This window comes from Hippoglossus stenolepis, chromosome 14 (assembly GCF_022539355.2).
Source record: "Hippoglossus stenolepis isolate QCI-W04-F060 chromosome 14, HSTE1.2, whole genome shotgun sequence".
Classification (NCBI taxonomy): domain Eukaryota; kingdom Metazoa; phylum Chordata; class Actinopteri; order Pleuronectiformes; family Pleuronectidae; genus Hippoglossus; species Hippoglossus stenolepis.
The window spans coordinates 27,021,735-27,149,793 of NC_061496.1; the positions used below are offsets into that span (position 1 = coordinate 27,021,735).

At 42.2% G+C, this 128,059-nt stretch overlaps 6 protein-coding genes across 8 annotated transcripts; 5 read left to right on the forward strand and 1 right to left on the reverse strand.

The window, feature by feature from the left end:
* The first annotated feature begins 4,311 nt into the window (after window positions 1–4,311).
* On the forward strand, window positions 4,312–15,861 carry lmnb2 (lamin B2). Its single transcript, XM_035176208.1, has 13 exons — window positions 4,312–4,757; window positions 7,326–7,462; window positions 7,607–7,763; window positions 8,668–8,793; window positions 8,957–9,055; window positions 10,906–10,977; window positions 11,065–11,190; window positions 11,302–11,522; window positions 12,053–12,284; window positions 12,393–12,500; window positions 13,507–13,626; window positions 13,976–14,053; window positions 14,871–15,861. Exons 1-13 carry the CDS (start codon window positions 4,545–4,547, stop codon window positions 14,904–14,906), a joined length of 1,725 nt encoding a protein of 574 aa, XP_035032099.1. The 5' UTR covers window positions 4,312–4,544; the 3' UTR covers window positions 14,907–15,861.
* Window positions 15,862–20,437: 4,576 nt separating this feature from the next.
* commd2 (COMM domain containing 2) lies at window positions 20,438–26,877 on the forward strand. The gene is made up of 6 exons (XM_035176209.2): window positions 20,438–20,638; window positions 21,973–22,050; window positions 23,118–23,200; window positions 25,092–25,166; window positions 25,247–25,345; window positions 25,635–26,877. The coding sequence occupies exons 1-6, from the start codon at window positions 20,572–20,574 to the stop codon at window positions 25,833–25,835; spliced, it is 603 nt and encodes a 200-aa protein (XP_035032100.1). The 5' UTR covers window positions 20,438–20,571; the 3' UTR covers window positions 25,836–26,877.
* Window positions 26,878–28,319: 1,442 nt separating this feature from the next.
* On the forward strand, window positions 28,320–57,774 carry trappc8 (trafficking protein particle complex subunit 8). Of its 2 annotated transcripts, XM_035176312.2 has the most exons (30): window positions 28,320–28,641; window positions 32,758–32,967; window positions 34,220–34,303; window positions 35,900–35,989; window positions 37,749–37,923; window positions 38,103–38,256; window positions 38,819–38,909; window positions 39,540–39,802; window positions 40,609–40,724; window positions 40,913–41,063; window positions 41,698–41,798; window positions 42,588–42,693; window positions 43,375–43,506; window positions 43,945–44,169; window positions 44,780–44,885; window positions 45,025–45,219; window positions 45,606–45,778; window positions 45,862–45,936; window positions 48,434–48,539; window positions 49,233–49,390; window positions 50,139–50,572; window positions 51,291–51,447; window positions 51,559–51,655; window positions 51,881–51,949; window positions 52,048–52,106; window positions 52,930–53,130; window positions 53,799–53,900; window positions 54,291–54,430; window positions 55,211–55,300; window positions 56,409–57,774. In XM_035176312.2, the coding sequence occupies exons 1-30, from the start codon at window positions 28,485–28,487 to the stop codon at window positions 56,641–56,643; spliced, it is 4,452 nt and encodes a 1,483-aa protein (XP_035032203.1). In that variant the 5' UTR covers window positions 28,320–28,484; the 3' UTR covers window positions 56,644–57,774. The 2 variants fall into 2 exon arrangements, with proteins under 2 accessions (XP_035032203.1, XP_035032204.1); XM_035176313.2 differs by lacking the exon at window positions 34,220–34,303.
* A 4,840-nt stretch (window positions 57,775–62,614) lies between these two features.
* Window positions 62,615–69,558, reverse strand: ctns (cystinosin, lysosomal cystine transporter). 2 transcript variants are annotated; one of them, XM_035177383.2, is made up of 11 exons: window positions 69,500–69,558; window positions 68,421–68,523; window positions 68,054–68,132; window positions 67,276–67,366; window positions 66,926–67,029; window positions 65,840–65,977; window positions 64,864–64,963; window positions 64,221–64,340; window positions 63,608–63,778; window positions 63,175–63,292; window positions 62,615–62,991 (listed from the first exon to the last, which is right to left on the reverse strand). In XM_035177383.2, the coding sequence occupies exons 2-11, from the start codon at window positions 68,494–68,496 to the stop codon at window positions 62,846–62,848; spliced, it is 1,143 nt and encodes a 380-aa protein (XP_035033274.1). In that variant the 5' UTR covers window positions 68,497–68,523; window positions 69,500–69,558; the 3' UTR covers window positions 62,615–62,845. The 2 variants fall into 2 exon arrangements, with proteins under 2 accessions (XP_035033274.1, XP_035033273.1); XM_035177382.2 differs by having other exon boundaries at window positions 69,369–69,543.
* Window positions 69,559–71,607: 2,049 nt separating this feature from the next.
* Window positions 71,608–74,370, forward strand: mrpl55 (mitochondrial ribosomal protein L55). Its single transcript, XM_035177268.2, has 3 exons — window positions 71,608–71,769; window positions 72,019–72,208; window positions 73,716–74,370. Exons 1-3 carry the CDS (start codon window positions 71,732–71,734, stop codon window positions 73,863–73,865), a joined length of 378 nt encoding a protein of 125 aa, XP_035033159.1. The 5' UTR covers window positions 71,608–71,731; the 3' UTR covers window positions 73,866–74,370.
* Window positions 74,371–75,570: 1,200 nt separating this feature from the next.
* Window positions 75,571–77,805, forward strand: ndufa11 (NADH:ubiquinone oxidoreductase subunit A11). The gene is made up of 4 exons (XM_035177267.1): window positions 75,571–75,726; window positions 76,304–76,396; window positions 77,142–77,264; window positions 77,616–77,805. The coding sequence occupies exons 1-4, from the start codon at window positions 75,648–75,650 to the stop codon at window positions 77,726–77,728; spliced, it is 408 nt and encodes a 135-aa protein (XP_035033158.1). The 5' UTR covers window positions 75,571–75,647; the 3' UTR covers window positions 77,729–77,805.
* The last annotated feature ends 50,254 nt before the right edge of the window (window positions 77,806–128,059 follow it).

Below are 128,059 nucleotides of genomic sequence, written 5' to 3' on the forward strand. Positions count from 1 at the left end.
CCTATATGACCCCATCCACTCACCAGGTCCGGTGAGAATTGGCTCAGTACCCTATGCACAATTCTGCTGTCAAATAAACAAAGAAACCAACAAACTGACTCAGGTGAAAATGTTAATTCATCGTGCAGGTAACAAATCTTAAAAGATGAATCTTCAAGATGAACTGATGACACCGAAAGCAAAAAAAAAGCTAAAGCAGCTTTTTACATCCTTGGTTAATGCACTGTTGTCAGCTCAGCTCTGATAAGTGGTAACTTACTTACCCAAAGCTCATAAATTGAAGGACAGTGAAAGCCACAGAAACAACTTAGCTGTTCATACCAGTTTGAACTGGCAAGACATTGAACTGAAGACTGATCACTATAATAACTAATCAGTGTTTCAGGGAAGCTACACCATCAGGCTCCGCTAAAGGCCTCTCTGTTAGCATTAAAAATCTTTGACTTCATAGAGACATCTGAGTACAATCTATTTTGTCATCAATGAAAACATATTTTCCAATGAAATCATTGCTTTTCTCAAGACAAGCCCGATAGTGCAGCAGAAAGTGCACGGCTTTATAGAAAATGCATGAATGAAGAGAAGCATACATTCAGGAAAAACGGGGGTGGACGAGAGATGGAGGGACGGGGTAGGATAAAGGAATTCATGACCTTGCTGAGAGAGCAAAGGAAGAAATGGAGGGGAGCAGGAAAAGCTGCCCTGTCTAAAGTGCTATTTCCACTTTCTGTATTGTCTATAGACATGTTTTGACTAATTAAACTAGAATGAAAGCTCCACATGTTACAATCCACTGCAACAAAAGTCAGCACACCCTTCATTAGTGAGCTGTCATGTAAAAAACATTTCTGTTTCTTTTTTACCTATAACGTAAAACGCAGTAAGAAAATGTAAAAGAAACACACAAACAAGACAATCAGATAAAAAAAATTTGTAGTTAAAAGATTGGACAATGAAAAAAAAAAAGAGAAGTGAAAAACTGAATAGGACAGATAAAACATGACAATAAAATTTACAGAACAAAAAAATGAATAAAAGGCCTGAAATGTGAGTCAATTCCAAAGAACAACCTTCAATTGAAAGAACAAAACATTGTATTTGACACCATATGTTTTGTATTTGTTACATTGTGTAAGTGGTGAGTTCTAATTATTTGACAGATGTAATTAATGGCACAGAGAAAATGACCTCTACACAGATTGCCCTAGACCAGTGGTTCCACACGTCGACTTCCAAAACAAATGCACCAGTGACTTGTGACTCCTTGTATACCTGGCTGTGGTTGAGGCACATACAGGAAGTAGTTCACAAGCAAAGAAAAAAACAATGTCTCAGTGTGTCCTGTGGGGCTGTAAATTGCCTGTCTAAGATGATGCTGTCTCTAATCTGTTTTAAGCACCTTAGAGGTTGTGTGGGGACAAAGAAAATCGGACAGATGATGCATTGTTAGACGTAACATTGTTATAGAATTTCTCATTTCTTTTAAATATTTTTGGAGATCCTCTCACCTTCCCTCAACTCCTCTTTTGGGAAGTGCAGGGAAAAAGAGAATGATTGGCATCAGACGCAACCTCGGAGTTCCTCCTCATTGGTTCAGTTTAGTGTATTTCCCTGTGTGTTTACTGTTGATGTGTTTAGTGTCCTGCTTGCCTGTCTCAATTCTTGTTTATCAACCTGAAAGCCCGCCTTTGTTCATTTATTGAAGTATCTCCAATGCATTATCCTTTGTGTCTCTGTGTTCCTGCCTATGTTGCTTCAAACAACTACAACACAACTTAGACATAAAAATATCAGAATTATTGTCAGATGGTACTCTATCGAATCATTTAACATTTTATTGACATTGAACAAGGGAGTATACTCAGTTCTCTTGTAAAGTGTAAGTGTGAAAGGACCTTTTCTGTTGAACTTTCTTGGCTACACCTTTTATTACCATTCACATCAGGTATCAGTAACCACCCCATATTATGCCAAAGCCATCAAGACTCATTGTACAGATATGTAAAAAAAACTGAACTGTTGACCATATGTACGCACCATCTGCTTAGTGATTGTTAAGCCTACAAGTGTATTCGTTAAGAGATTAAAGCTTTCTCGAGCTTATCCTCATTGACACCCAACTTTATCATAACACAATGAGATGGCTAATGAGAGATCCAGAATGAGTTGATGTCTGTGGACTTACAGTTATGTTGCTCACATAGGTTCTGCTGGCTCACTCTAATATATATCAGAATTAATACAAAATTAATTGTCATGTGTCATTTTGTAAGTAGGGTGGTACAGAGGAATGACGAGACAATTCTGGGTTCAAACCTGATTGTCGACGAGGGACTTTTTTTCTTTAGTTTGCATGTCCTCCCTGTGTCTGTGTAGGTTTTCTCTAGCTATTCTGGACTTCCTCCTACAGTCCAAAGACATGCAGCTTAGGTTAACTGGATACTCTAAATTGTGCTTAAGTGTTAATGTAAGAATGGACGTTGGTCTTTGTTTGTTGTTGGCCCTATGATAAACGGGATCAAAGTTTCCTTATTGAACTATGATGAAACCTCCATGGGGTGCAGTTAATCTTCACACTGTAACCTGTGCCTTTTTTTATGCTCTGTTACTTTTGCAATGTTACACATGTGTCATGGCTGATATGAACACATGGGAAAGGACCTATATGCAGACTCAAAGACAAGCAGATTCATTGAGGATATTTTATTAAGGCATAAACAGGCCTACAGTCAGACCACCTATTTATTTACAAGATACAAGGCAGGTAAACAGACAACTGGGAAAACACACAGTACAAAAGCAGAACATCTGACGTGGAACAAAGGGAATGAACTGGCATACATACAGTACTTGAGCAGTTGCAAATGTTTGTTGTACCTCTTTTGATCCATACCCACAGTGGACGGCTGTATATATGATCGTTTTGAAAAGACATCAAACTCCTCTCCTCTCCTAATATATTTTAACGTCATACAGATTTGAAGAAGACATAACTCCATTTAGGACAGTGTGTGTGAAAAGTCAAATATATTATGCAAACTGAGCAGAGTGAAGTGGAATTTTGAATTAAGGTCAAGGCATTTCAGTGATGTTGGCTCTGGTAGTTTTCATGACATCATACATCACCTACATTAAGTTATCAAAGCAATAAACGACAACGTATTTATCAAATCTTTTCAGATAATTCTGATAATTTCCCTAAGGTGTTTGCACCTGAAAAATATCAGGCCTGTTTGGGGGACGGATATATATGAGCATAAGCAATTCAGTGCAGATCCAAATAAAAATCGGGATCTAATGAAATTAAATGTGGTTTCGTGACTGGACTAGTGGACCCTGGCAAAAATGCCGTCTGGGGCCCCACTGGTTGAACCAGATAGTTAGGGGACAAGTACCAATCAAATTTTATTTGTATAGCCCATATTCACAAATCACAATTTCTATATAGGGCTTAACAAGGTCCTCTGCCTTTAACCCTCAACAAGAGTAAGGAAAACTACTAAAAAAAACCTTTAACAGGGGAAAAAACATAGAAACCTCAGAGAGAGACACATGTGAAGGATCCCTCTACCAGGACGGACAGAAGTGCAATAGATGCCACGTGTAACTGATAACATCAACAAAATAACAGTATTTACAACATTGATTAAAAGAAACAGTTTGTAACATAATGGAAAGTAAATTAATTGAGGAGTCATTGTCAGTAATGGAAGAGTATGTCAGTAATAGTTAACAGCACATTTTTATTTTGATTTCATCATCATAAAAAAGAAAAAAAAGATTTATTTTGTCCAAGAAACACATGCTTCAGAAATGTACGTGTCCTTCTGGAGGAGTCAGGGGGGAACGTTGTTTGGTATACCTTTGGGAGCTCGGGTCAGCAGGTGTTGTAATACTAGAGGAGTTTGCCAGTCGATAATAAATAAATAATCAGTACTATAAAGGGTGCAGACAATACATGGATCATTCTTATTGTTGACAATAACCATTTCTGTCATTCTACATGTTTGTGTCACAAATAATGGGGGAAAAAATCTGATAATAAATTGTTTAATAAGATAAACTTAAAATTAGATATTGACATTTCCCTATAAAAGTTTAAAATCTGGATGGATCATTTGACATGTGCAGTGTTAAATAAACATAGCCTGTTCCTGTTTGTATACATGTAAACGGTATTGTTTTTAATAAGCATTTGGTTCCAGTGGCTCGTGTATCACATCGAACAGTAACACACAGGACCGGTGGCTTTTTGAAAGAGGTCCGTCTCCCTTGCTCACCATTCTCCCATCAGCCATTGCGAGTCAGGAAGCGCTCTGTGCTTTTGGCGCGGTCTTGATAGCGGTGTCGGCCATCTTGGAATCACAACCTTGTTTCATGCAACTGTCTGAGGCGTTGCATGGTCCTGCGACTCATTGAAAGACACCGTCAGTTTAGGAGATACGCCGTTTATTTGTTCGCATTCAACGAAAACCGCGGATAAGCTTGTTTTCTATTTGCGCTTTTAGCGGTGAAGCAAACTCGGGATTATCGAAAGAACCATTATGGCGACTGCAACTCCAAGTCGTGAAGCTGGCCGGCCGGCGGCCTCTACTCCTCTCTCCCCGACCCGGATCTCTCGATTGCAGGAGAAACAAGACCTGCAGCACCTGAACGACCGACTCGCCGTCTACATCGACCGAGTCCGGTCATTGGAGCTGGAGAATGACCGGCTGATCGTCAAAGTGTCCGAGAAAGAGGAGGTGACTACTAGAGAGGTGAGTCCAACCAAAATAGTAGAAAGTGTTCGCCCTGGTCCTCGCGCAGCGGTCAGGTCACCAAGCGCAGCATTAACAGTGACTGTGTCTGAACAACACACCCACGTTCAGTTACCGACTCGAAGTAATACAAAACTATTTATTATAAGTAACAACTGGGCGTAAAACATGTAAAGTGACTTCAAGTTCGTCTGGAAATAGTCGGGGTTCAGTTATACGCTCCAGTTTGAGTAGAGCTGCCATGATACACAGCATTGATAGTAGTGCTCGTGTGCTCGTGTGCAGTTAGTCGTTTTCACTACGTGGTGGTTCGCGCCTATTAACAAATATTACCTATAATTTTCATAGTGTGCTTCACAATGAAATCAGCCAACGGGGACTAGCGACATTAACTTTACTTTACATCGTGTTTCAGTAACTTTAAATACGAGCTTGATGTTGTTAAAGTTAGGGAGTGTTTGTGTGCGCGCGCGCGCGCTCGCAGATGAGTGAAAATGAATTGAACCAAGGCAGTAGGAGTGGCTGATCCCGCCCAAGTGTTTGAATCGTCAGAATATATTTTCCTATTGTAGTACAAACTACAAAATCTAATTGTTGATGATTTCACCCACAAAATTATAGTGGTTTTTCAACAGCCATCTTGGTCACAATTGAGCTTGTTGTCATTCAGCCTGTTTTGGCGTGAGAAAGTGTGGCTCGGACCAAAATCAATATATGTCCATTTTTGAAAACTGTTTTGGAGCCGAAGTACTTTCAATGAAGAATAAATATGTCCGGCTTGGAAACTTGCTAAATCTCACTAGGTGATGTAATACACTAGCATAGTCATGACATGATCGTGTGGTGTTTACAGACAGTCTGGTCCTAGCTGGGCCCTGTACTACGAAGCCACATTTGCTCATCAGGGTAACTTCAGGTTGAGTTCCAGTTTTCCGATCCTGAGAACCTTGCTCACTTCTTATCAGGGGAAAATCACCATGGTAATTTATGCTGAGCGGTTGCTTGTCCTGTGGAGCAGGTTAAGTTAAGAGATCAACCCTTATAAAATCTCAGCCCACTGACCAATCAATTGCCTTGGAACATGACGTCGCCGTTTATAGAGAATAACTTGGAGCAAAAAAAAAAAAGATCCGGTCGAGCTGGGTGTGGATTGTTAGAGGGTCTCTGAGGAGGACAAGTGTCTTCAGACAAATCCTTGTACATACTTTGATGAGTATCTTTATGAAAGATATAGATTCTCATCAAAGGGAATAATAAACCTTCGTCAACTGCTGGAGCCAAACATAACCAACCTGACACGTAGGAGCAATATACTCAGAGTAACACAGACTGTCTGCATTGATCTACATTTCTTTATTCATGGGAGTTACTGATATTGATGCAGCGGGTGTGTTAGCGTCTGGATAACCAGACATAGTTTTATACTTTATCCTTCCCTTTAAAGGGATAGTTGAAATGAAAATTCACTCATTATCTTCTCTATCACTATGCCGATGGAGGGGTGGGTGAAGTGTTTGAGTCCACCAAACACTTTTGGAGTTTCAGGGGTAAATGGTGTTGCAGCCAAATCCAATATTGACGTAAATGGCGACCACTTCTTCAAACGTAAAGAAACAACAAAAAAACATCAAATGCTTCCATACAGCTCCTGTGGTGTCATCCAAGTGTCTTTATTCCCGACATTCAAATTCGACTAGAAATGGTGCCATTTACACCATATTTCTAGCCTAAATGTCTGATGTTATCCTCCTCCTAGTTATTGCTGCAGTACCCATGAGTATCACATCTGATCTCGTCTCGCTGGCACTGCAGCCGTAAGTAGGAGGAGGATATCAGCGGACATTTAGGCTAAAAACAAACAAACTCGCTTCGTAGTACAAGTCCTCTGGTTTCAGCCATTGTTGTTTGCGCTCCCTCTATCTGCTCACATGTGATGTGAGTCCGTGAAAGGAAAGCCTAACCGCAAGCTCACAGGGCAACAGAAAGTAAAAGCTGAACCCTTCATATAGAACCCTGGCTCTTTCCCTGTGATTTAAGATTCTTGTCACGTGTTGCAATACAAATAACTATAAATGTCAGTTTTATTCTCATTTCCTCTGACATGCTGGAGCAACAGCTGTGTTTTGATGCCCTTAGGAAAACAAAAGCACAGCTTCTCTGTAGGAGAATCCTTTTCAGTTATGATATAAGTTCATTGAGGCAGGAGAACTGATTCAAGAGTTTATTGTCACTGGGAAATGTTCCTGAGCAACAGATTGCTCCGGAAGTTTCTTGTGCACAAGTATAGGTGCCATTGGGGAAAATAACTATCCAGAGTTGAGTACCTAAGTTACATGTTTATGACTGAGATCTTTCTTTGGGTGTGAGAAACCTTTCCCTGTAATTTAAGGTCAAAACACAGATGGGGACCTATGGCAAATCCAACTCCACACCTTTTTGAGGCTTGATAAAGTGTTAGTATATAGCTTATTTATTGTTTAACATCCAAATGTAAATTCAACCAAACTAAACTTTTTCACCCATAATAGCTATTAAGTAATGATATTTTTGTGTCCTCCTTCTCTGTAGGTGGCAGGCCTGAAGTCTCTGTATGAGGCAGAGTTAGCTGATGCTCGACGTGTTCTGGACGACACTGCTAAAGAGAGAGCCAGGCTCCAGATAGACCTGGGCAAGGCTCAGGCTGACCTGGAAGAAGCCACGCGCAGGTAATGTGATACAGTACACACAGGTCACATTGTTAGTAATCTGTCTGGGGACCAACCATGTCAGAATTTGGAAACAGGGTCACTTTTTGGGCAGTGTCCAGTTGGAGGTGATAACTGTCTTCTTCCTCTGTCTGTGTGTTCCAGTGTCAAGAAGAAGGATGGTGATCTTGCTGCAGCACTCTCCAGGGCCAGTGGTTTGGAAGGCCAGCTTCACAAGAGTGAAGCAGCTCTTTCTACAGCTGTAAGCCAGAATGCTGCTCTGACTTCTGAGCTGGCTGATGTCAAGAGCCTGCTGGCTAAGGTGTGTACTGCACTATGTACTCAGGGAAAAATGTGAGGGAAGAAAGAAACTAGAAAGAGTTAAACAGCCTGAGAAATCATTGAGTGCTTGAACAGGAAGGTGGTGAGCACTTCCCTACATTTCAGAGGATCTAAAAATTGAACTTACAAACTACTCTGACAGCAGAAGGACAAAGCTCTTGTATTGCGTCTAATGCTACAACTCACATCTACAAATGAACCAGACCAACCAAATAAACAGGAAACCACATTTAAATCTCTCTCTCACACACACACCAGAATGATGGAAGTAAAAGGAATACTTTTTTATACTTCTGTCAATGAAGTAAACCCATCAGAAAACCTTAATAGGCTGCATTTCACAACACAAGAACATTGCAGATAAACACAAGCTAATGATGTGCCTGTGCTCTCGTGTACATCTGTTTACATGGTATTAGTACGAGTCTGATTCTGACATGCCTCAAAACTTATATACAGTTTGACACACCTGAGACCAGATCCCCATTAGAGACATCCTGTACAGTGTGATATTTATATAAATTAGGGATGTCACGATACCAAAAATGTTGTAGTTGATACCGAAATTTCCACTATTCTCGATACAATGGCAAAAAATGTAAACAAAACAATAAATCCCATTTACTTCAACACACTCTTTTCTAAAAATATTTGAACATTAAGTACCGTACCGTGACGTTTTTAGAATTTTTGCATCGACTTGGTACCGAAGTGTCGGCTCTTGTGACATCCCTAATATAAATGTACTTGATTGTTGTTGCCACACCTACGTTTACTTTTCAGTGTGGGGTTGTGACTCAGATTCCTCAAAATCTGTCGGTTAGTCAAACTTGATTTGATGTGTTCATGTGCTAATATTTCCTACGCCATTGTGTGGCATTTAGGCAGAGGACAGCCATGCTGTTGCTAAGCGCCAGCTGGAGGCAGAGACACTGATGCGTGTAGACTCGGAGAACCGTTGTCAATCACTGAGTGAGGAGCTGGAGTTCAGGAAGAGCATGTTTGAAGAGGTAAGAAGTGTTTGTAACTGCCACAACTTTTATTTTTCTAATAATGAATCCATGAGCTTAAATAACAGTCAATGCAGAAATGAAAAAATCCTGCTCAAAAGAAAAAATGCTGAATAGTTCACCATTACAATAAATATTGCCTGCTGTTTGTCTTTGTGTTCAGGAGGTGCGTGACTCACGGCGTCGACAGGAGCAGAGAATCGTGGAGGTGGATTCTGGAGTCAGACAGGACTATGAGTTCAAACTGGCGCAAGCTTTACAGGTATGTTGGGGGGTGAGTTTAGAGAAGCAGCCGTATATGTTTGTGGTAAAAGTTAAAGTGTAATATCATGACCATGGCCCTTTTGGAGTATTGCAACATGAGAAACATTGGTGCAAACTTACATATTAGTGAAAATTATCACTGAAAGACCTTTTAAAATTAAAAAACTACTTGCGTACCTCACCAATACATTTTAGTTAAAAAACACCACTTTGTTATGTTATCTCCTGCTGTCCACACTACTCCACTAATTGAGAACATCAACAAAATAACAGTATTTACAAGATTGACTAGAATAAACAGTTTGTAACATAATGGAAATTAAATTAATTTAGGAGTTATTGTCAATAATGGAGTATGTGAGTAGGCACATTGTATAGCAGATATCAAGCAGATATTCATTGACAGGTTTTTCCATCAATGAATCATTGTTGGAAGAAGAGAATAGAGAGAGAAAGAGAATTGCGAGGCGGCTCCGTCAAATCTCGCTCCGCATCCTCCCGAGTAGATTCAACTGTGGGAACTCCTAGTGATCACGTTTGTTGATTATATAAAAGAATTGTGAAGCGTATTTATGATAGTCCCAGAATCTGAGGAATCTCTCTCTCTCAGACTCGGCTGACGTCTCTTACTCAGTACAGTTTTGAAATGTTGATTTATTTGAAATGTAGAGTTGTGGAAGTTTCTCGATTCTTAGATGCATGGTTTCCGCTACCTTCATTGTTTTAGCGTTTTTTCACCGCTGAATAATTATAACCACCGCTGCTTCAGGACCAGGACAGCAATAAACAACAACCAGTTCTGACATTTACTTTGTTTGTTTGATTCGCTCTAGAGTTTATAAGACACACGTTTAAACCTGCTACACAACAAGAGACGTGACGCATGATACGACATCATCGATTAACAACTAAATACATGTAATTATCAGTTTGTGTGTGGAAGAGCGACAGAGACGAGCAGAAACACACACACACAAAAACTCCTGCAGACAGAATTTCCTCCCGCAGATTCATTGTTGCAGATTTTATTAACTGATGAAAAAGCAGCCATGTTCACTTACGTATATAGAAAAGTGTGGATGTGATACATTGAAATGCATCGAGTTGCATCAAGAATCGGTGACTGCTGAATCGTAAACGAAGCGTGACGCTAGTGAAGATGCAGACCTCTATTGAAATGATGCCAAAAATATTAACACTGATCATAACATAATGATCGATACTTTTCTTAATGAGTTAAATCTTTCCTCAGAGCAGAGAGTGCATTCATCAGCCCATCTCACTCTCTCTCACTCAGACTGGGTAAAAACAACAGGATCAGTAAACTTAGTCAATGTATGGAGAGTCGGAGAAGGGGGGCGCACTCTGTTTGGCTTGACGCAGTTGGCGCAGTGCCCAGCGCGAATGATAGACACACAGAGAGGAGCAATAAATTACTGACAGCCGGTAAAAACATGTATGAAAAGACCCCAAACGATCACTGCAAGGGGACTTAGTGGAGCTGTGTGTGGCTCCCTTGGCATCTGCCCCAGACTTGGCAATGTCCGGGGTCCCTTAGTACGTAGCCAGGTGGAATTCTTCAATAAAACCATGTTGTTGGAAATAATGCATTTGACATTTTCCCACTGTGTCTGCATAGACCAATTACTGTATTGGGTTTATGTTAGCAGTGAAACCAAACCAGAAAGACTTTTACACCGTATACTTTTATTTATTTATCGCAAGTCATATCGTCATCGTGATATTCAACAAGGTTATCACATGTTTTCCTTATATCGTGCAGCCCTAGTCCAAACATTTGCACGATTTCAGAATTAGCATTAATCAGGTTTGTTTGATTCCCACCAGGACTTAAGGAAGCAACATGACGAGCAAGTTTTTCTCTATAAGGAAGAACTGGAGCAAACCTTCCAGGCCAAGGTGAGTAATAATTTTATAATAATATAATATTCCTTTATGTTTTGATGCTCTGACTCTCACACATAGTCTGTCTTGGCCTGTCTTTAGTTGGAAAATGCCAAAGTGTCCTCAGAGATGAATGACAGGGCAGTGAGCACAGCCAGGGAGGAGGTGCAGGAGTCCCGTATGAGAATAGAGAGCCTTGGATATCAGCTGAGTGCCCTGCAGAAACAGGTACTGTACACACATAACGTACATTACTGGATTTTAGCTTCAAGCGTTACATTGCCAGTTTGCTTCACCAGTTGGTGATTATGTTGGTTGTTGATATATGTGTGTTTGTAGGTGGCTGCCTCAGAGGATCGTATCAGAGAGCTAGAAGAAATTCTGTCAGCAGAGCGTGACAAGCACCGTTATGCCATCGAAGCAAAAGAACAGGAGATGAGTGAACTGAGAGAGAGGATGAACACTCAGCTCAGTGAATATCAGGAGTTGCTGGATGTGAAGCTGGCTCTTGATATGGAGATCAATGCATACAGGAAACTGCTGGAGGGAGAGGAGCACAGGTACAACACGTATGACTACATACTGAAGCAGTTTTTAGACATGAATTCTGGAGAATGTCCAAACAATTGGGTCTGGCCTTTCTTCAGAGTTTGCCTATCATATATGACGAGTTGAGCAGGTTAGGCGTGTTCACAACAACACCGATATCTGCTGAGTGGGTCCGGGTGTGCAGGAGGCAAGACGTTACTTATTAATTATGGTGATGCCATTGTTTTTTTGCACGTTGACACCAGCGAGCGCCTATTATCACCAGAGCTCTCAAATGTTTCTGTTTTTCTAAGTTGAAATCTTTGTCCGAGTCTTCTATCTGTATAATATCTATTTTTCATCCTAAGATGTTTGTATTATTTTTGTTGTTTACATTTTTTTTTAATTAATTTGAATCATGGAGAACAGACGAGTTATTTTTACAAGTAGTCATTTAAATGGTGGCTGTTCTCAATTTGTCTTTTGAATGGCAGTAGGTTACTTTCCTTTCTGCTAACATTTGTTAACATTAATTCACCTGTGACTGCTGTTCTTCTTTCAGACTGAAGCTGTCCCCCAGCCCAACAGCTCGAGTCACTGTTTCCAGGAAGACAGGATCTTCTTCCTCGCACTCATCCAAGAGGAAGAGAGCGGATGCTAAGGAAGTGTCCGATGTGGCAAGAGGAGAGGACCAGCTGCTAGTGTCGGAAGAGGCCACAGCTAGTGGAGCAGTCACCATATCACCCACTGACATGGATGGAAATGCAGTCACACTGACTAATGATACTGAGCAGGTATAAAAGACTGGATGATTACTAGTCTATGCAGATGATGTGTGTGTTAGTGTATACATCAATTGATCTTGTGTTGTGAAAAGAGTCAAACTTGGTTGTGTTTTATAGGACCAGCCTTTGGGCAACTGGAGGTTGAAGAGACAGGTTGACGATGGGGACGAGATTGTCTACAAGTTCTCCCCAAAGTTTATCCTCAAGGCTGGACAGTCAGTCACGGTGAGAAATCTAAAGTACAAAGGTGTGTGTGTGTGTGTGTGTGTGTGTGTGTGTGTGTTTTCTCAATATAGGGGTTAATGCACTTGTTTTATGCAGATGAAGCTTTGCAGTCTTGTCATAGAGACACTTTAAAAACTGCAGTCCATTAGCTGTGCTTCTGAGGACGAGTCATTACTGTGACGGGCTGAACAGCAGCTACCAAGTGCCTAAAATGAATTAACAGAGAACTATGCTGAGAGCTCTCCACTGATTTGAAGACAAATTATACTGTATTTGCCTGAATATAAGACAATATTTCTGGAAATTAGGTTGAAAAAAGTGGGGTCATCTTATGTTTGATGATGAGACAATTACATGTTCATTACATTAAATATTCTCAATGAATGTAGACGTCACCAAGTGTAACAATGGTCTTTTATAGACTGTTGCATCAGGCTGGCGATCGTTTTCAAGTCTGTCTATGGTAAAGGTTTCTAAATTTTAAAGTGTTGGTTTAGTCTAGTTTAACCTGCAGGGGTTTAAAGGCTGATGTAACAAGTTCTGCTGTCACAGAGGGAATAGGAAACAGGAAACAAGAGTCCAAAGTGTCTCCTGATGTCTTTACTGCAGAAATGCATCAAGAAGCAAATACGAGTATTTTAGCCAAGAATTATTTCTCTCGTATGTCATTAGCTCGATACAGGTGTCTCTGAGAGGAAAATGTAGCAGATCCGACTCCAGAGATACCATAGTGTTTGGTGTTAAGCAGCCAAACACTCTGGTTTGGCAAAGAGAGTGAGAAAATCTATTCACTGAGCCTTGTTTTACCAATATTGCTTTGTGTGGTGTTTTGTACTCACTTCAGCAGTGAGCATACGTCTGAGTGTGTTTTGTTTTTTATAAATACTGTAATGGCATTAGTTGTTTGAAGCCAAATAACATCAAACCTTTTTAGGGGTGAGGTTGCAAGTTCTTCAGTCTGGGCACTCTTGATCACATGATGTATTTAACCGCACTGTGTATGCAGGTATGGTCTGCTGATGCCGGCGTTGCCCACAGTCCCCCATCTGACTTGCTGTGGAAGAGCCAGGCTTCCTGGGGCACAGGAGATGACATAGTGACTTCTTTGATCAACAATGATGGCGAGGTAAAGTGATCAGTACATGACATTCACGTGTCCTTGATTTGGTTCACAGACCACCTCGCTATATTAATGATTGTTGTTGTGTTTTTTATGTTCATATATGTATACTTTTGTGTATATATATTTGTATATTCAGATTTTAAATGTATATATCGTAGTTACATTTTTAGCTTAAACTCTTCTGCTTTGTTGTCCTTGCTTTTTTGTTTATTTTTCTATTTCTGTATGTACGTTGAGAGCAACGTAAAAAACAGAGTCAAATTCCTTGTATGTGTACGCATACATGGCCAATAAAGCTGATTCTGTTCATGTGTGTCTGTTGAGTGATGTGGACTGTCTGTCTGTCATGCAGGAGGTGGCCAGGAGGAGTGTAATTAAGACTCAGCTGGAGGTAGAGAACGGAGAGGAAGAGGAGGAAGAAATACAGACAGTGAGTATACTTTTCTTGTTTGTGAGCATTTTTTATTCAAATTTTTAAAAAAGGTCATTGACATCTCTCTCTGTTCATGCACAATGCATAGATCATGTTCAAAGTCACAGATATAAAGCTAATACCATGTTTAATTTGAGACAGTCCTCTGTCCTGATTGTAACAAGGGAAGTTGGTGCACAGAGAGCCTACACTGCCATCCTTCTCACCACCTCAAGTCAACTTAACTGACTGTTATTTTTCAATACACTTTTTAATCCTCAAATATTGGCTCATACTCTGAGCTCAGGACTGTATTTGTCATATATATTCAACTTTAATCAGTTTAATTGATTATTCATTATCTTTTAAACTTTTTCTTTAGTTATTACACACCTGTCAGTCATATGAATAGAGAAATCAACATAACCTGACCTGGCTGTAACTCTATTCCAGCCACGCGATTGGTTCTCGGCGGCATCATTATAATTGGCTGTTTGTGTTGTCTGTCAAATATTGATGGAATGAGTTCTATCGACGTTGTATCGACCATGTCTTATATTTCTACCGAGGAAAAGAAAAATCGCCCACCCCTAGTTTAACTGAATGTTTATATTGATTAATTCTCTTTGTCTTTGTTTTTTGTTACTTTTATCATATAGTTTATTGTTAGTTAACCTTTTAGCCATAATTTCATCCTGCCTCTTTATACACACTGAGTTGCTGGTTTATTATGCTAACCTAGCTAAATCTAATCCAACAAAAATCCTGTAGTTATTTCTCCTTTTAAGAATGTTAAAAGGTTGGTTTGTGTTGAACTTTTTTATTTTTCCTCCAGGGCAAGGTGTCATCCAGAGAGTGCGCCATCATGTGAAGCCTTCCTGCTCTGCTGATGGCTTTGACTCCCCCACTCTATCAGATATGATCCTGTCTAGTGCTTCATCATTTGGTGTTTTTATTGTCCAAGACAATGTAAGAACCTTTTGGACAAATAGGCTCCCTTTTTACTGCTCTCTATATTTTGGGCCTGCTTTAATATGAATAATTTCCCTAAATGTAACTTCACAATGCCATCATGTGTGCGCCAAGCAAAGATGACGGATCCAAACTGTCAGACTGTGGTGTTACAGCTGAATATTCACACTCCTGCGATTAGTACTCTACATGCTCAGATTTATTTCATTCATCATTGCAAACATTTCAGTTTGCGTTATGATCAACTAAAAATACCCTTTTGTTGTTAAGATAAGGACCTACTATCTATAGCCATGAAGATAGAATGAATGAATAACTTGAGTGTTAAACATGTCATGAGAAAAATGTCTTCTCCCTCCAAAATCAAAACATTTTGTTTAACAATAGGCCTTGCATTGTCTCCCATCTATAACGTGCATGTGTGGTTACCCAGATAAACTTCTCTCCGCACATTTTACTTGCATATTTTCATTCATCCTCATTTGAAGATGAATAGAAATACAGTTATAATTGGGGTTTTATTGATTCGTTAATCATAGCCTTTTGAAATTCAGCTTTCTTTTGTGATTGTGCTAAAAACATAATTCCCCTGAAGAAAACTTAGCGTGTGTTTGACTGCAGTAGAAGACCACTAAGAATATATAATCCAAATCTTTGTTATTACATGGCCTGCTCTCAGAATCCTGATCACACTCCTGAAGCAGGTCCACACTCCATCCTTCTGCTGTGTCTCAGTCTCCTGTTCCTTCACTCTGCTTTACCTCTGGAAAGAAAGCAGTGACACTTGATTGTTCATCTGATCGGCCTTACTTGGCAGAACTGAATAAAACTAGAGACAAACATTTGAAACTTAATGGAACGGTTTGGAGTCATGTGATATCTTCCACTTAAACTGTTGCAATTAGCTGGAGGGGCTCCCTACAGCACGGCCTATTCTTCTTAAGCAGAAACACTACATTTATTTTGACTAGCAACCTTTGATGTCTGAAGCAATTATACACTCATTAGCCATTACAACCTTTACTGGTAAAAAGGCTGATCACTGTATATCTGTGGCCTGTTTGAAAGGCATTCTGAATCATCAGTAACATGATTTGAAACTCAGTTTGTAGTTGAATTTATTACCCCTTGGCTGCATGATTTGATTCAGTGCAAATACACTGATCACCTACAACATGAAACCACTGTAATGTGTAAATGTTGTGGCTGATCTCTGCTGCCTTTTGTGGTCTGGTCTGTGTCCTGGCCTGTTTCCTGGCAGTGACCTCAGTGACTCCAGCCCAGTTTTTGAAGGCTTGAAGATGTGTTGTGCTACCTGGGAGCCCTTATGTTTTCCTCCTGCTTACCTGGTGACATTAGGGGCGTATCCAATAATTCATCTAAATATTTTAGGATGAAAACCTCAAACGTGCAGAATCTAAAGACCTGCAACATAGAACGTAAAGAAATTCAGAGAGGTGACACTGAACAGACTTTGGTGATCACAACTTGTAACTTAGCAGTGCAGAGCGTAGTCTCAGTTAAACCAGATACCTGTACTATATGATAAGTGGGCATGTTTGCGGCCATTTAATTTGTTTACTCATGATGTGTTCAGGTGTTTCTCGGACATGCCAGCTCTGTTGATACCAGGTTAGGACAGAGTGGATGACTTGGTCCTCCTGGCAGGCGTTACAGTGGATGTGGGTTTGGTGTTTGACCCCCTATCGTAATGCTGAAATGATAACGGCCGTGTAACTGGCTTTGTCCATTGCAAATGTTAAACTGACAACATTGCCTCCGTTTTTTTAAAATATGCATGAGGTGAGCAGTGAAAGCAACACTAGTATGATACAATGTGACACAGTGATATTATCTCTGTTCTCATGAGCTATTTTGAATTGCAGAACATTGTACGAGTGTTGCTCTCACACCTTGTGTGCCATCTTGGGAAACTCAGTTTTTTTTATTTTGTGTGTGTTTGTATGCTGTGCTTTACAATGCTAGTTATTTTTATATAGCTTTGTTGTCTATGTAATCAGTTTATTTACAAAATGTTTCATTTATTTTGTATTCGGATTTTCTGGGGTGATTAATAGGCCGGGTGCTCATGACTAAACTCACTCTTTGGCTCTGGTATATTTCAGAATTTTGATAAAAACAATAGTGAACACTACTTCTGTACTGTTCTTTTGTGAGTTTAAAGTATTTTACTGAAGGATATGAAAAAGATTTCATGTTGGCAGAAGCAATCACTTCCTGTCTAAGAACTGATTAGTGACCGACTTTGAACATGCATACAATATAGGTGAGGTCTGGCATTTTAAGAATGTCTGACTTTGGAGATAATACTGGTCTGATTTCAATAGCTCTAAAAATGGAGACTTTGTGTATATTAAAGTTTTTACTATACGCTGATAATTCAGTCCCTTCAGGAATCCAGTATTTCAGTTAAAACATGAATGAATGTAAATTCAACCGATGCCTGCATCATTTGCAGGAGATTTGTTTTAATTATGTAAACTGGTGAAACTGCCAGTGCTACTTTGCAGTACCAATAACTGCATTTTTTAAAGATATATATTTATAATTTCATTTAATATACACCATTTTTCACAAACCAAAGCCAAACAATTAAATTTGAATGTCAACAACAACTTGACCAACTTGACCAAGATGGAGGAGTTATTTTATTTTGGTATGCTATCATTGCATATGAGTGTGCAGGATTACCAGTGTGTTGGTTAAACAGTCACATTCTGCAGCTGATTTGCAAACATTAAACTTAAGTTTGAGTTTTTAACCGGTCATATCCTGGAGGGACTGATGTCTTCTGTCTGACTAGTTCTGCTCCACTATGCGTAGATGTGACTGTGATAGCTCATGAACTGTAAACATCAGGTTTTAATCGGTAAAGCAGAGACCTGGTGTTCATGTAGGGGAGGGAGGGAGGGAGGGCGGGGGCATGCTAAATGTCAGTTTTCATTCATGATTAACTGTTGTTGAACTACTTTTTGTACACACAATAAATGTTTTACATATAAACCTGTGGTTTCACTGCTGGTTATTGCTACACACAAGTCAAGTTCACAGCTTGACCTCACCAGTGTGTTCGTCACACGTTATTTACACATGCACCCACAGTTTGATTAGTTTTCTGTGACTGTCGAGCCTCCAGTTGAGATGAGCTGATCAACAACTGGGTCCAGCATTTACTAAGTGATCTATTTCACTATCATTATGGAAACTGATGATCAATCCAGATAGATACAAAATGTATATAAGTGCAGGAAGTAGTGTGTCAGTGTTTAAAGAACCTTTGATTCATACTAGTTCTATTTATCTGACACTCATTAAAGATGTCTGTGTATACACTCACCGGCCACTTTATTAGGTACACCTTGCTAGTACCGGGTTGGACACCCTTTTGCCTTCAGAACTGCCTTAATTCTTCGTAGCATAGATTCAACAATATCTCCCACCCCATTACACCACCACCACCACCAGCCTGAACCGTTGATACAAGGCAGGATGGATCCATGCTTTCATGTTGTTTCCGCCAAATTCGGACCCTACCATCTGAATGTCGCAGCTGAAATCGAGACTCATCAGACCAGGCAACGTTTTTCCAATCTTCTATTGATTTTGGAGAGCCTGTGCGATTGTAGCCTCAGTTTCCTGTTCTTAGCTGACAGGAGTGGCACCCGGTGGGGTCTTCTGCTGCTGTAGCCCATCTGCTTCAAGGTTCGACGTGTTGTGCGTTCAGAGATGGTATTCTGCAAACCTTGGTTGTTGGAGTTACTGTTGCCTTTCTATCATCTCGAACCACTCTGCCCATTCTCCTCTGACCTCTGACATCAACAAGGCATTTTCGTCCACACAACTGCCGCTCACTGGATATTTTCTCTTTTTCGGACCATTCCCTGTAAACCCTAGAGATGGTTGTGTGTGAAAATCCCAGTAGATCAGCAGTTTTTGAAATACTCAGACCAGCCCGTCTGGCACCAACAACCATGCCACGTTCAAAGTCACTTAAATCCCCTTTCTTCCCCATTCTGATGCTCGGTTTGAACTTCAGCAAGTCGTCTAGATGCCTAAATGCATTGAGTTGCTGCCATGTGATTGGCTGATTAGCTATTTGTGTTAACAAGCAATTGAACAGGTGTGCCTAATAAAGTGGCTGCTGAGTGTATATTTAATGGTGTATAAATTGAAACCTGAGGGATGTTATCACCATTTATCCACCATGCATACTCTCTTCTGTCGGCTGTTTGTGAACACAGACACATAAATTCATTTTCTTAATTTTAATGGGGTGTGAAAAGTCGGACGTCGCTTTCCAATCAACTCAGTAGGGAAGTACCAGGGAATTTACAAACTTATAACAATTACAAAATGTTCATTCTACAATGTCGAAAAAAGAACACTACATTGTACTATATAAGAGCTAGAAAACATATACAGACAATAAAGTAAGGTAAGAAAAGCATATTTAGTTAAATTAAACTAAGAAAATCCAGGGGGAAATGAAAACTTTTCATTTTAGTATGTGGTTTAATTTTTTTTTAATTTTGCTGGATAATTTTGTCTACTGTGTGTCTTCAATACCAAACTCTTTATCTACATGACTATCTGGTTCTGTTAATTAACCATTAGATGACCTGTTTCCAGAACTTCTGGCCATGAGAGCGAGAAATAAAGAGAAACTCTTCTGTTTTGGGGGAAATTGTGTATTTATAGAACTTTGTTCTCTGTTTTATGGTGTAGAAATATTCTAAGTATTATTTCTACAAGTATGAGCAAGGTAGAAATCAACCTTGCAAAGCAATATTAAGCAGCGTGCCATCAGTCTGATAATTGAGTTGAGCATGTCTTCTTCTATGTCCTCTGATAAACTACAGTAGGTGGTGTAACTGGGTCAAAATCGTAGCCAGATCATTTTTATGATTTGATAAAAAAAAAATTCAAACTTTTACAACATCGGTAATGCGGGTGCTGATCTCTGTCAGGTTTTTTTTTTAATTATAGAGCTTTCATTTTGAAAAGTAATAAATTTGAACATCAGTTTTCAGAAGAAAGCTGTAACCAGCATCACCACGGTCCAAGAAAACAGCCCACTCCAACAGACATGTTGAGAACAGGCACTGCCTATACAAATTATTCCTAATTTATCACATTACATGTCATTTTGCCAATTTACAATTATAGGATTAAACATCTATGAGGGGCCATTGAGGGGCTCAGCATCATACAGTCTATGATTTGTCCTTTCTATTTTTTATTCAGTCTAGTTATTCATTTTATACAGTCTATGCCATTTTATACAGTCTATGCCATAGAGTCTATGGCATAGACTGTATATAAAGACAACAAACATTTCGAACTGCAGTCGCATCCTGACCTGAAGGTGGCAGCAGCGTGCGGTGGAGGCAGATCCACAGCGGAGAAGAAGAAGAATGAGCCGTTAAGCAGGAAAGTAAATGACGGGAAGAGGAGGAAGACACCAACGAAGAAGAAAAAAAAAGACTTCAAGTCATTTTCCGGGTGTTTGTTGGTGCTGAGTTTGGACCAGGACACTGAGCAGGATGCTGCTGGTTCTGTCTGACGAACATAAAGAACATCTCTCCTTCCTGCCGAAGGTCGACACTGCAGGTAACGTCCCTCAGTGTCCGGACAGTCAAACACAGTGTTTGACACTGTGTGCGCGTGTGTGTGTGTGTGTGTGAGTGAGAGACTGTCAGCTGAACGTCTCATGACCGTCAAACACTGGAGATGATGTGACTTATAAAGGAAACACTCTGCTCTAAACGTTAACCCGCACACTCAGTATCATCTAGTATATGTATGTCAATATGTACATTTTGTGTCATTGTAACAATTCACCAGATCCACATTATATTTGTCCCAGTTACATTATCATTACATTTGTAATATATGGTAGTGGAAGAACACATTCAAAAACCTGTATTACACTAAGTAAGTAAAAGTACTCAAGTATAGTAAATCTTGAAAAGAAAAGTCTTACATTATGTAGTTTGTTTATACATATATAATGTTTATTAATGTGTGTGTCATGTTTCAGTTTTGTTGTTACATTATAGTAATTCTTTATTGTCAGAGAGGCTTTTCTTGTGTCACAGCTGCTTGTGCCACATCATATTCAAACAATAAGTTAAGATATGACTTTACAGTCACTAAAACATGCTCAATTCCATTCAATTTACATTGAACAGTCATGGTCTGTATTCACTGTTGGGATAAAGAGTCTCTAGAGGTTGGCCTATTGAGCTTCTTTGAGATTCTTATTTATTGGAACACTTTTGACATTGATGTAGTGGTTTAACACTTAAACCATAATCAAAGTGCTTTACAGTACAAGACACATTCACCCACTCACACACACATTCATGCACAGATTTTTCTCCATTATCAACTGTCGGCATAGCCTTCAGTGGCAATTTGGGATCAGTATCTTCTCCAAGAACAATGGAGTCCATACTCACACACACACACACATACACACATACATACATACATACATACATTCATTCAGTCATTCTGCATACAGACAGACGTTTGTGGAATTAGGTAGATAGCATGCATCTTTCTTGCTCTGTGGTAACCAGTATTAAATAGTCTATTGTCTCCATACAAAAGATGTCAGGTGTAAAACTAGAGCTGATGGAGTAAGGAAATGCAGGAATCACGAAACACATTGGAAAGTATGTGATTAACTATTCATTCAAACCATTTATGACAACAAAGCAGCCCTGTGCCAATGGCTCATACCATGGCCACTGTTTGAAAAGGTTTGAAACATCTGTGGTTTTCAGTCTCTGAAGAACTGCCTTTGACACAGTACAACCTCCTGTATAGAACAACAGAGTTACTGACTATATACAGTCATAACCCCAAATATCAATTGAACACGTTGATGCATTTTAGATTTCAAGAATTGAGCATACATGTCTGTTTTTTTTCCTCAGTGGTTGCTGAGTTTGGTCGTATCGCACTGGAGTTCCTGAGGAGGGGAAGCAGCCCCAAGATCTATGAGGCAGCAGCCAGTAAGACTCTGCACCTTCATTACATACTGCATACTGATAAACCCAGTTAATAGAAGCTGCATTGAGTTTGTGTTACCGTGTCTCCCATTCACATGGTTACTGCTTGATTTCCCTGATTACAGACATGTGCAGTGTTAAAAATCAGGGGGCACCTCACCACTACATTAGCTGGAATTTGCCGGAGTTGGCACTGTCTCTGAATAGATTTTCAGCAGGTTGGAAATCTGATTGGAGTCTACGACTCACTGGGGACATGTTGGCGAGCCTCTCTAATCGTGTCGTTGAAGAGTTCACACACTGATCAAGGGCTTGGAAAATTGGGCTGAAAATGTTAAACTGGGCTTTACTAAGCAAATGGCTACTCTACAGTCCACACTGCTGCTACACACACCCAGTCTCTTGTTTGTTTGTCTTTTACATACAGTTAAAAGCAAAAGGTTTGGCCACCTCTAGCTAAATTCCATATTTTGATGATTCATTAAAGGAAATACAACCCCTGCAACAGACATTAAAACCTTTTATTTCTTCAAATTTTAATTTAATACTTTAATACTTCTACTTTACAATAGCCTTTCTGTCAACCAGGGTGACTATTTTCCTCAGACCTCTTTCACCAACAAAGCTGCTGCTCACTGGATGTTTGTCGTTTTTGGCACCATTCTGAAAAAAAACCTTTAGAGACTGTTGTGTGTGAAAATCTCAGGGGATAAACTGTGTCAGAAATACACAAACCAAAAATCATTTGAACTTTGTCTTCATCCTGATTTTTGATGCGAACATTGACTGAAGCTCCTGATCTATATCTGCTGGGTTTTATACACTTCACTGCTGCCACTTGATTGGCTAAGTAGGGGTTCAAGTGTTGCTAATAGTACTTGGTGAATGTTTGTCAAAGCCAAAATGCACACGATAATACTAATGTTTAACATAAATCATTATTGGTGCTAAACAGAAATGAATAAATAATGTGGTATGTATTTTTTTATCATGTGGCTTTGACAAACACACATAGATGTTTGTCACGTGCCAGGACTGCTAGTTAATCTATCATACTCCACTGCTTGCAGGAAAGCTCTGTGTTCCTGTGGATATGGTGCAGCACGGAGTGGAAGGCCTGATGTTCCTGATGACAGAGAGCTCCAAACATATGGTGACTCCCACACACTCCTGGTTCTTTCTGTTTTGAAATGCTACAGGTTCATAAAGACACTGTCTAATTTAAACTCTGACTTCCAAGATCCAATCAACAGATCAGTGCAACTTTCACTTTTACTTTCATTCTCCACACTCATAGCAGTTTGTTCAGACTCTCATTGTGTAAAATAAGTAGGAAGGAGAATTCTGAGAGAGAAATAGGAGAATTGGTATAACCATGAACTGAAACTCTCTATCTCAAAGAATTTGAATATCATGAAAAAGTTAAAATTTTTTATAATTTAAATTAAACAGTGAAATTTAAATATATTCTAGATTCATTACAGGTAAAGTCAAATATTTCAAGCTTTTTGCCTTTTCTGTTTTGATTTCAATAAATACAGCTGACAGCTAATGGAAATCAAAAATCCAATATCTCAAAATATTCAAATATTCCCTAAGATTTATCCCAAAAATGTACAATACAAAACTTTTTCCACCATCCACAACTTTCCATAATTATGCCTCGACACAGCGCTCTACGAACAGCCAGGGGTCTCATTTATCACCGTTGCGTACGCACAAAACGGGGCCTAAAACGTGCGTACACCACTTCTCACGCAAACGTTGGGATTTATAAAAACAAACTTGACAGGAACATTTGCATATTTCCACGCAAACTCTGACCCATGCGTACGAACATTTTGGAGACGGGAAAGTGGCGGTGCAGACGTGAGGTGGTGAACTGAAGCCAGATTATTGATCCACTTCCTCATTTACAATAAAACCAACAGCTTTAGTTGTGCTCGCGCGACATAACTCTTCCACACGAACCTTTTAATTGAAAAATATATAAAACAACTTACAGCAAATTACGTTTAGATTCCATTAAACAGCGGAGTTACAGAGCCGAGTCATTAATAGTTTTTAACAATATCTTCTAACTGCGTGTATCATCAAATCACTGCAGTGAACGTGACTGTGCCATCAGGCGCTCAGCTTACAAGAAATGAAGAAACTTTCCAAATAATATCCCAGAGTGGAGGTTAGGATCCACTGATGTGAGGTAATCGGTCTGGATGCACTAAAATAAATCAATACTGCCATGACACTGGTGCGTGAGGAGGAAACGAGGGTTCAGCGATGTCTGATCTGCTAATATAAATTTTATTGATCTGTGATCTGTGATCTTTGTGCTGAACTTAAGTCCAGTATCACACAGATCGACCGACGGAACCGAACCATCCCATAAAATCGCTCTTCACCTCCACCTCACTAACAAACACCTCGATGTCAGTGTCAGAAAGTTTCGCTTCCTCTTCTCATCGCTTGATGCCGTGACTCTGTCATGACTCACTGTGGTAAACCCATTGGTCAGCAGCATAATTTAATATTCATGAGGTGCTTTGCATTGACCATTTATGGTTGAAAGTGGGCGTGTGGAGGGCGGAGTATGAGGCAGATCCAAGTACGAACGTTTCCAGGTGGACTGTGATTTGTAAAGTGAACATTGCGTTCAGGTGTGCGTGCGCATGGTTTTATAAATCAGAATTTTCTTTTGCGTACGCCATATCTGGCTTTTGTGCGCACGTACACTTTTTAGTATCAATCCCACACAATAAATAAAGCACTGCCGAAAAAATATTAAATTGTTTCATGATATTCACATTTTTTTAAATGCACCTTTATGTACAGGTAACAGAGGTGCCACTTTTATAACAACATTAATGACGACTTTGTTTCATTTAGTACAGGTACATCATGTCAGTGAGACAGAATGCACAGCACCAGGGACTGGAGTGTTATAAATATACCTGTCCTATGTCTGTTAGTAACAATTAATAATGTCTGCCGTGGAGAACATTAACGGTTCCCATGGTCACTGTTCTGTGTGTGTGCGTGTGTAGATCTCTGAAGTGGATTTCCTGGACTCTGTGTTAGCTTTGGGGTTTGGCGATGAGCTCAACCAGATCCTCGTACAGGTGAGATGACTTAAAATGAGTTTCAGTCAATATGAGTGAGTTCACTGCACCCCAGCTGAGCGTGAGTGTTTTTGTTGCAGCTCTACCTGCAGCACCACAGTCAGGTCCGCAGCATTCTGAGTCAGCTGCCCTCCACTCTACCTGCCTACCACAACCTGGAGTGGAGACTGGATGTGCAGGTGTGTGTGCGTGCTACATGATTTAAAATCTGTTTTTTATCTGCTGTGATTTCAAATGGATAATCTATTAGGATTTAGTGTTCATATGGTGTTTTCTGCATGATACCTGATACATGATACACGATGAAGACATATTTTGAGTGAAGTAATTAGTCAACATCTTTATAGCATACCCTCTGATACCACTCGTCTGGACTAAAGCTTTAAGATTTAGGTTATTCACACGTAGATTTTTTAATTCAGATTTGATTTTGATTTCATCCCTTTGCTTCTCTTTTTCGGTTTCCAGTTGGCGAGTCGCTCGCTCCGTCAGCAGGTCATTCCCATGCTGACGATGCGCCTGCTCCTATCAAGAGGCTGTGACGGCGACAGCAGCAGGGTTCTCCAGACAGACCCCAGCACCCTCCTGCACCTCATCTCCACACTGGAGGCCGCTCTGGCTGCCATGAAAACAAGCCACTCTCGACGCATATTGCGCAATATCAAATAACCGCCCAGGTGGCGTTCTGTTTGGTTTGTGTGCCTCTTGCCACCTGTAAAATACCACGTTACTGCCTTTATACAGAGAAAACATGAGAAACACATTTCTCAGTGCCTCTTTACTCTTCAGACTGAGAAATTATCATAATTTTATTATCTTTTTATTACCCTATGACCCAATTGATATTGACTGTATTGTACATAATGTTTCTACAGTGCTGCTGATGTTGCATTAAAGTGTAAGATACAGATACACCATTCTTGTGGTTTGTTAAAGCCAAGACAACAAGCCTACCAACGCCTGACTGGAACAGAGTGTTAATCACATGATGCTGATGTGATTAACACTCTGTTACATGTGCAGCAGAAGATGGGACAGTCATTGCTGTTTACAGGGAAAACCGTTTGACATTTTTTGAGTTCATGTGTGTATGCTGCTATTGTGTATTCAGTGTGTTGGTGAATCCTGAGCCCTATTATGTAAAGCAACATGTGTAGAGAAACCTTTGACCACAGTCAGAAGGAATCAGGGGCCTCCTTTATCAGTTGTGTGTGTAACCATTGCAAAAGAAGGTGTCCACGCATAGATGAATGGGATCATGTGTGAGAGTGTGTGTAAATTTAGAAGCACTCCTGGCCATGTAGGGAAGGTATTTACAATGAGACTGTGTTGTAGTAGTTTTAGTCTAATTAGTAATTTTCCGGACTCATGACTTGAACTGGATTTGACTGCATTTGTTTGAAGACTGTTTTGTTGTTTTCTTTGTACACCTGAAGAAAGCATGACCTGGATGACTGGAAATCTTCAGACACTGATGCAGACATTTTGCTCTCCAATGTCTATCCCTTTGAATAGTGAACTAGTAACTTCTGCCTGATCATCTACTGTTTGTTAAAACTGGCTGTAGTGAACGAGGGGAGAACACAGTGCAGTTTCAGACCCAGTGTGCTTATGATTGTTGCACATTACAACCCAGTGTAGAATTGAAGGGCATTAGATATGATTATATTAATATTTTCAATAAAACTGAGTTATCAGCTTTCTCTTCAAATTTACTTTTCCACTTTGCATGACTAGTGGGGTGTGTGTGTGTGTGTGTGTGTATATATATATATCTCTCTCTCTCAAGAGCTAATTTTGTAGGAAACCTTAAGTGACATAGTGACATCCTATGTTACATGGGACCCAGGGTCAGTTTTGCATTTTCAAACCTTTGCACTTTATGCATTATGAGCGCATTTTTTAGCAAAATGTCATTTGTAAATCTCACTTTTGGCAAAGCTCAACTTTCACCCATAACACTTTTAGGAATTAGGAGTCATATCTTTCAAAGAGGATCCTTATAAATAACCAAAAACCGATATGCAAAAGAAATATGAAGGCAATAATAAATCAATGCATTATACAATGGGGATATGTCACACAGTATATTTGTGTTTTCATTACATCTTTTTTTATGTTAGCAGGAGTGTTTTTCAGAAAATTAGTTGAGTGAGAACTCTGATTTTGTTGACCCTGATTTCATTTAAGCCTTCAGTTTTCAGTCCCACAAACATGGAATACTGTAACTCTAGTTCAGTTACTGTGGTAACATAATCTGTGAACCTAATCTGCTCCAGAAGAGAGGTGAGAAAAAGATAGAAATCCTAGTGGTTAGGGTATTTGTTTGCCCAAGTTCTATCTAGACTGCTGTTAGCACCTTCATGATTAACCAGTCATCTCCATCAGGACAGAGACAGTCATATATGACTATATTAAGACAACTGTCAGGTCGCCAATGTGACATGTTTACTGTACATTACTGTAGTCATCACTATAGATAACTATATGTGGGGTTAAAGATATTCATGTATGTTGAATACATGAATGGACAAGCTGAATACATTGTAACAGTTTTAAATTATTGACATTATTTCAGATCACTGCTGCTGCAGTTTTTTAAATGACGAATTTGTATTTTCACATGATTATTTGTACTCTACTGGATAAAGCTCTGAGCTTTATTTACCCGTTGCCATGGTTAATTGTATGCTTCGCTGATGAGGCTTTTTTCATTCACCACGCAAACTGAACAAAGCTGATTGGACTAACTCAAACCAGCTGATCTAGAACCGACAACTGTGACATTCTCATCTTAGGGTTCATCAAGTCAGAGTTCAGGGATAGTTTAGTTTGAACGTTATTACACCTGCTCTCTGACACAAGCCCAACGTCCACGCCACTACCTGTTGGAACGGAAACGGAAGTGTGTACCCAGCCTCCGTGTCAGATCAAGATGGTTCTTTTCCCCCCACCCGAGGTGGCTGAAGACCCGCCCCTTACGCGCCTCTAATTGGCTTATCCTGACATTGATACCCGAAGCCTAACCAATCATCACTCTTCACAGAACAAACCAAGGCAACGAGTACTAACCATACTAACCAATGAAAGACGGGTGATGGGCGGGTCTTCAGTCAGCAGGGGTGGAATAACATAAGGCGGTGTCAGGCGTCACCTGACCGTCTTAGCTCTACACAGGAAGTGGGTTGGCGAATTCAACATGGCTGTTGTCTGCAAATAGAGAAGGACTTGCCATTAGCAATGAAATAGTCCAGCTCTACAACATTATAGGACAACTGACTAGTGCTGTTTGTTAGCTGCTGCTGACGCTGCTCCGACATGGCACAATGTGTTCAATCTGTGCAGGAGTTCGTCCAGGACTCGTTTGTCCCGATGGTGGCCGTCCTATGCAGCGAAGAAGCGGAGAGAGTGACTCGCAAAAACAATCTGAATTTCGCCGAGTTGCTGAGGCCTTTCTGCAGACTGACGTCCGAAGGTAAGGACCGCTGTTTAGGACCCACTCTGTCCGTGGTCTGTCGCCCTGAAGCTGTCACAAACCGAGCTTCGGTCCGGTAGCTAGCATCTTTAGCCTGATGTCACATCGACGTTAGCTCTGCGCTAACAGGCGGCTAGTAGACTGGACTGTGACTAAGCAGCTGTGTGTTGACAGGAGGATAAATAAAGTCCACACTAGACACCAGAGAGGACCGAGGGACACCTGACAGTCTCTGAAAGCTGACCTGTAGTATCACATTCAGACGGACAGCTAATTCTTCTGTTGCTGCTCCATCGTTTGCTGGGGTAGTGAGCAAGCTAATTGGCTAATGGGTTTTAGTTCCAGTCCACACACACTTAACAAACTGTTATCAACGTAACAGCATCTAATGTTGTCTACTTATGTTCTTAGAGAGTTTGCTATGAATCAGTTTTACATATAAACTGAAATATCCTCCATTGAGGTCAGCTTTCACTTCACTGTCAGCCATGTAAATGAAAGCAGCACGACTCTAAATAATCATCAAGTTCCCATATAAATCCTTTTCACAGCAGCCATTTGACGTGAAATATTAGATTAACACAGGTCTTGCTAAAACTTAATGAATGTGACGAGTTACACATCTGTTTATCTATTATTTCATGGCAAAAACTCTCTCATACAGAGGGGTGACAAATTAAAGGAATATTGAATGGAGAGAGAGAGAATGACAAAATGTCATCGATCCATAGGACGCAGGGGGTCATTGAATGGTTGAATGAGTAGGGAAATTATGTGAATCATTTGCCACAGCCTACACGAGACGTTGGACAGCTCTCTCCACCACATGTGACCGTTATCAAAACACCAAGTGATGAACTTTGATTTGGAAGAATGGTCTTCATCCCTTCAGTACACTTCCACACTTCAAAATCAATGTCAAGGAGCATTGAAACTCTTCTTGTGGCCCAACACCTTACTGAGACACTTTATGTTGTTTATTCCTTTCACAGTCGAGTGCTTGCTGGTTGGTCTGTGGATATTATTCATGACTTCCTGCAGCCTGTGGGGAGATTTGCTGCATTAGTTTTGCATTTAGATTTTAATACTTCATCACATTATTATCTGCAGGTCATGACTTGTTTCTGCCATTATCAATATAGCTCTCAAAGAAGCTTTACATACTCTAGGATAAAATAAGGAAAACATCTAACTCTTTAAAACAAATAAAAGAACATGATGATAATGATGTATAATAAGAGAATGAAAACAAAATACAAACATGGGGTAGGGTTTAGCTGGGGAAGGCGAGTCTGAAGAGGTGGATTTTTGAGGGCCTTTTTGAATAATAACAGTGTGGGGGCGGCGACTGAACACGCCCTGTCACATACCAGGTTTGGCACTTGGTCCTATAGGGACCTGAAGGAGGTTGGCCTCAGCAGATCTAATTATGACACTGTCCATGGTTTAAACTCTAATTTACTTGATGAATCATTAATTAATCCCCACATTCTACTTGTTGGCAAAAGATTTAAGTTGCTTCATTAGGGAATAGAATAAAGCAAAACATCAATCAATCAATCAATAAAATTGTATTTGTATAGCCACTATTCACAAATCACAATTTGTCTCATAGGGCTTATTAATGCGACATTCTCTGTCCTTAACCCTCAACAAGAGTAAGGAAAAACTACCAAAAACCCCCCTTAAGAGGGGAAAAAACTTAGAAACCTCAGAGAGAGCCACATGTGAAGGATCCCTCCCCCAGGACGGACTGAAGTACAATAGATGCCGCATATAGCTGAAGACTTTAAGGTTTGCTGCTGCCACAGGCAAAGTTGAGCAAAGTTATACATAATAATCCACCTAATATACATAATAATATTCCTAAAGAAGAATTGCCACACCCAACTCGGTGTTATTGGCTTTTATTCCCAGGTTACTACTGAGAAAGATGATGCCACGCAGTAATGCACACAGTTGTCTGCCACACGACATCAACATCACATCAGTAACGATGAGTCCACAAATCATGGGTCTGAGTTGAACAGTAAACCAGATATTAATTTTTTACAGCCATAAATCACCCGCACTAGTTTTTAATTTTCTTGCTCTCCCAAACACAGAAATGCAGGCGTTCTGTGTGGCTCAGTATTGGCTGGTCCTCTTTCAAAAAAGAAATTATCCTTCAAGCAACAAGTCCTTCTTTGTCTCATACTGGCAAAATGTAATTAATAGAAGAATATGCAGCAAGAATCACAAAAACAGCTTCTCTGCCTTAATGTGTCTGTGGGACTGTAGCACAGCGCAACTAATTATCCCTGGGGAGGAAAAAAACCTGTTGACACGAATTCAAAACAGACCACAGATCTTTGACAAATTTTGTCACTTATAAAACCTACTCATATAAATCAAATCAATTATTTATATGACGAAATCCAACGAAACTCCAATAAAAAAAGGTCAGGGGCCCTTTTAAGGTAGAACAGACAGAAGGTGCCAGCATGCTGCATGGGTTTAAATCAAATTTTAAAGATAATTCATTCCTTAAAGAAACAGTAATGACAATTTGAAGTAAAATCATAACTCTGTAAATGGTAAAAACTGGACGTGGGATGTTATTTTATAGGCTCTCTCATGGACCTTCATTAGTGTCCCTGTGTGAGGTGTAGGCTTCCAAACTCCGATTGTCAGTGTCTCTTCATTATCTTTTTTTCTGTCATTTAAGAGTTATCTATGATTTAACCTCATCAATTACTCTGGACAGTCTATTGGATTTAAAATCTTTAACAGTACTGCCGTTTACTGCTTGAATTTGAATAATTAGTTTTACCTACAACTGCAACATTTAGGGGCAATAATCATGTACAAAACTATTTATTTTAGGGTATAAAATACTATTTTGTTAAACAAATGCTAACTATTATTAATGTGTTTGACTAAACAAATGTTAATCCTGACACCTGTCTCAGTCTGTACAAGCTGTTAAGAGAAAAGTGAAGAGAAAAATCTAGGATGCCTGTAGTTGCAGTGGTTAGCACCATATGCTCACATCAAGAATGTTCAGGGTATGAACCTTCCAGCCAGCCGGGGTCTTTCAGTGTGGCCTGTTCTCCCCTTGCATGCTTGGCTTTCAATCTTCAAAGTACAAATACTTCAAATGTACTGCAGTCATTCTCAAAGACTAAAGATAATACCTGTGATTGGAAAGAGATCCATGAATGTATTTTGCCAGCAATATGATAAAGTTGATAAAAAAATTCATCCTAATAATAAATGGAGAAATCTCTGTCTGTCCTTTGGTTTTCTTGACAAATGTTCATCTGATTGACTTCAAACTTGACAGGTGTATATCTGTTGACCACAGGAAGTGCAGTGGAAACTGAAGGTTTGAGCTTTGGGTTAGTGTTGGCACCTTGACAACCACTTGCCACATTAGCAGGTGGCAGTTGTAATAAAGTTAATTTTAAATTACACTTGATTTTGTTGCAAGCACAGTTTAAAATGAAGGGAAGGTTAGAGTTAGTTTTGGAGTTTCAAACACTGCTCATTCAAAACAATTCAGTCCACACTGCACTTCCCTCAGCAACACACCTGCAAAGTTTAAAGTCTGTTAGATGAGCAATAGTCAAGAAAATCAATGGACTGACAAACAAACAAAATAATTTTTAGATTCTTAATAGGATTTAGTAAAATCATTGATGCAGTAGTACAGTTGTGACCACAAGAAGACCAACATCACAACAGAAATACACAATGTATTTGGGCGGCTGTGGCTGAGTGGTAGAGCAATGGACCAGAAGTTTAGCAGTTCGATCCCCAGTCTTCCCCATCGGCTTGCCGACGTGTCCTTGGGCAAGATGCTGAACCCCGAATGTCCGTCATAGGAAGACAAAAAGTGCTGCTAATGGATGCACTGTATAAATGTGTGTGTGTGTGAATGGCAAACTGTACTGTAAAGCGCTTTGAGTGGTCATCAAGACTAGAAAAGTGCTATATAAATACATACCATTCACCATTTATTTGTCATAAGCCTCCAGAACGTAGCCATGTTGTTAAACTTTGCAACTTTTTAATACTGTGCGATCCAGTGATTTACTCTCCTGAGTGACTGAACAAAGTGTTTTTCTCCTCTAGGTCACATCCGGGACCCCAATAACCAGGTGCAGGTCGTGAAAAACCTGCGCATCTGCATCAATAATGTGGTGACAAGCCCAAACACAGCATCTGCTGCTCTCAGCCCCACCCAGCGCCGGCTGCTCAATGAAGTGGTGTTAGCCTGTCAGCCACAAGAGGGCGCTGTGACCAATGCCATCACAGCAGGAGATTATGACCTCAACTTCAGTGGTAAGGACAAGAGCTTGTAAAAGTCAATTATACTGTGTATATATCAGCCAATTGTAATTTTATCACCAAAACACATTACATAAACAAACTTTTTTGTGTAGTTAATGATTTCTTTTCGAGTTATGTACTGAGGGACAATATGCAGTTGAAAAGCTCCAGCAGCAACTATTGCACTGAAATTTCATGGAATTATTATTATTATTGGTAATTGTGTTATCAAGGTTACTCCTTCATAGACAAAAATAAATTACACCATAGTTACGAATTAACAAACTAATACAATTTTATGTGTTTGTGTTGTCTGGCCGCCCATCCCACTCTGGTGAACACTATATATCAGTGCTTCTCTGGGGGAATTCCTTCATTCTTCTTTGGCACAAATATTCACATAGGCTCAAGATTTAACTGATAAGATTTTAATGATCAAAAGTCAGAGGTCAAGGTCACTGTGACCTAATTAGTCAAACATTTGGCCATAACTAAATAATTAAAATGCTAATTATGATAAAATGCACTTCATAAACCCAAAGTCTTCACTCTATCTATCTATCCGTCTATCTATCTATATTTGATATATGTTTCATATATTAGATTCTGGACAGACAGAGATGTAAACTGCAACATGGGCCTATAATCACAAAGCGCTAACACTTGTTTATAGTAGAACTCACTGTTGTGGTGTGTATATGGCCTGTGCCCACCTCAAGTCAAGTACCTACCTAAAAGAGCTACAGAAATGTATCAGTATACATCTTACTGGTTACTGCCACAGTCAATAAGATTCAGTAAGGTACAAGTGGTATAATGCTTAACATCAACAACTCATTTGGCTGTCTTCCCCTTTACTGAAAAACTATGCCTTTAGCATTTACAGTTTAATCAACCTCTAGTAAGGACAGTGATGTGCATATGATGAGTCCTGAACAAACATTTCTAACTGTCCTAATTTGTCTGGTCTTGACTGTATGAAATAATTGGAAAGAAGTGAAATAGGAGAACTGTTAATTTATTTGAGAATTACTGACACGTTTGAGTCTGATCTGTACTATTAAAATGACACCATTAGCATTTTTAGTAGTTAAACTTATGACAAAAGCCCTTGGGACTTCAATAATGACGTGTCCGACCTCTACTATGACTCTTCTCCCTGGTTTTTCCGTTGATCATCTGTAAACTCATTTAGAATGAATGGACCTTGAAGGAAATGGGATGTAACTAACATTAGCCCTGGCTCTCTGCTTCCACCTATCAGATCACTCTCTTAAAGCTAGCCTCCCATGGTACAGTGTCTGGAGAGAAACACTGTTGGAAATCAGCACCTCAGAGCACTGCACAGGTATCACTGTCTCATGGCTCATGTGTGGATAGTCGTAGTCCTCTCGACTCCACACCTGCCTTCCTCCTCTCCCTCTAGTTTCCAATAGCTGCAGTGAATTTTGGGTGTCTCTGCTTCATACACAGTGGTGGATGGTTTTTTATATGTGACACATGATATTATAACTTGTCTTGTAACTATTAGAAGATGCCAATGCATACACACAAAGCCATGCTCCTGCCATCTTCCACACACAAACTGGTATTTATAAAAGCAGAATGTACACTTCACTCATACGTAGAGCAGGTGTGCACACACTTTTCTACAATACACGGTGATCCTATCTTATGGAACTTTTTCTTGTGTTTCCTTGATTGTATTATCTAAACAAATTTCAATTATAGGCTAATTTATAAGAATTATCTCAAATTCCTGTTAATGAGTGATGACTGATATCATTCTTTTTTAATTAACATTGCAGCCATGAATTGTGTATTTTCTGAAGTATGGTTTACCTTGAGAGCTATATATGCGTTATTAATCGTTTTTCACATGTGGAATGAATAATAATGACTGGTATATCATTGCTGATGATGGTTTACAGGTCCTCCTCATGTAATTAGTTTTAAAACTGTAAAATGTTATATTAATATATAAAATGGGTGCTGCAATTAAAAACATTTGTGTTGTAATTGTTCCTGTGTTGGAGCACCTCATCAATGCAACGCAATCATTGAAATTTCACTTCTTCCTTTTGACAGGTCTGAAGAGTCAAAGAATGGTATCAGTATGCAAATATAGGTTAGAGGGCGCATATATAGCTTACTGGATGGTAAAATGGGGCATTGCAGGGAAAACTTATACATGTGCACCCAGTTCCACAATACTATGTCATCTTTATTTTATAATATATTTTTGTGACATGGGAGATGCTTATTAGCTTACTTTGTCCAAAATCAAACAGGTGCAGTATTGGTGTTGGGTAGATTCAATTTTTATAAAGCCATACCCCTGTTTTTACAGAGGATAGGTGGCAGTTTAAGAAATCTGTTTGAGCAAATGCAACCAAAACCACCTCTGATACTCTTCAAATTATTATGAAATCATTACTGTTTATTAAAACAGATCATTTAATTTAGCATTTTCTACCTTAATTAAATAAGAATTAGAGTACAGGAAATGAGAGATGGTAAGTAAATGACATGGAACCAAGGTCTGTAGATTAGTATCAAGGCAGTCACTGTGCTAGCAATGCATTCTGGTTAATCCCCCCCTCTGACCTTCGGACACCAAAATGAATGGGCTGAAAGCAGCACATACCCTGCACCAATTTTCTCTGTGCTTGTTTGGTTTAGCAACTCATAAAAAGCCATTACATATTAAGGCTTAAAGATGAAAATGCAACATCTCACTTGTCAGTGCAAGTTGTTTTATCTTGATGAATATGGGATACAACTACTTTAGTAATAGGCATGTCATTATGTATGTTTTCACAACAAAATCAAACAAACTAAAAGCAAGGATTTTTTTTACTTATCAGCTAGACACCAAAAACTATATAGTATTAAACAATTGATGATGTATATAATCTATCTCACTTTATATTTGTGTTTCTAGCAACCACGCCCTGGTTTGAAACCTACAGAGAGAACTTCCTCCAATCAATGCCTGCCTCTGACCACGAGTTCCTCAATCACTACCTCGCCTGTATCCTTCAATCAGCATACAAAACTGGGTCATCAAGAGTCAACATGCTCTGCTCAGGTCAATCTTAAGAATTATAATAAGATTAAGCTTTGTTTGGGCTCAGTGTTGCAATATCATGTTGTACTTTTCACTTATTTTTAGAAGAACATGACATCACAGTCTTACTTCAAATCAGTTTGGTAATATTTAAAACCAAATGTGTGATATTAGGGAAACTGTTCAAATTGTGGCTGTTGATAGTGAGATAATATAAAACCGTGCAGCTCATAAGAAGAAGCTGATTGAAAAACAAGCAGGTGTTCATGGTCTGTGAAGGTTCTGACCCTGGACCTTTGGCATTCTGGGTCGAGACGCTTGTTTAGTCAGTATATGAGGGATCATCATATGAATACCAGGAGTTTGTCATTATCATCTATACTGGGTTATTGAATATAACACAGACCATGATTGTATTTGAATATAACTCAAGTATGCAACTATTTCAATTCCTCAATAAATGTATCAATAATATATTTTTTTTAAATATTTGCAATAGAAGCTGAAGTTGCAATATCAATCGGGAAAGATAGATTATCAATTGCATAGTATTTTTAATTAATTCAGCATTGTAATTGATACAATTACAAGTAAAAAGTGTTCACTAGTCGAAAAGCTGTCACTACCACAAATGCTGTTATCTATCAATCAATCAAATTTTATTTGTATAACCCATATTCACAAGTCACAATTTGTCTCCCAGGGCTTAACAAGGTGCTACCTACCTCCATTCTATTCTTAACCCTCAGCAACAGTAAGGAAAAACTACCAAAAATGGCCCGTTAGCAGGGGAAAATAATGTAGAAACCTCAGAGTGCAATGGATTGCACTTGTAACAGAGTACATCCACAAAATAACTATTTACAACATTGATGAGAAAAGAAGTGTCTAACATAAGTTAGAGAGGTATATTAATGTTTCAAGTATAGCAGTATTGCAAAAAATGCTTGTCTATTTAATGAGGCATATTGTATATCTAGTCAGTCTAGTCGCAATAATAATCCACTCTACTTTTGGAGACTTTAGGTACGAAAAGTAAGCCTGAATTCTGGGAGCTCAGTGCTCTAGTTGCGTGATTATGGTACAATGAGCTCTTCAAGGTATGATGGTGCCATATTATTAAGGGCTTTGTCAGTGAGGATTTTAAATTCTATTCTAAATTTAACGGGAAGCCAGTGTAGTGAAGCTAATAAAGGAGAAATGTGATCTCTTTTCCTGGTTCTTGTCGGTACAAGTGCTTCAGCAATTTGGTTAAACTGTAGAGTATTATAAGACTTACTGGTGGAGCCTGATAATAGGGAATTACAATAGTCAAGTCAGGAATTAACGAAGGTGTGGACTAATGTTTCTGCATCTTTCTGAGACAGGACGTGCCTGACTTTTGCAATGTTATGTTGGTGAAAAAAGGAAGTCTTTTAAATTTGTTTTGAATGTGAATCAAAGGACAAATTGCGATCACAGATAACTCCGGTTTCAATGGCAGCAAGGGCAATGCCATTTAGTGTATTCATAGCATTAGATAATGCTGTTACTGTATTATATGATAAATCCATGAAATGACAACTTTACTCAGTACAATAAAATTATTACTTATGATAAGTAGTTTAAGTATTACTAGCAGTAGTCTTCTGCTCCCATAGACCTTCCTGGTTTGGTGTATCTGCCATTCTCTGATTGCTCTTCATGGTTTAGTGTTGTGTCCTTGACGTCCTGATTGTGACAGGCCTCCTGGTGGTGTCCTCCACTGAGGCAGTCCCTGTGGAGCAGTTTCTCAAGCTTTCCCAGGAGCAGCACAGGATTCAGCACAGTGGAGAATACACTAACCCCAAGTGGTTCATCCCCAACACCCTCAAGTACTACGTTTTACTACATGACATGAGTGAGGGGGATGAACAGAGGTATTGAAAGAAGCTTTACTACTCACATTTATAGATTTCTGCACATCTGTCAGTTTGTGTTGTACTACTGTACATTACACCATCTAAGGTAGTGTATCGGTCTTGATGTTCCATTTTTTATGGAATATTATTCATATTTTGGCATTGGTAAGAGTAAGTGTTCCCTCTTTCCTCTCCAGGGCAGAAACAGTGTATGAGGATATGAAACAGAGGTATGGTCCTCAGGGCTGCTATCTGTTGAAGATGAATTCTCGTACCTTGTCCACTGAAGAAGACGAACAGATTCCAGACCCCTGGAGTCAATACCTACACAGGAATAATCTGCACAACCAGGTAAGCAACGCAGCTTCCTACACATACAGTGACTGCACTTGGTCCAGCATCATTGCGTACGCCAACAACAATGTAGTGTCTTTGTGAGTCTTCAAGCTTTAGACCCATTGTGCAGAATCCAAGCATTCACCTTCCAGACTTGCAGACAGGCTTTGCGCACTAAAGTTGTGGCTTGATCCGTTGGTGTCAAGTCTGCAAGGACGGGAGACTGGAAGGCTGTATAAGCCGCTGATGGAGATAACACACTCAAGTGTGTTTCGCTTATTGCCATGGGAATGTTCAAAGTAACTACAGTCATGGACAGAGTGGTCGCTGCAGCTTATATCATACCAATTGGTCACAGTTTGATTTACCCCAAGGACACTTCCACTAACATACAAACAAAAGAGGACTGATTGTGACTGAACCATGTGCAACCCAAACATATGTGCTTTCACTCATTCAATACGTTCAGTTCATCACAGCAGGAATGGCAAAATTGCAACACATGAATCAAAGTATTAGTCTGTTATATGTGACACTAAAAATATGCCTTGTGTTAACTTTGTGAACCTTACTACAGGAGATACTTGATGATCTAACTGTGAATAGTGCTCCAGTTGAGAACAGTGTCAGTGCAGCTGAAGTGGACTACCATTACTCAACAGAAAAAGGTCAGTTAATTCAACAGTTCCCTCATATACTAACATGGTCTCAGACATTTGGACCATATTCACATGTATGGTTGTATGTATATAAGCATATGCATTTAAATAGTATATAAATGTAAATATATAAAATGGCTTATGTGTCTATTGCAAACACTGTCTCGTTGCTTTGGTCTAGTATAACTACAGTTTTTACAAGGTCAGGTCACATGATATTTTAACATTAATTGTGTCACATATTCACATTTGTATGCTCCCTACAGATGGAATGAGCTGCAAAATGACTACTAAAAAATCTAGTGTGCTGTCTGTGTCCATATTTAAACATAATTCTTACAAAAAGCACTTTGAGCTGCATTTCTTGTATGAAATGTGCTTTACAAATAAAGTTAAAGTTTATTATAAACAGGTTTCTTTGAAAGGACTGAAATTGAATAAAGAAATGAGTGTACTGATAAGATACTTTAATCAAAAATCTCCTGCATAAACAACAGGATATAGAGTCCTGTAATGTTTTGTGTCAAGTTGTCTGATTCGGCTGCTGTGAGTTCTTTGGTTACTGTGACAAATCCAGCACTGATAAAGCAAGTGAAGACTAAAGATCATGTTGTGATGTTGTTTCCTGTTTGCTACCAGATGGAGTGTCTAACAGCCTGGAAAACCATCCTCTCCAGCTAGACACAGTAAGCAGCTCTGGGAGCCTACACACTCTCAGTGCACTTAACACTGCTGTCAAGAAAGGTGCAAGAGATCCAGAGAGTGTGGCAGGAGGAGCAGGGAGCCACGGGGCATGTCTGACCCTGAACGACCACGACCACATCCGACAGTTCATCCAAGAGTTTACCTCCAGAGGCCTCCTACCACACATTGAGAAGAACATTAGGCAACTCAACGACCAGGTACATAGCCAGGTCTTGACCCCCCCACCATGCTTCAGACATTATTTCAGTTTCCGTTTCTCCTGAAATATGTTCAATTATTACCAAAACAATTCACAACTTTTACAGTGAACAGAATACGTCTTTTGGTCCAAATGCATCTCCCTTAAAATGAACTGATTGGGAAAATCAGAGTTGAAGTGTTGTTGTTGTCAATTGTTTGTTCATTTTGGACGATGTAGTTTGTGGTACTGTTAAATGGTATTGAAATATACATAGAAATATTTGTTATGTAGCCTACCCTTATTAATCAATGAATCAAAGGAGTGGACAAAATAATAGACTGTCCTCTCAGTATAACTAAATGTAGTTAAACAGTCGCCCACACTGCAGCCCCCAAAATGATAGTACAAATAAATCAACAGTTTCATCACAAACTGAACATCATATCCTTCATGACTGAATGATTATATATTGCAGGACTGTTGTATTCAACTGCACAAGTTGACAACTGCGTGTAATTTCTGTAGATTTCAAATTGCACTTCTCACCTGTCACATTTGAAATGTTTTCATTAGATCTTGTTTGTATGATATTGAAAAAAACATTAATACGTATTTCATTGAAATTTTCTGAAAAGTTTGGCCAAGCAAGGAATAAGTGATGTGTTTTTTGGTGTTGTCTGGGAGCAGTGATGTCATCATGTGTTATTTGATAAGGAGTTTGTGTTTTACCCCATAACTGTTGAACCCTGAGTTGCAGTAATTGCATTGAGCCCCTCTCAACCTTCCAGCACTAAGACACATGATCTGCCTCTCTGTCTGCAGCTGGTGTCCAGGAAAGGTCTGAGTCGGTCTCTGTTCACTGCAACCAAGAAGTGGTTTGGTGGTGGGAAAGCTCCGGAGAAGAGCATCAGTGAACCAAAGAGCACCTGTGGCCTTCTGTAAGCTCTCTGTTGCTTTATATGAGATATAAACCAGGCTCCCGTGCATTTATACACATGAAGGCTGTAACTGTAATTTAAAGTGCTTTGAGTCCTAATCAAACTAGACCCTTTACTATCTAGTGTAAATATTATTGTATGTATTTACTGTAAAAGTCTGGTTTGTTGTTTCACTTCTATGATGTCAGATATCCCCCAGAAGCCCCTGAGTTGCAGATCAGAAAGATGGCCGACCTGTGCTTCCTAGTTCAGCACTACGAGCTGGCCTACAGCTGTTACCACACTGCCAAGAAAGACTTCCTGTCAGACCAGGCCATGCTGTATGCTGCAGGGGCACTGGTGAGAACATGGACACTCGCATACATCTGTCTTTCTGTTCTTATGTGGACCATGTGTTGATGGCAATAATACCCCAATTTAAATTTTGAAGCTGCATTAAGAACGCTTGGTCTATAGCAGGACTGTCGAGCTAGTAGTTCAACTTCAGGTCAAATTTTTTTTAAGTAATGAGCACAGGTTTTTTGCTGAGTGAAACTTGTAATCCTCTGTTTTTGTTAAGTGTATCAACTTAGTGTGGTTATTGACAGAGCACAGTCTTAACATTACATGTTTAAGTCAGAAGAAGATTGGCAGCAAACCTAAAACAGTCTTATGTTCAGGCAATGTTTTTCTTTAATTTCAGGGAGATTTTTGCCAAACACTGTGATTATTTTGTTTGGTCGAGTCAGTTTCACAGTAATATCTAACATTACACAGGCTGTAACAGCTGAACCCCTGAGTGGATGGACTTGAGCAGTCGTTGCTTATCAATTTAAGTTGTCATTTGTAGGAAGGAGAATTGGTTTGCTCTTCTGTTAAAAACTACACACTCAGTCTCACTTAAAATCCTACATGTGAAATCAGAATCTCAATCCTTCTGTTTTCTCTGCCCTCCTGTCTTGATAAAATCCGTCCATTCTGTCATCCTCTGTAGGAAATGGCTGCAGTGTCAGCCTTTCTGCAGGCTGGAGCTCCCCGACCATATCCAGCTCACTACATGGACACCTCAATACAGACGTACAGGGATGTCTGCAAGTATGACCTCATAAATCCTTTTTTTTCTGGCTTTCATGCTAATTTACAGTTTATCAGAGTATTTTTAAGTTGTAGTTTCGCCAACCAAAGTTTCAGTAGCTTAATATGCCATTATGTTTATTTTTATTCAAATTTTGTGTAAATTTAAAATGTCTACTTCATAGTTATTCACGTATTAATGTGTGATCACTGTGAGCCTTGACCCTCTGACTGCAAAACAGTTATCCTCTGGGTTTTAGGTTTGTAAATCCCATCGGATTTTTAATTATCAATAAACACTACTTAGAAAATGTAACAAAAAACAAAACTATTATATATTGTTTTCAGGCTGCACCTGATCAAATGCAAAGACCACTTCCAGACCAAGTCAGATGTAACTACAAAGATTGTTGTTCAGTTCAAGGCTCTGTTTAATATTTCTGACCCAATCACATCAGTCACGCATAAACGGCACTCTGTATTGTTTGGCCCTTCACCTGAAACAAGTTTACCTCATCACAGTTTCTCCAAATTCTCATGAAGCTTGCAAACCTCTCTTCACTATGAAAATGCATTTTGAGTGAACACAACATTGCAAATTGTAAAAAAACAACTGAAAATGCCTCCATACTGCTCCTGTGGTGTCATCCAAGTGTTCGCAAGCCCCAACATTCATATTCGACTCGAAACGAGGTCATTTACATCATGTTTTTAGCCTAAATGTCCTGTGATCCACATGTGAACGCCTCTTCATTGGAGGATATGAGAGTTTGTTCTCCTGACAGCACCTCTTCCTTCTGCCCTCTACAGGAACATGGTGTTGGCTGAGCGTTCTGCTTTACTCAGTGCTGAGATACTCAAGAGTCAGGGAAAGTACTCTGAGGCTGCGACTCTCCTCATAAAGATGACCAGCGAGGTGAGGAACCCCACACATCATAGTTTCAGAGTTTCTGTGGTTTTTCTCTGGCTCGCCCCCTAGAATACACATTGTGCTTTTACTTTGAAGACAAATTGTAAAAAGAGGAATTGATTCTGTAAACGTTGCTGCCATGACAGAGCATCCTTGAATGTCTGTGTCAGGCCAATATGGTGAAATAAATAAAGTCTAATTATCAAAATGATCATGTAGGCCAAATATTATTGCTGCGGGGGCAGTTTTGGCCCGCGGGCCACCAATTGCTGTCTGCAGGTTATGAGGGGCCGTAAAGAAAGACATGTTCAACTTGGTCCACAGGCTGCCTGTTTAGCCCTGCCCCCCACTGACTTCAAAGCGCTGTTTGCCTGTTAATAACTTTTTTTTATAATGTTCAACCTATCACATGTCCAATTTGCACAAAATTCAACACTGCACTTCTTCGGGGCATTAAAGATACACATGCCAAGTCTAAAGCCGATAAAATGAATGGTTTGCGAGATGTGTTCCACATACATACACGCAGACATTTGTACAATTAGTAGGTAGACAGATGTTCCATAATTTTACAGTCATAAATGTGTAGGCCTGAGTATCTAGGTTGATTAGTACACAGAGGTAGAATCATCAAGTGAAAATGTGGTGGATTAATTCTGCTCTGAAAATGTTACTTTTTTTGTACAGGACTCTGACCTGCGCAGTGCTCTGCTGTTGGAACAGGCCGCCCATTGCTTTATTAATATGCGGAACCCCATGGTGCGCAAGTTTGCCTTCCATATGATCCTGGCTGGTCACCGTTTCAGCAAAGCGGGACAGGTGAGCTCTTCAACCACCACTGTTCTATGTGGTCTGATGCTGGGGTCCAAGTTTATACCTCTGAATGTTGTGATGAGCTTGTCTATGACACATTTGGGGATAACTCTCCTTTTATTTAACTCCTTATATTTTAAGCCTGACTAGTTGAAGCCATGTATGTAATCACACAAACTTAGATTTACTATGTGAAATTCTTGAATTTGCATCTTGAATTCACAATAAACACACTCAGGTCAGGTGAAACTTATTTTAGTTGGAAGATGTGGAAGACAAATAATAATTGAATTGTGTTTTCAGCAATCCATTATGAATCATGTCTAATGGGCTGACTAAATGGACATCACACTTATTGTTCTCCTCTTTCTTTATCTTTCTGGGTTTACCTCACACACACTTCTTTCTCCTATCACTTGCTCTCTCTTCTGTCTCTACATGTAGAGGAGGCATGCACTGCGCTGTTACTGCCAAGCCATGCAGGTGTACAAGGAGAGGGGCTGGTCTTTGGCAGAAGACCATATCAACTTCACAATCGGCCGTCAGTCCTTCACACTTCGCCAACCAGACAACGCTGTAATAGCCTTCAAACAGATCCTGACCAATGATAGCAGACAGACGGCCACGCAGCAGGGCGCCTTTCTTAGAGAATATCTCTATGTTTATAAGGTAACTACAGTTACTTCTTTTACAATAAATGCTAAAATTACACATCATTACACATCATGTAAACACTTGGATGGTACAACTATGAAAACAATAGCTGGCACTCCCAAATGGCTAATCTGCTGTTTTTGTTGAACTTCTTGAGTGAAAGTTAAAAGTCTATACTTTTATGTCAAACCCATTGTGGTGGTGCACAGAGAAAACTGTAATTGCGAAAACTGTGCCACCATCCTTATCCTTATGAAGCAGACTCTGTATCAAATGTCCTTTCACAGTAACATCTAAGCTCAAGTGGTAGCCTGCACAGCAGCACACTCGGCTATTGAGGAAAGTGGTGCACGGCTGAAGTTCAGAGTGTCTTAAAGTTTAGCTTGTTTTTCCTCTTACAAGAGTGGAACAGACACAGGCTGGAAGGTCATCCAGCACGCGAGTGTAGATGCAAGTTATGGTTTCTTTAAAACGATTTCAAACGTAAACTCATATTTATTAGTATAGCACTCTTTATAGACAGACAATCAAATAAAATGAATGAATGAAATCAAAACCGGTTAAGAGGATAAAAACCAAGTAGTCACATAAGTCACCAAGGTGTGTGTGTGTGTGTGCTTTTCAGAGTGTGATAGGGGGAAATGAGCTGAGCCTCCCCCAGCTGCCTCTGCCCTGCATCCACAGCTCGGCCACAAGGGTCTACTTTGGACATGAGCGCCGCCTTGCAGAAGGTAACACACTGATTAATCAATTCTGATCTTTCCAAGCTTAAAGTAGGCTTCATCCATACAACTACAGAGAAAGATATTATTAGTTATCATATTCAACAATAAAGCATTAATTCTGATTCTAATTATCTGATATGTGCAGGGGAAAAACAGGCAGCGACTCATGTGTCCCTAGACCAGGAATATGACCAGGGTTTGGCAGCCATGTGGTGCCGCCTTGAGGAGCAGCTTGTGGCTTCTGCCAACCGGGGAATTGTCCCAGCAAACTTCCAGCCCAACCAGTGCTGCCTGAACAGCCAAACGGACAACCTGCGCCACCCACTGGCTGTGGTGGAGGGTAAGACACAGAGGGACTAGTTTTTAAATGGTATATAGGCTGCTACCTGTTCGTCTACACCTAAGTGCTAGGAATTCCAACATACATTTTTAACAGATGCTTGACAGTCAATCAGGAATTACTATTTATTGTTGCCAAAGATTTTTAGGCATTTTTGACTTTTATTTAATACCAGTAGTTGGGATGCAGACAGGCAATGTGGGGAGAGAAAAAGCAGTATGAAATGCATCAAGGTTTTCTGAGCTAGAGAGTCCAACCTATTATGTGGTATTTGCCTTAATTTTTGCCGTATTAGACCCGACCACTGCGTCCCTATTTTGTCATGGTATAATAGAATGATAATATGAGCCATCCTATCACTGAACTGGACATTCTTGTCTATGCAGAGCCGGTCATAGTGGAGTTGACATTGAGGAACCCTTTGAAGGTTCCTCTGGCTCTGTCCAACCTCTCGCTCCTCTGGAGGTTTACTGCCGAAGGTTCCGCTCCATCACAGGAGAAGACAACTGAAGAGTCAGAAGCAGATTTCATCACTAATGAGGAGACCTTGGCTCTAGAGGTGGGTAGCCTGGACATTTTTTCATGTAGTGATTTTTACTTAAAACCCAAACTAAGATTTTCATGGTGTCTGTCCTCTTGCAGATGACACAGAAAGATGATATTGTCACCACTGAGACCATCCTTGATTTTCATATGGGTCCTGAGGAGACTAAAATGGTAAGGTCCTCACATGACTCTCAAGATAAACTGTGGAGTTGCAAGTGCAGTGTCTTGCTGTTTGATGCTTATATAGTACAGGGGTTCCCAAAGTGGGGGTCCCGAGACACAGAGGGGGTCGCGAGATGCCGTCCAACAAACAAATACAATTTTAAAATAATTTAAAATGGAGTATTTAACCCATTATTGTATAAATATATTCATAAATATGAGTTGAAATTAGAATAAAACCATGCAATAAAAACATTTCCATCAGTTTTTTCCTTTTTCTTTGTTGACCCTTGAGGTTATTACGACACGGATTAGCGGAACGAGCGAGAGTTGCAAGGCCAAAAGAAAGTCCTTACTAAACAGACAGACAATCCCAGCCGAAGCTCAAAGGGGATCATATGAGGTGGCATATTTAATTGCACAGGCAAAAAAGCCACACACAATCGTCGAAACATTAAATAAACCCGCTGCTGTAGCTGTAAATCGGGCCATGCATGGGGATAAATTAGCCCGTGATCTGGAATCAGTGCCGCTGTCTAACGGGACTATTGCCCGGCGCATCACCGACACGGCCCAGGACATAAAGTGCCAGCTGGTGGATAGAGTTAAGAAAGGGAAATATGCTTTACAGTTAGATGAATCCACAGATATATTAAACTCTGCCCAGCTGCTTGTTTTCATCAGATAAAGTTTTGACGGAAAACGTAATGCTGTTTTGCTCCGCGCTGGAGTGGACGTGCACACTAGAGGACATTTTTACAAAACTAAAAGAAGAGGGACTATCTTCGGGAAACTGTATTGGTGTGTGTCAGGACAGGGCTGGAGCGATGCTGGGGAAAAAATCTCTTGCAAGCAAAACACTTGAACCAAAGCTTAAACATATTCTTGACATTGCGATAAAAATGGTCAACTACATAAAAACACGTCCACTCAATATCAGACTTGCTCTTGCTGAGAAATGTGCTGAGCCGCCTGCATGAGCTGCGGGACGAGGTGCGCATATTTCGGATGGAGCATGGATCCCAGCTCGCTGACCACCTCACTGACCCTGACTGGTTAACAAGGCTGGCGTACTTGTGTGAAAAGACTTTCTCAGCCCTGACATACATAAAGAATAAATACAGAGCGCAGCTAAACGTGGAGAATGATCTCCGAGTTGCCGTCTCCAAAATAAAGCCGAGAATGGACTTGCTCTGCTCCATGCATATTGCCCACCTATAGTGAGTTTAAGAAATGAAAGTAATGTTTAGGCTAAAATAAATAACCCTAAAGTTTTTGCACATGGCAGCAATAAGGTGTCTGCTGCTCGTTTTGCATACAGACGCGCACAGACATCACCTGCGCACTTTTTTATACTTACAGCATGTGCTCACTCAGCCCTGCTGTTTATACAGGGAGTTTCCCTGTATTCTGGTTATATTCTATTTCTTAAATTGCTATAAAATAATATCATGGCTGTAAGGCTGTTGTTCTTTTGTGTTGTATTAATGCCCGTGTTTGCATAGGCCTAATAGTGCGTGTGCGTGACTGTGCGCAACATTATATACCACATCCAGGGTCGGTGGGGGTCGCCAGTCTCTGGCACCGTTATTTTGGGGGTCGCGGGCTGAAAAGTTTGGGAACCTCTGATATAGTAGATAGTTTATGTTATGATCTGCTGCACAAAGACTATTGCAAATTTGTGATAGATGGAAGTGAAGATTAAATAACTTGTGTATCTGCATTTTATTAGTAGTTGTCTAATATCTTTGATAATTCAAGTGAAGAAGGGATCATAGACCCGATGAAGAATCAAATCTGTAGCAACACTTTGCTGTAAGTTTGTTTGTCTGAAACTTTTTAACTTTAGGCAACTACAGTAACAAAAAAAGCCATGCTCATGAGAATTCGGATTATTCATCTTATTTCAGAAACTAGACTAGATTAATGGTACAGTGAGAGGACAAGCTGCATTGGTACAGCATGATTTTTAAGTGTATGAATTTTGCAAAGAGCCAAACATTCAGGAGACAGGAGAAACCTCAGTTTTAGTCATACCTTAGAATTATTCTGACCACAAGTACCTGTAATTATCTCTCCTTTCACTCTTTTACCAACAATAGTGTCCCCGTCTCAGGTTTTGTTATCTGCATATTGTCACATGTGAAAAGCCACATACACACCAGTTGATATGGTTACCTGGCCAACAACTCAGTTTTTTCCAGCAGAACTCTCACAGAGGAAATCGGGTTTCTCAATTTGGAAAAGGTTTTAATAAATGTCGGTACTAAATTTAAGTTGAGGTTTTTCAGTGTGTATGTGTGCATGGATTTTAAGAAGCAAGTAAGGCCCCTGCTGCTCTTGTTGGCTATAGACAAGAATAAAGGCCATTAAAATGGCCGACAGTTTTAGTCTTTAAAATCTCCAGAAAATATTTAGACTGTACCTTCTGTGGCTCATGAGAGGCTGGTCAGATATCTAGATATTAACTGTGATATTAACAGTCACTGTGCCCTTCTGATTTCAGGCCCGACTCAGGCTGCTGCCACACAGAACTGGACAGCTGAACATTGTTGGCGTTGTGTACAACCTGGCTGAAGCCTCCCCTGGAGAGATTGCTCCCAGCACTGATGGTAATACACACAAAACATCACGTTGTTTAGTGTTATCTTCAGCAGATGGAATGTTGCTCAGTTTTAATCCTTGTTGGCTGCAGCCTGGTCTGTTTTTGAGATGTACCAGTAGTTACATCTTGTGGCGAATCCTCAAAGGTTCCAGCATCAGCCTTCATCCTGAAGCTCTTTCTCCAAAGTCACAAAGACGTTTTCTTCTCCATGCCAATGATTTTTCAGTCATCTGTGACTTGTGCTGCTCAGTTGACCAGCTTGTTTGTCATTTGTTTAGTTTCTCTCTACACCCCTGCCTCTTTGAAATGTACTTTGTCAAGTCACCTCTTTACTCATACCAATATAAAACACCTCCATTTAAATGGCAGCTCTCAATCACATGAGCTTTTTTTGTGCATTAACTAACATTTAAATGCCACAAGTACTGAAAAAACTATTTGTAGCCAAGTGTCCAATTAACTTTGAACCATGAAGAGTTTGTCAAAATCTGGTCACTACATTAAAGGAACTATACAAACAATTAATTCGACATTGATGGAAAGCTACTTAAATTAAAGCATTTTAATATAGCATCCATTGTTTTATTTTAAAAGGATTTGTTGACTTTGGAAGTGTGGACTGTATGTGACTGAATTGTATTGTATTGTTTGGTGTTTTCCTCCACACTAACACACGGTGTGGGTTTCCTCCTGCCCACAGGCCAGCACACGATGGATTTGATGGTGGTTCGTGGAAAACAGGACCTGAAGATTCAGGGCCAACGGCTCAACCTGACTAAAGAGGACAAGATGTTGGTTCGACATGGTCCTGATCGACGTCTGGATCCCATCATAACGGCATCCATGCCCCTTATGGAGGTAACAGTGACTCACTGACTGTAGAGACACTCATTCCATCCTGCAATGCTAACAGAGTCTGGAAAATCTAAAGACTGAAGCATACACACATTTTTTTTATTTGCCCGAAACTTACTTTGAGTCATTTAATGTTGAGCATGGTGTGTGATGATACTATCATTCAATGCAATTTAATAATATTTTCCTTCAGACTACAGCTCCTCAGTGCACCTGCTTTACCAAAAGGAAGCAATGTCTATCTCAGAAAACAAAAAGTATTGCAGCGATGTTTATTCTGTAACATTTTCAAAAAAATACTGTCATGTGATGTATCAGTTATCTTCAAGGTGCAAACCCCTAACCCAAAATCATTTAATCATACAAAACAACAACTTTAAGAATCCCTCTGTCTAATTTCACATTCAGCACATATATATGAGACTGGTGTCCTTGCTTTCCCATGTTGAATTAGTACTTATTAATGAGTTGTGTTGTTGAAACTACACAAAAATCCTACTGATTAATATACCACTGCAGTAGATCTCAAACACAGGCAATGCAGTGCTCTAAAAGATCACAGTAAGTGTGATGAGAAAAGACTCACATTTCACCCCCATTGAGTAGATTATTTTAAAGACAATAGTTTTCTGCTCATTATCCGCAAACCTCTGAACTCCTCACTAACAAAATATAAATAAATAAAGGGTTATTTACTTATGCCAATGCTGCATGTTTAACTGTTTGTGTGTGTGTGTGTGGTGTGTGTCAGGTCTTCTTCCTGCAGTTCCCCACTGCTCTGCTGTGTGGTGAGATCAGAAAGGCCTATGTTGAATTCTGCAACGTCAGCAGCGTTGCTTTGTGTGGCCTGCGAGTGGCGTCCACACACCCAGATTTCTTCACCTTTGGCAGCCAGGCCACAACACCCCTCACGCCGCTCAGCCCGACCTCTGCTGAGAACTGCTCAGCCTATAAAACACTGGCCATGACCCCACAGCCAGGCTCTGTGGCATCTGAGATGTTGGTGTCAGTGGAGGATTTCAGCCAGCTCTCCAGTGTGATGGAGATCCCAATAGGGGGGAAGGCACTGCAACCAGGGGAGTCCATCCAACTACCTCTGTGGCTGAGAGGACCAGACCAGGAGGGGGTCCATGAAATCAACTTCCTGTTTTACTATGAGAGCACAGAGAAAGGAAACAAAATCAGGTAATAAAATTAAGAGAAACTGTCTTGAAGGCAATTTAAGATTTGTAGGTACATCCTACTCATCTTAACATAAACGGAAGCAGTTTATACCACAAAGGAAAAACTGGTATAATTAATAAATATGATCAGTTTGGAGCATGTTCAATCTACAGAAAATCTGCACCTGTATACTTGATCACTCTGTGTGTCTCTGGACAGATACATTTGCATTTATAAGAGCAAAAATTCGGACCAAAATCAATCCATTTCACTGGAACCATGTTTTCAAATACGTGAACTGTATGGGCTCAGACTCAAGATCTTCATCTGTTCTTTACCTTGTGTGGAGGTTCCTTCCCACAGTAAACAGCACTGAGGGCTATTAGTATCAATTAGGACAAGGTTTGGACATTTCTCGTAATGTGCATTAACTGCATTTACATTAAAACATATTTCTCTAGTTGGTGTCTTAGTAAGAATCCAAGTACAAATAATCTAAGAGCACAAACAAATAACTTGGAAAGAGAAAAGTGCTAGTGAGTCAGGCAACAGCTATATCTATAACTCTGCTCTTTGGCTGACAGCCAACATTTATTGAAAGCACTGATATTATAATATACCAGTTGTAAAATATTTAGGAATTTACAATTATGGATGTAGGCTGAGGAATGACACTGCATTAATACAGCAGACCGCTCAACCATTTCAATTATCTCTTACATACTCTCTTCATGTGCAGTCATCGGGTGTTACGACACACAGTGTTTATCTGTGCCAGTCGGTCTCTGAGTGTGCAAGCATCAGCCTCCCGCAGCAGTGTCCCTCCACACCACAGTGTAGATGCCAAAGGCAGCGGTGGAACGCTGGTCTTTATTGACGTGGAGAACATCAACACGGTGAGATGCACATTTATCATATGTAGTTTTTTCTTTTTTGCTTTTGCTGTCAAGTTGAACAACCAATCACTGCTCAAACTTTGTTTGAATTTACCTCCTCTCGGCTCTCAGAGTGAGTCTGGCGTGCGTGAGTTCCACATCGTCCAGGTGTCCAGCAGCAGCCAACACTGGCGTCTCCACAAGTGTATCAACCCAGCCAGGGATACAGGTGTGTCTGACACACCGAGTCATTAATGCTCTATTTCTTATTCTTTCTTTCTTCTTTCCGTGGTCTATTTCAATATTTCTTCTTGTTCTTTATTGTGTACAGCTATATTTAACTGTCAAATATGGCTTATTACTGAATCTAAACATGTGATGTTCTCTTTGAGACAAACCTGTTTGTCAGTATCACTCACTGCTACTCTCTGTCTGCCTCTGTCTTCAACTTCAGACTGTAAACTCACCAGCAGAGAAAGAGCCAAGCTGTGTTTCAGGGCCACACGGTGCAAGCCCCAACAAGGTAAATCCATACAGAAAAAAACAAATCACATCAATCTACTTTGATTAAATTTGCAATTTTCAATGAGCAAAGATTTGACTGGGTTTTCTGTTTTGTAGCTACCTCGGATGCCATAGCGAAATACACGTTCGCAGACCTGAATCTGGGAAATGAACGGGTAACTTTAAAGTACACATTGATATAAGAGAAAGAAGTGTTGCTTGCCCCAATTCTACAATGCTGTTGTCAGTTTAATCTGTCAGATGTTTTCATTATGATACTTTGTAATAGTTAAACTTTTTTGTCTGATCCTTTTGGAGCTTAGTGATCACACAAAGGCTCGATTTCACTCTCTGCATACCTCTAGTGGTTGGTACTTTCTCAAACAACATTCAAGCTACAGTTTACTCAATCTAGAATATTTTTTATACATTCATCTATGGAGGAAATTTGATGTACTCTGTGATGCAAATCTGTTCTAATTGATTTTCTGTCTAATTTAGGATAGTGGAAACTCCTTTTAAGCTGTATACTATCAAACAGTTGTCTAACAACCCATCAACCATACACAGGGCAACAGTCTTGTTTATTTCTACCTGATGCATTGAAGTCCAAATTTCACTTTGATTTCAGCTTTTTTGGGGCTTTACCAAATCTGAAAGCCAGGAAAATGAGCTGAAAGGCACTATAATGATGTGATTCATTGTAATCATAGAATATTGATTGTAACCCTAAACAACACAGTAACTGATAAAAAAACATGCATTTCCTTGGTGTTTGGGATGTGTCTGTTCGCACCAGAGGCTTAATAGAGCCAAATTTAATTAAGGAGGCAAATAAACCAAAACTTTCACACAAATTCACATAGTAAAGGTCGCCATGGCAACATGTAAGCATGTAGGGGAAACACATATGGGAAGATGAGTAAAAATAGCTGGTAATGAAGTCATGTTCCTAACGTGCACTTGTTTCTCTACCCTCCCCTGGCTTCTCCTCACCAGATCATCAGTTCCTCTACACCCTGTGGAGATTTCTTTTTTCGCTGCCGTCCCCAGAACCCAGAGCCGAAGCGAGCTGACCTGACATCGTCCAGAACATCGTCAAGCTGCAAGAGTCAGACCCCTGAGGACAGAGCCGCTAACATCACCAACATTGTCAAGAAGTGTAACGAGCTGGACCTCAATATAATTGTCATCTGGAAGGTACATGAAACAGCCAGATGATCAGCACCTCCATGACAGCCTGGTCAGACAGAGAGCCTGATTATGTAGGACCACCTCCCTAATATAGACAGACAAGAGACACGTGTTGGATCTAACCAGAACCAATCAAATATGAGTATGATTTATAATGTGATAAAACAGAGAGCAGAACAAAACACAGAATAGGATGCAACGATTCGTATTTTTTTTTAATATAAATTTCAAAACCAAACCTATTATTCTAACTTAACTTCTTTATCGAAGCAAACCTAACTCTTTAAATCATACCTCTAGTATAAATACTACTACTACTACTACTACTACTGGTACTTTTGTGGCTCCTAACACTTGCATCACTATTTACAAAATGTCAGTTTTGTTGAGCAGCAGCACTGGTCCACTGTTGATATTTCAGATTTATCATTCTCTTCATAGTCGGGGACAGTAAGCTAAGGTGGTGAATTAAAGTGCTTATTACCACTGAGTCCAACCTCACATTTATCCATATGAAAGACCTACCAACCAGTGTAGGGCCTCTGTGGATGACTGATTTCCACATGAACTCTTTTAATATTAGGTTCACAGTCAAATATGGAGTAAATGAAATGAAACTCTAAATACACAGTTGGTATGTGAGTTTACAGCTTGTGATTTGTGCTTCTGTGTAGGCCTATGTGGTTGAGGACAATAAACAGCTGATCCTAGAGGGCCAGCTCCATGTGGCACTGCAGACCATCGGCAAGGAGGCCACTTCTCTCACTCCCAAAGAGGTCAGTACTCACTCACCCGCTCGCACACTTGCACGGACAGAACACCCTAAAATGATCGTATAAATAAGCAAGAGGACAATATAATGGACAATATAATCTGTTTTCATCTTGTGTAAACCCACACAGAGCACTGAAGTTGCTGCTGCTGTTTAGTTAACATGCTGCTCACATTACACCTCCTCAGTAGACCTGGTGTTACATTTGGAATTACATGACTAGACATTTTGCCAGCGTTACAATTCCTAAGTATCTCAAATATCTGATGTAAGGCCTCATATCTCAGTAGAGATTCAAAACTGTATAGATGAGGTCATAAAAAGAGAGATGATGTCCGAGCAAGTGTTGTGTACTGTAACTTTGTGTTTGTGTGTGTGTGTGTTGCTGTTTCAGGAAGCTCAGGAGATGGTGCTACTCAAGTTTAAATCAGAGCTGCCTCTTCCAGTCACTCTGCCCTCTGTAGAGCTGTCCCAACTCATCAAAACCAACCTGCACTACCCTGAGACGTACACACATCCGTTTGTCCAAGATAGGTGAGACACACACACACCACACACCACAACACACACACACACACACACACACACACACACACACATTCAGACATTATTTCGCTGAATGTTCCTCTAGTTGTAGGGAACTTCAGAGAAGCTGAGGGAACTTTTAACAAAATAGCAATGACAAATGCTGTCTACACAGGAGGCAGTGAACAAAGATTACCTATAGCCTGGCACTGCTCCTGTACTCTACTCACTTTTGGACATGTTGTACCAGATGGAATAAATGTAATTGCTTTGTAACACAGTATATGAGAGATATCTTTACACCAAACTTTGGTCTAAAATGAAGAAATCATTCCAACATATTTTTTTAGGATACTCACATTGCAAAAAGTTTTTTCTGACAGATTATGGAGGGAAACAGAAAAGATACCTGCTGTACCCATCAGTCATCAGTGTTTGCATGAAGAAGTGTATGTGTGTGTGTATAAATGCAGATTGATATCAAAGATAGTCAAGACAATTCTTATGTCTAACAAACTTGCATACAGTAAGTTGGGACAGGTTGTGTAGCATTGCTCTGTGTTTTCCCAACAAATCCCAACTACTGTCTAAAGCCCTGGACCACTTTGCCTTTTTAAGATGTTTCGAGCCTGTGTGTGGTATGTTCACTTCATCTGACTTGCCATAGAATAAAGGTTTAAATGGCTCTAACTGAAAATGAACAGTATCAGTATCTTTGGTAGAGGCTAGAACAGATGACCTCTAACATCTAAGAGGAAGTGCTCATTGAAGCTTGTTTTCTGTCTCTAGTCTCTGTCTGGTTCCAGTTACTCTGACGCTGTCCAACTGCTCCATGGCGCAAGTGGACGTCTTCATTGACTTGCGGCACAAAACCCCCAGGTAAGTTTCTACAAATACAATATGTTCTATGTGTAATTAGTCCCTCATAACACAATACCACTTAAAACATGTTTGCTCTAGAGGTTCAGCAACATGCTGATTTAATTTATGCCAGTGATGGAATTCAGCTCTTCACAACCAGTGTGGAGGAGGAGGGATGATTACAGACACATGCAGCTCCTTCAATGATCTCACAGATTTGTGATAGTTTTATCAGGGCTGTAAATATCTGAACATGTCATTTTAATAAGAGCCCTCCAGTGTTAGATGTCTATAAAGAGTGGCCACTTGTTAAAGACAGGAGGAACATGTTGACCATCTTCAGCACTGGTCACTGTAACCTGACCTTTAATCCTATGTGTGAAATTCCCATAATTCAACTTGGTTGCATCTTCATTTGATCCTTTCTGCTGTTAACACTCGCATCTTTCAAACTCCTGATATCCACATTGTGAAACAGGCTCTGTTATGAATTTATATTGTATGTCTATCACTGATCACTGACATCAAGGTTTGGTCAAGTTTTCCCAGAGTCACCAAAGACATCACTGAGGAATAATCATCAGTTTAGATCCCTATGATGAAGTGAGTGAACAGCTCATCCCAAAACAAGTTTAACTCCTCACATGTTGTTTCATATAAACTGAGTTTTCACAGTTTATAGTGGAGACTTGCTGCTTTTTAAATCGGACAGACTTTCTTTGATGACAAGAGGCCTTGATGGCTCCGTCAAATCTTGCTCCTCCTCCTCCCGTCTAAATTCTTCTGTGGAAACGTAGTGATCACGTTTGGTGGTGCTGCGGCTGGGCTGTGCACCTTCTCCCTGCTTTGGAGCTGTCCGTGGTCCTTTTGTCCATAGCCAGGGAATGTTTATATCGTCATGACGATATAAGTCATATCGTCATCGCGATATTAAACGTTATCGCATGTTTTCCTAATACCATGCAGCCCTATTCAATAGTGTGTGTATATCTATATAGATAGATAGATAGATAGATAGATAAAAAATAGTTATTTAACTAGGTAACACATACTGTAGTGCACACATCACAAGTCTTGGGTAAAGTGAACCCACTTTCTCTGATCTTGATCCACCTGTGTTTTTCAGCCAAGAGTCTCTGGAGGTCCACAACTCATTCACGTGGGTGGGTCAGACCCAGTACAAGATGCAGCTGAAGCCTCAGGAGGTGCTGTGCCTGACCCTGCGAGCCTGCTTCCTCCAGGCAGGAGTCTACAACCTCAACACGCCCAGAGTCTTTGCCAAGCCGGCCAAGCAGGTGGCTCTGAGTGAGACAAGTCAGCAGACTGCTAGTCCTGCTCTCATCATCATCAACAATGCCTGAGAAAAGGATCTTGGGCTGCAGACAAGGAGTCTGGACTCTGGACAAACAAACCAATGACCAGTCTCCCAGCGAGTCTATACACAACCATACTTGGTCTTCTTGAATAATAGTGGACAGCAGGATGCGCAGATGTTTTGTATTGATTATTATAGAAAAAGGTTTATTTAAAACAAATGACTGCAGTTTATGGAGACTGGTGAGCTGATGTTGACAGTTTATACGCCTCAGAACTATTGCGTTTCATCAGCAAAGCATCGAAGAGTGTCACTTGCACGTGACTTTTTCTGTACACAGCCCCTATCATCGTCATCGTCATCATCATCATCATCATCATCATCATCCTCCTCCTCCTCACACAGGTTTACCCTTGTACCATCTGGACCTCCATACATAAACTGTCTCCGTCTTCCCCTGTCACCAGCATCTCAAACACCCACTTGTGATAAGAACCTAATTCGTACATGTTTTGCTGGTGTTAGACCAGAATATTGACTCTGGTGTAAAACTAAAGTTTAAAACTGACTAGAAGTCAGCTGCTCCTCTTGTGAACAAGGCATGTCTATGTTGAGCCACACTACTAGAGGGCTCACATCTCTGAGGTACATGTGTGTGTTTGGTCCATTTCAGTTGGACTGGCTTTTAATCCTGGAAGGATGCAGTTAATGTGTTTTAACAACCTCAGCCTGCAACAATACTGAACTGATAGTCATGAATGGACTGAGCAGTTCTCTCTCTGTGACATCCTAATAAGCTGTTTACATCCTGAATATTGTACATCTCATAACTCAGCTGCCTTCTTATTGAGTCTACAGCTGTGAAGCCTCCAGTTTCTCCTGAAGTCCTGAGCAAAGATGGAGGCAGACAACTGAACCTTGTCTTCCTGCCATTTCTCAGTGTGATCTACACCCTCATTACCACAGGCGACCATCAATGTCCTTATGTGCACACAGTTGATTTCCTCATGTCCAGCCAATCCGCACCGCCCCCTCCTTCTACCCCATCTCTCTAACCTCTGTATTGTGATCAAGATCTTGTGTGCATTGACTTGACAGCTTTTCTGAAAAGTATGTAATATATTTATATAACAAAGTGGATGTAAATAGTAAATAAAATGTAACTAATGATACTGTATGTATTGTGACCGACTGATATCTGGACAGCTCTAGTATATAAAACTACAGCTATGCCATTACAGCTCAAGGAAGTTAACTTCCACACAGGTATGTTTCTCTGGGAATTTCGTGGTTTCTTGTACAACTGTAATTAAACAGACACAGTGGCTATTTTAAGTGGCTGAAAATACAGCATTTATTAAGCAAAAACCCGAATGTACTAATACTTAAAGACCAACAAATACATTTTTCAGAATGAACAGGCAGTGTAGAGAAGACAGAATGGCAGTGTTTTCATGTTGTCCCTCCGAACCACTCATGAACATTTCTCAGGAACGCTGTGAAGAAATGTCTTTAAATTTGGTACTTGAAGTCAACAATGAGCTGATAAGAATTTGGTAGTCAAGGTCACTGTGACCTCAGAACACACCCTTTTAGCCATATTGAAAATAATAAGTATTACTTGCAGCTGTGGCTCAGGGGTTAGAGTGATTCCACTCTTCCCATGCCAGGATTGGCAAGACACCAATATATAGTGATGCTGAACTCCAAATGCCCCAAATTCTGATATAAAAAGTGCTGCACATGGATGCACTGTAGAAAAGTGCAATGTAAATACAGAAAGTCTGGACAAACATGGTTGAAGAATGCAACTTAAGTGGTGGCTGGTAATTATTCTGCCTGGATTTTGGTTCATTTGTTTGAAGCAAAAACAGTCAAGCAGCTGGTCAAGATCCATACAGTACTTCATGAGAAGTAAGTGAAAAACAGTAAGACTTTATTTTACAATTTGGTGTTGACTGCCTTCAACAGACAAAAATATTAAATAGTGATAACATAAGTATTATTGCAGCCTTAATCCTACTACACTTGCAAAGCCCATCCACTTCCATTAATTTGTAGTTTGTAACTTCCACGAGTTACAATCAACAGTTACCTGTCCATGCTTACATCAGTGGTCATTTCGGGTAGATTACCATCAAGCAAGCCACACTGAAACTTATACCTTGCAGTGAACAAGGATGTCCACAATAACCTGCATAGAATGCAGACACAAAGGTGATGGGACCTTGTGGTGCAATGCCAATCATTGCTTTGAATGTACAGTGGATATAAAAAGTCTTCACACCCCTGTTAAAATCCCAGGTTTTTGTGATGTAAAAAAATGAGACAAAGATGGATCATTTCCGAACTTTTTCCACCTTTTAATGTGACCTATAACATGAACAATTCAATTGAAAAACAAATTGAAATCTTTTAGGGGGAAAAATAAAAAACTTACAATAACCTGGTTGCATAAGTGTGCACACCCTTAAACTAATACTTTGTTGAAGCACCTTTTGATTCTATTACAGCACTCAGTCTTTTTGGGTAGGAGTCTATTAGCATGGCACATCTTGACTTGGCAATATTTGCCCACTCTTCTTTGCAAAAGCGCTCCAAATCTGTCCGATTGCGATGGCATCTCCTGTGCACAGCCCTCTTCAGGTCACCCCACAGATGTTCGATTGGATTCAGGTCTGGGCTCTGGCTGGGCCATTCCAAAACATTAATCTTCTTCTGGTGAAGCCATGCTTTTGTTGATTTGGATGTATGCTTTGGGTCGTTGTTGTGCTGAAAGGTGAAATTCCTCTTCATCTTAAGCTTTCTAAGGGAAGCCTGAAGGTTTTGTGCCAAAATTGACTGGTATTTGGAATTGTTCATAATTCCCTCCACCTTGACTAAGGCCCCGGTTCCAGCTGAAGTAAAACAGCCCCAAAGCATGATGCTGCCACCACCATGCTTCACTGTGGGTACGGTGTTCTTTGGGTGATGTGCTGTGTTGTTTTTGCGCCAAACATACCTTTTGGAATTATGGCCAAAAAGTTCAACCTTGGTTTCATCAGACCATAACACATTTTCCCACATGCTTTTTGGAGACTTCATGTATGTTTTTGCAAAATTTAGCCGGGCTTGGATGTTTACTTCGTAAGAAAAGGCTTCCGTCTTGCCACCCTACCCCATAGCCCAAACATATGAAGAATATGGGAGATTGTTGTCACATGTAGTACACAGCCAGTACACAGCCAGAAATTCCTGCAGCTCCTTTAATGTTGCTGTAGGCCTCTTGGAAGCCTCCCTGACCAGTTTTCTTCTCATCTTTTCATCAATTTTGGAGGGACGTCCAGTTCTTGGTAATGTCACGGTTGTGCCATATTTTCTCCACTTGATGATGGCTGTCTTCACTGTGTTCCATGGTATATCTAATGCCTTGGAAATCCTTTTGTACCCTTCTCCTGACTGATACTTTTCAACAATGAGATCCCTCTGATGCTTAGGAAGCTCTCTGCAGACCATGGCTTCTGCTGTAAGATGCAACTAAGAACATGTCCAGAAAATCCTACTAGAACAGCTGAACTTTATTTGGGATTATTCAGAGTCACTTTAAATGATGGCAGGAGTGTACTGATTACTATTTAACATGAGTTTGAATGTGATTGGTTAATTCTGAACACAGCCACATCCCCAGTTATAAGAGGGTGTGCACACTTATGCAACCACATTATTTTAGTTTTTTATTTTTTATTTTTCCCCCTAAAATATTTCAGTTTGTTTTTCAATTGAATTGTTCACGTTATAGGTCACATTAATGGTGGAAAAAGTTCTGACATGATCTTGGTCTCATTTTTTTACATCACAAAAACCTGGCATTTTAACAGGGGTGTGTAGACTTTTTATATCCACTGTAGGTGTGCTTTTTATGTTGAAAAGGCCACACCCTGCACAACTGGAGAGTAGAGTGGTTGGCAAATAAAGTTTGGCAATGATTCTGCTGGCTGTGGTGAGAGTGGGCAAGAGTTCCCTGTAAAATACAGAACGGATTTCAAAGTCCTGCTTCTCAAACACATCATCAAGCCCCATCACATATCAAAGAGCTCAGGGCATATATTGTCCCAATAAATCACTTTGTTCCCTAAACACAGGCTCATTTGTGGTTCCTAGAGTCTGTAAGAGTATGGAGGGTAGAGCCTGTGGAACCAGCTCCCACTCTGGGTTCAGGAGACAGACAGTACTCGTATACAATATTGTTTTATTCAACAGTCGCACTCGGTTACCGGTGATTTAAGATCACATACGGCCCTGTGAGATCATTTATGGCTGGCTCATGGAGTTGCCACTTTAAAATATACTTTCTCATTTTCTCTACCAGGCTATCAGCATTTACCATTTCACCTCCATACATGTGAATATATATAGCTGTAAGTCCGAATCGGAGAGTGAGAAACATCTTGACACATCAGAGAATCATATTCAACCCACTGAATAACTCTCAATGCCATTAATAGATACACATGCAGTCTCCATCTGCATCCCTCTCCACTTACATTCTTTTACAGAAGAAACAATTTTCAGAAGCTTTATGATCTTTTGGTTCAGAGGACTAAATGATGTCATGGGATGATGCCATGTATACCACATGATCATGAATGATTGGTTCATCTAAATATGTTGTGGAACCAGATCTCTAATCATATTGGTTGCAGAAGAACATGACTACACTACATGACCTTATGACGTACTTTCTACCATATGATCATAAACTAGTTTTTAATCTATTGTAGGCTTTATGTCGTTTCTATAGTCTTGTAAGATACAGAGATACTTGGAAATGCACTTTTGAATTACGCATGGCTCCATGTCACAAATCATATGAGAGCATGATGCAGGATCATTTCTTCAGTTGAAGCTTTTTCATCTGGAAATACTTGCACAATTAATATTACATGTACCATGAAGTCTGGTGAAAATCCAGCCATGCCTTGTTTTGCATACACACACATTACTATTGTATGTCCTGATGACAGCTAGATGCTGATGGAGATTTGATCTAAAAAGTAGCATCAGTCAGGGCTGTCCAGCATCTGCATCTTTATTCTCTTTACAACTTATCTCATTAAAAATAGCAGATCATATTGAACATGTTAGATATTATAAGTCAACTTGTGTGAATGCCAGTCAGTGCTCATTGCTAACAAAGTGACTGAGTGGTTCTCTGCGACTTCTGTTCTTTGAACCTAAATTAATAACTTTTTCCTCCTAAAGATTGTAACACACCTCATGTCTATAACGTCCCAGTCAAAGAAAAGGTTTCTTTATGGTCATCACCATCATGAAGAAACATGATGCTCTAGAACAGAGGTCTTCAACAGGGGGTCCGTGGAGGTACTGCGGGGGGTCGCGAAATTTTTGGTTGATTAGACAATTGCTTATATTTTTTAAATTTTCAACCAATTTTGTTCCCACAAATTTAAATGTCTTTAAATACACATTAACATGAATCCAACATATTGTAGCAAACGGATAAATGGAGGCAGAAGACGTTCAGACACATTCAGCGACATATATAAAAACATGAATATATGAACCTGTGTATTATTTGAATAGCTTAGTATTGAATGCACAATAACAGGGTAGCTATGTTTATACATGGCACTAGGCCCAGTTTAATATAAAACACAATTTTATACAATATATATATATATAGTAGGGGGTCCCTGCTCCATCTCTCCATCAGTTTGGGGGTCCTTGGCCTGAAAAACGTTGAAGACCCCTGCTCTGGAAACTAAAGCTAAATTATTGATGAGATGAGGAAAAAGCTTAGATCAATGCTAATAAAGAGAATTTACCGAGCTCTGTTTTTAGTCAGTCAAAGAACCTGGATCAATGCGATCAGTATCACCTGTGTTCACAGGCTGTCAAATGGCTGCAGTCAGCATTGAGAGACATGAGATACCTCCTAAATAAAAATGGGATTGTTGTTGTGACAGAGGGCTGTAATCAGTACAATCAGACCTTTAGCAAAACACTGACAAGTCAGATTACATGTGACTGAATTTAATAATAATCAATTTTTTAAGCAAAATATTGATACAGTGGTAAAAAAAAAAAATACAATTGATGATCCTGAGATATTTTGGAGCTCAGAACTGCTGCTCTGCAGAAACAGAGTCGATCAGGCGTGCTCATTCTTGTTGACGGACAGAAATCGGTCCTGTGCTCCCTTGTGATTCCATTTGTAAACAGTCTGTCCACACAGCAGTGAGTCAGCGTCAGTCTGCTTGCTGTGTGACAACCTCGTACTGTGGTTTCTGTCTGTAGAGACAGTAGTGCTGAATCATGAAAAGGATGTCAAACACCACGGAGAACAAGCCCAGACCAAACTTTGTAGGATCGCCAAATATCAGCCTCCACTCATCTGAGGAGAGACACAGTGCAGTCAGTCAATAAGTTTGTGAGACAAGCGAGTGTGGATGTGTGTGTGCGCTTTATGTGCAGCATGTGGTAATTGCAAACTGTAATTCAATCCTCTAAAAGAGGACACCAGATGTGGATGTCAATATGGCAAAAAGTATAAAACAGGACAAACGACTGTAGTTACCGTTGTTGTAAGACTGTAAAATCATCTGTAGAATGCTGAGGTTTCCTCCAATGAAGTCCAACAACACATTGCCAATACTCCACCCATCAGTGCTCTGTCTACTGTAGTTCATGTATGCCTGCAAACACATCCACAAAGCCACCAACAGTCAGTGAGACCTGCTCGTGTTAAAGAATCACATACACAACAACATGAGTTTTGTGGAGTAGCATAGGATGTGTTGATAAGATTTTACAAGAAACATGGAATCAGTGAAACTGAATTACATTCAGTTTTTATCAGTGTATTTTCTATACACATACACATTTGTATTATATTGCTATTAATATATTTTGAGAATATTTGAAACATTTGACCAAATACACTTTTGTACAGCTTTTTATTCTCACTGTCTTTCCTTCTTTTGGACTCAGTGTGTATGAAAGTTGCTTACCTGAGGCACATATTTGATCAGAGTGACTGCTAGTTTAATGTAGGAGAAATAGTAGAGGTAGTCCAGCCAGGTGATCTGTTTTGCTACAGCTAGAAACAAGCTGACCAGAGCAAACACCCAGGCAACCAGCAACAAACACACGGCCGTCCAGGAGACCTTTTGACCCCCCCTCTGAAAGAGAGACCACACAGAGGTTTACACAGACACAAAATCCATTATGTCTTGTCAGAACAATTGCATGTCCACACATTTACACGCATATGAAATCAACTACTCTAAGCTGGAGTAATATTCTCATTTGTCGTTTTGTTGATATTTGTTGTGTGATAATGTTGTTGTGCTAATCCAATGGCTGTACATTGCACACAACTCTCCTGAATAGTGAATATTAGTAGAGGGAAAACATAGCATTCTTTTTCCTGCTTCACATACTTCAGACAGAAGTGACAAATACAAACAAAAAACTGGTTTAGTTTGGAAACGACAGAGAGAGAAGACAGTATCCAGCATCATTAAGCCATAGAGTCGCCATTTCTGATCCTTCATTGATTCTTCAAGTCCCGGAATATAAAAGATACATTTGTTAAACATCCACTCTTTCACGGGAGCTCACCTCATACATGGCAGCCTGGATAATGTACACCAAACAAAACAAGACAGCATGGAGACTGAAGAAGACGTCATTAGCATTGACAGGGTTAATTCCATTTAGGTTTCTCATCAGAAACTCCTCCTGCAGGGCAGACACACAGAAACGTATCAGGGAATCATTCATCACTCAAAGTCTACTGTATCTCCAAACATAGGCAAGGTATGTAAAGGTTCAGCTACTGCAAGACAGCTCTTAACTCAATCAACTCAAATACACAGAAAAACATTGGGTTTCACTCTGAACTGACTTGAGACTCAAATCCCAAACAGATGGGGGAAATTCCCCCATCTGCATGCAGGTGTCTTTGGGCAAGATACTGAACCCCAAATTGCCCCTCATATAAAAAAGAAAGTGCTGCCCATAGATGCACTGTATGAACGTGTGTGTGAATGGCCAAAACCCAACCTGACCATTTACCATTAAGAAATAAACATAAACATGACTGAAATCACCTGTAAACTGCGACATGTGCCATATGGCCAATGTGACCTTTATTTCACTTTAGATGTGTATCGTAACATGCTGTTTGCTGATGTGCTCCTGTTGCTGCACATACCACATGTATAACCTGCTGAGCCCCCTTTTAAAGTAGGGGGTTGGTTACCTTTATATATGGCACCCAGAACAGCCCTATGTTGAAGACACTGTAAGCGATGAAGCCTGTTAGGTTGAGAGCCAGGAAGTCGAAGTTGAGACCTACAACACTGAAAACAAATATGTTTGAATTATTGGTCTGAGGCCATTTATTTTTCTCAATTTTATATACAGTTCTTTCATGTACATCCAAATCAGGCATCATCTGCTCCAAAATTGGGTGGAGTCAAATAAATGGTGCAATGTCCTAAGTTGTTTAACACATCTACATGTCTGTTTTCTTGACCATATGACAAATAAAGAAAAAGTGCCCCAATTTATACTTAAAATAAATTATCACTTTTTATATTAACATGGGAAACATGTTCAATGTTTCTTTTGTATCATGTATTACTACAATATTAATAATAAACTATTTATACAGCACTTTCTTCAACAATGTTGCAAGAAGAAGCAACAGGTGTCTATCTATCTATCTATCTATCTATCTATCTATCTATCTATCTATCTATCTATCTATCTAGATGTGGCTGGCTTAGAGCAGTCGTCCTCCAACCAGCAGATCAGTGGCTCGATCCCAGTTTTCCCTTCCTACATGCCGAAGTGCCCTTGGGCAAGATACTGAACACTGAATGGCCCCTCAGAAAAAGTGCTGCCCCTAGATGCACTGTATGAATGTGTGTCTGAATGGGTGAATAACAAAACTGCACTGTAAAGCGCTTTGAGTGGTCATGAAGACTAGAAAAGCGCTGTACAAATACAGACCATTTACCATTTATATACACACAGCATTAAATTAATCTGTGTTTTCACCTGGTCTGTCAAAGCAAGACTAAATCTGAGTGCATGCATACTGTACATTATCTGATGCTACATAACCAAATATTGTGATGCAAAAATCAAGCAGTACAAGAAAATACATATTTCTCCACAGAGAAAATATTCAAGAAAAGCGACATAAATGAAGAGAACAGACAGAACACTACCTTTTTCTCTTCCAGTTGTCCCATGCTTGTGGATAGAAGGACACCGACCAGGCCACGAAGTAAATCCAGCCAATAACCTGACTGATTACCAACAGGATGTTGCTATGGATAACCATAAAACGGATCCTGACCGACAAGCTGAAAGAGAGAGAGTCCGGCTTACACACAAAGAACTGGGACTGTAGAAATGTACCATCATCGTTGCATTATCATCTAAAACAGGCCATACATAGTCCTAGAGTTTCAGTGTGCAGTATACAAAACACAAAACCCCCCACACCCAGGTGTTCTGGTAGATCCCTGCCTCTCACTGAGCACAGCCAACATCATTGAGCCTGGTCAAGCCTATAATCAGCCGTTCAGTCCATGTTCACTGATCCTAAATGTATTCATGTAACAAGTACAGTCTGATCTGTGCTCAACGCATACTAGTGTCTAAGACGTGATTTTAAAAAAGGGTCTTAATCTCATTAATGCTCAATACACAACTAAAAAGCTTGGGGAGTTGAGCTTCGTCTTCTGTGGTGACACATAAGGATTATCTGAATTGTACCACACACAATGACATATGAAAGCTGGCCTGTCTTTGGTGGGGAAAAATAAGTACACATATTTTTTTAAGTTCATGTCAGTAAAATAATAATCCCAAAGCCATTGTACTGCTATAATTGTTCCTTGTTGCTGAGGCAATTTCATTCTAACAGACAGGACACAATCCAAAGTCATTACAATGCACTGCAGGATTCCACTAAAGCTATTACAAGGCTTTAGTCGTGTATGTTAGACTATTCAAGTGCTTATCTTCCAATATATCTGCAGATTCCTGCTTTGTTTTACTGGGTTTCAGTAAGAAAAGTTGTATGTAGAGAGTAGAGAGAGGGAAGTTTCTAATGAAAACACTAACTTTGGAAGAGGTCTGAGGGCTCATATTAGCTTCTGCTGAACTGTAGAATATATATGTAGGTTTTGTCTCTTCAAACATACATATGGCTTCGTCAATGCCGTTTGAAAATTAGATCAAATTTGGATGTGAACCTGTCCTTGCCCACTTGTGTCCGTGCATGCTGTTGCTGTGCTGATACCCACCTGTTGAAGTCAGTGTTGTTGCTAATCAGGTGGGTGGTCACCTGACCGGCAGCACAGGCTGTCACATTGAAATTGACAGAGGTTGCTTCAACTGGCAGCAACACCTAAACAAGAACAACAACATGAACGGGTGATGTGATACGTTTGTTGAACCTCTTGAATTAAAGCTGAAATCTACACTTCAATCACATCTCGATTGCTTGATTTCAAATCCATTGTGGTTGTGTACAGAGGCAAATTTACAAAAATTGTGTCACTGTCCAAATACTTATGGACCAAAGTGTAAACATAAAACCTGCACAGAGGCTCACCCAGAGGACGACTAGTTTGTATTAGGTGTGATAGGTTACCTGCTCAGGCACTGTGATTACGGATGTGTAGTTGGACTTGGAGCTGTAGGTGACGTTTAACTGAATCACAGCTGACTGGTTGACAGGGGAACTGGAGACAGACACAAACATTCAGTCAGAACAACACTGATCCTGACGGCTGCTTTTACAAGAACATTAGGGGCTACCAGGATTTGGATTGTACCTCTATAACTTGCTTCTTTGCTAAAGGCAGAGGTTCAGCAGCAGTTCCAGTTCTGCTGTGCAGTCAACACTGAGAAACGCCTGGCTGTCTGACATGTTTTTCAGTTTAAGCTAGAGTAACTGCAGAGTGACATCCACTTTTTCACCTACACAGTCTACTTTCATTTGTACAGAGGTTTCTGTTACACACAGCATCTAATACAAATCTGTCCGTCCTGGGAGAGAGATCCTCACATGTGATTCTCTCTGAGGTTTGTACCATTTTTTTTTTCTGCAAAAAGGGGGTTCAGGGGAGAGGATGTCATGTCACACCTTGTTAAGCTAAATTACTTTAACTGTTCTGTTGATACAACTGATGCCTGTAAGATGTTGAAAGGCTTAGAGGAGACTATGACAGGCTACACAAACTGCAAATTACTTATAGGTAAAGATCCATATTAGCAAATTGGAATTTGCCCCCAAGTTACAGAAATTGTTTCCCCGTCTCTTGTATTCCCCCAAAGAATAATGACGAGATCCAAGCAGTAACCTCATTGCAAGGATTTTAGCCACAATATAATGTGAATACAACTTTTGTAGACTGTCTCGATGTTACCTGGAAGTAATGGTGATGTTAGCTGTAGAGTATTCCTCAAGTGTGACGGCAGCAGGAGCAAACAAATCCACTCTGGAGTCTGTAGGAAAAAACAAGGACATTTTAAAAAGCTATCAATCCAAGATGCTCACAAAAAAGGTTGTAGTGTGGCATGATCATAAACCATATTTAATCAATTAGTAAATTACTTTAAAGCCCATCTATTCACTTCATCATGATCGTCATGAGGTGATTACATACGTCAATGGGGACTGAACATGTAGATGAAACCCTACATCTTGTTTTTTCTGTTTTATGAATTGAACAAACCCACATGACCTCATTGAGACTTTTAAAGTGAAGACATGAGACAATAAGAGTTCGTCACCAGAGATGTTGGGCAGTGTCCACAGGAGCAGCAGCTGAACAGATAACAATCTCTTGGCCAAGCCCAGACCAACCATCTCTGCAAAATGATGGGTGCTGCCTGCCTGAAGAACAAAAGACACACAAAGCATCTCAGGAATCACATACAGCCAACTCTTCAACACTAATAAATGAGAAATGCAGGAGAAATGTGGTGCACATCAAACTACAAGAGAAAAGAGAAAGTAAGTGGGACCTCCACCATCTGATTTCACACATACAGTGCAAATGTCAAATACACTAAGTCCAGCAATCCCTAACCCAAACTGATGGTGTGTGTGTATACACACACACACACACACACACACACACACACACACACACACACACACACACACACACACAGTCTCTTCTCCACTGGGCCTCGGGTGAAACACTAACCTTCAGGAGAGGGAAGTGATCGCAGGTGGAACACCATATAGCACATTCCTTCTGTGGAATCTAACATAATCCTCCCTTCCGCTCTAATAACATGCTTCTTATTTCATTTACAACTCTTTAGAAACCCGGTGTTTTGAGCATATGTCCTGCTCAATATTAACAGAGGTTATGGTTTAGACGAAATCTGCTTTCATGGGATATTGTCAAGTAAACATATAAAAGGTAGTTATTGTGATAAGTACACTTACACATTCTGTGTGTGGATTAAATGTTAAATATTTCACATTCTTTTATGGTTTCAGCATTTGAAAAAAAAATTATTTAAGAAAGTAATGACTAATATAAACCTTATAGTTTAACAGAGAAATAAGACAAAGGCTAACGATGCTAACGTAAGACCCAAAGCTTTTCTGCTATGTGTTGTCGAAACGTGATTTTAGAAATTTCTCGTCCCAAAAGAAAAGCTTTACTCGGCAGGTGACCACATTCTGTGGTAAACAACAAGAGGACGTTTGACAACAAAACTCACCCTGAATAAACTTAGCTCATTCTCTACTCCACTGGGCCTCGGGTGACACACTGACCGTCAGGAGGGGGAAGTGGTCGCAGGTGGAACACGGACATTTACTTGATCTGAACCAGAACAATGATCAAACTTACTGCAGCTGTGATGTTCCACTACTTCCGCATTGGTCACGAGACAAACCTCCTGATCTTGTTTGGACGAGACAGACTAGACGCTTCAATGGCGTAACACTGCCCTCTACTGTCAGTTATGAAAGGTCCTTTAACAGTCATTTGTATTTTTTGTGTGTCTGATACAATAATACAGATATTCCACTAATATCATCAAGTTGGTCTACTGACAAATCTCCAGTCAGACCAGACGCCCCTAACTGTGAAGTGCGCCTGTATTCAGACCTTCTATGGTTCATGGTGAAACATCGACTGTAAATAAAAAGGTGACATGCTCTGTTCCAAGCAGCATCAGTCCGTCCTGATAGAAGGATCCCTCACACCTGGCTCTCTCTGGGGTCTCTATGGTTTCCTCCCTGTTAACAGGGGTTCTTGGTAGTTTGTCCTTACTCTTGCTGAGGGTTAAGGGCAGAGGGTGCTGCACCTTGTTGAGCCATATAGACAAATTGTGATTATGGGCTTTAACAATAAAATTGGATTGATTGATTGATTGACTGATTGATGCCAACCTGGCATCACCATACCCTCACTGGTTGGAGGATATGCTATTTACACCCAAAACAAAAATATGGGTTAGGGTTAGGGTTGCTGTAGCAAAGTGTGACAAATATACAAAAATAAAATAAATCAGGAAAGGGGGTGTTTGGTTCCAGAATCTTAGAACTGGGCCAGTGAAGCTCCTGTTTTCATCAATATCTATGAGAGACAGACAAAACCTCAAAGAACCTCACTGGAATCGAGCAGAATTTGTATTGTTGCAGTTTATCAGGTTACCTTAGACATCAACATGGATAAACCTGAGCAAGTTCCAGAGCAGAAAAGAAATACAGACTTTAATACATCCTCCGTTATGCTCTGGTGGCGCTGACAATACCCCAGCTCTTTCTTATAAAAAAATGCTGATCGAATCAATGCCCACTTTTTCCATTGTTTGAACATAATGTTGTCATGTCTACCGTTGCCACCTGCTGCCAGGTTCTAATGGTGTTCTGCTGACTTATTCACAGCACCAACTGACGTCAAAGTGGTGATTGCCAGTGCTTCCATAGTCCTTGCCAGTGTACCCGACCCGTAGCCTCAGCTGGGGGCCCTGTAATCTCTTCTATAGCCTCTATAGTCTTTACAGCATATAACTGCTCCTCTCATACCATTATCTATGTTGCTATCACTAGTAGTAGTAATCCACATATATATGTAGTTTTTTACATCTCTGTATCTGAAAGACAATCAAGGAAATTAAACAACTTTACATGAACTCATATCACATCAGTCTCAGCCGCTAATGCCATTTGTTGTCACTTGTCCCATCAGCAACAAAAAATCTTGATAATGACAACTAATGAAATTCCACAACTTCAGTTATAATATTAACAGTTCATTAGATGATTATCGTAAGTTATGTATATAGTTAACTAAAGTCACTAATATAGGACATTTGTGAATAATTTAAACTATTGTGCAAATGTTTAGTGTCAAAAGGCACCTTAGCAATGAGGGTACATGCTGGTATGAGCTATTATCAATAAACTTCCCACAAAGTTAATAAACCTGTACACAGTTACAAAATGTATACTCACATTATAAGTGTAGAACAGAATTTAGACATGTCAAACATTGAATTCTACCTTCACATATATTTCACAATACACCAACCACAAGTGAGCAAGCCTACACCTCAGTTTACCCACTAACAAACACAGTACCTTTCTTTACTCTTGAGCTAACTTACCAATAAGCATGTTCCCCACCGAAATCAGACAAAGTCAAACTGTTCATTTTATGAATGGAAAATTTGGCTAAAACAATGCGTTAATTGATGATGTGTTTTTCAGTCCTGGAAATGTTGGATTTGGTCAATTAAAAATAACTCATCTTTTTGAGGGAAACTTCGGGTTAGGGTTAGATTGATACTAGATACAGGCACTGTGACTCACACTCCAACACAGTAGGTGGCGATAATGCACCTTAACGTTGGATGCCACCCGATAAAAAATAACGAACGAAGAAGAAGACCATTCAGCGCTTCTTGTGCCCACACGCGAATGATTGTCGGAACTATCCTGCGCTGTACTTAGTTTCAGTGGGACACTTACTGAGTGAACTCCAGGGGCTTGACCTTTGAAGTGCTTCCTGTCTGGCTGTGTGGCTTCCTCTCCAGCAGCAGACTGTGGAGACTGAGTCCTCGGAGCTGTCACCATGTTTCTGACGAGGCTGTGTGCTCCTCTAATACCGCGGTAAGACCTCCAGACATGTTTCTCTGTCCACTCAGGCTTGTTCCATTCCAAAGCCTCTGTCATTTGACGGAGAGGAATAATGTTAAATAACTCACAGTTCATACAGTAACTAACATACAACCTGGTGGTGAATGTGCTTGGTGCAAGTACAAAGCACACAAACGGAGATGCATGTTATTTAACCTTGTTCTCTAGTGGCGGATCCCACATTTACTCTCTCTGTCTGTCTCTCTCTGCGCGCACTCGCAGGTGTGTTTGCCCCGTGGTCACGCGGACAGTGTCACCGCTCCACACGCACACAGCTCAGCTGGACTCGAACAGGACGTCCGTGGTGCGCTGTGGTCGGCAGAGATATGAGAGGCTGTACCCGGTGATGCTGGTCCGTCCTGACGGCTCCACAGTCAACATCAGATACAAAGAACCCAGACGCATCCTCATGGTCAGTGTCGGTCCTGGCCTCCACTCTCTCTTTACAGCGCTCTGATCTGTTCAATAACATGTAAATGCCTCATTGTCGGTACCAGTGTGACTGTGTTAGTTGTCTTCTTTTAAGCAGGTGCTGAAAATGAGTCAAGTTAAGGCACCTTTTATAAAGGGGACTCCATAGGCAAGCTCAATGCTACAGTGGAAAACAGTATGCAGAATGGATGAATGGATAGCTGACATTGGGCTGTGTCATATCAAGCATCCACCATGATATCTTGATCGTTATTTTAATAGTTTAAGGGCAGACTCACTGATTGCGTGTGTCGGCCACGAGAGTCCGCACATTCAGTGTCCTGTTATAGCAGGATAAACATACCGCACATGTGTGACAGTATAGGCATACATGGCTGCCTAAAAAGTCATGACTGAATTTTAAAATGTGTAAATAAAAAGCAAGAGGAGGAAAAAACAAACAGCAGCAGCATTAAGTCGAGTTATGAATCTGTTCTTTAACAAGTTCTTGTTCTTGTACAAGACCTGGCTAACTTAACTGAAGAATGAGAGATGAAATGTTTCACTTAATCACATGTTGTATCCTCTATGCGCTTTAGTTTGACTCTGATTGAGGCCACACTGTGATGGAAACATAGGGTCCTGTCCTGGTGCGCCACTGCACAGTTCATTGCTTATATGCCAGTGAATTGGTCAGGGTGTGAAAGTGCACTGCATGCCTGTTGGGGCCTCAAGTGTCGCTTATATGTAAGTGTGGACTGTGGAGGGGGTGCCAAAGTGAAACTATTAAGAAGGGGCAAACTAAACATAAAATAAATTAATAACTAGGCCCTACCACCAATAATTACCGACAGTTGTCTTTTCTTTCTTTCTTTTTTTTCTTTTTTGCATCTGTCGCGGGTTAGAAGCACCATCAACCTTCCCACTCCAGTGGGGGATCTCCTTCAGAGAAACTCCTGGGTTAGGGACATTTGCATGTCTGAAAGCAGTTTCTGTGAGAGACTGACTGAAGTATTTGATTTAGGACTAACTGAGTGCCATTCTAGTAAAGTGATAAAGTTAACAGATGTACAGAGCTAAAGATACGCTGCAGACACTATCTTAGAAAGTGCAATTCTTGTTCTGTGAGTGTGTAAATTTGGTCTGATTTTCAGCCACATCTTAAAACATATTTTGGTAAAGAAAGAATTTTTTTTTTTTATATTTAGCAGTTCCACCTTTTCAGCACCTAACAATACATCATTAATTTACTTATATTTTAGCCAAAATGTATCCTTTATCATGTTAAACTTACACATCTCTATTTAGCTTCAGACTTTAACAGATAAAAAAAAGTCAGCAATAAAAAATTTGCAAAAAATAATAATTGTACTCTGCAGCATACGGTTCAGTCCCAGCAGTAACCCTGTCAACACACAGCACCAAAGTCATAAGCTTCTTGTCTATAAGGGTGTTACTCCATTGTTCATGTTTTGTAAGTTGATTTGTGTCTCTGTGTGTTTTTAAAGATGCCAGTCAATCTGTCCACTCTGTCTGAAGAGGAGCGCCGAGCGCGACAGAAAAAGAGGGAAGTGAAGAAGCTGAAAAAAGAGAAGCCGGTCCACTACGAAGACGATTTCGAAGCTGACAAATATAGCCACTTCTGGAAGAAGAAATGACCTCTTATACAGTGAAGCACGGCTGAGGCAACAACCCTAAAAATCAGACTCTCACTTGAAGCTTCCATGTGTCCGTATGCAGTGTATTTAAATTTGGTTCATTTTCATTCCAGTAAAGGGATTCCTGCAGAAGTTTCCAACAGGATACTGAAACCCAGTGTAATGACGTTTTTATGGCACGATAAACTCTGCTATTGAGTTTTACTGTGACTCTAGTTTCTCTTCTAAAAAATATAAAAACAACCTATTGAAGCTGAAAACTCTAGCAATGATCAGTTAATAAATCATTTTAAAGCTGAGTATCCATTTGATGAATTTTCATCAAATACACAAACTTGTTGGAAAATGTTTTTGGGCCTGCTCGTGGCCTGGCCAGTGCCTGCGCAACTAACAGCCCGCGGGCCCGCTGCGGCCCTTCTGAGTTTTCCTATTGCCCGCAAGACTCTGGCTGATATGTGTGTGTATGTGTGTTATATTAAAACTAAGGTCTTTCTCTTTGCAGACAGATCCGCTCCCTGATTTTCTCTTCCTGGGGCTGCATATGTGTGCAAACACACACTCACACATGGTGTGATCACAACAAACACTACGCTGTTTAAGTTAATAGCGAATATTTATGAAAAAGCTAAATCAAAAGCTGTCTGTAGTCTGAATGATGATGTTAGTTTGTCATAAATCTGGTTAAACTCTTATAAACTTATATAATGTATTAGACAAACCAGCCCCTCCCCTCTTAATGTCTAACTGTGGTACCTACAGACAGAGACACAGCAAAGACATATTGCTCCTCTACAAACTATTTAATTGTCATGGCAGGTTCTCCAAATCATGTTTTATACAGCTAATATTATGTATGTTCCTTCAATAACACAGGATCCATACATTTATTTCAAGAATACATTTTATTCATGGTTTTGCACTTGTGAATTATCTTGTCTCTTGGTTGTCTTCTGCTGTCTGAAACAAAGTGAATGATCATTCTTAAATTTCAAATTTCCCTTTTAAATAATCCCACTACATATTAACAGTTGGGTAAAAAACTAAATATAATGTGCAATATTTAAGCATACCCCTGGACTCCTGTAGCTGGTTAGTTTTTCCCAGTGGCTGGTTAATCGTATCCTTGTGGATGGAAAGCCATGTCTGCTCTGAGCTACTTCAATCAGAGTTGTTAAGTCTCAGTGGATACTGTTAATCTACATTCATCTTCTTTTCTACATTTGTGGATATGGACCTGTTGGAAAAAGTTGAATTTGGCTACTTGCTATCGAAGTTAAATAGCCTTGATACAGGCCGTTAAAGAAGACCAAGGCAGCAGCTTGTCACCTTCCTTCTGGTTACACTGACTCAACACATTTCATTGGTTATGGATGATCTCTGTACCTTCCTGGAAGTAATTATGCACATACATACTGAAACAGGAAACATTTACAAGAAAGTACCATCCATTAAAAATCAGAGCATCACTCTCTTACACACATGGTAAAGGTACAAACCAGTATAAGATAAAATGGGCTATTTTTAATGCATATAACAAATGGAGGAAACTTATTGACCAAAGGAAGCAAAATAAGGAATGTGGTTTTAATTACAGAAAGTCATTTAACTAACCATGAAATGGGAAAAGTATATTTATTCTTATTCTGGCTTTATTCAAGTCTTCCTACTCCATCCAGTAGGTGGCGGTAATACAACATAAACCGGGCCGCCAGCCGACAAAAACATACGAGGAGTGTATTCCTCGCGAAACTTCCGTAAGTGTGTGTCCTTGCTAAAGCAGAAATGGGCTACTGGGACGTTCCAGAGGGCACAGGCTGCGTGGAAAAAACATGGATAACCACCAAACTGGGCACAGCTCTGGGTAAATATCAGTACCACTCAAACCAGTTTTGAGCCGTGCAGGTTGTAGATGTAGACGCCCGTGTTGGGTCGTGAATGCAAAGTGTTGAACTGGCGTACAGGCTAACGAAGCTAGCAGGTTAGCCTTGTGTTCCAGTTTAACTGGTGATCATGGCAACTGGTGAAATGTTGTCTTTATTCCAGATGTTGCTGGTCGTTTGCAGACTCTGTCGCAGATTTATGGAAGTAAATCAGTCTAATCAGATTTAGACATTTTAAAGCCTTTGAATTTCTAGCACTGGATTTTTTTTACGTTGATGGCAATACCATGTTCATTGTAGAAGAGGAAATTCTCTTCCACACTTCATGCCTTTGATACACAAGCTATGCAAGTTGTGTTATATTTACAGTTATATTTGTGTGCAGTTGTGTGATCTAATTAGTAAGACTGAGTCTGACTAAGACTCCAGCTGTCTATCACAGACACTGTTCAGTGTGATGCTTTCTACATGACTATAGTTCCCATAGTCAGCCCTGTGTGACCTATTGTTGATTTCAACCTTATTAATGTATGTTTGTCTTTGTGTGTTCTTCTTCAGGCCTGGTGGGTTCAGCCTATCACATAGTGGCATTCCAGCCTGATTCTGCGTTGGCAGCAGTGCAGAGCGCGACCAGCAGAACTGTCACCATGGGTACATTTTGATATTAGTCAAGTAAAGCGCTGTGAAGTCTTACGTGTTGTGTTCTTGATCATAAGAGGTCCAATTCCACTGGAGAAAATCATGGAAATGACAGATTTCTCTTGCTGATCCACTGATATTATCCAATAATGTAAACACTAGAGAGATTAATATTATTTTTGAAAATGTGCTTGTCACATGTTAATGTTTTAAATATATTTTTTTGGTTTGCTTACACCAGTAATGTCCGACATCATACTCCTGAGCTGTGAACTCAGCAGTAACAAATGTAAATGTGCCTTTATTCCACTTGTTTTATCGTTATTTCTGTTCTGGAGTTCAGCACACTCAATTCAAAATTAAACAATAACCAAGGTTATACACTTATCTTTAAATGTTAATTTGAGCTGTATATGAAGAGTGTAGGAATAAAGAAGAAGAAGACACTAATATTTGCTATTTGGTTACAAATCGTTTGCAAAGACTTGATGTGTCTGACATCAGCACATGCTTTGTTCTGTAACTACTACTTCTCTGGTACTTTATCAGGTCAGTGATTGTGGGAATATTATGGATTAAAACAGTGTCTATTATTATTATTATTATTATTATTATTATTATTATTATTATTATTTTTATAGACTTGCTGCACTATCCTAAAATGAAAGCTGGAAGGAGGTACCTCATAGTTTGATATTACATGTATATGCATCAAACTTTATAATGCTGACATGGGTTTCTGTCTCTTTTCTATCAGCCACCATGGGGGCTATTTTTGGTATGGCGACATGTCTCACTGCTCAGGCCCGTGAAGCTCCAGATGAACCACTTAATTACTTCATTGGGGGCTGCACCTCTGGGATCTTCCTGGGAGCCAGAAGTAAGTATCTGTTCTGGCAGCGAGGAGTCACTCACTGCACATCATGTCCAGTATGTATAGTCAACGGAGTGATGGAATTTAATGAGGGTCAGCGTTCAATGAGGCTCACCTCCACTTCGTGTCCACGCAATCTGCGTCTTTGAAAGCAAGATGTCTGTTTTGTTTAAGAAATGTTTCAACACACCAGCAAACAAGCTAAGAATACATTATGCAACCAAATTTACCATTTAGACACAAATAGACTATTATAAATATTTTTTTAGTAGTACTGGTTATTACGGGTTTATTTTAATCTATTTCATCTTTTACCTAAGTGAATCCATATTGTCTGCTCTTTGTGTCCATATCCAGCCCACAGTGCTATAACGGGTACGTCAGCTTGTCTCGGTCTGGGAACACTGGCCTTCTTCACAAAAGTCAGCAAGGTGGAGGGATGGAGGCTTGTCGGACCACCCAAACTGTGAGGAGCAAGAGCACTGTAAAATAACCTATATGCTGTAAAAAGAGTTCATGAAATAAAGTTATTATAAAAAAGATCAAATAAATGAGTCAGTGCACTTGATTTCATCTCAGTTGTTGAGAACAATACTGGTTTAATCCCCGGAGTGTCACCGTTTAGGGGAGTTAAATAATTTGAAAAGTTAAGAAATGTAGAAGTTTACAATAAAATAGCTGTTTGGAGTTAAGTGTTTGTGCCTTTACAGATCTTTTATTATTATTTTATCATAAAGGCATGTACGGATTCATTAGTATTATCCTGGTTATGATTAGGCTTTTGGTTATTATTCTTATCCTGGTTTCAGCACCCTGGATCAGACAAGATATCCAGATTTGAGAAACCTGGATATACCACCTGGTGTGCTCCACTAGAAAACAGCATACTGAAAAAACACTTTATTCATGTCCCTGAGCATTTTTAATTGGTACAGGACATAGTGGAAGAGATAGTAATAATGACATTTGTGGGGACAGATTGCACCTTGAAATGTAGATCATAGGCTATTTGAACAGTCAACAGATAGTTACTGACCTAAGTGTGTGGTCTTCTGGTCATAATTTTAAATTGGGATCAAAACTTGAAAAATACATCACATAGATTTTTCAGAAAACAGCCACCTGCACTAGTCTATGTTAGTGAGAGAATGCTATGAAAACTGAAGATCTATGTCATCCAAGGAACCTTCTTTATTTAGGAGAGCTGGATTCCAAGACACAACAACCTACAGCTTGATCCTGTATCTAGGTAAGCATCAGAGATTTCAGACTCAGAATCAAGACCAAGAATTGCCTCCTCATTTTCCTCATCCTGTTCATCATGCAGCATCTTTATGAACATTTCAACCGTAAGTCTGAAATGATTGCGAACCAGCCATACCAACCTTCTGGATAAAGCAAATCAAAAGCATATTTTCAAATGCATATCTGGCCAGGTGAGGAGACAGCTGGAGAGGCTTCATCAACACAAGGCCTCAGGACAAGACAGTATCAGCTCTAGGGTTCTGAGAACCTGTGCCAGCCAGCTCGCTGCTATTCTCCACGTCCTGCCTGGTTCCAGACCACAAGAAGAAGACTCCATCTGGCCTCAATGACTATCGACCAGTTGCCCTCACATCTCATGTAATGAAGGTACTGGAGAGACTGGTCCTGGCCACTCTCAGACCACAGGTGAAATCATCGCTGGACCCTCTACAGTTCTTCTACCAGCCTCATCTGGGAGTGGATGATGCAACTATCTACCTGCTGCAGCAAGCCCACTCACATCTGGATCAGGCTGGTCGCACAGTGAGAATCACAGGGGACTGTACTGTCGCCCTTCCTCTTCACACTGTACACCTCTGACTTTCAGTACAACTCTGAGTCATGCCACTTGCAGAAGTTCTCTGAATACTCTGCAGTGGTTGGGTGTATAAGTGATGGGAGGGAGGCTAAGTACAGAGCGCTGGTGGACAGTTTTGTGGAGTTGGCCTGTAGAAATCATCTGCTTCTGAATGTGGCCAAGACCAGAGAGATGGTGATCGACTTCAGGAGGAAAAGGACTTTTCTCACAATTCTCACCTCTTATAGTTTCTATCCACACCAAAACTCTCGGAGTAATCCTGCAATAACTGTGAACTTGTTTTTTCTTGCACATATTGTATTCATATTCATTTTTACTGCACATCTAATAGTCATTTATTTATGTCATTTATACATGTTTCAAACAAATACTGCAATTTTGCATGCTTGTCTCTTTTGTCGTCTTTTATATCTAGCCTTTTTTGCTTTGCTCTATGTGAAATATTTTGCCCTTGTCAGGCTGTTGTGATACAATAATTTCCCAACTGCGATAAAAACTAGGGCTACGTTGTAGCACTAATGGGCCCGAGCACAGGCATTTTGAAGCCTGTTGCGGTTAGTGGAGAGAGCGATCAATGACCAAGCGCACGTCTCCGCGTTGCATGTGTTTTGCGCACTGCGGCAAGGACAAACGCTTCACTTCCTGCGTCTGTCGAGCGATGTCGATCCTTGCCTGCTAATTGCTCATTACGGTCCACGCTATCAATTGCACATCACACTGTGAAAATTTTATGTAAATCGAATGATAGTTGTAAAACAAAGCGTACTTCCTGTTGCCAGTAGGTGGCGCTATGACACTGAGGAAATATTGACACAGAGCTGTTCAGGCTTGGACTCTAATCATGTGACAGAAGTTTGGTAGTAATAGGACTATGCACACTGGAGTTACGACAACATCGTGTCCTTTGGCGAAGGATGATCCTTTGCCGCACCGCAATGTTTACACGGTTTGAGGAAATGTCACGATTCTGACCATGATCCAATGACTTGTCTCAGCTCATTTGAGCTGTATAATGTTAAACAGCCAGGAGCAGTGCATCAAAGTATAAAACATGTCACTTCCTGTAGCCAGCAGGTGGCGCTGTGATTTTAAGAAATGATTTCTGTGTAGATGTCATCAGGCCGAGACTTTTGTTTTACATGTCTAGTTTGGAGTCGATTGGACCATGTATGTCCGAAGTACAGAACCTCGTGTTTTGATGGCGTGTAATCAAACTTTGATGCCACGCCACAGTCACACCGTGTGATGAAAAATCGATCTTTGAGTTAGTTTTTATCTCCATCTTGTTGTGATGACACTCATCTCAATTTGAAGTTGATCAGATGAAAGCCCTGGGACAAGTTCGTCAAAGTAAAAATGCATTTACAAAGCAGAAGTTTTGTAGATTAGAAGTAGAATCCATTGTTTCACCTACATGTGCTGATCTATCCAAGGAGCGAGGGCCCTTTAATACTCCTCGCACCTTTAACTTTACATTGAAGTTCTTAAACCATCATCAGAAATACAACTTTTCATCACTGTGTTGGGATAGAGTCGTGATTGCCATTTTGTCTGTGATTCAAAGTTTGAAAATGGTCTGTTCATGTTTGTTTACACCCTCCATGTCTTTTCCTCGTGTGTTTTTTTTTTTATGTGCCTTTTACCAAATAGAATTTTCCTTAATCTTGTTGATAATTTGCAACAAGAATTTGATCAAGTGCCTTTCTGAAAAAGATCTAAAACTTATAAAATGTTATGTTTCCATGTAAATAAACGATGTATTTCATTGGCTCTTTTTGTGAATGTAAATCAACGAAATAACCAGTGTCTGCCTGTGGAATTACAGGATTTAATCTGAATTTGTTTGTTCTCTAAAGCTAATGTCCGATTTTTCCTCTTCACATTTGCAGTATGTTGTCCAACATCAGAGTTTAAAGGTTAACACTGCATCAAATGATAACATGAAGTCAGCTTAGAATCATGTTGAAAACTAAAGAATGTTAAAAGTTAAATTTGTTCAGTTTGATATCTTTTATTTCAGACTGTCAATTGTTGTATGGTCTACGGTTGTAAAATAATCAGATCATTTAAGTCAGATCAGTTTCACTCGAGTCATTTTGTGTCATGAATGGATTCATATAGAGACAACTAACTAACATTATTACGCTAGGGTCAGGCACATCCTCACTGGTTGTAAAATAAGTATCTCCTAAGGTAGGTATACGTTGATACACAACCAGATAATGCCTTGCAGCAACACTAGAAACTAAGTGAACTGCTACCAATGCCTTGCCATCCAAAACATTGAATGCAGTTTAAAGGACAACATTTATCCACGAGAGGGAACAGGGAAAGAGAGGGCCTCCTCCACTGGCCAGTAGTGGTCAGTTGGAGCAAGTCCGAGACTGGGAGATGCTGGTGGATGTGGGCCAGCGACTTACAGTCCCATCACATATTGTCACTACCACCCTAAGACCTGACCTGATAATCTGGTCTAATACCATGTGCATCGTCTACTTTTTAGAATTGACAGTACCCTAGGTGGATAATGTTGATGAAGCAAATGAGAGGAAAAGGCTGTGGTATGCAGACCTTGCATTTGAGGCACAGCAATGTGGCTGGAAAGCAATAGCTTGCCCTGTGGAGGTTGGCTGCACCATTAGGTTGCACAAAGATCTGGAGATCCATCGACAAGCCCTGCGCCGGACCATAAAAGAAACATCACACACTGCAGAACACTGCAGCCAATGGCTCTGGATCAGGAGGAAAGATCCCAACTGGGCCCCAATATGCTAGTGTAGCGTGGTGGGAAAGCGGGGATAGTGAGAGGTTGCCACAACGCCACCTGGGGAATTTCACCTCCAGGAAATAACTCAAATATTGTAAGTGCAACAGCACAGGTTCGTTTAAATCACGGGGCAAGAGACGTGTTTAACTAGTAAAAAAAAGAACTTTAATGTAACTCAAATAAATGCATAAATCAACAAGCAAAATGAAACAAACAAACAGAACACAAATTAACATGCAATAAAACACATTTGACATGAGCAACACAGGGACAGGGCTGGGACTTACCACGGCGACGACAACCAAAGAAAAAGGGGAAGGATTAATAAACTCGCCACCCGTGACACAGCAAACCAACAAAACGGGTTGTAAAGAAAACCCCGCCACCAGGAATTGGGTCGCCGCCTAAGGCCCACAGCACCTGACCAACAATAAAAGGATAATTAAAACATGTCAGAATTGAAACAACAAAACAAAACAACAAAACAACAACACAACAACAAAATACCAACCAATATAAACAATGTAAATGGGATTTAAAGGTTGCTAAAAACTAGGTGTCCCTCCGTGGTGATCACTCCACGCACCGTGAAGGTGTAGCGTGGAGAGCCACAGTGCATGAGACAATACTTTTTAAGAACACACTTCCTTGGTCCTGAGCCAGGCATTGCAACAGTTCATTACAAGTGTGGTTTAGGACAGTGCAATTTCCAGTAAAAGCCAAAACAGCAGGTCCGTCTGAGGCGTGGTGGCCAATGACGGCCGACGAAGGAGCAGGGCCTCACCCTGCAAGCCAAGGCACCGTCACAGCAACCCGGAGGGTGGGAGTCTCCCCCAGCCGTGGATGAGTCGAGAAAGCAGACCCGCAACTGCACCCGAAGGTCCCCCGGTGGAGCGATCCCACGCCAGCAGTCAGTCAAGCTGCGTATGAGGGGGGATATTTAGGGGAGGCGCTGGCTGTTGCACAACCACGACCAAACTCTGCCACGGCTACAGAAGTAGCTCCTCCACGCTATCCAAGACCCACCGGAGAGGAGCGGAAACGGAAGGAGGGCGAGCCAAACACGGCCGCCTCCTTAAATACGGGACGCCTGACGTCGCCTAATGACTGGTGCGCCATTATAACAGGTAGAACGCCCCGCAGCGGCAGGGAGGGAGCGCGCATCTGGCTACATCTATCCCCCCCTTTTGCATCGTCGGCCCGACGATGGACAGAAAGGTCTGACTAACACCAAGGTCTAAAAATGGCCAACTGGGAGTTAGACACCGGGCCTGGAGGTCTATTGGCAGCATGGTCCTGGTGATCTGCGAGCCGAGGAAGACGATGGACATTCGGATGGTGGCCTGCCATGGAACGAGCAGATCTACGCAGAGCCAGCTGCCTGGGACTTGGTTGTTCAGTTGGGGACCATGAAGGAGCTGGCTGTGAGGAACCTCTAAAAGCAGGAGGTGTTGCCAGAATGGGCCTGGTCTGCAATGGGATCATGACAGGAGGGCTGTCAAGACGCATGGTACTTGGAACCACTGCAGACTGTGGGAAAAGGGTTTCAGGAACCAAGACCCATAAATCTCCGGCACTAGAGGAATCATCATCCCGTGCCACCAAAGATGGCGGAGAGGGCATCTTAGGTGGGGGATTGGTAGCCTCCTGCTGGACCACGGCCTTTAACATGTCCTGATGAACGTTTCTGACCTTCTGCAGGTCGTTCACAGGGGCAACCGTGTAAACTGCTCCATCACTGCAGGGGGCCTTCACAACTTGGTAGACCACGGAATTCCAAAGGTCTTGGATTTTATGACGACCTCTAACACCGTGGTCCCTCAGGTACACTAATTTGCCTACTGTGAAAGGTAGATCTCGGACCCGCTGATCATGCCGCTCTTTCCTTTTGTTAGCAGCAGCCAACAACCGTTCACGAGCACCCTCAAAAGCAACTCTGAGTCGAGCTTGATGTTCCACCACCCAGTCCTGCACCTCGCCAGGTACTGGATCCTGAACTCGACCCAGGAGGAAGTCCACAGGAAGCCGAGGTTCCTGTCCAAACATTAGAAAGAAGGGCGACTCACCAGTGCCCTGATGAGGTGTGGTGTTGTAACAAAACAGCACCTGGGACAGACAGGAGGCCCAATCCCGTTTCTGTGATACTGGCAGGGTACGAAGGAGGTTATGAAGAGTTCTATTAAACCGCTCGCATTGACCATTACCCGCAGGGTGGTGTGGGGTAGTACGGGATTTTGTGACACCGTACAACGAGCAGAGCTGGTTAATCAAAGAACTCTCGAAGTTCCTTCCTTGGTCCGAGTGAAGGCGGCCCGGAACACCAAACTTATAAAACCACTCATGAACCAAGACCTGAGCCACAGTGGAGGCTCGTTGATCCCGTGTAGCGACTGCTACGGTAAACTTACTAAACACATCTGTCATTACCAGGACATTTTCAAACCCGTTCCGGGAAGGTTCCAACAGCGTGAAATCGATGGCCACGATCTCATTGGGTCGAGAGGCAAGCAGGTGGCCCATAAAACTATGTGGCACGTGGCCCGAGTCCTTAGCGACCTGGCAGCGCTCACACTCTTGGACCCAAGTCTTTATGTCTGAAGACATTCCTTGCCAATAGCAGCGCTGTCGGACCAATTCTGTAGTCCGCTCGATGCCCTGGTGGCCGTGCTCTTGGTGAAGCTGGTTCAAGGTCTCCTGCTTGAGCACTGCAGGCAAGATTAACTGGAGAGACTCCTCTCCCCGGTTGGCGCAAAATCGCCATGACTGGCTTGGACAATTGTTGCCTTTCAGCCAAGGTAGGCGGCGCTTTCCGTCGCCAAAACACAAACACATCTTTTAGAAAGGGATCATCCTGCTGCAAGGAATGAAGATCAGATGTAGAGTGGGATGGAAGAGCTGAGACAAGGGACTGAGTTGCAGACATCACCGGATCTGGGTGTGGCCCTTGCTGAAAGCCTGGGGGAATGAAGTGCCAGGCAAGACATGAGCAACTAACTGAGCAGCCCATCGTTGCTCTGTGGCCCCCAATTTAGCTGATTGGATATAGCTCAACGGGTTGTTGTCGGTATAGACAAGGCACTTATGCCCCAACAAATACTCCCGGAACTTCTCCGTCATGGCCCACTTGAGTGCAAGGAATTCCAGCTTCATGGAACTATAGTTCGACATGTTGCGCTCGGTGGGCCGAAGGCCTCTGCTTGCATAGGCCACAGGTTTCACGCCATTGTCAGTCTGCTGTGAGAGGACAGCCCCAAGCCCACTATAGCTGGCGTCAATTTCTAAAATGAAAGGCCGCGAAAAGTCAGCATATATTAGCACTGGGGACGAGACCAACTTTGATTTCAAGGCCTCAAAGCTCGCCTCCCACTGAGGTGTCCATGCAGCACCCAAAGTTTGGCCTGGCCCCTTCTTGGACTTGGTAACTGCCAGCTCGGCCACTAGTTTATGCAGCGGGCCAGCCAGCTTTGCAAAACCCTCTACAAAGCGATGGTAGTAGCTGGCGAAACCCAAAAAGGAGCGCAGCTCCGATATGTGACGGGGGCGCTGCCAATTAGCCACAGCCTCGATTTTCTTGGGGTCTGTGGAGACTCCCTGGCTTGTGATGACATGCCCCAAGTAACCAACCTCCCGTCGAAAGAATGCACACTTTTCGAGCTTTGCTTTTAGGCCTTCCTTTTGGAGCCGACCAAGCACTATTTCCAGCCTCTGCAGATGTTGTTCAACAGAGGAGGAGAAGACAATAATATCATCCAGATAAAGTAGCAAGGACTGACCCTGCTCGTTACCAAACATCCTCTGCATCAGACGCTGGAAAGTGCTTGGGGCATTACACAAGCCAAAGGCATGCGATTGAACTCGAAAAGGCCAAATGGTGTACAGAATGCAGTTTTGGGTCGGTCCTGTTCTGCCATAGGGACCTGGTTGTAACCCCTGGCCAGATCAAGGGTGGAAAACCAACAAGCCCCAGAGAGTGCATCCAAGCTCTCCTCGATGCGAGGCAGAGGAAATGCATCCTTTCTGGTCTTACTGTTAAGGAGGCGATAATCCACGCACAAGCGCAGGTTCCCATCCTTTTTCCTTACCAATACTATGGGTGATGCATATGGACTACTGCTCTCCCTAATGACCCGGGACTCCAGCAGCTGATTAATGTGAACCTTCACTGCTTCGTACTCTGAGGGAGGGATACGCCGGTACCTCTGCTGGACAGGGACATCATCGAGCAGAGGTATGTCATGGGAGAGGAGGTTGGTGCAGCCCAAGTCGCCTTCTTGGGTTGAAAAGATGGATTGATACTTGCGTATTAGAGTTTACACTGGCTTGCTCATGCTCAGTCAATTCAGACAGATCTAGTGACTCTAACCTATCTGACACTGAGGGGGCAACTGTATGGGAGGAGACAGTTGCCAAGGTTGACCTCTCCTCAGTTACACCTGCAGGCAGGCTGACAACCTGGGCGGCATTCAAGACGCCCAGAGTAGTCCGTGGGTAAAGGAGAACCTCGGTGGTCCCAACATTGACCACTGGGATGTACACTGTACCCCGGACAACCTGTATAAGGCATGGTGAAACTAGCAACCCAGCTGGTAAACCTGACTCAGGGGGCTCAAACAGAGCACTTTGTCTAGTGAACTGTTCTGGACAGGTACTAGCAACCAGTTTCATCACCCCTCCAGGTATGCGCACCGCTCGCTTGCCTCGGACTCTCACACTGCCAGTGTGGCCCCCTGGAGCCTGGGCGGCAGACTGATGGCACTGCTGCAAGGCCGCAATAACGGGACCAGGCGCCTGCGTCACCGAGGGTGAATCAAAAAGAGAGGGCCCGAATGCGCCGAAGAGCTCTCGATAGCATTTGCGTATCACGTTCATCCCCAAGATGCCAGGGACAGAAGACACAAAACCAGGGGGGGTTTTGACAACAAGAATCCCACAACGGGGCATCACCTTGCCACATAGTTCCACATCAAGCTCCAAGTAGCCTATATATGGAATTGCTAGACCATTCGCTGCTCGCAGCTGTAGCCAGTGACAAGACCGAAGGCGATCGTGGCCCCAAGGTTCAAACTGCTCCAGAAAGAAGCTTTCAGTAACTGTGGACACCATGGAACCAGTGTCCACCAAGCATAAAGCAGTGACTCCTCCAATCAAGACATTAATGTTTGGACAAGCAGCAATTAAGTCAGCTGTTACACCTTCCCGTGAGCCTGTGGACTCCCCAACTGTGCTGCGACTCTGCAGCTCAGTGGGCTTCAGTTTTCTGATTGGCGGGAGGAATGGGACGGTACAGTGGTGCGTTGGTTCGACCCAGCTACTGAATTAGCAAGGCGTCGAAACGAAGCCCGCTCACCATCACACTCCCGAGCAAAATGTCCAGGCTGCTGGCACCTTCTACAGATTAAAGGACCACCACGAAAAGTCTGACCTTGGGAGCGAGGGGCCTGCAGAGAGGCTACTGTCTGGGTGAGCTGGTTAAGCTGCTCCTGTTGACACTTCATAAGGTCAATCAACTCACTCAAACCTGGCCCTGGTGGAGTAACATGAGGGGCGGGTTGAAAGAGACCCTGCACTCCATATTGGAGACCATAAGCTGATGGCAAGGAGGAGCTACGCCCCCTATCACCCCCTGGAAGACCTTCCCTCTCCCACCTAATTGCCTCACCACGAAGCTCCAACAAGGTGACAGTAGGCTGGCGTCTGACTAGTTGCTTGAGTTCCCGGCGAAGGGAGCTGTCAAGAACATGCTCAGTGAACTGATCCCTGAGGAGGACATCTGAATTAGGCATCCCATCAGGTGCACACTGCTTAACCCGTGCCATTGAAGCCATGAGAGCTAAGGAAAACTCTTGCAACGTCTCTCCTTCGAGTTGGCGCCGAGAAAAGAAAGCCTGCTGCAAGGTCACATACGACTGAGCACAACCATATAGCTCCTTTAAGATGGCAAGAACCTGGACTGGGTCTCGCCGCTCCGCACTAGGGCGAAACTTAATCTCCTCCTTTGCCTCTCCCTCCAAATGATCAAACATAAAAAAGGCCTGGTCCACAGCAAAAAGATGGCGAGCACGCACACATGCCTGTATCTCCTCTATCCACTCAGCTATTCCTATGCCTGCCTTGCCATTAAACATGGGACACTTACGGTCTGTAGGAACCACAACCAGTCGCTCTGTGACAGCGGTCGGCGCCTGACTAGCTGCAGCAGAGGGAAAGAAAACAGCCCCACCGGGGTCCAACGGAGATGCAGCACGTGCCTGCCGAAGTTGTTCGTTATCTGCCTTAAGCTGTAACACAAGCTCCCTGAGCTGCTGAATCTCCTCCTCCATACTGACAAGGTGAAACGGCACCAAAGCCTGACAAAATGGTACGTTGAATTAAATCAGACTAAACACTGCTGTTCTGGCTTTATATACACACACACACACACACACACACACACAACACTCAACCCACAGAGAAGACGCCCATCAATAAATAGTTAAACAAAATAACAGGAGAAAAAAAAACTAAAACACGTCTCTGCCCCTTTAACTGTGATATCCTGCCAACAACGCCAGAATGTAGCGTGGTGGGAAAGCGGGGATAGTGAGAGGTTGCCACAATGCCACCTGGGGAATTTCACCTCCAGGAAATAACTCAAGTATTGTAAGTGCAACAGCACAGGTTCGTTTAAATCACGGGGCAAGAGACGTGTTTAACTAGTAAAAAAATAACTTTAATGTAACTCAAATAAATGCATAAATCAACAAGCAAAATGAAACAAACAAACAGAACACAAATTAACATGCAATAAAACACATTTGACATGAGCAACACAGGGACAGGGCTGGGACTTACCACGGCAACGACAACCAAAGAAAAAGGGGAAGGATTAATAAACTCGCCACCCGTGACACAGCAAACCAACAAAACGGGTTGTGAAGAAAACCCTGCCACCAGGAATTGGGTCGCCGCCTCAGGCCCACAGCACCTGACCAACAATAAAAGGATAATTAAAACATGTCCGAATTGAAACAACAAAACAAAACAGAACAACAAAACAACAACAAAATACCAACCAATATAAACAATGTAAATGGGATTTAAAGGTTGCTAAAAACTATGCGTCCCTCCGTGGTGATCACTCCACGCGCCATGAAGGTGTAGCGTGGAGAGCCACAGTGCATGAGACAATACTTTTTAAGAACACACTTCCTTGGTCCTGAGCCAGGCAGTCTTCAACTGTGGAGCCGTGCTCTTATCAGCCGCAACAGTTCATTACAAGTGTGGTTTAGGACAGTGCAATTTCCAGTAAAAGCCAAAACAGCAGGTCCGTCTGAGGTGTGGTGGCCAATGGCGGCCGACGAAGGAGCAGGTCCTCACCCTGCAAGCCAAGGCACCATCACAGCAACCCAGAGTTGGGAGTCTCCCCCAGCCGTGGATGAGTCCAGAAAGCAGACCCGCAACTGCACCCCGAAGGTCCCCCGGCGGAGCGATCCCACGCCAGCAGTCAGTCACGCTGCGTATGAGGGGGGATATTTAGGGGAGGCGCTGGCTGTTGCACAACCACGACCAAACTCCACCGCGGCTACAGAAGTAGCTCCTCCACGCTATCCAAGACCCACCGGAGAGGAGCGGAAACGGAAGGAGGGCGAGCCAAACACGGCCGCCTCCTTAAATACGGGACGCCTGACGTCGCCTAATGACTGGTGCGCCATTATAACAGGTAGAACGCCCCGCAGCGGCAGGGAGGGAGCGCACATCTGGCTACACTAGGGACATGCACCCAGGTCTGATCAACCTGTGGTGGGCCTGCCTTAAAAGAGGATGTCTTGTGATTAAAAGGCCTAAACACCTGATGACGCTAAGGTACACAACTGAAGATATGTCCCTAACATCCGCTGGTGGTCACTAACATCCGCTAACATCAACTGGCAATAGGCATTAATTGCTGCGGTCGAACGTACAAGGAATGTTCTCCATCTTGTCCTATGTTCTAAAATGGTACAGAGTTTAGTTTAAAAAGGCTAAAGAGGTAATGATGTCTGATCTACTGAGCAGCCACATGGCTTTCATAGTACTGCCATAATACCCAGCAGCCAGTCAGATTTACCTTTATCCTCAGCGTACCCTCAAGTTCGGCCTGTATCATTGATCAGAAGGTCAAAACACTTGATGACGCTAAGGTGCACAACTGAAGTTATGTCCCTAACATCCGCTGGTGGCCCCTAACACCTGCTAACATCTAATGTTTTTTTTGTGGTAATTTGTGCAGAAGACCTTCAGACGTACAAGGGATATTCTACATCTTATCCTATATATTAAATCATATAAACTCTTGTTGCTTTTTACATAAGTGAGATATAAAAAATATGTTGCAGTTGTAATATTTCCATCTTCCTGCAGAAATTTCACTCCAAAATTTTATTAGTTGAGATCTCAAATTTCCTTCAAAATTAAGACAAACACAATCAAGTAACACTGTATCGATTTACGGTGATAGTCAGCAGCAACTGTGTCTTATTCTGAAAATATCTGACAGTTAGATGCTTACTATCGCTATTTGATCACCAGCCATAATGAGGTCACTCTACTCTGCCTTATACAGCTTGTTGGAGCTAAGTTCAGGTGAAGGTGCTGATGGCTGATGAATTAAAGGAAGAAACTAAACTTGCACCTGTGAAACAGTGAATTTTCAGCTTGTAAAACAGCAAGACTTAAGTCTGAGTGGAATAAATACTGAGAGCAAATAATTCCATTTTATACATTTTATTCATTCTTATAAACGTGAGCACATTTATAACAGGAGCACATGGAGAAAACATATTTAAATTTGAAAGTGAAGCTATCGGAATAACATCATCCACCTTTTATCTCCGGAAGAAGGAAGAGAAGCCTGCTCTGAAAGAGGAGAAGACGCCAGGCTTTTTGCACAGGCGTCTTTTCAAAGAGGAGATAATTGATATCTCAAGTTCTGGATCTCTTAAAAGAAAGGAAACCAATAGCATCTCTGGACAAGGCCACTTCTTACACAACTCCTTGAAAATGACCTTGTCAAGGATTGTGTTGGGGTTGAAAGTTGAGTCAATGTCTTTGACCTCGGCCCATATTCTCTCCAGCAGATGATGACTTGTGTCTGTTATGACGACATCAGTCCAGGTCACCTTTGCCTTATTATAGCTTCGTGTGATGAGCTGGTCCAAGAGAACACTGACATACATTTTACATCTGTCTGCTGCCAGCATCTTTGCAATCTTCTCCCTGGAGTTGCTGTCTGATGATGCTGAGTTCTCCTTTTCTTTGCTGACCTCTGATGATGTTGTCTGCTTCGATCTTTTCTCCTCAATGCTGCTGACCACTGCTGGTGTTGACTGCTTCGATCTTTTATTCCCACTGCTGCTGACCACTGATGATGTTGACTGCTTCAATGTTTTCTCCTCAATGCTGCTGACCACTGATGATGTTGACTGCTTCAATGTTTTCTCCTCAATGCTGTTGAACTCTGATGGTGTTGACTGCTTCGGTCTTTTCTTCCCTCCGCTGCTGACCTCTGATGATGACGTCTGCTTAGTTCCTTTCTCCTCAATTCCGTTGAACACTGCTGGTGTTGACTGCTTCGATCTTTTATTCCCTCCGCTGCTGACCTCTAATGATGTTGACTGCTTCGATCTTTTCTCCTCAATGCTGCTGACCACTGCTGGTGTTGACTGCTTCGATCTTTTATTCCCTCCGCTGCTGACCTCTAATGATGTTGACTGCTTCGATGTTTTCTCCTCAATGCTGCTGACCTCTGATGATGATGACTGCTTGTTTGTTTCCAGTGAGTCGATGGCCATAAAAGCCTCTGACACCCTTTTTGTGTGGCAGTTAACTTGGTTGTTCAGCCACCAGCTTATCAAGGACAGAAAACAAAACACCCTGGTCTGAATGTCTGCATATATGCCCCTGTGTACCTTAGGAACAGCCACCTTTTTCACTGGACCTGAACTAATGTCTGAATTCCTTCCAGGTGCGATGTGCGCATAGATGAGATCTGAAAGCTGTTTTGTGAATACAAGAACCTTTTCAGATGGAGGATTTTTCAGTGATTGGAATGCAGAACTTTCATTTCCACCTCCCGGCTTCTCCTTCTCCAGAAGCACAGCGTCAATACTAGCCATCAATGACTGTATCGTCAGCCTCCTATTGACTTTGGTCTCCTCCTTGAATTTTTTCGCGACCCCTGTCAGTATTTGAAGCGTCCCTGCTGTGGCAAAAGTCTTTATGAAAAGACTATTGATCGTCCTCATTCCTTTACTGATTGAGAGGTTTGGCTGTGGAGATTCCTTTCCATTTTTGCTTTCCTTATTGATTGACTCAATAATTTCATCTAAAGCCATATCAATCTCTGGAGAAAACGATGAATTGAGAAAGAGGCTGTCATTGAACTCATTAAAGAAGCTTGTGATGTCAGTCAAACTATTGTTGATTGTTTCCTGGACAAGCATCTTCCCACTGTCCATACTGCTTGTTGTTGAACCTCCCTCTGAGGAACTACCTGACTTGGAGCTGACTCCTGAAGAGTGGGAGCTTGAAGAGGTCCTACACATCCGAATGGGATCATCTGAAGCGTCCTGTTCCTCTGAGGAAATGGCCCGACTTCGCCTGTGCGATTGACACTCGAGCAAGAGTTTGATTTTTGCATCTGCCTTTAACGTCTCGCAGGCATAACAGATCATCTTCTGGACTTTAGCGGGGTTAATGAGACGGGTTGGTATAGGCTTCTCAGAGCTCACACAGGTGGAGCTTGCAGACAAGGTGGAGTTGACAGTCTTCGTCACCTCCTCTACAACCAAGTCTGTGAGCTTATCCAAACTCTTAGACTTTGCTGTGCCTGGTGAAAGACTGTCGTTGAGAGTGTCGCCCAGAATGGACCGAACTTCTTCCTCAGACAAGGGTGCATCGGGACATCGCTTTGCAATGGCATTTGAAACGGTCGTCATTAACTTCAGCAGAAGATCTGCCAACATAAATGTTGTAGCTTCATCCGGTTTGCATGACTTCAACAGCTCCCACTGCTCTGCAGTGATCTTCGTAAAAAAGGACTCGAAGTACGGGCGGACAGTCTCTACCTTTATATCCATTTGTTTCACTCTCCGAGTGATCTCCATTGCGACTGTTGTTTGTTTCAATGTGTGTTACGAATTGTTATTTTCGCTGTTCAAGATGTGTTTTCCAAATTCTCATGAAAAATCTCTTATCTTCTTTGTTCTACCAATTCGCTGGTTAGTGCAGACTGATTCTTCACTTCTTATTTTTCTGAGATAAAGAGCATCTTTAAAGAATAGAAAGGGAATTGAAGCAAAGGAGTTTAAAGGAATTGAAGCAAAGGGGGTTAAAGGAATTGAAGCAAAGGAGGTTTAAGAAATTCAAACAAAGGGGGTTAAAGGACTATGATGTGACTAATAGATCAAAGGAAACCATAAACTGTTTTGCCTGCTGCCGTCTGGCCGGCCAGTACCGCAGCATCCGGGCTCGCACCACCAGGCTCAGAGACAGTTTCATCCCCCAGGCCATAAGACTTTTAAACTCCTCCAATCTGCAATAACTCCACTAAACCAGCACCTTAGCATATTTGCACTATTGCACATAATTGCACTATTGTTTTTTTTCTTTAGGTGTATATATATATTTAGATATATATATTTTATTTTCTATTTTAAATTTTTGATATTCTATTTTATTCAATATTTTTTTGTTTGTAATATTCGGAGCATTGCTATAAGAGAGCCTGTGACCCAAGCATTTCATTGCCAGCGACTGCTTAATGTAATTGTTGTGCATTTGACAATAAACTCTTGAATCTTGAATCCACTTGGATCGACCTTGTATTGCAGTACCTCTAGGAACGGTGCACCAACTCTGTAGATGGCGGTAATCAGTCCAAAATACTCTGTTTAATCTATGACAATACCATGACACAAAGACGTTTTTTTACAGTTATCTTCTGGGATCACATGATCAAAGTCCCTTTCCCAACATATTTTAAGGCCCTCCAACTTTGGAAATGTATATAAATATAATCATAGAATTTTGATGCTCCCTTATTTTTGTGCTCCATCTTAGGTGAGAGATCTTCAATTCCAGTTGTACCTTGAAAATGTGTTTATTTGAAATACAGCAATGCCTACTTTAATAACCAATGCCTAGGTACACAGTGGAACTAATGCAGACCCATACAAAATGCCATATATTATATAAATATTGTACATTTCATGAAGGTAGGACATGTTTTAGGGCTGTTGGTGTTGGATTGTATTAGTTTTAGCTTGGTGTACCTAAAAAACTGCTTCACTTAGTTCCTTATGCAATACGTTACCCTTCATGTCCATTGTATAATACTTTGTGCATTGTCAGGGATTTGTTCTGCAGTTGAAAAACAAATGACTTAAGATAAATTGTGAATAAAATTCACATATTTTTCATTTGGAGAAGTGATGAATGTCACTGTCTGATCTGTGCCAGCACCAAAGTTGAGATCTGCGATTTTGTTTTATGGTTTGTATTAAGCATATATTTAACAAAGCACTTTGTCAACTCCAAATACAAATGACTTCTGAGTCCTGTTTTCTATTGCTTTTTTCAAAATGTCAGTTTTTACTATTGTAGTGTCACGGGTTGTCCCTAGGGTGGGGCAGTGCAAAAGAGAGCGTAAAACAGGCACCATCAGACAGTATAAATGAAAAATAAAGGTTTATTGGTCCGTCCCACTGGCAGTTCCTTTAAATCAAAAAATAAAAAATAAAAAAAAGTCCATGAATAAACATAAAGCGTCCCGGAGGAGAAAGTGGTTTCTTCACCAAACAAAAGTAATCCAACCCTGCAAGGTCCTCGGTAGCTGTTCCTCCATGTAGGCGTCCTCTCTCCTACTCAGAGAGGCGGGGCCCAACTCTTTCTTAGTGGTGCTCTCCCCTCTCCCCTTTATTCAGTTTCCCAGCCCTGCCTCAATTAGGGCCTTAAGCACCTGCAGCTGGGTGCACGATGAGGCAGTCTGGGAGCTGTAGTCTCTAGCCCAGCGGCCATTTTGGGTTGTGGGCACTGATCCTGGGTGAGGATGTAGCGCCCCTCCACAACCTGTCCCCTTGTGATGCCACATATCCCTCTCCCCGGGCCTGACGTCCTCGGCAGGGTGAATGAGGACCAGAAGGCATCACGGCTCCAAACAGGCCAAAGGGCATCATACGGTACTGCCAAAGACCTCCCGGGGTGGCAAAGGCTGTCTTCTCCTTTGATTCTGCAGACAAGGGAACCTGCCAATACCCTTTTGTAAGATACAGGGTTGTTAGGAATCGTGCCTGGCCCAGGTTTTCAATCAGCTCATCGACACGAGGCATGGGGTATGCATCAAATTCAAAAACGTATAGTTTTGTCCGGCTTGTCTGCCAGGATGATAGGGCTTGACCAGGCACTCTTGGACTCCTCAATCACGTTCAATGCCAACATCTTCCTTACCTCCTCGTCAATCAGCTTCTTGCGGGCCTCCGGTACCCGATAAGGCTTTTGGTTTACCGTTTTTCCTGGCTGGGTACGTACTTCATGTTGCACCAGGTGGGTGCAGCCTGGGAGGCATGAAAAGACATCCTGATTACCTTCCACAAGCTCCTTTGCCTGCTGCAGCTGGTGAGGGGAGAGGTCCGGGCCAAACTGCACTTTGTCCCGGGCAGGATCTTTCAACTCTCTGGGGGGAAGACAATTGAACAACGCCTCTCGATCATGCCATTTCTTTAAGAGGTTAATATGGTAGATTTGCTCACCTTTCCTCTTCCCCGGTGGCCGTATTTTATAATTGACTTCCCCAACCTTTTCAATTACTTCATATGGTCCCTGCCAAGTGGCCAAGAACTTACATTCCATGGTGGGGACCAGGACTAGGACTCTGTCTCCAGGGTTGAATTCCCGGGGTTGAGCTGCTCGGTTATAAGCTGCCCTCTGATCCCTCTGAGCCTTCTCCATGTGCTCCTTCACAATGGGAAACACTGCTGCCATCCTGTCTCGCATCGCCCCCACGTGTTCAATCATGGTACGATGGGGACAGGGTTGCTCCTCCCACGTCTCCTTGGCTATGTCTAGAAGGCCCCTGGGTTTGTGAGAATACAACAGGTCAAAGGGTGAGAAACCAGTGGAAGCCTGAGGAACTTCTCTTACCGCAAACAGCAGGTAGGGTAGCAGCTGGTCCCAGTTTCTTCCGTCTTTGTCGATGGCCTTCCTCAGCATGGCTTTCAGGGTCTTGTTAAACCTCTCCACTAACCCATCCGTCTGGGGGTGGTACACCGAGGTTCTCACCTGTTTCAAGTGCAAAAGCACACACAACTCCTTGGTGACCCTGGACATAAAGGGGGTCCCTTGGTCGGTAAGAATCTCCTTTGGAATCCCTACCCGGCTGCTGAAGAGGAACAGTTCCTTTGCTATTTGTTCAGCATTTGCCTCTCTTTAGTTTTCTCTACCCCCAAGTGAGCTCCCAGCAAGTGTGTGTGGGCTAACTGCAGAACGGTGGGGCGGTGAGGTCGGGGCACAAGTAGTTGCTCAACAACTAGGTCCTTACTTCTTGTTACCTGATACAAGAGGCCATTTTTCACTGAAAAATGAGGGTAGGAAGGAGTCAACCGGGTTCCCACCAACGTTCCCTCTAGGACCTGGACATTTCTTAAGGCATTTCCCAGGGTTGGGTCCTGTAACTGCGCTGTTCCATACTGTCCTTTAAGGGGCGGCAGTTCCTGAGGGCCATCAGAGACATCCTCCCTTGGCCCAGGTGGTGGCTCGGAGTCGTCCGATTCAGCTCCACTAGAGGCTTCTGCCAAGGCTTGGACTGACCCTGGGGTGTAAAGGCAGGGATTGACAACGTTAACCCATGATTTATTTATTTCAGAATTGTTTGACTTACGTTCCCGTGGCTCTCGACTGAGCTTCTTTAGTGCTTCCCTCCACAGCATCCGGAAGGCCGGGCAGTCCCGCCCAATCAGGACTGGGACTGGAAGGGACCGGATTACTCCCACCTCAACATTAAACGTGCCCTTAGTTGTGGTGAGTTTCACTATGGTGGTTGGGTACTCATGGGTGTCTCCGTGGACACAAACCACCGGGACGAGGTTGCCTTGAGCCGGGGAAGATGCCTCCAAGACGGCCTCCTGGATCAGGGTCCTGGCACTTCCAGAGTCGAGCAAGGCTTCTACATCCCGCTGATTCACTTTTACGGGGCACGTGGGTTGCCTGTCCCTACTTTCCCCCAGCAGGGCAGCAAAGTGGACATGTGGTCCACTGGCGGACTCGGCTAGCCTTTCGCACTGCCATGAGATGTGGCCCAATTTGCCACAGCGATAGCACTGGCGGACCTCCGGGTTCTGAACCACCCGGTGCTGACCAGGTTGACTACTGCCTCTGAAGGGTGGGTTAGAGTGAGGGTTGGCCGGTGTAAGACCACTTTGGCGATGCACACGTGGCCGGGCAGGGAGGGAAGCCACAGGGTTTTTACGGGGTGGGCGGAGCATGTCCTCGGCCGCCTGGTACTGCTCTACCGCTTCTACCAACTCTGTGGCCGTCGTTAACTTTTGGTGGCTGATTACCCGTTTGGCCTCATAAGGCAGACCCCGTAGATACCTGTCCATAACCAGGGTCTCTATAATGTCTGCGGGGCTGTGTTTGTCTGGTTCTAGCCACCTTTTCGCCACTCTTATCAAATCATGTGTAGCCAGATGCGCGCTCCCTCCCTGCCGCTGCGGGGCGCTCTACCTGTTATAATGGCGCACCAGTCATTAGGCGACGTCAGGCGTCCCGTATTTAAGGAGGCGGCCGTGTTTGGCTCACCCTCCTTCCGTTTCCGCTCCTCTCCGGTGGGTCTTGGATAGCGTGGAAGAGCTACTTCTGTAGCCGCGGCGGAGTTTGGTCGTGGTTGTGCAACAGCCAGCGCCTCCCCTAAATATCCCCCCTCATACGCAGCGTGACTGACTGCTGGCGTGGGATCGCTCCGCCGGGGGACCTTCGGGGTGCAGTTGTGGGTCTGCTTTGTAAGTAACGTTGTCTGCCGTCTCTTGCTTATCCTACCCCTGCTGGGGGAGACTCCCACCCTCCGGGTTGCTGTGACGGTGCCTTGGCTTGCAGGGTGGTGCGTATGGCCCCATTATTCACCAAATTCGGTTATGTTGTCACATTAATTATTAAATTTGTTTATTTCGCCTTCCTAGAGGCCCTGCTCCTTCGTCGGCCGTCATTGGCCACCACGCCTCAGACGGACCTGCTGTTTTGGCTTTTACTGGAAATTGCACTGTCCTAAACCACACTTTTAATGAACTGTTGCGGCTGATAAGAGCACGGCTCCACAGTTGAAGACTGCCTGGCTCAGGACCAAGGAAGTGTGTCATTCCTAAAAAGTATTGTCTCATGCACTGTGGCTCTCCACGCTACACCTTCACGGCGCGTGGAGTGATCACCACGGAGGGACGCCTAGTTTTTAGCAACCTTTAAATCCCATTTACATTCTTTATATTGGTTGGTATTTTGTTGTTGTTTTGTTGTTCTGTTTTGTTTTGTTGTTTCAATTCGGACATGTTTTAATTATCCTTTTATTGTTGGTCAGGTGCTGTGGGCCTGAGGCGGCGACCCAATTCCTGGTGGCGGGGTTTTCTTCACAACACGTTTTGCTGTGTCACGGGTGGCAAGTTTATTAATCCTTCCCCTTTTTCTTTGGTTGTCATCGCCGTGGTAAGTCCTAGCCCTGTCCCTGTGTTGCTCATGTCAAATGTGTTTTATTGCATGTTAATTTGTGTTCTGTTTGTTTGTTTCATTTTGCTTGTTGGTTTATGCATTTATTTGAGTTACATTAAAGTTCTTTTTTACTAGTTAAACACGTCTCTTGCCCGTGATTTAAACGAACCTGTGCTGCTGCACTTACAATATTTGAGTTATTTCCTGGAGGTGAAATTCCCCAGGTGGCGTTGTGGCAACCTCTCACTATCCCCGCTTTCCCACCACGCTACACATGCATTTGGGACCGGGGCGTCTCTCCACTTAAGAAAGACCAGTTATGAAAACGTTGGGCCATGCTAAATTTAGTGAGCCCCTGGCGACTCAAAATCTCTCCCTTCATCTGGTCGTAGTCATGGGCAATATCGGCCTCTACATCTTGAAACGCTTTAAGTGCCTTACCGGATAGGAAAGGCGCCAGAAGCCCAACCCACTGTCTCCTTGGCCACTCTTCTCGAGCTGCAGTAGCTTCAAAGGCATGAAGGTATGCTTCCACATCGTCTGTCACCCCTAGTTTAGGGATGAAATCAGCTGCCCTGGGTCTCGATTTTGGCACCTGCTGGAGCTCCTGCTCCTTCAGGTCATTAGCCCTTACTTGCTGTTGCAACAGGGCACCGCTGATTTCTTGCTGGGCCCTCTGGCTCTCCAACAGCATCTGCATCAGTGGCTCCATTTGGGATTGGTGGCCTGGTGTTTGAAGTCCTGAAAAAACTTGTGTCAAGTCCTGCAAATCTTCACTCTCAATCATCAGCACTTCGGCCCCGGTGCCCACATTCTCCACCACCTGTAGTGTCACGGGTTGTCCCTAGGGTGGGGCAGTGCAAAAGAGAGCGTAAAACAGACACCATCAGACAGTATAAATGAAAAATAAAGGTTTATTGGTCCGTCCCACTGGCAGTTCCTTTAAATAAAAAAATTTTAAAAAGACCATGAATAAACATAAAGCGTCCCGGAGGAGAAAGTGGTTTCTTCACCAAACAAAAGTAATCCAACCCTGCAAGGTCCTCAGTAGCTGTTCCTCCATGTAGGCGTCCTCTCTCCTACTCCGGGCCCAACTCTTTCTTAGTGGTGCTCTCCCCTCTGCCCTTTATTCAGTTTCCCAGCCCTGCCTCAATTAGGGGCCTTAAGCACCTGCAGCTGGGTGCACGATGAGGCAGTCTGGGAGCTGTAGTCTCTAGCCCGGCGGCCATTTTGGGTTGTGGGCACTGATCCTGGGTGAGGATGTAGCGCCCCTCCACAACCTGTCCCCTTGTGATGCCACACTATGTATGACTGATCTGTGGAGAACAGTGTTAATTTCGTTGACGAAAACTATGACGAAAACTATTCGTTAACGACCTTTTTCTCATGACTAAGACGAGACTAAGACGTGACGAAAACGGATCTTTGAAAATAAAAACTATGACAATCTATTTTAACTTTCGTTGACGAGACGAGACGAGACGAAAATATTGTTGGTTGACTAACTCAGGGGTTCCCAAACTTTTCAGCCCGTGACCCCCAAAAATAACGGTGCCAGAGACTGGCGACCCTCACCTACCCTGGATGTGGTATATAATGTTGCGCACAGCCACGCACATGCACTATTAGGCCTATGCAAACACGGGCATTAATACAACACAAAAGAACAACAGCCTTACAGCCATGATATTATTTTATAGCAATTTAAGAAATAGAATATAACCAGAATACAGGGAAACTCCCTGTATAAACAGCAGGGCTGAGTGAGCACATGCTGTAAGTAGGTGATGTCTGTGCGCGTCTGTATGCAAAACGAGCAGCAGAAACCTTATTGCTGCCATGTGCAAAAACTTTAGGGTTATTTATTTTAGCCTAAACATTACTTTAATTTCTTAAACTCACTAATGAGATAGGTGGGCAATATGCATGGAGCAGAGCAAGTCCATTCTCGGCTTTGTTTTGGAGACGGCGACTCGGAGATCATTCTCCACGTTTAGCTGCGTTCTGTATTTATTCTTTATGTATGTCAGGGCTGAGAAAGTCTTGCACAAGTACGCCAGCCTTGTTAACCAGTCAGGGTCAGTGAGGTGGTCAGCGAGCTGGGATCCATGCTCCATCAGAAATATGCGCACCTCGTCCCGCAGCTCACGCAGGCGGCTCAGCACATTTCCCCGCAAGAGCAAGTCTGATATTGAGTAGACGTGTTTTTATGTAGTGGACCATTTTTATTGCAATGTCAAGAATATATTTAAGCTCTGGTTCAAGTGTTTTGCTTGCAAGAGATTCTCTGTGAATAATACAGTGCGTGAAATTTACGTGCGGCGCCACTTGTAAGACTCTCGCTTTCAGTCCTTTCTTTCCCCAGCATCGCTCCAGCCCTGTCCCGACACACACCAATACAGCTTTCAGAAGATAGTCCCTCTTCTTTTAGTTTTGTAAAAATGTCCACATCTGTGCACGTCCACTCCGGAGTGCGGAGCGCGTAGCAAAACAGCATTACGTTTTCCGTCAAAACTGTATCTGATGAAAACAAGCAGCTGGGCAGATTTTAATATATCTGTGGATTCATCTAACTGTAAAGCATATTTCCCTTTCTTAACTCTATCCACCAGCTGGCACTTTATGTCCTGGGCCATGTTGGTGATGCGCCGGGCAATAGTCCCGTTAGACAGCGGCACTGATTCCAGATCACGGGCTACTTTATCTACAGCAGCGGGTTTAATTAACGTTTCGCCGATTGTGTGTGGCTTTTTTGCCTGTGCAATTAAATATGCCACATCATATGATGCCTTTTGAGCTTCGGCTGGGATTGTCTGTTTGTTTAGTAAGGACTTACTTTTGGCCTTGCAACTCTCACTCGTTCCACTAATGTGTTAGATAACTCATCCCTTCCTCCTACATACGTCACATCCTATAGACCTATGCTAGGAGGGATATCTAATGGACAACCTAAGTACTGCAAGCTAGAATATTATGCAGTTGTCCCTGGGCCTGAGAAGGGAAGAAAAGGAGTTTAATGTGGCTATTAAATGTGACTAAAACTAGACTAAAATGTAATTAGTTTTCGTCGACTAAAACTAGACTAAAATGTTCTGAGTTTTCGTCGACGAAAACTAGACTAAAACTAAGAAGGATAAAAATGACTAAATGTGACTAAAACTAATACGCATTTTCGTCTAAAGACTAAGACTAAGACTAAATCAAAAATAGCTGCCAAAATTAACACTGGTGGAGAAAGGCATTTTCTTCTTCATCATTCCTGTTTATGCTGAGTGAATATTATAGAAGTGACACTAAATCTGATTCTGATTGTGTTGCAAGTTGATTTAGCGCAGCATCGCACAAGCCAAGAAGTTAAAACCTGAACAATACGAGCTCTTCACAGAAATATCAGTAGTGGCATATGTACCAACCAGTAACTAACTAAAAGCTGAAGAGCAGGTTCACACTGAACACATGGGGAACATTATGCTGCCTGTACATTCTACACACTAAACCTTTAAGGTTTCTACATTCTATTGGCCAGGTATTCAGTATCCTAAGCATCCACATTTAGATTTAAAGATGGAAAAATAATTACATTACCAGAGTTTAAATTGATAAAAAATAAGAGTCGGGTTCACAACTGCTGAGACAACCTATTTGAGAAAATAGGTTTAAGAATAGAGAGGATGACTGTGGTTTTTCCGAGCATGGGAAGTCTGAGTTTAAATCAGTTATAGCAACTCAAAACTAAACTGCAATGTGCCGGATTGGGAGCGTATGAATGTTGTTTAACTGAAGTGAATATCAGGGACTGAACTAATCTCCAAGTCTCAGTGTCTCCGACTACACCCTGATCTGGACTCAGCTCCACCAAGAGAACAACCACAGCCAGCAGTGGTGCAGCCTGATGACCAGTCGGACACTCAGCTGCTACCGCTGCAGAGGGCGCAGGCAGCAGCTCCAGCCGTCCCTAACCTCTATCCAGACTCCGACCTTGTTGCAGCGGAGGATGTGGACAGGCTTCCAGCATACACCACTCCATATGTGGTGTGGTATATTCAGCTAACATAGATCGTTAATGACATGTTCATGATTAGGGGGCCCCTCGTTAATGACATATTCATGGTTAGGGGGCCCCTCGTTTCCTGACTCTCAGATGAATCTAATTATTATTCGATATGATACTCGTTAAGTTCTCTGTGACCCGGAGAAACTCTCTTTGACCTGTTAGATAGAGGGATTTCCATCTTTAAGTAGGAAGTAGATAGAGGGGTTTCCATCTTTAAGTAGGAAGCATGTTTTGTATTAGAAGCCCCTATGTATGACGTCATTTTATCTTATTTCCTGGGCGGAAACAACTTCCCTATATGAAGGCTTGTCCGGCACCGGCGAGGTAGACTTCTTCATTGGCCGAGAACGTCTCCGGGTATACCTAGGTACCTGTCCTGACCTGTAACTTCTGTGTAATAAACCTTATTATCCAAGCAAGAACGGTGTCCGCGGAGATTCCTTCATCATCATCTTCAACATCACTGCTGCTTAAATATACGACAAATTTGGCGTCACGAACTCTGGACGTGCTGTGGCCTGCGGCATCTCCAAGACCTTCACACACGGTGAGCATTTCTCACTTGACTGGACGCTGGTTCGTTCATTGAGGCTGTTGTGTGTCTGCTGTCTGGTCACACCGTAAAGAACCTTTTCTTTTTTATGGACATGTCATGTTGTGTTGATGTTTGAAGTGAAGCTCCGTGCTAAATTTGATTTTATTTGCGTAGTGCACAACGCAAATAAAGGGGGGATTATTATAAGAGAAGATAAAAAGTGAAGAAAGGAAATAAGATAAATACAAGAGATGTATTGTATGTGTAGAATAGCTTCATTGTAATGATAAGGTGAGCTAAATAACATCGTGCAAGATTAATGAAGATTGGGCCCTCAACTTCTTAACGGTAAGACATGTGTAGATTAGTCACTGCGTGACAGTTGGCTTTGACATAGTCAGGAATTGAGTTAAAAAGAGAAAATTGGGATAATCCTGGATCCAGGAAATTTGAATAAATAAATGTAAACAGTGATAAGGGACAGAGTAATGAGAGAGAAATAGGATCAAAGAGATGATCAGGGAAAGACGCCGCAGAATCTGGATATAAAAGCCCTCAGGAAGAGGAGCTGTTAGAATGGGCCGCAAAACCTCACCACAGGTCAGTTTAATAAACTGGAGATTGTAGAATAAAAAATTCGATTGTATGTTCCCACTCTGAACATTTGTTGACGAACAGTGTCTGATGCAGCCTCTCATCGAATATTTACATCTCATAGGTAGCATAAATTTAAAAGAATAAGAGAGAAAAGAGCGCGGCAAAAAGCATGCTATATGAATGTATGGTATGAATGAGTTGTTTTGGGGAATTTAAGATGAGTGCTGTTTGTGTTTTTGGGTTGAATTTGCAGTGTTTTTCATTGTGTGGCAATGTGTGTGCGTTCATGAACAGGGAGACATCTCCCAGCCGTATCCTGTGTGTGTGTGTGAAGCGTGGTCATTACTGTGTTCCAGCTGTGTGTGACAAACTGTAGAGGGGTTGGTCCTTGTGGGTTAGGTTAATAAAAAAGATTTTATGATTGAATAAACATATATAGGTTGTGGTTGAGAACGGGAAATTTGATAACTTAGAAGGAAAGATATTTTGCTTTCTGTATTAAATAAAACAATGAGCCTCTTCCAGAGGACGTAATGAATCATGTGGGTCTAGCTTTCCCTCCCTCCACTCGCCCCCACCTTCCCCATGTGTCGCACTGGTGTGTGTGTGTGACAGGCTCGCTCTCTCTCTCTCGTGTATAAAGAGAAAAAATAACCTCTGTGATTAACACCCTCTTGTGAGACGCAGGGGCAGAGTCACAAAGTTTTTAAAACCAATTCTTTAATGGGGTTTAGTTTAAGCTAAAAAAGACAATTTGTTTGTTTGTTTGTGGGACAGCGAGATTGTGCAGACAGTATTAGGAAATATTATTGTTTGTTTGATTCAGCTAGATTGGATATGTTTGTAGTTCTAAAAATTCTTTAACTGCTAAAACGTTTTGCTTCATTTGGTTTTCATTAAATTCTACAATGCTTGGTTAGGGGTTTAATTTGGGAACAAATTGAGTTTAATTTGACATTTTGGACTTTAAATACTGGATAATGATAATTTTGATAGAAGGAGAGATAGTTAGAATTTGTTTTAAGGTGATAACGAGAGGAAATTGGTTGCATTGACTAGAGAATGCAAATATGCTGGTATCAAGAGTGTCCACATCTACACTATGGGCTGGTATAAATAAGAATAACATATCTGTTTTTCCTCACTGGGATTGACACATGTGCTGTGTGCAGGCAGAGAGTCATACAGATATATATTGGTTTATGAAAGGACTGTCGAGTTATTAATACAGCCATGAATAAATAATAAACTATTGAGAACTTTAAAGATATTATTAGAGTGAAATAAACTAAATTATATATTGATGATGCATGGTATGGGATTATAGCTGGTATTTAAAGGAGAAAAACATCTGTTGACCTAAGTGCTGGCAGATAACGTGTGCAAATGTGTGCAAATCATACTGAATCGCTTATGATGCTGTTCAAAGGACCTAATGGGTTCATAAGATACTAAATCGTTGCCTGTTTCTTTTCCCTTATCCATTTACGGTAAATGGGAATTGAGGCGGGAAGACGAGAAGGCAGCTGGCCGGTGCATCACACAGATTGAGGCTTGCTGACGTCTGCGTGTGCAGCTCCTGTCTCCAGTCTGATCAAGGCCGGTACAGTTTATCCAAGAATAAATAAATAAATAAATAAATAAATAAATAAAAGGCTTGGCAATGGACTGACCAGTTAATGCATTTAATTAATTAATGGAATATGATTGTTTGGTCTAAACTCTATGATTGTTTGGTCTAAATTGTTTGGTCTAAACTTGTTTGTGCGTGGTTTATTCTGATCTGAGCTGTGTTGGAGGTTCACTATTGTGACTGTTTGACGATTTGAGGTGAATATTGGTTGATAATTAGGTGATTGTCTTGCTGCGACTAAGAGTACATTTGGTGACAGTCAGTCACTTGTGAGAGCGTGATCTTTTTGTCGAATATCATAAGCGGACTTTGGGTTGTGCTATTACATTAATGAGCTTTTGATTCCTTTGGAGTTGGCAATTTCATTTTTATTATTGGCTGTGGTGTCTTAATGGTTTTAATACATGAATTAGTGAATTGATTAATTTGTCAGTTGGTTGATTGATTGATTGATTGAGTGCTTGATTGATTTGTTGATTGATTAATTGGTTAATTGACTGATTGGTTAATTGTTGAATTGGTTGATTGATAGAAAAATAAAAAAAAGGGGGGAGAGAAGTAATCTAAATAGCTTTAAGTAGTTTTAATCTTAGCAATTACTTTTTAATTTACAATAAGGGAACATAAGGAAGCCGTTACAATGTGGAAAAAGGGCACTAAAAGTCCAAAAATAATTACTCCTGTTGATGTAGTACAGAAGAATAATCCTTTAGTTAAAGGCATCGCAAACATTGAAGTTCCAGAATGTTTGTGGTCTCGGCATAGTAAGAGGCAATCCGAGGAATTGAACCACAGATTGAAGGACTTTTGAAAGCGGGTGTTTTGAAGATAACACAGAATCCCCAGAGTAACACGCCTTTGTTGCCTGTAAAGAAGCCAGATGATTCATATCGCCTGGTACATGATTTGAGAGCGGTGAATGAAGTGGTAGCTGATTTTCCAGCAGAAGTGCCGGATCCACATACTTTGTTAGCCCAAATTCCTCCAGATGCGACACATTTCACAGTGTTAGATTTATGTGGTGCGTTTTTCAGTGTTCCACTTAGTATAGAAAGTCAAGGCTTATTTGGGTTCACGTACAATGGACAGTTTTATGAGTATGAGAGATTGCCACAAGGGTTCAAACATAGTCCTCACATTTTCAATAAAGTATTGAAGGATGATTTGGTAGGGATAGATCAGGTATTAAAAAGCACTGTTGTTCAATATGTGGATGACATTATCATTTGTTCACCAGATGAGGAGACATGTCATAAGGACTCAATTAAATTGCTACAAATACTGGCAGAAAAGGGGCACAAGGCCTCTCAGAAAAAGCTGCAGTATTGTCAGGAGAAGGTAGCTTATTTGGGTCAGATAATAACGCAGGGACACAGAAGCATTTCTGATAGTCATTTGGAGGCTATTCGCAAGGCTCCGAAACCCAGAACAGTCCGAGAGATGATGACATTTCTTGGTATTGCAGGGTATTCCTCAGCATGGGTAGAGGATTATGCTAGTTTGACTGGGCCTTTAAGAGCTATGATTAAAGATACTGGGAATGCTCAACTCCATTGTAATCTTTCTTGGACACAGGATGGCCTTTTGGCATTTGAAACGACCAAAAAGAAGTTGCAAGAGGCTCCGGCGCTAGCACTTCCAGATTACTCTAAGAATTTCTTGTTATATGTATCTACTTCTACTGGGGGTAAATATGCATGTGCAGTTCTTTGTCAACCAACAGGTACGGGGACGAGTCCTCAACCTATTTCTTACTATTCCACTGCTTATTCAGAAGTAGAGTTAGGGCTACCACTGTGCTACAGAGCAATGGTGGGAGTTTCTCTAATGTACAATAAAGCATCATCTGTCACAATGGGTTATCCAGTGACAATTCTTACACATCATAGTCTCAGAAATCTTTTGAATTATGGTAAATACACATTGACTATGTCTAGGCTCAGAGACTATCATAGGCTCTTAGAGCAGGAAGATGTCACCCTAGCAAGGTGTGCCACGGTGAATCCAGCTGAGAATTTGCCAACTCCAGAAGACGGTGAGCCACACGATTGTGTTCAAGAAGCAGAGAAATACTCTAGGCTTAGATCAGATTTACAAGCCCTCCCATTGCGTGAGGCGGACCTGGAGTATTGGACTGATGGGTCCTGTTATCGTGTGGGAGACAAATTGAGTGCTGGCTATGCAGTAGTAAAAGCCCAAGGAACTGGATTTGTTGTTGAGAAGGCTGAAGTGATACCACAGCCTGCATCTGCACAGCTTGCTGAGCTTGTGGGGCTAACTGAAGCGTGTTTGTTGGCAGAAGGTAAGCGAGTGACAATATATACCGACTCTGCATATGCACATAATGTGTGTCACTTGTTTGGATCGGTGTGGAAGAACCGAGGGTTTAAGAAAACGGATGGTTCTCCAATACAGCATCACGCCCAAATCATGAAATTGTTGCATGCTATGATGAAACCTAAAGAAATAGCAATAGCTAAATGCGCGGCACATAAGATTGATGCGTCAAAGGTTTCACAAGGGAATAGAGCGGCTGATGAAGCTGCAAAAGCAGTCACTGGAGCAGATAAATTGGGCAAAGTTCTTCTGGTCACTCATGAAGTGAACTTGGAAGACAAAATTACGCTTAAGGATGCGATTTTAATTCAGGAAGCTGCTCCTGAAATGGATAAACAGTTGTGGCTAGACCGAGGTGCCACCCAAGATTCTACTGGACTTTGGAGAAATCATGAGGGGCTGATAATAGCACCTCCAGACTTGTTGGGTCTAATGATTCAGGAGGCGCATGGGTTGGCTCACGTTGCAAGGGGGGAAGTTAGGAGAAAAATTACAAAGGAGTATGGTTTTTGGGCACCATGTTTGCTTGAACAGATTGATTATGTCATAGGCAGGTGCACTATCTGTCTGAAAAACAATGTTCGGAGGGGAGTGATGGTTCCTCCTGGTCACATTCCAACTCCAAGGGGTCCTATGCGTGAACTAGTTGTGGACTATGTTGACATGATAAAACCGATTGAAGGTAAGAGATATATGCTAGTCGTTGTGGACAGATTTTCACGATGGCCCGAGGCATGTCCAACCAAGCGAAAGGATGCTCAGTCAGTGGCTAAGTTTTTATGTAGAGAGGTCATAAGCAGGTGGGGACTTCCAGATCGAATATCCTCAGACAATGGGAAAGAGTTTGTGGATAAGACGGTAAAATTGATTTTGCAAAAACTAGGAATTAAACAGCGTCTTGGTGCAGTCTATCATCCGCAAAGTCAAGGGATGTGCGAAAGAATGAATGGTGTTTTGAAAAATCGTATTGTCAAAATATGTCAGCACACGGGTTTAAATTGGATAGCAGCACTTCCACTGGCGCTAATGGTATGTCGCTCTAGTGAGCTGCGCGATTTGCATATGACACCTCATGAGTTGGTTACGGGAAGGCTGATGCCAACGCCTTGTTTGCTTACAAGTGGAAAGGGTCCAAGCCTGGCCCTTTTGGAAGATGAAATGCGAGCGTATGTTACATATATGGTTAATCTGCATAAAAGAATATCCACATATGTTTCTGACAGGCAAAGAAAAGAGGTGGTGCAGGAGAAGCTCGATGAACAAAAAAGGAACACAGTGCAACCTGGAGACAAGGTGTTCGTGAAGGTGTTTCGAAGGAAGTGGTATAACGAACGCTGTGAAGGACCATTTGAAGTGGTTCGCAGTACTGGAACCGCAGTCCAGGTTAAAGGGTCTCCAACGTGGTATCATTTATCACATTGTGTCAAAGCGCCAAGTGAAGAGGCGCCACACTTACAGAACCGAGATGTTGAAGGCTCAAGAGAGTCAAAAGACAATGTGGAAGAACATACACCAGACAGGGAGATGCATGAAAATCCCCAGAGTCAGAACTCAGAAGGAGAGATTGTCCATGTTGTGGACAATGTTGATGATTCTGTGCACATTTCTGATGATGCTAGAAATGACTTTGCAGTTAATGAACAGGAAAGAAGATTTAGTGACATTGTCTTTCAACATGTCCCAGACACAGCAGGACCTATTTCAGTTGCCTGCGAAGCGCCAGAGATATCAAAGGGCTGTGACTCCGCTGCAGGACAACTCAGGGATCCAGTTAGACAAAGGAGCCCGAGACCAGTTAGGAAAAGGGTTAAACCAAACCATTACTAGAACCAGGGTTGAAGTAACCTTGGGGAAGTCAGTTCAGCTTCCATGTCAGTGTACAGGAGAAAATAGTGGTGAAGGGAAACTTAGAGTTGAGTGGAACGATAGCCATGGTAGGGTTCTAGTTCTGTCAGGGACATCACCATTAAGGAAGTATACGTTACTTAATGACAAAAGGAGACTGAAGGTTGAGGGAGATTGTAGTCTTTATGTATATAGGCCTCAACAGGAAGATCAAGGTGATTATAGGTGTTCTTTTTATGATCCACGTTTTGGAAGTGAGCGGTCCGAGTTGGGATTTAGAGTTCGTATAGTGTCTCTAGTGATAATAGGTGAGAATAAGAGTATAGACCTCCAAGATGTTGGGGAAACAAGAGAATTGACGACGATGACATCAACTCCCCAGACGAAAGCTGGGAAAATGGAAGGGAAATCTACCCTTTTAGTGTTAAAAGTTATTGAAGGTATAAATGTATCGCATTTAACTACAGTGGCGCCTCAGATGATTTCTATAACGCCACCTCCTTTGAATACTGTGATCAGAGTTAAGTTAGGAGGAACAGCTTACCTTCCTTGTCGATGTGGAAGGTGGAATATTGGTAGTAACATTCCTCCCAAGTGGGAAAATAGTCGTGGTGAAGATGTGTTGTTGACAAGACCTGAAGTTGACATTGTGCCTCGTGATCAAAGGAAGTATGTTTTGTATAATGACATGAGGTGGTTGAAAATTAAAGATGATTGTTCACTTGTCCTGCGTAAAGTTACATGGGAAGACCAAGGGGAATACATGTGTACTTATTTAGAACCGGAGTTTAAATTTGTTCCATATCAAAATTATTGGATAGAAGGTCATATAACTCGTAAAGTGACACTCATGATAAAAGATTTGAGTCCTGTTGGAGTTTTCACGGTTACTAAAGGGGTTCAGGAACAATTTACCACAGTAACCACTCCAAGGCTGAATAGTACACAGATGAAGCTTGTTACTTTAGCTCCAGAAACAACTAAGAGTGTTCATACATCAACTCAGGCTACTACTCTAGCTATGACTTTGAAGGGGATGAATGCTACAACAGTGACGACATCTTTGACGTCTACGACATTTGTAAATGTGACGCAGACATCTGACATGACACCTTTGACATTTAAGGATGTGGTTAATGTAACCCAGAAGCTAATGTTAAAGATAGAGCCTAGGGTGAACAGTAGTAATGAGATTGTTGAAGTTAGAGAACAGATGATGGAAGAGAATGATGCAGATTCATCTGTGACAGCTCAGAGGACTATTTCAGACGTAGATAATGACTTTTTTGACTCTGATCAGACACCAGAACACATGACTGATCAATACCATACATTACAAAAGAGAGAAACTAAATGGAAGGCGTTTGGGTTTGATCCTTCAGTGTTACGAATTGCAGACCCATGGGCAAGTAGGAACTTATGGTTCCAGCAATTAACGCATTCCGTAAGATCGGTTACGAATTGGAATGGTCCATGTGTGGTAAAGGTTCCATCGCCGAATTCATGGCCTTCAATTTTAGAGACTGTACCAGAACCACTAACCGCTATATGCCAAAGTTATGCACTATCGTGGCTGTTGTATCAGCAGCAGTCAGCAGAAGATGTAGTGATGGCTTGGTCAGTACATCTGTTTAGGCCTAGATTTACTTGTTCTTGGTTGGGGGAATTACCATATGTAAATTTACTTGATCAGCATGAAGATATCACAACGGCGGTCCCTGATATAATGGAAGTGACATCAGTGAGAGCTAACAGCTGTTTTTGTTCAAATAATACTCATGATGGGCCGGGAATGTTTATGGGGATATCAGACTGTGACAAATATATGATGGACTTGGGTAAGCGTGGACATAAGATGAGTAATGATTCGTATGAAGTAACTTTTTATGTACCACATCACAGACAGAATATAACTTTAAGGGTGCAGATCCAAAGTTTGCCTGGGAATGTGACTATAGGGAATTTCAAGGATATTTGGTGGGTTTGTGGTGATAAGGCATATATATTTCTACCGTATGGGTGGACAGGATGCTGTTATATGGCAACGTTGAAACTCCCATATGAGGTTTTTGCTATGCAGAAGGGAAAAGGGAGGTCGATGAGGTCCAATCTAATGTCGTTTCCGGAAGTAGGAAGAAACGGGAGATGGCACAGTTTAACAATTTGGAATCGTACCATTGGAGAATAAGTCTAGCAGAGAAGTGGGCTATAGGATTATTTCCATGGTATGGGGTGACATTCGTGGCAGATCACATTAATAATATTACCTACACCCTACAGGGTTTTGCAAACGAAACCATAAAAGGTTTTGAATATTTGTCAAATACTCAGAAAAGCCACAGACTGACGTTGCTAAAACATGACATGGCTCTTGACTATATTTTGGCCAAACAAGGTGGCCTATGTGTGGCTTTGAACTTAACTGGGAATGCTTGCTATACTTTGATTCCTGATAGTTCTGATAATATGACTAGTGTCATAGATGCATTGAAGCTTATAAGAGATGCGTTTGGCCCGTCGCAAAACGCTGGATGGTCTGCAAATGCTTGGTTGCAAGACAAATTAGGGCCAGTAGGAGCAGTGTTAGTTCAGGTTTTGGCAGCACTCGTTCTAGCATTGAGTGTGATGTTTTGTTTTTGTACGCTATTGTTGACCTTTGCGAAGGTTATGATATTGAGATGGGTTGGAGTTGTGATGCCCGGTGATCAAACTCAGATGCCATTATTATGTGGTGCTGACACGGACGTTAATGAGGACGACGTGATAAGGGTGGATGTATATCCATTTTGAATATCTGATGTTATTATAATCCTAACATTTACCTCTGTTATTGCTTAGTTATTTTGTAGTTTCTTATTATATTAGTGGTGTGTGTACAGGGGGGAAATGGACAATGTGACTTATAATTTCACATTTACTTATAGAGTGTTAATCTGTATTTGATGTTTAATTTGTATCTGTTTTGTATGCAAAAGATACTGGTTTTCTTTTCTTTCATTCTAGAACATATTGGGGGAAGACCACTGTGAGGGTGGTTGATTGTTCAGGGACTCCGATGTGTTGAATGGATTCAGACACTTCAAACATGGACAATACGAATGGACTGAAGGACTCTGAACAAGGACGTATGATACGATATCCAGATTCAACACGTCATCGATACTACAACTGAGAATCAATGCTGCTGAGAAACTGCAGTGTTATACATTCTTATGTCTCTTATATATTGCATGAGTAATATTAAAATTGAACTATATTCTCTGTGTGTTAATTGCTTGGAAAATTATGTTTTCTGTTATTGGGTAAATATACTGGGACCTCAGATGTTTTCTTTTTCTTGGTGTTTAGGGATAGAGGGGTTAGGCAGGAAAAGGTCCGTTGGAAGGTGCGATGGGTCGACCAGCCTGACTTTGGACATTTGTTTTGTTTTGATTTGCTGAGGGTTCCATATGTATTTGCTTAAGTCATTTCCTTACACAATTTGCTAAAATTCCTCATTTCATTGGTATGGAGTACTATGTATGATCGCCTAGGCCCAGGGGCCGTGAGAGAATTTTCCTGTCTAGTTTGTTTGATGGATATTTCAGGAAAGATAGCTGCCTGACGGGTTTTTCACTCTCACTTTTATACTCCATACAGTTGCTTTATTGTTAAAACTATGTTACAGGACGGATTGTTATTTTTGTCATGATTATACACCTGTATGTTTTATTCTTTTGCTCTTTCGAGACTTTGGGTAGTCTCGAAGGGGGGAAATATGTGGTATATTCAGCTAACATAGCCAACACCAAACTTATAAAACCACTCATGAACCAAGACCTGAGCCACAGTGGAGGCTCGTTGATCCCGTGTAGCGACTGCTACGGTAAACTTACTAAACACATCTGTCATTACCAGGACATTTTCAAACCCGTTCCGGGAAGGTTCCAACAGCAAATCGGCACGCCATCCCATGGGTTTGAGAGGGTGCAGGTGGCCTGGTAAAATCATGGCACGGTTCAGCCCCAGCAATCAGTAAAGCCTTACACACTTTGACCTAAGGTTCTTATGTATCAAAGATACTCCCTACAGTAGCAGCGCTGTCGGACTAATTCTATCTGCCTTGAGTGCCTGGGTGGGGTAGCTGCACAGGAAGCTGGTTCAAGGTCTCTGCTTGAGAACTGCAGGCAAGATTAACTCTGAGAGAGACTCTCTCCCTCCCGTCGAAGGAAGACTCAAGAGAAGAAAACTCAAATTTTCTCCACTAGGGCGTCCCACATAAAAAATCATGACTGCTTGGATAATTGTTGTTTTTCATTGCTGTAGGCATTTGGTCGCCAAAAACACAAACACATCTTTGAAAGGATCATCCTGCTGCATGAAGATCGATGTAGAGGGATGGAAGAGCTGAGATGGCGGACTGAGCGTATATCACCTGATCTGGGTGGCCCTCGCTAAGTCCGGGAGTTTGGAAGTGCTGCAGCATATGAGCAGTTCAACTGAGTGTTTTAATGGTTTAGCCCCCAATTTGATGATTGGATATAGTCTGGTCGGTTGTTACTTGCAGAAGGCGTGGTTCGCGCCCGTCGTACTTCTTGAACTTCACATGGTTGGTCACTTTTGAGTGGGCGAATTTGCTTCATGAATTATAGTTCGGCATGCTGTGCCAGGCTGGGCCTTTGTCAAATAGGCCAGCATAGGTTTGTCACATTGGTTAGTTCCTGTTGTAGAGGAGAGTCTGAAGTTCACTTTATATAGCTGTCAGCCAATTTTAAAAAAAATGAGGTGTCATAAAAGTCAGCATATACAGGACTGGGGACAGAACTGACTTCATGCCTGAAAGCTCACTTCTCTCCCACGAGGTGTCCATGCAGCACCTGTGTTTGCCTCCATCTCTTCTGGACTTGGTAACCAGCCTGCCACTATTTATGCATGCCAGCTAGCTTGCAAACTCTAAGAAATAGACGGTAGTAGCTGATAACGCAAAAAGGAAAGTGATTCACATGTGGACACAAAGTGTGCTAATTAGCCAAGCCTACTTTCTTGGCTCCAGACACTCCCTGGCTTGATGACATGCCCAAGTAATCCAACCCCACAAAGAATGCACACTTTTCAGCTTTGCTTTTAGGTTTCCTTTTGGAGTCGGCCACACCGCTTCAGCCTCTCTGCAGATGTTGTCTGTTGAGGAGGAGAAGACACAATATCAACCAGATAAGTGGTATGGAATTGACCTGCCTGCTACCAAACATCCTCTGCATCAGACGCTGGAAAGTGCTTGGGGTATTTACATAAATACAAAGGCATGATTGAACTCTGAAAAGGCCAATGGTGTACAGAATGCAGTTTTAAATGGTCCTGTTCTGCCAGTAGGGAACTGGCTGTAACCCCCCGGCCAGACTGGCGGGTGAAACACTGGCCCGGCAGAGAGTGCATCCAAGCCTCTCATGCGAAAGAGAACAGTATCCTTTCTGTCTTACTGTTAAGGAGGCGATAATCCATTTGATGCGCAGGTTCGCATCCTTTTTCCTTACCAATAATGTTATGGGTGATGGTATGGACTACTGTTTCACACCCGGGACTCTGCACATTGTCAACCCTACCGCTTCGGGTAGACGGAGGAGGGATACCGGCACTTTGTTGACAGGGACATCACCGGCAGGTGGCTGTGCGAGAGGGAGTTATGCGGTCGGTCAGCCTTGGCTGGAAGATAATGACACGGCGACAGCTTGGCACTGGCTTGTCACGCCAGTCAATCTGGTATAGATCTAGTGAATTTAACCATTCGACACTGAGGGGCAAACTGTATGGGAGGGTACAGTTGCTAAGTGTTGACTTCTCAGTTACACTGCAGGCATTGAATAACCTGGGCAGATTCATACCAGAGAGTCCTGTAGAAGTGGTGTTCCTGTGGTCAAACATTATCGCCTTATGCATTGCACCTTCTTGATAACCAAGTAAGGCATGGCAATAGCAACCAGTTGGAACTCACTTGTGGGGCAGTCAAATAGACACTTGTTCAGTGAACTGTTCTACAGGTACTAGCAACAGTTTGATCACCTCCAGGTACAAAGCACGCCGCTGGCTTGATTTCACTGCCAGTGTGGGCTTGTTTGAAGTGGGGGATTGACAGAGACTACAAGGCTGGCAAGAATGGGATCAGCGCCACACAGGGGAACTGGGTGAGAGGGCCTGAAGGCGTTGGCAGTGAGTTTCAGCAGTATTTACAGGGATATTGTCATCTCAAGATATGGACAGAAGACATAAAACTGAGGGTTTTAATAAAATCTACCCGAAAATTTTTTAAGACAGATAGTTCATAGATTGTTTGGCAGCTGAGATAGTGGAATTTCATAATTATTGCTGTTTTGAAGGGGAAGCAGGAGGACTGGGCACATTTGTAGCCTCAAGGTTCAACTGTTCGGAAAGAAGTTGTAATTGGATAATAAGAATTGAAATGTCAAGAGAAAGGTAATTCTTCAATGAAGAGATAATGCTTAATGGTAATGGTTAAGGTGGCACTTGCAGAGTTTAGACTTGGGACTGGGAAGGCACTTGCAGCCAGTGGGCTTGAAGTTTGATTGAAAGGGAGAATGGACGTAATAGTGAGATGCTGTTCAACATCACACTGAATTCAGTAAGGTAAAATAAACGAAGCCTGTCATCACTGAATTTCGAGCAAATACCCAGCTAAGGCACCTTTCTGTAGATGGGTGATCACATACACTTGGGAAGCCCTGACCTTGGGAGCGCGAGGGCCTGCAGAGAGGCTACTGTCTGGGTGAGCTGTTGTTGCCCAAGCACACTTCATGAGGCCAATCAACTCATCAAACCTGGTTCAGGAGTAACATGAGGGTGGGTTGAAAGAGACCCTGCACCCACATGGGAGACCACAAGCTGATGGCAAGGAGAGCCACACGCCCCTATCACCCCCCTGGCACCTTCCTCTCCTGCTCCACTGCTCGCCACGAAGCTTCCAACAAGGATAGTAGCTTGAGTTCCACTATTGTGTTAGAGCTCCCGGCGAAGGGAGTTGGCTGAACATGCTCAGTGAACTGATCCTGAGAGACATCTGAATTAGCATCCACTGGGGAAAGCATGCACTGCTTAACCCAAAGCATTGAAATATATGAGAGCTAAGAAACCCTGCAATGCCCTCCTTCTGAGTTATGCCAGAAAGAAAGCTCATGTGGGTAAGGCCTTCATATACGACTGAGCAACCACATATAGCTCTTTGAAGATGGGGCAAGAACTCACCTGGTCTCTGCTGCCTGCAAATAGGGTATGAAACTTAATTCTCTCACTTCCTCTAAAAATGATCAAAGAAAAGGGTTTATCTGCAGTGGTAGAGCAGAGCACAAGAAAGTTGGGCCTCGCAGATTCATTTTCACATTCTTGGTAAAGCCATGTGTTTTTACATAAACAGGATAATATGGGTCTGGTGGAATACATCCATGTTTGTGGCAGTGGCTTGGAAACAGATCACAGCTGTGTGAGGGAGGGAGAGATCACCGGGAATCAGTGATGGTGACGCTCGCTGGAAGAACGTTAATTGCCTTGGTTGCACAGTAAGCCTGAGTTAAGAATTTCCACGATTAAGGGAACAAATGGGTTGATAAATGGTATGCAAGAATGCCAATACTAAAGACGCTGGCGTCTGGCTTTTACAGCGCATGACACACACACACACACACATACACAGCAACACTCAACCCGTAGAGAAGACGCCCACCAGTTAAATAGAAAGTAAAATGTACACAGGAGAAAAACAAAATAATGCCTGCCTTTAATCTGGAGGATCTTAAATAACAGAATGTGGTGGTGGGAAGTGGGGATGAGAGAGTTGCCACAATGCCACCTGGGAATTTACCTCCTGGGAAGAACTCAGTATTGGGCAGCAGGTCAGGTCGTTGAATCATGGCAGAGACGTTTGTTCAGAAAAAAAAATAACTTTAAATGTAATCAAATAAATGAAGAACCACACAAAACAAACAAACAAAGAGAAATACAAACAACATGCAATAAACACATTTACATGAGTAATACAGGGACAGGGGCTGGGACTACCACGGCAACGACAACCAAAAGAAAAAGATTAATAAACTCGCCACTCGTGACACAGCAAACCAACAAAACGGGTTGTAGAAACTCCTGCCACCAGGAATTGGGTCGCGCCAGCCCAGCAGCACCTGACCAACAATAAAGATAACAAAACATGTCCAATTGAAATGTAATACTAAACAAACAAACAAAACAAATAAAATACTAACCAATATAAACAATGTAAATGGGATTTAAAGGCGTTAAAACTACAAGGCCCTCTCTCTCAGGTGATCATTACTCACGCGCCATGCAAGGTGTAGCGTGAGAGCCACAGTGTATGGTGGTGTATAAATACTTTTAAGAACACACTTCCTGTCCTGAGCCAGGCACTTCAACTGTGGAGCCGCAGTTTTATCAGCCGCAACAGTTCATTACAAGTGTGGTTTAGGACAGTGCAATTTCCAGTAAAGCCAAAACAGCAGGTCCGTCTGAGGCGTGGTGGCCAATGGCGGTCACGAAGGAGCAGGTCCTCACCCTGCAAGCCAAGGCACCATCACACAACCTAGAGTTGGGAGTCTCCTCAGCCGTGGATGAGTCCAGAGAAAGCAGACCCGCAACTGCACTCCCATGTCCCTGGGCGGACGATCCCACGCCAGCAGTCAGTCACGCTATGGCAGAGGGGGAGGACGGGAGGCGCTGGCTGCACAACCACGACCAACTCCACCGCGGGTTACAGAAGTAGCCTCCACGCTATCCAAGACCCACCGGAGAGGAGCGGAACGTGAAGGGAGGGCGAGCCAAACACGGCCGCTCCTAAATACGTGGACGCCTGACGCCGCCTAATGACTGGTGCGCCATTATAACAGAATGCCCGCAGCTGCAGGGAGGGAGCGCACATCTGGCTACACTAGGGACATGCACCCAGGTCTGATCAACCTGTGGTGGGCCTCCGTTTTAAAAGAGGATGTCTTGTGATTAAAAGGCCTAAACACCTGATGACGCTAAGGTACACAACTGAAGATATGTCCCCAACATCCTGGTGGTCACTAACATCCGCTAACATCAACTGGCAATAGGCATTAATTGCTGCGGTCGAACGTACAAGGAATGTTTCATCTTGTCCTATGTTCTAAAATGGTACAGAGTTTAGTTTGGGTGCCAAAGAGGTAATGATGTCTTGATCTACTGAGCAGCCACATGGCTTCATAGTACTGCCATAATACCCAGCAGCCAGTCAGATTTACCCCTATCCCTGCCAGCGACCCTCAAGTTCGGCCTGTATCATTGGATCAGAAGGTCAAAACAATTGATGACGCCAAGGTGCACAACTGAAGTTATGTCCCTAACATCCACTGGTGGCCCCTAACACCTGCTAACATCTAATGTTTTTTTGTGGTAATTTGTGCAGAAGACTCCTTCAGACGCATAAGGGATATTCTACATCTTATCCTATATATTAAATCATATAAACTCTTGTTGCTTTTACATAAGTGAGATATAAAAAATATGTTGCAGTTGTAATATTTCCATCTTCCTATAGAAATTTCACTCCAAAATTTTATTAGTTGAGATCTCAAATTTCCCTTCAAATTAAGAGACAAACACAATCAAGTAACACTGTATCGATTTACGTGATAGTCAGCAGCAACTGTGTCTTATTCTGAAAATATCTGATAGTTAGATGTTTACTTATCGCGACATTTGATCACCAGCCATGGGAATGAGGCTACTCTACTCTGCCTTATATAGTTGGAGCTGGGGTTCAGGTGAAGGGTGCTGATGGCTGATGAATTAAAGTGAAGAAACTAAACTTGCACCTGTGAAACAGTGAATTTTCAGCTTGTAAAAATACAAGACTTAAGTCTGAGGGAATAAATACTGAGAGCAAATAATTCCATTTGGCTACATTTTATTCATTCTTATAAACGTGTGAGCACACAGCAACAGGAGCACATGGAGAAAACATATTTAAAATTTGAAAGTGAAGCTATCGGAATAACATCATCCACCTTTATCCTTCCGGAAGGAAGAGAAGCCTGCTCTGAAAGAAGAGAAGACGCCAGCTTGCACAGGCGCCTTTTCAAAGAGGAGATAATTGATATCTCAAGTTCTGGATCTCTTTAAAAGAAAGGAAACCAATAGCATCTCTGGACAAGGCTACTTTCTTACACAACTCCCTTGAAATGACCTGTCAAGGATTGTGTTGAAGGAAAGGAGTCAATGTCTTTGACCTCAGCCCATATTCTTCCAGCAGATGATGACTTGTGTCTGTTATGACGACATCAGTCCAGGTCACCTTTGCCTTATTATAGCTTCTCGTGTGATGAGTTGGTCCAAGAGAACACTGACATACATTTCTGCATTTGTCTGCTGCCAGCATCTTGCAATCTTCCTGGAGTTGCTGTCTGATTAGATGCTGAGCTCTTTTCTTTGCTGACCTCTGATGATGTTGTCTGCTTCGATCTTTCTCCTCAATGCTGCTGACCACTGCTGGTGTTGACTTCTTCGGGATCTTTTATTCCCATTGCTGCTGACCACTGATGATGTTGATTGCTTCAATGTTTTCTCCTCAATGCTGCTGACCACTGATGATGTTGACTGCTTCAATGTTTTCTCCTCAATGCTGTTGAACTCTGATGGTGTTGACTGCTTCGGTCTTTTCTTCCTCCGCTGCTGACCTCTGATGATGACATCTGGGCTTAGTTCCTTTCTCAATTCCGCTGAACACTGCTGGTGTTGACTGCTTCGATCTTTATTCCTCCGCTGCTGACCTCTAATGATGTTGACTGCTTCCGATCTTTCTCCTCAATGCTGCTGACTCTGATGATGATGACTGCTTGTTTGTTTCCAGTGAGTCAGATGGCCATAAAAGCCTCTTGACACCCTTTTTGTGTGGCAGTTAACTTGGTTGTTCAGCCACCAGCTTATCAAGGACAGAAAACAAAACACCCTGGTCTGAATGTCTGCATATATGCCCTGTGTACCTTAGAACAGCCAAGTACCTTTTTCACTGGACCCGGAACTAATGTCTGACCTCTTCCAGGTGCGATAAAGATAGATGAGATCTGAAAGCTGTTTTGTGAATACAAGAACCTTTTCAGATGGAGGATTTTTCAGTGATTGGAATGCAGAACTTTCATTTCCACCTCCAAGCCCTTCTCCAGAAGCACAGCTAATACTTCAGCCATCAATGACTGTATCAGCCTCCTATTGATTTTGGTCCTCCTTGAATTTTTCACAATTTCTGTCAGTATTTGAAGGGCCCCTGTTGTGGCAAAAGTCTTTATGAAAAGACTATTGATCGTCCTCATTCCTTTACTGATTGAGAGGTTTGGCTGTGGAGATTCCTTCATTTTGCTTTCTTATTGATTGACTCAATAATTTCATCTAAAGTCATATCAATCTCTGGAGAAAACGATGAATTGAGAAAGAGGCTGTCATTGAACTCATTAAAGAAGCTTGTGATGTCAGTCAAACTATTGTTGATTGTTTCCTGGACAAGCATCTTCCCACTGTCCATACTGCTTGTTGTTGAACCTCCCTCTGAGGAACTACTCAATTTGGAGCTGACTCTGAAGAGTGGGAGCTTGAAGAGGTCCTACACATCCTAATGGGATCATCTGAAGGGCCCTGTTCCTCTGAGGAAATGGCTCACTCTCTGCCTGTGCGATTGACACTTCGAGTGAAGAGTTTGATTTCTTGCATCTGCCTTTAACGCCCTCAAGAGGGGCACACAGATCATCTTCTGGACTTTAGCGGGGTTAATGAGGACGGGTTGGTATAGGCTTCTGTGAGCCCATGCACAGGTGGAGCTAAGACAGCAGAGTTGACAGTCTTCGTCACCTCCTCTCTGTAACCAAGTCTGTGAGTTTATCCAAACTCTTAGACTTTGCTGTGCCTGGTGAAAGACTGTCGTTGAGAGTGTCGCCCAGAATGGACCGAACTTTTCCTCAGACAAGGGTGCATCGACATCGTGCTTTGCAATGGCATTTGAAACGGTCGCCATTAACTTCAGCAGAAGATCTGCCAACATAAATGTTAGCTTCATCCGGTTTGCATGATTTCAATAGCCCCACTGCTCTGCAGTGATCTTTGTAAAAAGGACTGGCACGTGGCGACAGTCTCTACCTTATATCCATTTGTTTCACTCTCCGAGTGATCTCCATTGCGACTGTTGTTTGTTTCAATGTGTGTTAGCTTAATTGTTATTTTCGCTGTTCAAGATGTGTTTTCCAAATTCCTCATGAAAAATCTCTTATCTTCTTTTGTTCTACCAATCGCTGGTTATGGCAGACTGATTCTTCACTTCTTATTTTTCTGAGATAAAGAGCATCTTTAAAGAATAGAAAGGGAATTGAAGCAAAGGAGTTTAAAGGAATTGAAGCAAAGGGGTTAAAGGGAATTGAAGCAAAGGAGGTTTAAGAAATTCCAAACAAAGGGGGTTAAAGTGACTCCAGATGTGACTAATAGATCAAAGGAAACCATAAACTGTTTTGCCTGCTGCTGCCTGGTCGATTGGTACCGCAGCATCCGGGCTCGCACCACCAGGCTCAGAGACAGTTTCATCCCCCAGGCCATAAGACTTTTGAACTCCTCCAATCTGCAATAACTCCACTAAACCAGCACCTTAGCATATTTGCACTATTGCACATAATTGCACTATTGTTTTTTTTCTTTAGGTGTATATAACCACTTAGATATATATATTTTATTTATTTTAAATTTTTGATATTCTATTTTATTCAATATTTTTTTGTTTGTAATATTCGAGCATTGCTATAAGAGAGCTCAGACCCAAGCAGCATTTCATTGCCAGCGATCAAGCTTAATGTAATTGTTGTGCATTTGACAATAAACTCTTGAATCTTGAATCCACTTCTGGATCGACCTTGTATTGCAGTACCTCTAGGAACGGTGCACAACTCTGTAGATGGCGGTAATCAGTCCAAAATACTCTGTTTAATCTATGACAATACCATGACACAAAGACGTTTTTTACAGTTATCTTCTGGGATCACATGATCAAAGTCCCTTTCCAACATATTTTAAGGCCCTCCAACTTTGGAAATGTATATAAATATAATCATAATTTTGATGCTCCCCTTATTTTTGTGCTCCATCTAGGTGAGAGATCTTCAATTCCAGTTGCACCTGAAATGTGTTTATTTGAAATACAGCAATGTCACTTAATAACTAATGCCTAGGTACACAGTGGAACTAATGCAGACCCATACAAAATGCCATATATTATATAAATATTGTACATTTCATGAAGGTAGGACATGTTTTAGGCTGTTGGTGTTGATTGTATTAGTTTTAGCTTGGTGTACCTAAAAACTGCTTCACTTAGTTCTTATGCAATACTGCCATCTCTTCATGTCCATTGTATAATACTTTTGTGCATTGTCAGGATTTGTTCTAAAGTTGAAAAACAAATGACTTAAGATAAATTAGTCAAAATTCCACATATTTTTCATTTGGAGAAGTGATGAATGTCACTGTCTGATCTGTGCCAGCACCAAAGTTGAGAGATCTGCGATTTTGTTTTATGGTTTGTATTAAGCATATATTTAACAAAGCACTTTGTCAACTCCATCACAAATGACTTCTGAGTCCTGTTTTCATTGCTTTTCAAAAATGTCAGTTTTTACTATTGTAGTGTCACGGGTTGTCCCTAGGTGGGGCAGTGCAAAAGAGAGCGAAACAGGCACCATCAGACAGTATAAATGAAAATAAAGGTTTATTGGTCCGTCCTAACTTGGCAGTTCCTTTAAATAAAAAAAAAAATAAAAATAAAAAAAGTCCATGAATAAACATCATAAAGCTGGCCCCGGAGTGAGAAAGTGGTTTCTTCACCAAACAAAAGTAATCCAACCCTGCAAGGTCCTCGGTAGCTGTTCCTCCAGGCGTCCTCTCTCCTACTCAGAGAGGCGGGGCCCAACTCTTCTTAGTGGTGCCTCTCCCTCCTTTTATTCAGTTTCCAGCCCTGCCTCAATTAGGCCTTAAGCACCTGCAGCTGGGTGCACGATGAGGCAGTCTGGGAGCTGTAGTCTCTAGCCCAGCGGCTACCTGGGTTGTGGGCACTGATCCTGGGTGAGGATGTAGCGCTCCACAACCTGGGTTCCCAGATGCCACATATCCTCTCCCCGGCCTGACGCTCCCTGCAGGGTGAATGAGGACCAGAAGGTCACGTGGCGACAGGGCATCTGTGTTTCCATGCAGCTGTCCTGGCCTGTGAATGACAGAGAAATTAAAAGGCTGAGGCTTAAAAACACCTCGTTACCCTGCTGTTGGTTTCTTTGTTTTTGCCATCCATTGCAAAGGTGAATGATCGGTCACCAGAGTGAACCCTTCCAAGCAGGTAATATTTGAGGGTTTCCAGGGCCCATTTTGCCAAGCACTCTTTCTCCACTGTGGCATAGTTCTCTCTCTCTCGGCAGCAACTTCCGACTCAAATACAGAACGGGGTGTTCTCACCTCCTTTATCTGGCTAGCACCGCGCCCAGACCCACCTCAGAAGCACCTGCCTGGACCACAAACTCCTTTGCTGAAGTCGGGGCAGTAAGGACTGCTGAACACACAAGGCCCTCTTTCAGGTCGCCAAATGCCTTCTTCTGCCGTGACCATGTCACCATACGGAGTGTTTCTTGGTCGTTAGTTCTGTGAGAGGGGCTGCTATCATAGAAGTCAGGGATGAACCTTCTGTAATAATTGGCAAGGCCTAAAAAAAGATCTCACTCAGTTTCTTGGTCACCGGTTATGGCCAGTCTTGATTGCACAGAGTTTTGCCTCCTGGGGTTTGACAAGGCCCCGCCTCGATGGTATACCCCAAGTAGCTGGTCTCCGAAAGCCAGCTTACACTTCTTGGGGTTCGCTGTCAAGCCCCGTCTGCCGGAGGGAGTCTAGGACCTTCTGCACCTGCGGTAAGTGACTTTCCCAGTCTGGGCTCTGAATCACCACATCATCCAAATAGGCAGATGCATACTCGATGGGGTTTAAGTACCTGATCCATCAAGTGCTGGAACGTGGCGGGAGCTCCAAACAGCCAAAGGGCATCATAATGGTACTGCCAAAGACCTCCCGGGTGGCAAAGGCTGTCTTCTCCTTTGATTCTGCAGACAAGGAACCTGCCAATACCCTTTGTAAGATACAGGGTTGTTAGGAATCGTGCCTGGCCCAGGTTTTCAATCAGCTCATCGACACGAGGCGGGGTATGCATCAAATTCAAAAACGAGGTTTGGTCCGGCTTGTCTGCCAGGATGATAGGGCTTGACCAGGCACTCTTTGGACTCCTCAATCACGTTCAATGCCAATATCTTCCTTACCTCCTCGTCAATCAGCTTTCTGCGGGCCTCCGGTACCCGATAAGGCTTTTGGTTTACCGTTTTTCCTGGCTGGTATCGCAGATTTCATGTTGCACCAGGTGGGTGCAGCCTGGGAGGCATGAAAGACATCCCGATTACCTTCCACAAGCTCCTTTGCCTGCTGCAGCTGGTGAGGGGGAGAGGTCCGGGCCAAACTGCACTTTGTCCCGGCAGGATCTTTCAACCTCTGGGGGAAGACAATTGAACAACGCCTCTCGATCATGCCATTTCTTTAAGAGGTTAATATGGTAGATTTGCTCACCTTTCCTCTTCTCGGTGGCCGTATTTTATAATTGACTTCCCAACCTTTCAATTACTTCATATGGTCCCCGCCAAGTGGCCAAGAACTTTACATTCCACGGTGGGGACTCCAGGACTAGGACTCTGTCTCCAGGCTGAATTTCCGGGTTGAGCTGCTCGGGTTATAAGCTGCCCTCTGATCCTCTGAGCCTTCTCCATGTGCTCCTTCACAATGGGAAACACTGCTGCCATCCTGCTTCTTTATCACCCCCACGTGTTCAATCATGGTACGATGGGACAGGTTGCTCCTCCCACGCCTCCTTGGCTATGTCTAGAAGGCCCTGGTTTGTGAGTAGAATACAAAACAGGTCAAAGGGTGAGAACCAGTGGAAGCCTGAGGAAACTCTCTTACTGCAAACAGCAGGTAGCAGCTGGTCCCAGTTTCTTCCGCTTTTGTCGATGGCCTTCCTCAGCATGGCTTTCAGGGTCTTGTTAAACCTCTCCACTAACCCATCCGTCTGGGGTGGTACACCGAGGTTCTCACTCTGTTCAAGTGCAAAAGAAGCCAATACCAACCTCATGATTCTGGACATAAAGGGGGTCCCTTGGTCGGTAAGAATCTCCTTGAATCCCTACCCGCTGCTGAAGAGGAAGAGTTCTCATATTTGTTTAGCATTTGCCTCTCTTTAGTTTTCTACCCCCTGCGAGCTCCCAGCAAGTGTGTGTAGCTAACTGCAGAACGGTGGGCGGTGAGGTCGGGCACAAGTAGTTGCTCAACAACTAGGTCCTTACTTCTTGCTTACCTGATACAAGAGGCCATTTTTCACTGAAAAATGAGGGAAGGAGTCAACTGGGTTCCTACCAACGTTCCCTCTAGGACCTGGACATTTCTTAAGGCATTTCCAGGTTGGGTCCTGTAACTGCGCTGTTCCATACTGTCCTTAAGGGGCGGCAGTTCCTGAGGGCCATCAGAGACATCCTCCCTTGGCCCAGGTGGTGGCTCTGAGTCGTCCACATTCAGCTCCACTCGAGGCTTCTGCCAAGGCTTTGGACTGACCCTGGGGTAAGGCAGGGATTGACAACGTTAACTCCATGATTTATTTATTTCAGAATTGTTTACCCCACGCTCCCGTGCTCTCGACTGAGCTTCTTTAAAGTTTCCTCCACAGCATCCGGGAAGGGTCGGGCAGTCCTGCCCCAATCAGGACTGGGGGACTGAAGGGACTGGATTACTCCCACCTCAACATTAAACGTGCCTTTAGTTGTGGTGAGTTTCACTATGGTGGTTGGGTACTATGGGTGTCTCTCCGTGGACACAAACCACCGACGTAGGTTATCTGAGCCGAAGATGCCTCCCAAGACGGCCTCCTGGATCAGGGTCCTGGCACTTCCAGAGTCGAGCATGAGATCCTGGCTGGATTCACTTTACACGGGCATCGGCTGCCTGTCCTCATTTCCCCAGCAGGGCAGCAAAGTGGACATGTGGTCCACTATGGACTCGGCTAGCCTTTCAGACTGCCATGAGATGTGGCCCAATTTGCCACAGCGATAGCACTGGCGGACCTCCGGGTTCTGAACCACCCGGTGCTGACCAGGTTGACTACTGCCTCTGAAGGGTGGGTTAGAGTGAGGGTTGGTTGGCAAGACCACTTTGCGATGCACACGTGGGTCGGGCAGGAGGGAAGCCACAGGGTTTTTACGGTGGGCGGAGCATGTCCTCGGCCGCCTGGTACTGCTCTCTACCGCTTCTACCAACTCTGTGGCCGCTGTTAACTTTGGTGGCTGATTACCCGTTTGCCTCATAAGGCAGACTCCTGTAGATACCTGTCCATAACCAGGGTCTCTATAATGTCTGCGGGGCTGTGTTTGTCTGGTTCTAGCCACCTTTTCGCCACTCTTATCAAATCATGGCCAGATGCGCGCTCCTCCTGCCGCTGCGGGGCGCCTACCTGTTATAATGGCGCACCAGTCATTAGGCGACGCCAGGCGTCCTGCATTTAAGGAGGCGGCCGTGTTTGGCCTGCCCCTCCTTCCGTTTCCGCTCCTCTCCGGTGGGTCTTGGATAGCATGGAAGAGCTACTTCTGTAGCCGCTATGAGTTTGGTCGTGGCTGTGCAACAGCCAGCGCTCCTAAATATCTCCTCATACGCAGCGTGACTGACTGCTGGCGTGGACGCTCCGCCGGGGACCTTCGGGTGCAGTTGTGGGTCTGCTTTTGTGGCAACGTTGTCTGCCGTCTCTGTTTAGTCCTACCCTGCTGGGGAGACTCCCACCCTCCGGGCTGCTGTGACGGTGTGCCTTGGCTTGCAGGGTGGTGCGTATGGCCCCATTATTCACCAAATTCGGTTATGTTGTCACATTAATTATTGAATTTGTTTATTTCGCCTGAGGCCCTGCTCCTTCGTCGGTCGTCATTGGCCACTACTTCAGACGGACCTGCTGTTTTGGCTTACTGGAAATTGCACTGTCCTAAACCACACTTTTAATGAACTGTTGCGGCTGATAGCACGGCTCCACAGTTGAAGACTGCCTGGCCCAGGACCAAGGAAGTGTGTCATTCCTAAAAGTATTGTCTCATGCACTGTGGCTCTCCACGCTACACCTTCACGGCGCGCGTGGAGGATCACCATGGAGGGACGCCTAGTTTTTAGCAACCCAAATCCCATTTACATTCTTTATATTGGTTAGGGGCCTTAAGCACCTGCAGCTGGGTGCACGATGAGGCAGTCTGGGAGCTGTAGTCTCTAGCCCGGCGCTGCCATTTTGCCAGGCACTGGATCCTGGGTGAGGATGTAGCGCCTCCAATAACTTGTCCCCTTGTGATGCCACACTGCGGCGATCAATCGTGGAGAACAGTG

What these genes read in the sequence shown, in the direction of transcription:
- lmnb2 (XM_035176208.1), top strand. Translation starts at nt 4,545, where the DNA reads ATGGCGACTGCAACTCCAAGTCGTGAAGCTGGCCGGCCGGCGGCCTCT. An exon ending in GGAAGAGCATGTTTGAAGAG is followed by an intron (nt 8,794 to 8,956) that starts GTAAGAAGTGTT and finishes CTTTGTGTTCAG; the next exon opens with GAGGTGCGTGACTCACGGCG. An exon ending in AACTGGCGCAAGCTTTACAG is followed by an intron (nt 9,056 to 10,905) that starts GTATGTTGGGGG and finishes GATTCCCACCAG; the next exon opens with GACTTAAGGAAGCAACATGA.
- commd2 (XM_035176209.2), top strand. Translation starts at nt 20,572, where the DNA reads ATGCTGCTGGTTCTGTCTGACGAACATAAAGAACATCTCTCCTTCCTG. An exon ending in GCCGAAGGTCGACACTGCAG is followed by an intron (nt 20,639 to 21,972) that starts GTAACGTCCCTC and finishes TTTTTTCCTCAG; the next exon opens with TGGTTGCTGAGTTTGGTCGT. An exon ending in AGTGGAGACTGGATGTGCAG is followed by an intron (nt 25,346 to 25,634) that starts GTGTGTGTGCGT and finishes TTCGGTTTCCAG; the next exon opens with TTGGCGAGTCGCTCGCTCCG.
- trappc8 (XM_035176312.2), top strand. Translation starts at nt 28,485, where the DNA reads ATGGCACAATGTGTTCAATCTGTGCAGGAGTTCGTCCAGGACTCGTTT. An exon ending in GTTTCAGCAAAGCGGGACAG is followed by an intron (nt 43,507 to 43,944) that starts GTGAGCTCTTCA and finishes CTCTACATGTAG; the next exon opens with AGGAGGCATGCACTGCGCTG. An exon ending in CTTCTCTCACTCCCAAAGAG is followed by an intron (nt 53,901 to 54,290) that starts GTCAGTACTCAC and finishes TTGCTGTTTCAG; the next exon opens with GAAGCTCAGGAGATGGTGCT.
- ctns (XM_035177383.2), bottom strand. Translation starts at nt 68,496, where the DNA reads ATGGTTGGTCTGGGCTTGGCCAAGAGATTGTTATCTGTTCAGCTGCTG. An exon ending in AACATCACCATTACTTCCAG is followed by an intron (nt 67,367 to 68,053) that starts GTAACATCGAGA and finishes GTCTGTCTCCAG; the next exon opens with TTCCCCTGTCAACCAGTCAG. An exon ending in TCTGGGTGCCATATATAAAG is followed by an intron (nt 64,341 to 64,863) that starts GTAACCAACCCC and finishes TCTGCCCTGCAG; the next exon opens with GAGGAGTTTCTGATGAGAAA.
- mrpl55 (XM_035177268.2), top strand. Translation starts at nt 71,732, where the DNA reads ATGTTTCTGACGAGGCTGTGTGCTCCTCTAATACCGCG. An exon ending in TGTGCTCCTCTAATACCGCG is followed by an intron (nt 71,770 to 72,018) that starts GTAAGACCTCCA and finishes GCGCACTCGCAG; the next exon opens with GTGTGTTTGCCCCGTGGTCA. An exon ending in AACCCAGACGCATCCTCATG is followed by an intron (nt 72,209 to 73,715) that starts GTCAGTGTCGGT and finishes GTGTTTTTAAAG; the next exon opens with ATGCCAGTCAATCTGTCCAC.
- ndufa11 (XM_035177267.1), top strand. Translation starts at nt 75,648, where the DNA reads ATGGGCTACTGGGACGTTCCAGAGGGCACAGGCTGCGTGGAAAAAACA. An exon ending in CAGCAGAACTGTCACCATGG is followed by an intron (nt 76,397 to 77,141) that starts GTACATTTTGAT and finishes CTTTTCTATCAG; the next exon opens with CCACCATGGGGGCTATTTTT. An exon ending in GATCTTCCTGGGAGCCAGAA is followed by an intron (nt 77,265 to 77,615) that starts GTAAGTATCTGT and finishes GTCCATATCCAG; the next exon opens with CCCACAGTGCTATAACGGGT.